Source organism: Mizuhopecten yessoensis, unplaced genomic scaffold (genome assembly GCF_002113885.1).
Source record: "Mizuhopecten yessoensis strain PY_sf001 unplaced genomic scaffold, ASM211388v2 scaffold11147, whole genome shotgun sequence".
NCBI classification, from domain to species: Eukaryota; Metazoa; Mollusca; class Bivalvia; order Pectinida; family Pectinidae; genus Mizuhopecten; species Mizuhopecten yessoensis.
The window spans coordinates 545,487-689,665 of record NW_018408903.1 but is presented as its reverse complement, the minus strand read 5'-3'; the positions used below and the strand labels follow the sequence as shown (position 1 = coordinate 689,665).

Sequence of the window (144,179 nt, the reverse complement as noted above, 5' to 3'; positions counted from 1 at the left end):
CTACAGTTACATTCAAACGGAAGTTAAGGGGAGGTTACTATATACATAGGAAAAACAGCAGTGCAGTGGGACAGGGATCCTTAAAAGTTGTCTCCTTTAAGCTTACTGCTACGATATTTATATCAACAATATGTATTAGAGTTGTCTCCCTTGCAGTTATATGCTACCATATCTTAAGGATACATGCTATCTTACACATTATACTTGTGATTTATAATATTATCATCTGCCTTAAGGATATATGCTATATTATACACTTGAGTTATGGTTGTGATTTGTGTTAGAGTTATATCCCTTGAGGATATGTTAGATTTGTCTCTGTTTCAGATATGATTCAGTCATCTCCCTTGAGAATATATACTATTTAACACATGATACCTGGTTTTTGTGTTAGAGTTATCTCCCTTCAAACTTTAGTATTATCTGATAAATTAAACCTGTCTGAACTTATTGACTGCATACAATCATTTGTGTTTTCAGGTATATTCTAATTTGTATTTTTCAATGTGTTTGATATATTTACCATCTTGTCAAAGATAGTGTATGGATTTACAAATGAAACTTGTTAGGGAAAACGTGCAATTGTACGGATAGAAAACTAATATTCCCTTAAAAATAAGTATTTCGAAAATTATATTTTTAAATTATTAAGTGTCCAGAAAGTGGTCATCGAGGCCAAGTTATGCAAAGCTTAATTGGCGGAGAGTTGTTAAAACAGATTTAATTCACATGTATCTTTGTGTTTGTTTTAAATCTAAATAAGATCTATATAGACATAGCTTTGTTTTTCATTTTCAATATTTTTTCAACATATACTAGATGGACGTTTTGTTTTAAATTGCTCATGCTTGCAGGTTCTGAGGTTGGTTTGATAAATGTCTGTCGTAACCTGAGTAAGAATGAATTTCTCCTGAAATGTCACACCGTACACTCAACAATGCTAATAAGTCTTGATTCACTTTTACAAGTAATTAACAAAAATAGAAAAAAAAACTTTCTTAAAATCAATGGAAGGTTTAACACCAGGTAAGTTGTGTACTCAGTGTAGGGTACCGATGTTTCCACCGAGCCGAGCGCTAACGCTATCTCCTCACTGTCACCTTTTTTCTCACTAATCAATATCCTACAAGAGCTTGTAATGCAGGCACAGTTCCATTATTGATAAGTCAATATTTGTTGAACAAGGAACGGGAGCCAGAACGTGCAGTGAAAGTGTTGACCTTTGACCCCCTTCAATGCTTCAAGTCTATTTGATGTAGTAGATGTCATTAAGTTGTCCTGTCATTATTTGAGATTTGAGATACCGACACACTAAGTGTTATATGACAAGACTCCTGCACGTCACAGCTAAATTTCCATTTTAATCAGGAATAACTGTTTAGGCCAAACAGCCAATGCAATTTTCAAGGAGTGACTTCTCTATATTTGCCCTTCACTGGTCAAATCTATGTCCCCCCTTTATACCCGAACATTTTTGCCGAAGTTTAATTTTTTTCGTGACCTTTTTGCCCTCCATAACTAGGGCAAATTTATCAGTACAGGGAATATAAGTCGATGCCATAACATACATACCATGTAGTAATTTTATGTGAAGGGCAAAGTTTACACTGGGTGAAAAATTATTTCATGGACGAAGGGCAAAGTTTGACGGTATACAGTAATTTCACCCATGTCTGCCGATTCTCCCTATTTTGGACCCTAAAATTAAAAAGTTTCAACCATTGAATTTGCTGAACTATTCCTATTTTCTAAGATGTGATGATTTCATCTGAAGGCTCAAGAGATGCCTTTTAAGAGTTGTTTTTTCCCTAAGATGTATTTACACACATTTAGATTAATATTATGCTTGTAATTCTGAGCATGCGTAATCTCCCCCATGGAAATTTTAAAAAGTTTCACCCTTCAGGTATTATATTTGCTATATATTGTATGGTGTGTACCAATATTTACTTCCTTGATAATTCGCCCTTATTCCTGAAGGTGAAAACAAAGTGAAAGTGACTGTTGCAAAAGTGATGATGTAGTTAATTGGTTGAGGAGAAAATCACCCCCTTGTGATGCCTGTACCTGCTGAGGTAATATGTAACCGATCTGTCAGGATATGGTGAGGTGGTTTAACTCATTCATACCGAAAGTCACATTTGAACTCTTCCAATTCAAAGTTTTGAATAGCCAATCATCCAATGTCAGGGGTAAACGAGTTAAGCCTTTGCTTTAACCATAGATCTACTTCTGTAGTTGACTATTTTTGGAATTCAATCCTTACCCAATACGAAATGAACATTATTGATGAGAACTTATTGTCAAAAGATTCCAATTTCTCACAATTGCCTTTTCTAAGGCTATACAATAAAACATTTATCCGTCTTAAAATGTCAACTTGTCTTGATTGAAAATCCAAATTTAATGACAGCGCCAGTTGTCCTTAAATATCAGGAGGCCTTGAAAGAAGAAAATGAGATTGGAAGGAAGATCACATACGTATAGGATTGAAGTTTTTTTATTCCTATTTACTGTAAACTAGGACACAGATATGGCTAGAAACATATTTTACAAATTATATCTTAATTGAGTTTCTGTGATTTTTAGCTTAACTGATTCACCCCTGAAATTTCATTATGAACTATTCCAGCCTTTGAATTGGAAGAGTTCAAATGTGTCTTCAGGGGTGAATGAGTTAATGATGTTGCTAATATTAATATCCTTAGTAACTATAAAAGCATTAATCCACTTTGAAGTTCTCAGCTATCTAGCGTCACATACAAAATGTACCCAGTATTAAGGCTTTGGGGTTTGGTCCTGCACTGCTCTGATATTGTAAATATTTAAATAAATTAAAGATTTATTGAGTATAATAATTAACTCAAAGCTGAATCAGCTGAACATGTCTGTTATGTAAAGTTTGAAAAAAAAGCTGAATATGTCATTTATGCAAATTTAAAAAAAAACTACCCCTCCTGAAAAGCTGATCAGATTTCAACCAACTTTGCATGGATCCTTATTGGTTCTGGAGAATAATTTTTGTTTTCAATGCAGTTAACACTGAGTAAACATTTGTTAACTCACTGTCCTCCATGTTTGTTTTCCGCTTTGTTTGAAATGTCGTTATCATTGACATCCAGCTCATATACTGAACAACTAGAGAAAGATCAGAAAAAAAATGTTGATTTCAGTCAGTGCATCATTGAAATTGAAGAATATTTACCGCAGATATTTGCAGCAGATGTATTTATAGCTGTAACTTAATTTTGACCCAAGGAGAGCGTGGCGGGGCGTGGGTTTCGACAGTTGGTGCTCGGCTTATAGAGACCTATGATTACTGCTTATTGAATTATTGCTCGTAGACAGAGACAAGAACTGAAAAAATAATTACAAGCATCGACAAAATCATTGAAAATGGTGTAATTATGTTGAGCTTAAGGTACCAGTGTTAACATAATGGTTTACCACAACTACCCTTATTTTCTGGCAATGGGCTGGCCTTAATAACTGTTGGGACAGTCTTTATTGATTATTTTAGGGGTGTTTGGTTGATTTGTACAGAAAGTGAAAGGAGTTTGAAGGGGTCATTATTTGTAGAGTATTAAATTATGATTTTTGCTGAGGTCATCAAAGTGAAGACAAATCCACTGAAATCAAGATTTAAGAGAGGTCACCAGCTAGCAGATTTTAATAGGATTTGCCATTTTATTTTATTAGTTTAAAATGATATTCTGTATATCTTATTTTTTTTGTGATGAACTATTTTCAGTAAATTCTCAAATGCAGAACAATTTCTGCATATATGTACCTTTCAAATGTTTTACATTTTGGGGAAGAAATATACACAGAATAATATTCATCTGTTGTGTTTTCAGCAGTTTAAATTCGAGACACCAGTCATTTACATTCTTTGCTTGACAAAGGAAACAGACTTTTCGAAAACTCGCACAAAAGAAATTTTTCAATTCCTGTTTTTTTTTCTCCAAAACAAACTTAGCATTTAAACTAACAGATTTCATTGTTCCATAATGAAGTACTTAATCACATGGTGTTTTGTAGACAGGCATGGCATTGTGTACCCAATATAATTTTTGACCAATTAGAATGAAGTATTTGATCACATGGTGTTTTATAGACAGGCGTTGCATTGTGTACCCAATATAGTTTTTGACCAATTAGAATTAAGTATTTGGTCACATGATATTTTATTGACATGTATACCATTGCCCATATAGCAGAATTTGTCACCCAATCAAAATACAGTATTTGGTCACATGATGTTTTATTGACAGGTATACCATTGCACACATAGTATAATTTTGTCATCCAATCAGAATGTAGTATTTAATCATGTGACATTTGTTTTAGAGGTATGACATAGCGTATGTACCCAATATACTTTGTCACCAAATCAGAATAAAGTATTTGATTACATGACATTTTGTTGACAACTTGTCACCCAATCAGAATGAAGTATTTGATCACATGACATTTTGTTGACAGGTATGGCCCTACTTGCCCTGTATGTTTTCCTGTTTATACTGTGTATACCACCAATGTTCATACAACACAAACTGGGAGGCTACGAACAGAAAGGCATTGTGGGACTGTTTTCCAGATATCTGCCGATTGCAAAGGGTAAGTTAACATTTGACCAATCAGATAATCATAAAACTCTATGTTGATAAACTATGTACCTTCCATAGCGAGGCTAAATTTATCTAGCAACTAAAAGTACACAGCGTTTTATGTCAAGTAATGCCATTGGAAAAGATAAAATAACACCAGGCAAATTGTTTTCTGAAACAATTTAAAAAAAAATAGTGCTTAAGTATAAATATATATTGATACAAAGTCTCTAGCATCAGCCTTTTAGAAGTTAGTTGGACCAAGCCTATAGTTGTATTACTTTTTCAGATGCATCTGACACTTTGATTGACTTAAAGAAGTTGATGTTGACTGACCTCTGACTCTTGACCTTTAGTTGTTACTTGATTGGATGTTGACTGACCTCTGACATTTGACCTTTAGTTGGTGCTAGAATAGATGTTGACTGACCCGTGACATTTGACCTATAGTTGTTATCAATTATCGATTAATCTCCTACCTGTGTTACAGGGCCTATTTAATTACCTTTGACCTTTGTACTTGGGATGACCTTGATAACTAACCTTTAGCCTTTGTTACAGGAGTGGGTGTGGCCCTGCTGATTGACCTGTTCCTGACCTGTGTGTACTTTGCGCCCTTGGTTTGTCACTTTGGGATGTACGCAGTGATCTCTATGATCCAGGAGCCATACCTGTGGGAGGGCTGTAGTAACGTATGGAACACGGACAAATGTGTGGAGAACCTGCCTGTAACGTACGTACTTCTATACAATATACACGGCTAAGTGTCGGATTTCTCTATTGTGTCAAATTCTCACAAAAAGGTTATTTGAAGCATATTTCGCAAATTCAAGTTTTCGTAAAAGTTCTGTTATTTATAGTTTAGTATTAAGTTTGGATGTTTTAGCAAGGTTTACTTGTTCCCAGATTCACATGCATTCCTTAGCTTAACCTTTTCACCACTGTAGACCATAATTGACTCATCCAGATCAATGTATGGTAAAGTCTACTAAAGTTACCTAGGGGTGAAAGGGTTAGGGAAAGTCCTTAGCCTAAGACTTTCTGTTGGAAATCATTTTAGGAAAAATCTAAATACAGTAAATAGGCTTCGATCGTGGCTGGGACGTGTTGACATACCCAGGTCTATAGTACAATTTACCACTAAATACAGTGCATAGACCTCGATCGTGGCTGGGACGTGTTGACATACCCAGGTCTATAGTACAATTTCCCACTAAATACAGTACATAGGCCTCGTGGCTGGGACGTGTTGACATACCCCGGTCTATAATACAATTTACCACTGAATACAGTACATAGGCCTCGTGACTGGGACGTGTTGACATACCCAGGTCTATAGTACAATTTACCTCTAAATACAGTACATAGGCCTCGTGGCTGGGACGTGTTGACATACCCCGGTCTATAGTAAAATTTACCGCTAAATATAGTACATAGGCCTCGTGGCTGGGACATGTTGACATACCCAGGTCTATAGTACAATTTACCACTAAAAACAGTACATAGGCCTCGATCGTGGCTGGGACGTGTAGACATATCCAGGTCTATAATACAATTTAACACATAATACAGCAAATATATACCTCACGACTGTGACGTGTAGACATACTCAGGACTATTATATAATTTAACACTAACAGTGTGGGCCTCATAGTAGTATTGTTTTTACTTACAGCATGCACTCTCAAAACGAGGGAGTGTATTACAACCGGTTGTCGTAAGTAACACACTAACTGTCTGTGGGGATAGTTTGGTCAGTTTTGTTTTCAGTGTTGCTTTAAGCTTTTGTCTTCGTCACCTTTAAATGTGTTGTGTGTTGGATTAAGCGTAAGATCATGTTCTGCACACCATAAGGCTGATATTTCTGAAGAGAACATATCCAGAATTAAGGATACTTAACTCATTCACCCCTGAAGTCACATTTGAACTCCTCCAACCAAAAGGTTGGAATAGTTCATTATGAATTTTCAGGGATAAACGAGTTCAATAATGCATTGTATCAAAGCCCAAGTACAACTTCAATTGAGTTTTCTTTCAGTTAGAAGCAATTCTGAAAATGCTTTCTTCTGTTGTTATGTAATGTCTTCAGCGTTACTGTCAATGTTAAGACTTGTTACAGAATATTTAAGGGAGGTAACTGTAATTGGAAATCAAGGGAGGTAACTAATTATTAACACTTGTAATTGTGTAGTAGCATATACTAGAGTAACAGTTATCATTGCTAACACTTTTAACAACATATATTAGGGAGGTCACTCATCATTTACTCTAAGGGCGATAACTGTGCAGGATTTGATAAATAATTCTTTTATCACAAAACTGACCCATTTTACTATGTCATAAGGCCATGTCATAAATATGGTATTACACACGTGTAATAAAACGTGAAGGTGCTGCGATTGGTCAAAACCATGGGAACATCTTCCTACGCCACTACAGGTGCTGCCTTTATCTACTGTATTATATGATACACTTTTTGTTATTTTAAATGATTTTGAAACATTGTTTTGTCATTATTATTTTTATTGCATGTAAAATTATTCATTAATAAACAAAGAAGTATTCTGGAACTACTTTGCGCTGTACAATAGGTTTTTACCTATTTATAGTCAGCTGATAACACATTATTGTGTTTAAATATTTTTTTTCAAATTATGAATTTTAGGTGATAAATAGAATCATACATTCATGCCCATGTCATATTGAATTTATCAAACTCCTTCAATAATTTGATATGACGCTTGCCTAAAGGCTCATGTAATATCAAATTATTGAACTTGTTAAATAAATACAATATGACATGGACACTCATGGAAGTTCTCTATTTATGATCTGAGGGATTGTATTTAATTATTTCATTGCATGACTTATCACCTCTTGTAATCAATTCAGATATCAGTTTTCTTTAAGAGTTTTACTCTCCTTCTACTTATATTAAGCAAGTTTTGTTTTAAGGCTTCTTTTGTTGAGTTATAATGATTTATATATATAGGATCTTACTTGAGTTTCCATTTCATATGAGATTTATGAACCAAGTCTCAAAAACAATTAGTCGAGCTAAAATGAAAAACTTGTGACAAGTTTCATAAATTTCATATGAAATGAGATCGAGTGTAAGATCCTTTATATCACATAATCATGATTTGTGGCATTTATTCATGTTAAGCAACAATTTTCATGCAACCTTGAAATGTAAAAAGCCGCCATTTTGACTCAAGTGCGTAAGTCTGTGACGTCATGTACTTGTCCTAGGCCTGACGTCACAATTGAAACTTAAACCATGCGCTCACAGGGCTGATAGGTCATATTACATGGGTTAATACACAAAAAGATATGACATGGGTATATTTACTGGATAACACAGTACATTATGTGATAAAAACATGCATATTCTACTTTCTTCTTTTGTTGTGAATTTCTTTTTATTGCCTCATCAATGATTGTGTATGGTTGTTTGGGAGTTTTGTCCACTAACATCAGTGTCCACGTTAACAAACATACACTAACTTTAAGGTAAAGTCAAAGAGAGGGCAACATCGAGCATAAAGAAATTTTAATTTTGGTTTCGGTAGTGTCATGGATATGTGGTTTGAAGTATGCCTGAATGTTTTTCAGAATGAGTAAATGTGTTTGCATTGACATATTGCAGTAATTCAAGATTACGTTGTAGTGGACTGACATCGTTGCTGCCTTTTTTTTTTACATGTTTGCCATAAGGATTCCTGTACCACTGTTTTTCCAGCATTGTGGGATTTTATGAGAAATCATAAAGATTAAATAAACAAAATTTTATTCAACACTACTGTTCTGAGTGTAAAAATTTAACGGGTCCAGAATGGGATTTGAACCCCGGACTTCAGATTATTTTACTATCGCTCTAACTGATTGAGATACCTGGTCAACGGAAGTGTACCTGAGCTGGGCTACGTTTCTAAACGGAAGTAAAGGGGAGATAACTGTCTATAAGAAAAAACCTCATAGCAGTTGGACAGGGATCCTTAATATCAATAATAAATATATAAGCAGAGTAACTATTTTCTCAGTATTTTGATTGAATGTTGGGTGTATGATAAGTTTATAAAGAATTGTGACAGGTGATAAATTGCCACCAAAATCCTCTGTCCTTTTTAATTTTCAAAAATTAGTTTTACCTTTTATTTGTCTTTTTATAAAAGTTTGCTTATGACAATATAGGCACAAGTATTTTATTGCTGGTTTACAATTCCAAAACAAAACTGTCTGTAAGGCTCTTTGTTGCCCATGGGTAGGGAAATTCTATTAAAGGGGTTTTCAATTTTGGGAAACCCGAGGCTTCCAAAGGTTTTGCACTGATTTGAAAATCCTGAGGGTGTAAGTTCCCTATTGTACACCCCTGGGCATGAAGAGTTTTTTTTCTCTCATTCCAATCACTAGAATTAGCTCAGAGACCACAGTAAGGTGTCAGCAGTTTACTTGTCACACGGAATATTCTGATTTTGTGACGTCCCATCGTTATTGTCCTATTGTGACGCTCCTCTTGTGTCCTCGATGGCCTGTGCAGTTCTGTCAAAAATGCACAGGAATGGGACAAAAATGTGAAAACATCTATTCCGTCTTTGCGTATTGCAGAGTTATCTTCTCTTTGGAGCAGGTATTGATTGTTACGTCACTTGTTTGTGAGAGTAACGTCATCAATTTTTGGGAAAATGACGTAATTTTCTCACACAGACCAATGACGTAACAATCAATACCTGCTCCCAAGAGAAGATAACTCTGCAATACGAAAAGACGGAACATTGATATACACAGGTCATCGTTAATCTTGTGAACTGCAAGCACAAATGAAAAAGACAATACTTAATTTATAATGGTATTGACTGCAACATGATTTTTCTTCATCTGATCTAATAAACTCAATCGTAGAATAGTTACGACTTCCACTTGTAGGTACTGTATAAGGCATGTTTGTTATATACTAACGATGTTTTAGTTTGTAACTTTCTCCTAGTTATAGAAGGCAGACTTGACTCGATAAAAGATATATGATGATATAATTTTGTTTAATATAAGATGTTATCGTTTATTTTTTATATACGGAGGTAGGTTATTATCATGTATTTTTTTATATAGGTTATTATTGTTTATTTTTTTATATAGGTTATTATCGTTTATTTTTTTATATAGGTTATTATTGTTTATTTTCTCCTCACAGAGGACAGGCATCAGATGTTGCTAGACAGACGCCAGAAAAGGAATTCTTCAAGTAAGTATTAAAACAATAGTTCACACGAATTTCTTGTTACTAAGAGTGGTAGCAGCGTAAAGGAGTTTGTGGTAAAGTGTTTTATTAATCTATGCTACAACTGTATTGATTCAGGGAAATAAACAGACTTCATTGATAAAATGCAGTTGAAAGTTAACAGCTCTTGTTTATATTAGTTTATAACGAAATATTTAAAATCAAAGCTTGTCTACAGACATTTAAGAACAACCTTTTCGTTATATTTCCAAATGGAAAAGGTAAACCTTTAACTAGAATATTAATGAAGAATTATGCTATTTCAAACATTTCTCAGATACAAAAATATTTCTTTGTATCATTCTCAAATTTGTTAAAAAGTTGCCAAACTTTACCTATTAAATCATTCACCCCTGAAATTTTATAATGAACTAGTCCAACCTTTGAACTGAACGAGTTTAAATATGTCTTCAGGGGTGATGTGTTAATCATCTTTTCAATTATAGGAGCGATTGATTAGTTTTCAACATTGATAATTCTTCTATTATTTTTTATCCTTGGCACTTAACTTATTACTTGTGTATCTACCGTTTGACTGTTTAGCATGCAGTACCTTCAGATCACTGATAAGATCTCGGACATCCGAGGATTTCCCGTGTGGAACAACACCGCTCCATTCCATGATATTGGATTCTCCATGCTTCCAGTCGGCCTCACTGTTGTCTGGATTGTCGTGTTCCTCATCGTGGGATTTGGCGGCCGAGTCTGTGGCTGGGTATGTATCGGAATCTCTGATTGGATGAAGGATAAGCTGTGTATGTATCAGGTTTTCTGATTGGTTAAATGGCATACTATAAATTGTTAAAATTTTGCTTTGCTAAGTTTTACAGTAGTTCTCAGGTATTTTGATATAATTTTGTCATTTTTGGATCAAAAATCTTGTTAAAGGTAAAATGGTTGAAATAAAATACTGGCAAGTATTTACCATTTTTCTGTAGTCTCCAACATTTTTATCCATCATTGATTGGATGAGTGATGTATGTTCTTTTGCTTGATAATCATGTATCTAGCTGTTTGATTGGCTAAATATATATAAAAGAAAATGTCTAATGTTTGAGTATGTGTTATTGTGAATTCACTATACTGTATTCTGTGGTGAGCAGTACTCTCACTAAGTTTCGAAACGTGTGGTAGATTTGAAAATCATTGCTTGCTTAATGTTCAGATGCAGTAATATTGACCTATAGATATTAATAATTCTGACAAAAATAGCCGGACCAAATTTGACGAATAGCAGCCAGTGTTAAATGAAAACACTGGTTAGATATATTATAAAAATCACTCGGTCGGCATATTTTGGAAAGAGTTTTTATTTTCAACTCCATTTTTGACTATGAAGGTAGACAAATTGAATTAATTAATAGCATACAATTACAGCTCAAACTATCGTTTTATACAATTGTTATTGAATTGAGTCATTTAAGTACTTTTAAAACAGTTTAAAATGTTGCCAGAAAATAGCTCTGACATGAAAAACTTTAAAAAAAATTGGTATGTAATATCAAAGTTTTACTTTATGCACGTTTATTTGTGTTTAAATTAAAACTTTGATATAACATATTTCAAAAATTATGAATCTTATTGAAGAAATAGGGAAGTACCCAGTATGATTAATTCCGAGGCTTAAGTGTTTACTCTCTGTATAATGTTAAATAATTGCAGTATTACAAAGTCTACCGTTGATACATACTCTCCTGATCTGTGTATACATGCCGACTGGATTCCTTGTACTATTTGCGGTTCCATTTAACCACGCGAACCACAAAAACCAATCACACAACAACTGTCGGTGTCATGATGTAAATCTTAGTCACACGGATTAGTGAATGAATGTTTTATCTGCGTGACTCGAGAATTACTGATTCAGGTCGTCTGATTTCGTGAAATTTGGAAGATGTGTCACACTGCTGGTCCACTTAAAATTCTCATCCTCGTCAACTTTAAGCAGGACATACATGTATATTGTCCAGAGGAAAGCTGTGCTCTTTAATCTCTGTGCCTCAGAAAACTGTTTAACTGGAGAAATTTCTTAAAATAAAGAAGTAATACTGTGTTTATGGTGATAAGCCAAGGGGGCCTGTGGATATAAAAATAGTCAAGGTAGAGGTTACGCTTAGTTTTTGATGCTGTGTCAACACAGGACTGGAGGGACTTAAAGTCCCAATCCTTTAATCACCAGAAACTGTGTCCGATACATTCTGATGGTTAGCTTAACATATATTCAGACTTTTTGTTATCTAAGTTTTACAACAGCCTGTTCCTTATGAATTGGGAAAAAAATAGCATTATTTGTATTGAAATTGGGCATAATTATATTCCTCAGTTATTACCAGACATGATCTTATCATCGGTATAATACAACAATACACCAGACATGATCTTATCACCGGTATAATATGGTTACTAAAAATTGTATTGATCATTCAAGTTTCTGGTTTTAGACACATGTTGCATTGTTAAAATATTACTGTGTTATATACAGTGGTATATGTCCATCTGTATTATAACATTTCCCCAGGTGAGGAAGGCAATGGGTTCTCTCCCCAGGCCAGGACATATACCTAAGTCCTTAAAGCGAGAGTTTCCTGCAGAACGTTCAGCATTTAGGCAAATGGCAACAACTGGTTTACCTATTGTCAGTATAATGTGACTGAGTTGAACACTGTCATGGTTGCCTTTGACATGTTATTTCAGTGAGATAGCACTATAAATTTGGCAAAAGATCCACGGTTTAATCACATGGAGGCAAGTACACCAATGTAATGCCTCTATAGTAGACATCCACACACGGTGGCACATCCTTAACCCTGTCACCACTGTAGATCATAATGAACTCATCCATATCAATGCATGGGAAAGTCTACTAAAGTTACATAGGGGTGAAAGAGTTAAATTACCTAAGTTGTTGATAGGATGCTAAACAAAATAAAACCAAACCAAACAATGTTATGATCTCTGTCCAGTGTAATCCACAGTACAAATGTTTAGTGATTACAGAATTTTTGTGTAATACAATGTTGACGGTTTTGTTATATCCAGATCCTGTTTGTGATGTGCCCTGGGTTCCTGGGTACGCTATTTGCTGTCTTAGTATACGGCTACATGAACCTAGACAAGGCCGCCTCAAACCAATTCCTCAGCAGATTCTACAACCTGAACTTTGATGGTTTTGTTGACATCCGTACCAACAGAAAACTCATCACGGTAAAGGATTTATTCTGAAAATAATATTTGTTGTTCTGGACAAAGAAATACTGATTTGAGGAATCTAAATATTCAGTTGTCTCGGTTGTCACTTTATTTCCCCAGCTGTTCCTGTTGGGTTTATTCTAAAATTCTTCACTGATGATCTATTGAGAAGATGTTATTTTGTTATTGATAATAATTATCAGTTGATTTAATATTTCGGAAAAAAAATCAAATTTTAAATTGGGCCACTTCAACCTGGAGAAAAAAAGGTGATTGGCAGTGTTTATCACATCCTTGATATCCAGGGGTTACGCTCACTTTCGATCTCTACACTCCTGGAATATGTCATAGCGAAATTGAAGGCACACTGCCAGCTATTTGATTGGTGTCAGGTAAACTAACCTGACCAGTCACTAGGCTGATACTTGTGAAGATCACAGAGGAGCGACGCCCGACTTCAAAGCCAGTAAGTTTTAGGAGTGACGCCCGACTCCAAAGCCAGTAAGTTTTACGAGTGACGCCCGACTCCAAAGCCAGTAAGTTTTACCGTTACACGATCAGGAGATTCTTTCATCAAAGGATCAAACTAGTTTTCTCATCTCATCCACAAAGTGGTGCAAAACTGAACCTTTGATTTTGCTATGACATATTCCAGGAGTCCAGACAGTGAAAGTGAGCAGCACCCTGGGAGAATCGAGGATGAAATAGAGTAGATATGGTACAAACCTGGAAAATTGTACTTGACCCCTGTGACCTTGAAAGTAGGTCGAGGTCAAATATATGCAGAAACTGTATTGTCACTTATTTCTATGAAACAGAACTGGGAGAAAGGGTTTAGCCTCCTGATGAACTAATTTCTAACTTATTTCTATGTAACAGGACGGGGAGAAAGGGTTTAGTCTCCTGATGAACTCATTTCTAACTCATTTCTATGTAACAGGACTGGGAGAAAGGGTTTAGCCTCCTGATGAACTCATTTCCTGTGTGGACAGCCATTCCTGCCACCCTGGGCAAGATGACTGGGCGAGGCAAAGTCAGCCGTAACTTGTAAGTCACAGTCTGAAACAGGCCAGTAAAAAAACAGATGAGCCAAAGTCAGCAGCATTTTCCCAGTGGAAAATGGAAATAAGGTTGAAATGATGAAAGTAATTTATTTATAAATTCGCCAAAAATATTTCAATTTTGTTTGATGCTGTGATGTTAATGAAGGCTACACAACTGATTTATTTTCTGACTAGAATTTACCAATTCAGTGTAACTTTTATTATAATATTGTTTCCGTCTGTTTTGTGTTTACTTATATTATAATGTTTATTTTCGGCTATTTTCTGTTTGAACAGGGGTTGGCTACTTATCATACTTGTATATGCCTGCATAGTCCAGGTACCTCAGCTAGCCATGGCTCCCTATCTAGGCAACCTGCTCGACAAAACCTCGTCATCCCTACCCGAGAGCACCTTCCTAGGTAAGGGCCCTATTGATACACATGTGCTCTAAGGGAGAGCACTCTAGTGACATTGGTTGTTTTTTCCATTAAACATTGACTATATATATACATGCTACTCCTATTATATGTGTCTTTGTTAAAACTTTTAGGCAACACCTACATGGAGTGTAAATAAAAATATTTGTTTAAGAATTTTTAATCACAAACAAAATCTGCATTCGATTTAAATGCATTTTAACTCATTCACCTCTGAAGACACATATGAACTCTTCCAATTCAAAGGTTGGAATAGTTCATTATTAAATTTTCAGGGGGGAATGGGTTGAATGATTTTTTAACTATCAAAACAATACTAGGCAGTTAAACGGCTTGTAGCTGATATTGATTTGAACAGCTTTAGTTAAAAAAATAAAATACAAATTATTCTAACTGCTATTGAAAAAAAAAATGAAAAAAAATCTATAACTCTGCTACTGCCGTGTGTGTATAAATCTATATAGATCTAGATGTGTATATAAACCTAAACTAAACTTGACATCTTTCCAACTAACATCTGTTTCTGATTCTAAAGTCCTCAGATTAATTTAGATGCTTTAACAGTAGTTTGTGTTACTAGTATCCTAAGAAGTGTATTTCAGTGAGTTCTATCGACTCCTGTTGTGTTGGTGCTGTTATCTGTATACGAGTAGGGCATTTTAGTAGGGTTTTCTTCTGTTATGATTTGCTCACATTATCAGAATTTACCCATGTGATGAATTTTTGTGACAGTAACTACTAGAATATTTTTCTTCAGAAATATTGTTTTGTATGAATATATCCTATCGGTGAATATTTTTAGTTGGCAGAGCCATTTTGTATATTATTTACATTTATTTTGTATAATATAGTTAAAAGATTTGTTCTTTAAATAGATGACAACTATTTTGTAAATCAGTGAAAATTATTCTATTAATAGGTGATAGATTTATTACACTCTGGGTTTATTAATCGTTATCATCATCAAACTAAAATACTGTTTTCCATAATCACTGTCTTTACGATTATATTTGAGTTATCAAGAGTATTGTTTCATGTTAGATTATTTTTTATTATAATTTATTATAATTTAGTGTTTGCTTACTCCTGAATGTTTGTTGTTTGAGTAGAAATATAGACATTTATATAAGCTGCATGACATTCTGAAACAGTCTCTGGCAGATGATTCACAAGTTTGTTTATTGGTGACTTCAAAACTGAATATAAAACAAATCTTTACATAGCTTACTTTATCTTACCATACTGTACACTGGGAAAGTATTACCCGGTCAAACTTTTGCCCTACGACGGTAAAATCTATATTCGCCCAGTCAACTTTCACCCTACAACAGTAAAATCTTTTTTACTCGGTCAATTTTTGCCCTACAACAGTAAAATCTGTATTCGCTAAGTCCAACTTTCACCCTACAAAGGTAAAAACTATATTCACCATGTCAGAATTTCACCCTACAACAGTAAAATCCTTATTTGCCCAGTCAAACCTTCACCCTACAACATTAAGATCTACATTCACCAAGTCAACTTTTGCCCTACACTGGTAAAAACTATATTCACCCAGTCAAACTTTCACCCAACAATGGTAAAATTCTTATTTGCCCAGTCAAAGTTTCAACCTACAACATTAAAATCTGTATTCGCCAAGTCAAAGTTTCGCCCTGCAACATTAAGTTCTTATTTGCCCAGTCAAAGTTTCGACCTACAACATTAAGTTCTTATTTGCCCAGTCAAAGTTTCGACCTACAACATTAAGTTCTTATTTGCCCAGTCAAAGTTTTGCCCTGCAACATTAAGTTCTTATTTGCCCAGTCAAAGTTTCGACCTACAACATTAAGTTCTTATTTGCCCAGTCAAAGTTTCGACCTACCACATTAAAATCTGTATTCGCCAAGTCCAACTTTTGCTTACAATGGTTTACTCAACCTGTGTTAACTTGGCCCTCCACATCAGATAACTTTGTTAACTTGGCCCTCCACATCAGATAACTGTGTTAACTTGGCCCTCCACATCAGATAACTGTGTTAACTTGGCCTTCCACATCAGATAACTGTGTTATTTTGGCCCTCCACATCAGATAACTGTGTTAACTTGGCCCTCTACATCAGATAACTGTGTTAACTTGGCCCTCCACATCAGATAACTGTGTTAACTTGGCCTCCACATCAGATAACTGTGTTAATTTGGCCCTCCACATCAGATAACTTTGTTTGATATGTTGATTACCTAAATGTTTGGTGTATTAATAAATTGTCCCTCGTTATGGACCTCAGATTGTTATACTAAAGGCCACACTAGGACTCCAACTCTGGACCTCATATTGTTATACTAAAGGCCACACTAAGGCTCCAGCTCTGGACCTCAGATTATTATACTTAAGGCCACACTAGGACTCCAACTCTGGACCTCAGATTGTTATACTAAAGGCCACACTAGGACTCCAACTCTGGACCTCAGATTGTTATACTAAAGGCCACACTAGGACTCCAACTCTGGACCTCAGATTGTTATACTAAAGGCCACACTAGGACTCCAACTCTGGACCTCAGATTGTTATACTAAAGGCCACACTAGGACTCCAACTCTGGACCTCAGATTGTTATACTAAAGGCCACACTAGGACTCCAACTCTGGACCTCAGATTGTTATACTAAAGGCCACACTAGGACTCCAACTCTGGACCTCAGATTGTTATACTAAAGGCCACACTAGGACTCCAACTCTGGACCTCAGATTGTTATACTAAAGGCCACACTAGGACTCCAACTCTGGACCTCAGATTGTTATACTAAAGGCCACACTAGGACTCCAACTCTGGACCTCAGATTGTTATACTAAAGGCCACACTAGGACTCCAACTCTGGACCTCAGATTGTTATACTAAAGGCCACACTAGGACTCCAACTCTGGACCTCAGATTGTTATACTAAAGGCCACACTAGGACTCCAACTCTGGACCTCAGATTGTTATACTAAAGGCCACACTAGGACTCCAACTCTGGACCTCAGATTGTTATACTAAAGGCCACACTAGGACTCCAACTCTGGACCTCAGATTGTTATACTAAAGGCCACACTAGGACTCCAACTCTGGACCTCAGATTGTTATACTAAAGGCCACACTAGGACTCCAACTCTGGACCTCAGATTGTTATACTAAAGGCCACACTAGGACTCCAACTCTGGACCTCAGATTGTTATACTAAAGGCCACACTAGGACTCCAACTCTGGACCTCAGATTGTTATACTAAAGGCCACACTAGGGCTCCAACTCTGGACCTCAGATTGTTATACTAAAGGCCACACTAGGGCTCCAACTCTGGACCTCATATTGTTATACTAAAGGTCACACTAGGGCTCCAACTCTGGACCTCAGATTGTTATACTATTACTCAAACCAGCGACCTGGTCAGGGGAAGTGTCCTGTCCCAATAATGCTACAAATAGAATTAAGGATTGTTATACTAAAGGCCACACTAGGCCTCCAACTCTGGACCTCAGATTGATATACTAAAGTCCACACTAGGGCTCCAACTCTGGACCTCATATTGTTATACTAAAGGTCACACTAGGGCTCCAACTCTGGACCTCAGATTGTTATACTAAAGGCCACACTAGGACTCCAACTCTGGACCTCAGATTGTTATACTATTACTCAAACCAGCTACCTGGTCAGGGGAAGTGTCCTGTCCCAATAATGCTACAAATAGAATTAAGGGGAGGTAACTGTTTATACAAAAACAAATTACAGTGGAATCTCTGATGTTTTGCCTACAGTGGGACAGGTATCCTTAATTGATGAATTTAATTTTTAATCTCTTTGTAATCTTTTAAATTCAGTAAAATATGTTTTAATAAAAAACTTGGAATCATATTGAAATTAACCTTAATTGATAACTAAGTTGATTTGTAGCTTTCAAAGGGAACTCATATTGGGAAATCAACACAAGCCCTATTTTCAAAAAAAAAATTGGCAAAATTAAATTATAACAAACAGTAGAAGATACCATTTATATAAAGAAGAGTGATCTTCCTTTTTAATAGCCGATGAAATATCGTCACATAGATTTGAAGAAAACCTTTGTAATTCTGTGAAATATTGATTTTGTCTACACCAAAAACAGAATTGTGAATCGTCAAAACACCGAGTTGATGAAAATATTAGTATTGTAATAGCTTATATCATTATTTTTTATAAAATGACCAGCATTGTTTTGGTTGAGTGTTTGATGAGGTTTCTTGCTTTATAGATATTCCGTATTCAGTTTTACATGTAGACATGCATATCCTTACGATGAAAACTAGATTTTTTCAGTCAACATTTTCATGCTAATGGTATTGCCAATGTTTCAGCGAACATGTCTTTTCCTGTGTTTTCTTCTATTGAAATGAGTTGGAAATTTTAATTAACAAACACATTTTTTTTCCTGATTTGATGTTAAGCTGCTTTTAGAGACAAAAGTAGTAGTTTTGGTTTGAAATAGAGTTTCCCATTAAGATATCATTAAGGTAATGTTGAAATGTGTAAATTACGTACAAACTTTTAATAGTTATCAGCTAAAATAAAACATTGAAAGGTAGACCTTTTTTGTCAAATTTAATGTAATTAATTTGGGGGAAAAAGACTTAAATTTCCTGTTAAACCTTTTTGTAGAAGCATAATATGCCAGTAACAGTTTTATTTGTGGTCAGATATGTTTTGCATTTATTTCAATGCAAAATGATATGAATGTTTGTCTTTAGTTGGACTACGTAAGCATCCTGGACACTTAACTCATTCACCCCTGAAGACACATTTAAACTTTTCCAATTCAAAGGTTGGAATGGAATAGGTCATTATGAAATTTCAGGGGTGAATGAGTTTCAAAATTCTCAAAAAAAAAAGCTGTTCTGGTAAAAAAAGTTTAGAGGGCACTTATAAGGGGTGGGCTATCTAAGGTACACCACCTTTAATTACTTTCTGACACTAATACGTATATCTTGTCTCACAAATACAGAAAATTGTTATCTTTGAATATTGTCTGTTGAACTAGAGAATCGTTAAACTCGTGCTTAATTAATTCTCTATTTAGAGAACAGGAAACAAATTTGTATGTAAAATATCAATACTTTAATGAAAGTTTCTGTCATTGTAGCTTGTAGAGATGTCTGGATTTTAAGTTATATGTGATTCAGGAGTTTCAAAATTTTTAAAATCCTAATTCACAGCTTTTATTCACAGCGAGCTGTTATTGAGCCAGATACATTTAGCGATTACTTCGTCAATAATCTGAAGTGTAAAAAGACTGCAGTGTTTACTGGGTGGTGGATGGCCGTCAGTGTTTACTGGGTGGTGGATGGCCGTCAGTGTTTACTGGGTGGTGGATGGCTGTCAATTCAGAAATGTGATAGATTTTGTATTGTCATATTTATCAGATAAAAGGGGCAAATTAATGCTGGAATACTTAATACATTAAATTTGTTTTGTAGAACAGGTGTCTTTTCAAATTGCAGATTTCAAATATTTTGTTCAGAGGATTTTTTTTAATTCATGTTGATGGCGAAGCAGGTCAAAATTTGTTGACACCATGACAAATTTGAATATTTTCTAAATTGCAGATTCCATTCCGATTGGTTAAAGTTGATAAGTTGGCAGCATTTTTACAAAGTTTGAATATTTTAAATTGCAGATTTCAATAACGTGGGCAGTTCTTCAGGTAATCCATGGTTTTGGACAGTTCCTGCACAGAACTGTAAATTATAGTCCCGTACACAAACCTCATGATTATCTCCTATTTAATTATTTTACAGATTTATGTGCACTCAAATTCATGCATGAAAAGAAGAAATTAATTTTAATTAATAAAAAAATAATCATGCATGAGTTTGGCTGGTTTTAGTAACTCAACTGTCCAAAGGGCAAGTGAGCTTATGTCATGGTGCTGCGTCTGTCGTCCTTCCATCATCGTCAACTTTTCCTTTAAACAAGTTCTTCTGAAGAATGGACAGGCCTAGAGTTATTGGCTGAAAGCTTTTTTGGTAAGAGCCCGACAAAGTTAGCGAACAAAAATGACCTTGACCTACTTAAAAGGTCACAGGATTCAAAAATGTGTCAAACGCTTCAACCAAGTTCTTCTTAAGAACTGAAAGGTATAGAATTTGAATCTTCATATTTGGCTGGTAGCTTCCAAACTTTGCCAATGAAAATAACCTGGATCTACTTTCAAGATCACAGGGGTCAAATATGTCAAGCACATCTGACAAATTCTTCTGAATAATGGACAGGCCTTGACTCATGATATTTGGCTGAAAGCTTCATTTGTAAGAGCCTTATAAATTTTGAGAAGGAAAATGACCTTGACCTTCTTATAATGTCACAGGGGTCAAACATGTTAAAAACATCAAACAACTTCTTCTAAATAATCGAAAGGCATAGCATCAAAATATTTGGCTGTTGGCTTCTTAGGATAGAGCTCACCAAAGTTTTAGAATGAAAATGACCTCAACCTACTTTAAAGGTCACAGAGGTCAACAAAACTTCAAATGACTTGTTCTGAAGAACCAAAAGGCATGGATTCATAAGATTTGGCTAGTAGCTGCTTGGAATAGAGCCAGCAAAGTTTGATAAGGAAAATGACCTCCACCTACTTACAAGGTCACAGGGACAAACATGTCAAACACTTGTTACATAACACGCTGATAACACTTCAAACAACTTCTGAAGAAACGAAAAGAATAGAATCATAATAATATTTGGCTGGTAGCTTCCAATGAATAAAGCCAACAAAGTTGGCGATTGAAATATTTGTAGTACAGTATAATATTTAATGAGAATATTTTGAAATGACTGCTCAAATATCAAGGTGAGCGATACAGGCCCTCTGGGCCTCTTGTTTACAGAAAGGAAGATATATTGTAAAATTGTTTTTTCTACAATAGAATTATTTGGTCAATCAAATCTAACTGGCATAAAAGGTGTTTTTTTATCTTGGATAAATTTCTCGTATTTTATCAATACATGTGTCTGTACCTATATGTTTATCAGTAAGTTTTGAAACTCCTAATAATGTGAATCTGTTGAACTCATTCACCCCTGTAGATACATTTGAACTCTTCCAATTCGAATGTTGGAATAATTCATTATGAAATTTCAGGGGTGAACAAGTTTAAAAGGAAAGCTTATTTACACCTTTGCACCATTACACAGAAATTGTTTTTATCTCAGTATATGGAGAAAAGTTGATGCTTCATGGGGAAACCCTAATGTCTGTACTGTCTATCCCAGCCATTATATAGAATCACCTGTTGGCAATTTAATCTTATTTGAATATTGAACACCATTTTTAAGCTATGTTTCATTTTGTTCAATGCTTTGAGCCGTTTCTGGAACACACCAACACCACTGCATTGTTAAAGCATTTTGTATGGAGATGTAACACTAAAACGATATGTCCTCGATGTTAATAGTATTAACATTTTAAAATCTTTGGCTTGTGTTAAGGTGTCTGAGGTCTTGCATCACAAATAAAACTTAAGTCTTCACCATAATTTTTTTTTTTTTTTCAGTGGTAAATTCAGTGTGTAAAATTCTTAATATATATTTTTTTTTGGTTGGAAAATATACATTTTTTTTTAGCTGTTTACAAATTGTTACTCTCAGGAGAAGTCAGAAATAAGTTTGTGCAGCAAGACTAATATTTTACCTTAACTGAAAATTTTCAATATTGATGTCATGAAACTATCACAAAATTAATCCAAAATTTGTTTAAAGGTAATGGATGTAGAAATATGTTGTCTTCAAAAGTTTCCATGCAATAATTCTTAAAGAAATGTGTTGGTGAAATATCCTGCAAATATTTTATATCAGTATAATTCAATATGGCTGCTGGTGGCCATCATGGATTTTGTACAGGTGTGTTTCATGTGATTTCTTTTGAAGAAATGATCAGTTTTGGATGAATTTGCCTGGTATACTATTATTCAATTCCCTTGTTCCAGATACGTGCTTGTCCCACACTCATCCCTATTTGATGAGACTGTTTTTATTAGGACATCACAGTTACTCCCATAGATAACGCTACAAAAACTTTCCAACATCCTACGTTATTGGATGAACATTTTAATTGACACCTAAAAAATTACGTCAAAATAGATTAGATTGCAAAATTCATAATTTTCCGTATAATTGTGAGAAGATATCATTGAGGATAAATTTGCAAGTAAAACTTTTTCTGAAGTCCTTATGTTCATCTGTGGTGGTTAAGCTAAACTTGTGTTCTTTTGCCTTATTTGTTTTTATTGTCACACCGGATTGTAATTAAAATGATGATTTATCTTTCATTTTGATTCGGCACTCACACACACAGGGAGCACTGTAGATACCTGTAAGTTATCTCCCCTTGGCTTGTATTTGGTCTGTTTGGTGCCACACAAACCATCCTTAGTCTTTATTACCTCTGTCATACATGTGATGTCTTCATAACTTATACTGGGGAGATTTCTCCCCCACTCGAAGAGAGATCAAGTATTTTCTAGGGAGATTTGTCTTAACAATTATTTTCCCAGAATCTGATTAGTGAATTTTCTTTAGTTTTGAACAGTATTCATCAATTTGGACTCTATTTGTGTTTATATGCATATTCTAAAAAATTAGTAATTTCTGATATTGCAGCTATTGTTTAGGACATTTTAATTCTTTTATAGAAGTTTTAGGTTTTCAGGGTAAAACACAGGGAGACGTCACATGCATGATCTCCTATAGCCATCATACCCTCTAAGTCACTTCCATTTTGCAATCAATGAATTAAAATAGATTAAAAGATTTCTAAATGTATAATTATTGTGAAATTTGATTAAAAACGGACAACTGGACAAGGTTTTGGGAACTCCCTTCCCTGTTGTCTAGTATACTGGACAAAGTTTTTGGTACTCCCTTCCCTATTGTCTAGTATTCTGGACAAGGTTTTGGGTAATCTTTTCCCTGTTGTCTAATATACTGAACAAGATCTTGGGTTCTCACACCTGCATGGTAATTCAGTATTGCGTCTACAAGTATAAAAGTGATATCATAAACTATAAATCATAATTCTTTTTTTTTGGTGACACAAAAGTAATGGGATGTATTTAACTTCAAAACAAAACATTATAAAAAGTACTCTGAAATCTAATTTGTATGTTGGTAACAATTAAACAGACATGAATTGGAGAATTTGGAGTTCTTTTTTTAAAAGCCCATGTACTTGATTTGGTTTTTAGCTGTCATCCCTTCATGTCTGTCCTTTCTGGTGGTTTGTGCAAATTTTGCTTAGAATTACATACATTTGTTTTTTTAATATGATACAAAACATAATGTGTAGAGGGGGGGGGGGGGGGACACTTCAATGATAATTCTCAAGTATGTGTAGAGAGACAATTGAATGATCTTTCTCAAGTTTGTGTAAGGGAGACAACTCATTGATAATTCTCAAGTATGTATAAGGGAGATAACTCACTGCTAATGCTCAAGTATGTGAAAGGGAGATAACTTATTGATAATTCTCAAGTATGTGTTAGGGAGACAATTCATTGATAATTCTCAAGTATGTGTTAGGGAGACAATTCATTGATAATTCTCAGGTATGTGTAAGGGAGACAATTCATTGATAATTCTCAGGTATGTGTTAGGGAGACAACTCATTGATAATTCTCAGGTATGTGTTAGGGAGACAACTCATTAATAATTCTCAGGTATGTGTTAGGGAGACAATTCATTGATAATTCTCATGTATGTGTTAGGGAGACAATTCATTGATAATCCTCAGGGATGTGTTAGGGAGACAACTCATTAATAATTCTCAGGTATGTTTTAGGGAGACAATTCATTGATAATTCTCAGGTATGTGTTAGGGAGACAACTCATTGATAATTCTCAAGTATGTGTTAGGGAGACAACTCACTGATAATTCTCAAGTATGTGTAAGGGAGATAACTCAATGACAATCAAAGGTGTGTAACATACAATAACTCAGAAGCAATGGGAGCCTTAATGTGTAAGAGATATATCTTTGTGACGACTCATAGGCATATGTAAGGGAGATAACTCTAAACAGCCCACAGGTATAATGTATTGGGGAGGATATATCGAAGAAATTTCAAGTCAACTTCCAGCTATAATGTTTAAGGCAGCAAAAAACCTTAATTGATGTTGAAAGCAGCCCAGATATTTGTTTAAGTTTAGATTCAATTCCACCCTCCACTAAACCCACTCCCAAAGTTTGTGTAAATAGCATACTTTCTTGTTAAGAGAAGGTGTTATTTATATTGTTTAATTCCACTTTATAAGGTGTTGTTTATATTGTTTAATTCCACTTTACATGGTGTTGTTTAGAGGCTGTTATGCATGCATAGCCTCAGTTGTATGAACAGGATTCCCGTTGTTTGAAATGTGAATGGCGGCTTTTTGCTGATATTTGTTTTTATTTTTTTGTATGCGCTGTGTGATCCTTTTTGTGGTTTCTATAATTTCTCCTTAGTATCAGACGTGATGATATAGTATCTATAATACCTACCTTGTCTACCTTCAGGGTTTATAAGTGTCCTATACAATGTATCGGACGTGATGATATAGTATCTATAATACCTACCTTTTCTACCTTCAGGGTTTATAAGTGTCCTATACAATGTATAAATTATGTAGCAAGAACTCGGTTTTCAATGTTTGTCTATATCTTAATGCAATTCTTAGAATTTTAACCCTTTCACCACTATATAATTTTAGTAGACTCTGCCATGCATTGATCTGGATGAGTTTATTATGATCTACAGTGGTAAAAGGATTAAAAGTGAAAGTTTAATTTGCTTGAAAAATGTATATGGAAAAGTATTGATTATGTGCCTTTTTAAAATGATAACTATCATTTGACCTATTATATGATGTTTGTATGGGCAACTAACACAGCTATCACTAATATATATATATATATATCATGCAAAGCTAAGCATTTACAAATAACAGCATGGAGGAATTCACACCATTCATGAGAATAAAGAAGTTGATGGAAAAAGAAGGACAATCTGCCTTTAACAAAGAAGCGTTTGTTACAAATCCTGTTTTCATTGCTTTGCTGGAAACACATGTACAGAGCATATATAATGACAGACAAAATAACAGGGTTAAAAATAATTTCAGGGATGTACAATTCCACTAGTCCCATACTGAGGGCTACATGTAGTAGACTTATGTCATACCAAAGGACGTTTTCAATGTTTAAAATGAAAATATATGTGGTTCCACTAGCCCCTGTCCTAGGGATGATGAACATTCTGTATATGGTACAATATTTATGTTGATCTTGTTTTGTTGAATTTACAAATATATGATCTTTCATGAGTTTCTATTTTATATGAGATTTATGAAATAAGGAGCCTTTAACATTTTTTTCGTTTATAGTAATTTGGACTGTAAAAATTGTATTATTGATATGAAGATCATAACTCTCTTGACAGATGAGTGTTTGTGATTTAGATACGAAGGTCGTGACCTCACTGACTGATGTGTGTTGTGATATAGATACGAAGGTCGTGACCTCACTGACTGTTGTGTTTGTGATATAGATGTGAAGGTCGTGACCTCTATGACTGATGTGTTTGTGATATAGATACAAAGGTCTTGACCTCACTGACTGATGTGTGTTGCGATATAGATGTGAAGGTCGTGACCTCTATGACTGATGTGTTTGTGATATAGATGTGAAGGTCGTGACCTATGTTACTGATTTGTGTTTGTGATATAGATGTGAAGGTCTTGACCCTTATGACTGATGTGTGTTTGTGATATAGATGTGAAGGTCTTGACCCTTACGGCTGATGTGTGTTTGTGATATAGATGTGAAGGTCTTGACCCTTATGACTGATGTGTGTTAGTGATATAGATGTGAAGGTCTTGACCCTTACGGCTGATGTGTGTTTGTGATATAGATGTGAAGGTTGTGACCTCTATGAGTGATGTGTTTGTGATATTGATGTGAAGGTCTTGACCCTTATGGCTGATGTTTGTTTGTGATATAGATGTGAAGGTCTTGACCCTTACGGCTGATGTGTGTTTGTGATATAGATGTGAAGGGCTTGACCCTTATGGCTGATGTTAGTTTGTGATATAGATGTGAAGGTCTTGAACTCTATGGCTGATGTTAGTTTGTGATATAGATGTGAAGGTCTTGACCCTTAGTGCTGATGTTAGTTTGTGATATAGATGTGAAGGTCATGACCTCTATGAGTGATGTGTTTGTGATGTAGATGTGAAAGTCGTGACCTCTATAACTGATGTGTGTTTGTGATGTAGATGTGAAGGTTGGGACCTCTATGACTGACGTGTGTTTGTGATATAGATGTGAAGGTTTTGACCTTTATGATTGATGTGTGGTTTTAATATAGATGTGAAGGTCATGACCTCACTGACTGATGTGTGTTGTGATATAGATGTGAAGGTCATGACCTCACTGACTGATTCTTGTTTGTGATATAGATGTGAAGGTCGTGACCTCTATGACTGATGTGTTTTGGATATAGATGTGAAGGTCGTGACCACTATGACAGTTGTGTTTGTGATATAGATGTGAATGTCATGACCTCTATGAGTGATGTGTTTGTGGTATTGATGTGAAGGGCTTGACCCTTATGGCTGATGTGTGTTTGTGATATAGACGTGAAGGTTGTGACCTCTATGAGTGATGTGTTTGTGATGTGACCTCACTGACTGATGTGTGTTGCGATATAGATGTGAAGGTCGTGACCACTATGACAGTTGTGTTTGTGATATAGATGTGAATGTCATGACCTCTATGAGTGATGTGTTTGTGATGGAGATGTAAAGGTCGTGACCTCTATAACTGATGTGTGTTTGTGATGTAGATGTGAAAGTCGTGACCTCTATAACTGATGTGTGTTTGTGATGTAGATGTGAAAGTCGTGACCTCTATAACTGATGTGTGTTTGTGATGTAGATGTGAAGGTTGGGACCTCTATGACTGACGAGTGTTTGTGATATAGATGTGAAGGGCGTGACCTCTATGACTGATGTGTGTTTGTGATATAGACGTGAAGGTTGTGACCTCTATGAGTGATGTGTTTGTGGTATTGATGTGAAGGGCTTGACCCTTATGGCTGATGTTAGTTTGTGATATAGGTGTGAAGGTCATGACCTCTATGAGCGATGTGTTTGTGATGTAGATGTAAAGGTCGTGACCTCTATAACTGATGTGTGTTTGTGATGTAGATGTGAAAGTCGTGACCTCTATAACTGATGTGTGTTTGTGATGTAGATGTGAAAGTCGTGACCTCTATAACTGATGTGTGTTTGTGATGTAGATGTGAAGTTTGGGACCTCTATGACTGACGTGTGTTTGTGATATAGATGTGAAGGTCATGACCTCTATGAGTGATGTGTTTGTGATGTAGATGTAAAGGTCGTGACCTCTATAACTGATGTGTGTTTGTGATGTAGATGTGAAGGTTGGGACCTCTATGACTGACGTGTGTTTGTGATATAGATGTGAAGGTTTTGACCTTTATGATTGATGTGTGGTTTTAATATAGATGTGAAGGTCATGACCTCACTGACTGATTTGTGTTGTGATATAGATGTGAAGGTAATGACCTCACTGACTGATGTTTGTTTGTGATATAGATGTGAAGGTCGTGACCTCTATGACTGATTTGTGTTTGTGATATAGATGTGAAGGTCGTGACCTCTATGACAGTTGTGTTTGTGATATAGATGTGAAGGTCGTGACCTCTATGACTGATGTGTTTTGGATATAGATGTGAAGGTCGTGACCTCTGTTACTGATGCGGATGTTTGTGTTACAGGTATCAAGGTCGTATTTCAGGCCATGCCTGCAGCGTTCTCCATACTGAACATCCCCAAGCAGTACGCCATGCTTTTCTTCCTGTCTCTCTTCCTTAGTGGAGTTATGTTCCTGGTAAGTTGCTTACTATAGTTAGGTGATTGAGGAGGCCAGTAAGTCACTTACTATAGTTAGGTGGTTGAGGAGGTCAGGAAGTCACTTACTATAGTTAGGTGGTTGAGGAGGCCAGTAAGTCACTTACTATAGTTAGGTGGTTGAGGAGGCCAGTAAGTCACTTACTATAGTTAGGTGGTTGAGGAGGCCAGTAAGTCACTTACTATAGTTAGGTGGTTGAGGAGGCCAGTAAGTCACTTACTATAGTTAGGTGGTTGAGGAGGCCAGTAAGTCACTTACTATAGTTAGGTGGTTGAGGAGGCCAGTAAGTCACTTACTATAGTTAGGTGGTTGAGGAGGCCAGTAAGTCACTTACTATAGTTAGGTGGTTGAGGAGGCCAGTAAGTCACTTACTATAGTTAGGTGGTTGAGGAGGCCAGTAAGTCACTTACTATAGTTAGGTGGTTGAGGAGGCCAGTAAGTCACTTACTATAGTTAGGTGGTTGAGGAGGCCAGTAAGTCACTTACTATAGTTAGGTGGTTGAGGAGGCCAGTAAGTCACTTACTATAGTTAGGTGGTTGAGGAGGCCAATGATGATTGATTTTGGTCACAAGTATACAATATCCTGAAACAGTGAGTGAATGAACAAATGAATGAAGATGTGTTAGAATGTTTTAATAAACTATTAGTAAAGAATTCATAATTGGCAAAGAATTGAATCAATAATAAAATGATAGAATTAAAAAAACAAGTGAAGAAATTATGACAATGTAATTTTCATTCATATATTAAAATAAACACAAGAGATGGGTGAATTTAGATAAATGATCTAGTGACATAAAACGGGATGATACATGACCTCAGCAGAATCTAATGGCTGAATTTGCAGAATCGAGATAAGAAATATGTGGATAATGAAATGAAAGGTTTCAGTTAAGTTGATGCATTTAATGAATATTTGAATTGATGAAAGAATTGAATTGCTGGAAAATATCGCTGTTTAATTTTACAGTCTGTGGGTATGCTGACTATCGTTGACAACATCTGTGACAGTTTGTTTTCCCGATCTTCACGTTTATCGTCTCACAAAATCCTCGTCAACTTCGTCATCTCATTCATCATGATTGTACTAGCCCTGGGGGCGGGCTTCATTCACATGACCCAGGTAATTAGCATATCATCACAGGAAATAAAACAAAAAAGTGTTATTTATAAATGTAGAAAAATAGCAACTGTTTTCACTGTAAAACCTTATATTACACTGGTAAACATATGATAAATTGTTTCACATTAGCATTACACTGTTACAGGAGTGTTATGTTTGTAATATAAAATGTATTTGTTATTACCCATTCACCCCTAAAGTCCCATTTCAACCTTACCAAGTCAGAGAGTGGGCAAGTCCAGTTTCGATACATAGGGGTGAATGAGTTGTTGTATGTAATGCCTGTTGTCTGTTGTAGGCGGGCATGTATTACACTGTACTGATGGACCAGTCCGTCCTCAGACTCCGCTTCATCACCGTCGCTCTGCTGGCATTCTCCATTATCATTGTGTATGGTAAGTGAGTCACTGGGTCATCACTTTGTTGAGAAAACATGATATAAAATTTCGGTACAAAAAAGGATATAAAGTTTAGTTGTTTTCATAAGAAAATAATATTAAGTCTGTTGATCATATGTTAGGACCATGTTAGGTGTTTTGTATTGATGAGATCAAATCACTCCTAATGTTAAATGTTTTCTACATTCCAGTAAGAAATCGTTTTGCTGTAGCAGAAAAAGTGCTGCTGAGTATATGGTGTATACTGGCTGCCATAGGAGCTACTGTAAGTATGAGGGGAAATAACTCTGTAGTAACTGTAAGTATGAGAGGACATAACTCTGTAGTAACTAAGTATGAGGGGACATAACTCTGTAGTTTCTGTTAGTATGAGGGGACAAAACTCTGTAGTAACTAAGTATGAGGGGACATAACTCTGTAGTCACTGTAAGCATGAGGGGACATTACTCTGTAGTTACTGTAAGTATGAGGGGACATAACTATGTAGTTACTGTAAGTATGGGGGGACATAACTCTAGTTACTATAAGTATGAGGGGACATAACTCTGTAGTTACTTTAATTATGAAGGGACATAACTCTAGTTACTATAAGTATGAGGGGACATAACTATGTAGTTACTGTAAGTATGAGGGGACATAACTCTAGTTACTATAAGTATAAGGGGACATTACTTTGTTGTTACTTTAATTATGAGGGGACATAACTCTAGTTACTATAAGTATGAGGGGACATAACTCTGTAGTTACTGTAAGTATAAGGGGATATAACTATGTAGTTACTGTAAGTATGAGGGAACATAACTCTGTAGTTACTGTAAGTATGAGGGGACATAACACTGATTACTGTAAGTATGAGGGGACATAACACTGATTACTGTAAGTATGAGGGGACATAACTCTGTAGTTACTGTAAGTATGAAGGGACATAACACTGTGATTACTGTAAGTATGAAGGGACATAACACTGTGATTACTGTAAGTATGAGGGGACATAACACTGTGATTACTGTAAGTATGAAGGGACATAACACTGTGATTACTGTAAGTATGAGGGGACATAACACTGTGATTACTGTAAGTATGAAGGGACATAACACTGTGATTACTGTAAGTATGAGGGGACATAACACTGTGATTACTGTAAGTATGAAGGGACATAACACTGTGATTACTGTAAGTATGAGGGGACATAACACTGTGATTACTGTAAGTATGAAGGGACATAACACTGTGATTACTGTAAGTATGAGGGGACATAACACTGTGATTACTGTAAGTATGAAGGGACATAACACTGTGATTACTGTAAGTATGAGGGGACATAACACTGTGATTACTGTAAGTATGAAGGGACATAACACTGTGATTACTGTAAGTATGAGGGGACATAACACTGTGATTACTGTAAGTATGAAGGGACATAACACTGTGATTACTGTAAGTATGAGGGGACATAACACTGTGATTACTGTAAGTATGAAGGGACATAACACTGTGATTACTGTAAGTATGAGGGGACATAACACTGTGATTACTGTAAGTATGAAGGGACATAACACTGTGATTACTGTAAGTATGAGGGGACATAACACTGTGATTACTGTAAGTATGAAGGGACATAACACTGATTACTGTTAGTATGAAGTGACATAACACTGATTACTGTAAGTATGAAGGGACATAACACTGATTACTGTTAGTATGAGGGGACATAACTCTGTAATTACTGTAAGTATGAAGGGACATAACACTGTGATTACTGTAAGTATGAGGGGACATAACACTGTGATTACTGTAAGTATGAAGGGACATAACACTGTGATTACTGTAAGTATGAGGGGACATAACACTGATTACTGTAAGTATGAGGGGACATAACACTGTAGTTACTGTAAGTATGAAGGGACATAACACTGTGATTACTGTAAGTATGAAGGGACATAACACTGTGATTACTGTAAGTATGAGGGGACATAACACTGTGATTACTGTAAGTATGAAGGGACATAACACTGTGATTACTGTAAGTATGAGGGGACATAACACTGATTACTGTAAGTATGAAGGGACATAACACTGATTACTGTAAGTATGAGGGGACATAACTCTGTAGTTACTGTAAGTATGAAGGGACATATCACTGTGATTACTGTAAGTATAAAGGGACATAACACTGATTACTGTTAGTATGAAGGGACATAACACTGATTACTGTAAGGATGAGGGGACATAACTCTGTAGTTACTGTAAGTATGAAGGGCCATAACACTGATTACTGTAAGTATGAGGGGACATAACTCTGTAGTTACTGTAAGTATGAAGGGACATAACACTGTGATTACTGTAAGTATGAGGGGACATAACACTGATTACTGTAAGTATGAGGGGACATAACACTGATTACTGTAAGTATGAGGGGACATAACTCTGTAGTTACTGTAAGTATGAAGGGACATAACACTGTGATTACTGTAAGTATGAGGGGACATAACACTGATTACTGTAAGTATGAGGGGACATAACACTGATTACTGTAAGTATGAGGGGACATAACTCTGTAGTTACTGTAAGTATGAAGGGACATAACACTGTGATTACTGTAAGTATGAGGGGACATAACACTGATTACTGTAAGTATGAGGGGACATAACACTGATTACTGTAAGTATGAGGGGACATAACTCTGTAGTTACTGTAAGTATGAAGGGACATAACACTGATTACTGTAAGTATGAAGGGACATAACACTGATTACTCTAAGTATGAGGGGACATAACTCTGTAGTTACTGTAAGTATGAGGGGACATAACACTGTGATTACTGTAAGTATGAGGGGACATAACTCTGTAGTTACTGTAAGTATGAAGGGACATAACACTGTGATTACTGTAAGTATGAGGGGACATAACACTGATTACTGTAAGTATGAGGCGACATAACACTGATTACTGTAAGTATGAGGGGACATAACTCTGTAGTTACTGTAAGTATGAGGGGACATAACACTGATTACTGTAAGTATGAGGGGACATTACTCAAGTTACGGTACGTATGGGAGGGACATCATTCAGTCCCTTGGCAACCATGCTGTAGTGACCATAATAATAAAAAACGGCAATAGTAGGAAAAAGGGTGTCGGGTAAATGTAAAGTATAACAAAAATTATACCAATCAGAGAGATTTCCTTCTGCAGTGATAACAGTGTTTCTCAAAACACCCAATTAAGGTTTTGTACTTTGAGGTTGTCAGGTTGTATTGCTGATAAAATGTGATTTTTTTTTTGGCTATTTCAGGGTTTCTGGTTGTACTCCTTCATCATCACTAAAAACATCCCCATTAGTTACGCGGGCCACCAGGTGTCTGACCTGTGGGAACTCATCAGCTGGCTACTGGCCGGCGTACCCTACATCGCCATCCCAGCCGCGGCTATACACAGCTGTATGCTGTACGAGGGCGACTGCAGTGAGGTAGTTATGGCCCCTTGTACTAATTTATGCTGTAAAATAAAATTAACAAGATTCGGTGAAAAAATACTAACTTGTCATTTCTAGAAAACCCTATAGTGGGTAAAGACTAACTGAACAAAAGTCATTCATCATTTCAAAAGGACCGTTTAGGAGATTTACATTCATTGAACATAATCCATTCATCTTTCCTAGATAACCCTGTAGGAGTTTAAGATTTATGGAACAAAATTCATTATATCATTTCTAGAGGACCTTTTAGAAGATTAACTTTTGGCTAGATTATGTCAGCCATATGTTAAAAGGAAGGTCATATAGCCAAAATAGTGTTTTGATTCCAATTCATTTAACTTTGCTTCGCATGGCACATAGGCACGTCTAACTGTATATAATGCATTTTATTGTATTGAATTTTGTTCAGAGACAAAGCACTAATAAGTTAAACAGTGGCTAAAAGTTCCCTTAACGGTAGTAAATAGCAAAATGTGTGATCTATGTAAATCTTTTACCCAGTCATTTCTTTTCCAGCGGTCACGTTACCTCCTGTGTGGAGGTGATGAAGATGATGACGATGAGGAGGAACCAAGGAACTATGATGGTTATTTCCCCACTGAACCCACAGCCCCACCCTACAGCTACATGGACCCCGGGGGTCAGCATTATAGCCATTCTCTCTACCCTGTTGATGACCTTCACAAAGCAACCTACGACCCTGAGATGGAGCCTCTTAACTCTGACGTACGGACAAGTCGGATATAAATATGGAAATTTAGTGGCTGAAAGTTATAAGTTATGAAATCTACATGTTAAAAGGACTGACGAGGATCCAAGGGGAAGATAATTCACTAAATAAAGGAAAAGAGGAAGAAAGAGTTCTGTGTCTTTGAAAACAGTGATAAAGGGCAGACAACTCAGTAACAATGAAGTGTTAAAACTGTTTGGAGCTATCTGCCCTTGTGACCTGAGATTAATTGGGATTAAGTTAAGCCAGTGTTCTACAAATCAACAACAGCTTGATTATTGATTTCTTCTGTTGTGAACTAGGACTGATAGGACCTGATCGGCTTCCTACAAAACAACAATAATGCGGAGTGATCTCCCCTTGTATGATGAATTGATATTATAATGGATGGGACAGTTGTATTATGTTTGGATATATGCTGTAGTTGTTACTTCTTCAAAGACAAATGGATATCAGATGTATCATTCAGCAGAAATGTTGATAAAGCTACAACTGATGTGGTCCAGTGAAGTTGTACACACACAATATGTTGTGAGGTAATCACCATTTTCCTAATGACTAAATGGGCAGATAACTCTAGAGAAAGCAAGCATCATTGTACAAATGACTTGTTGTTGTGTTAATTGTCTTTCTGAACATTTGGCACAGACATGATGTTAAATGTAACATAAAGAAATCTAGAATTGTTTCTATTTCACAGTTTTTTAGTGATGAGATTTTATAAGAGAATATTTCAGTTTTTATGTTAAAAACAGAAAATACATGTGTATGCACATATAAGCAGGTAGTTTCACAACATCAATGTAAATAGTGAATACGTTTAAAGTGTAATGATGGAACAATCTTGGGACAAAGAAAGCAATGAATACTAGTCAATGTACAGTCTGTTTGGATATATGTTCAAGGGGGGACAACTATATATCTTTCAGGGGAGATAATTGCAGGCAATTGTACACTCTGAAAAAAGATGAGGACAAGTTCTTTGGATGTGAAATGAATGCAGATCATATTTCATGAATGGAACACAACTGTTTAACTGGCTAATGGGAGTTCACAGTTGCAAGATCAAATGGAAATACATGTTGTAAATGTGTAACAAGATATTTGTAATCATGAATGAGACCATTCAGAATGTGTGAACATCAAGGAGATGATCCCAAAATCGAGTGTGAAGCCATTAGCATTGAGGATGTGATCTCCAAAGGCTCAAAGGGGAGGTAACTCTCTTAATCAAACACTCAGGCCATTATACAATGCCATGCACCACTCATGCTATCCTACAGTGCCCTGTTCCACCCTGCCTTTTTTGGAATGGCTACATCTTGTCTCAGGCTGAAGCCACTGGAGCACTGTGTGCCAGTTCTTCAAGTGTAATCAGAAGAGGACAGCATCTATGTCCCACCAATCATAATTATTCAAAAGTTGTCATCAATAGTCTATAAAAAAATCACATTCATCGATGTTACCGATACATCCGGTATTTTCTTATTGGTACCTGTGTTCAATCTGGAAAAGCCAAGAAAATTAACTTGAATTGAACACATGTACATTGCCTTACTTTTAAAAATTCTGACCTATGTGGTAATGTGTCTGTAATGCAATGTGTTTTAATTGTTATTATGACTGGAACATCGATGGGGAGAGTTGATATTATAATGTGGGCTTTCACAGAACAGGCCAAAAAAAATTGGGGAAAAATAGAAATTGATAGTGTCTATATCAAAGGGAGATAACTGGAGGGCATGACCTCATTCACAAATTTATCTACCATGGACTAAAAGCTGTTTTTACATTATCTGATTTTTGTTTTGTTTTGTTGTTGAAATTTTCACAATGACAACTATCTGATAAAAGATTACTGCCCAATGTAAGACATATAAGCTGCCTGACAAGGTCAGAGATTAACTGCCTAGCAAGGTCAGAGGTGAACTGTCTTACAAGGCCAAAGGTTAACTGACCAACAAGGCCCAAGATAAACTGCCTGATAAGGTCAGAGGTTACCTGCCTGACAGGGTCAAAGGTTAACTGCCTAACAAGGTCAGAGGTTAACTGCCTAACAGGGTCAAAGGTTAACTGCCTAATGAGGTCAGAGGTTAACTGTCTAACAAGGTCAGATGTTAACTGACTAACAAGGTCAGAGGTTAACTGCCTAACAAGGTCAGAGGTTGACTGCCTAACGAGGTGAAGTTTGCATTTATCATTCATTATTAAAATTCACACAATGTGTAAAATATTAATAAGGTCTTAGATTATTTTATCAATATTATCACTGGTCGGTGTGTGTTTCATGTTGAGATTTTTATAGCTATTGGATAATTACTAACATAGAGTGACTTACTTAAATCAGATAGCTGTCAAAATTGATTACTATACCATATAGACAAAGAATGAATTATATATGTTTACATACGGGAGAGTTTGTTAATTGAAATAACATATACGGGAGAAATAATTGTTTATAGAAAATTGTAAGAGATTTTATTTATGTAATGTGTCATGTTTTTATGATGAAGTTTACAGAAAAAATGTTTCATCGAAACTTTATGTTGAAAGACAAAAAAAAATCCATAACATCTTTTAACTAAACAAATTAACATTTTGATCTCCGATCATAGAAAAACTCTAGTGAAACATTAGTCTTCTTTTTTTTTTATTTCATCATGAAATTTTTAATATTCCTTTAGGCTTATTAAACCTTCATTAGAGTATTGAATACTTAAAAACATTACAGATTTATTCAGAGATGAATATTGAAAGCATAACCACATTCCTAGACTCCCGTTATCCCTGTCACCACTGTAGACCATACTAGACTCATCCAGGTCAATGAACGGTAGTGTCTACTAAAATTACTTATCGGTGAAACGGTTATTCTCTAAATTTCTTTATCAACCAAACACATTGTTGTCATATGATAGGGTTTTTAGACTTCCAAGATAAGTGGCCTAATCAATATTAATCAAGTTATAACAGTTACAATTTGTACCACTAACTTGACAAAGTCTGTGTGTAATCGAGGCCCACATGTTGCATTCTGGCTACAGATGGGTGTTTTTCTCCGAGCACTTTCGTTTTTCCTCCACCACTGTAAACCTGACTCATATTATAAATAACCATATTTTATTGCTATTCATAGGCAGAAAGTAAACCAAACCAATCATAACCCTCCTAGCACACCTGGCTTTACTTCCTGTTCTTTATTTGGGTAAATTACCCATTTTTTTGGTATCAATGTTTCTTTGGTTGTAGTTGTCATTCCATAAAGACTTAGTTGTAAATCTAGACCTGTGCTTTACACTGTATCTAAATTTAACACATTTTGACCATTTCTTTTCATGATATAACAACAATACATATTTTTCAGAATTTGTATTTGTATTTTTTTTATTTTTTTTTTTAAATATTTGTTAGTTAAAAAAGGGAAATTTATTCTAGCTATTTTGAAGATTTATTAGCATCAAGTGATTTACTCTTATTTAATAGTCACCAAAATTTTTAATCAAATATTTTCAATTAAAATGTTCACAGTGTAACTTTAACTGCTAATACTAGATATATACCTAAACATCTTGTTACAGAGGATATCTGTTCTGTATATAAAACAAATTTCTTTCTCTTATCTTCAGAATGAGAGATTATAATAAAACTTTCCTTATTCAACTCATTCACACCTGAAGACACATTTGAACTCTCCCAATACAAAAATTGGAATAGTTTATTATGAAATGTCAGGGGTGAATGAGTCAATGGATTTCAACGATTTACACATAGTTGTAGATTTTTTTTATATCTTGAATGTTTTTCTTTTGATTTAAAAAAAAAGTGTAGGAGTAGAACTAACTCATTCACCCCAGAAATTTCATAAAGAGCTATTCCAACCTTTGAATTGGAGGAGTTCAAATTTGTCCTTAGGGGTGAATAAGTTAACAAGTATAAAAATGAATTGATCAGCATAATTATTTTTATTAGATCCACCACATGGTTGTGAATGCAGTATGATTGATTGATACTTTCTTGTTAAGTATACTGGTAAAGTATAAGAAGTAATGATGTCTGTTACTTGTTAACCCTTTCACCACTGTAGACCATGATGGACTCATCCAGGTCAATGTATGGTTTAGTCTATTAAAGTCACAAAAGGGTGAAAGCGTTAAGTATTGTTAATTACTAATTACTCTGTATATTGTATTAATATTTATGGCATAATACTCGCTGATATGTGGTGACATGACAGCTTTTACTCATTCACCCCTACATTTTTAAACTGGACTTGCCCAATGCTTGATATGGTAGAGTTTACATGTGACTTTAGGGATGAATGGGTAAATAATAAATAGGCCTTGCCGCTATGTAATCAACACATTGCTACTGATATCATTAACACTCTAGTGAAACGTAGTAATACCTCAGATATCATCTGATTTGTCTTTATTGCAGATATTTGTTAACTTTAATTAAAACATGTGTTCAGATCCGTGTCGACAGAAATACTGATGGCATATCAAACCTGTGAATTCCGTCTTTGCGTATTGCAGAGTTATCTTCTCTTGTGAGCAGGTATTGATTGTTACGTCATTGGTTTGTGTGAGAAAATTACGTCCTTTTCTCTAAAATTGATGACGTTACTGTCACAAACAAATGACGTAACAATCAATACCTGCTCACAAGAGCAGATAACTCTGCAATACACAAAGATGGATTATGTATCATTTAAATTTAGGGCTGCTTCAGAATTAACCGTAGGTTAGGGGTGGGAAACACTTTTTAAGTGACCAAAACACCTACAAAATGTATGAAATTTTCAAAGTAATTTAATATAAAGAAATGGTAGTTGGTTTAAACAGTATTTTATTCATGTCAATTAATATGAACAAGTACAAAAGGCTTCTGATTGTGATGATTGGGAAACAAGTACTAACATACATGTACTTATGAATAGTTTTCTTATGAAAATGAGTAGCTAGATATGGTTTTAATACCACGACCCATAACATTATTACAGGAGCTTCCCACCTCCCCTATCACACAGATTATGGAACAGCCCTCAGATTTTATATATGTAGGAAAAAGTGGACTGATCAACAGCCTACTTGTCATTGTGAAGATTAAGGTTTTTCTACCAAATAATATTGATGTATGAAATTTCATTTGCTAAAAGAGAGTTTAAAATTCTAATGCATGTCTTGTGGTTTAAAATTATCACCTGCACATAATGAGAGAAAAAATCTCCATATCATTTTCAAAACATTGAATTTGGAAATTGGACCTAATGAAGCATGATTTTAATGACGATTGATAAAACCGAATTTAGACATCTGACTTGTATGGTTGATAATTCAGTTTATATTTTATAATCTTTATCAATTGTATATTCTAAACCTCAAAGGCAGAAATATCCCCGTGACTAATGCCAGAGGTTGTTTTGGCCACAAATATTACTGTCAGGAAGGTCGGAGGTTGTTTTGGCCAAAAATATCCGAGTCATTAATGTCGGACGTTGTTTTGGGCAGAAATATCCCCATCATTAAAGTTAGAGATTGTTTTGGCCAGAAATATCCCAGTCATTAACGTCAGAGGTTGTTTCGGCTACTTTGTAGAGATAACATTGACGAGTCGCAATACTCATTTCATATTCCTATAAATATATTTTAATATTTTTTTTAAGTATACTGGTAAAGTATAAGAAGTAATGATGTCTGTTACTTGTTAACCCTTTCACCACTGTAAACCATAATGGACTCATCCATATCAATGCATGGTAGAGTCTACTAAAGTTACATAGGGGTGAAAGGGTTAATATAGATTGTTGAGTTGTATTGAAATAGTCGTTAACTTTTTGTTTAGCTTATGGTTTTATATTCATTAAGATAACGTCCAAAAATGAATCATGTTTGTAATTTGATTCAAATATTAACACAAACTAGGTTTTTAAATAAATCAAATCATATGTTTGAAATATGAAATTTAACACATCTTATTTTTATGCGTAACAAATAAATAATTGTTTTTAAATCTCAAGCTTTAATCACTTAAAGGTTTTAACGAAATTGTTTTAATGTTTTAGACACTTTAATTAAAAATTCACACAACATTGCTTAAATGACAGCATTTTGTACCTGCCCAACATTTTATATTGTTACACTATCCACTTTGTTTTGTAAGTATTGAACACCAAATGATGTGTTGGTATTTCTGTTTTGTTTATATTCTAGGATTATACTTTTTTATTATGTTGTTATCATATTACAATTTTAGCCTTCAATTCCCCAGTTTAATGTCCATGTTAAGCATTCTAAGTAACATTTGAATTAAAATGTTTATAACTCTTTCACCACTGTGGACCACAATGGACTCATCCAGTTAATGTATGGTCGAGTCTAAAAAAGTTACTTAGGGGTGAAAGGGTTAAGGTCAAATACATTATTTACCTCAGACATATGAGGAATTCTAATGATTAAAACAATGACTAGATTTAACTTAGGTATAAATGTTCATGTATATTTTACTGTATTGACTAGATATTTATTTTTTAGGCATGTTATCATAATAGAAACTGCAAAAACAATACATTTTAACTTTACCTATGATGTAATGATTGATGAAAATTTTGTGATTTTTATATTATTCTGTATAGAATTTTCCTCAATGTGCAGTAACCATTCCATGTTGATCCTAACTCCCATGGTAGTAGAAGTTTGTTAGTATAATGACAGCTTAACTCATTCACCCCTGAAAACACCTTTGAACTCTTCCATTTCAAAGGTTGGAAGAGTTCATTATGAAGATGCAGGGGTGAACGAGTTAAACCAAAATTTTATACCTATTTTCATTAAAAAAATATAGAAATTCAGAACTGAAACATAAAGGAATTCAAAATGATCATACCAAGAGGAAAAAAGAAGAAAAATATTTGCAGATATTGCTCAAGAAATCACCTTCCAAAAATCTGGGTTGTGGTGTTCAGGACTTATTAACATAATCATTTATCAAACCTTACTTTCATAGAACAAATATCTTCCATGCAATTTTATAGCAACTCACTTTCTCCTTTTGTGAGTAAAAACTGATTTTCATCGTGTGATATTTTTAAGTGATTTGATAAAAAGTTTTTTCATCTTTGGTCAACAAAAAAATGAACTAGGAATTTTATTTGGGTGTATTAATGTTTGCGATCAGGTGTTGATAAAATGGTCAAGGCAACATATATTGAATATATTTCATCAACATAAATATTAGATTATTCCTGGAATGAGTTTTGATATTTTTGATATAGAATGGAAAGGTCTTTTTCATCAAAATAGATATAACTGGTAACATTTTTTTTTTCAAATTGGAAAAGGTGCATGTTTACTTATTTTGATTTATTTGGTATGTCAATATTTGATAATTACTTTAACCATGGTTTTCATATTACAAAAAGTAAATCTTGTATGTGGATTTGAGCTGCTTTTTTGCTGACTGCAATGCTGCTAGAATCCTACTTATCTGGGCCAAGCTGTTTGAAGCATTGTCTTCTTAATGGACTGTTAATTCAAGTTTCTAGATTTCATAATTGTTTGATCAATTTGTAATGAAATATGTATGTTTCATGATCAAATACGATCATGTTTAGGTTAATGGTACCAATCATTAAAATGTATGGATTCTATTTATCTCATTCACCCCTGAAGATCATAATGAACTATTCCAACCTTTGAATTGGAAGAGTTCAAATGTGTCTTCAGGGGTGAATGAGATGAATAGAATCCATAAAAAAACAAAAAAACGGAAACAAAAACCCAGTAGGGTTCAAACATTAAGACCTATCAGTACCAGTCCTACTCTTTACCAATGATGCTATCCACACACAGCACCTAAATAAGTGCCCAACCTTTTTGCAGAAAGGCTTCGGGAATATAACAGTATTTAACATTAAGAGTAACTAATTAAAGCCAGAAAACAAAATTTTGGTTGCGTTTTTTTAAATATAAAAGGGAGTTTGTTCTTGGTCATAATACCTGTTGTGTGTGGAAGTGTTCTTATAAGTGACGCAGTAGTACCCTTTACCGTAAAACTGGTACATTTGTAACGTGAAAATATTTGTATAATTTGAGTTCATTACTTAAAACATTATGATATTGTCAGACAAAATCTGTTCAGTCGACAGTGCTTTGATAGTTTCAATATATCAGGGATCATTTAGGGTCAGAAAATAGTGGGCAATTCAAGTCGAAGTGTAACGTTATAGGATATTTTACAAATAATTTGATATGAAAATGAAAAAAAAATGAAAATTGAAAATTCATGGATCAAATGGAATTTTGATTGCCAATGGCCCCATTGCCCCTCTAAAACATCCCTGATAGTGCATTATGTTAACGATACTGTGGTTGATTACATGCTGAAGTTGCCTCTATTTTACGAAAACAAGTATGGTTTATTTTAGCATGCTAAATAGTTGGTGTCAAGCATCACTGAAACAATGCTGAAACATTGCTGGAGATGCATTTTCACATTTTTTGTGGGGTATTAATAAATGTACAGTTGATTTATATGTCATAAATGTAAATCTCAACCCTTTAGACATTTTAGATGGTTCAGAGCAAATGAAAGACGAGTCTACTTTCAGTGCAGAGGGTAGGAAGGGTATACATATGATCAAGCTTTGAATTCAAAGACATTTGTATATCATCGTCTTTTACTACTTTGTAAATGTATATAAATATATATCTATACAAGAGTTTTCAAATAAACTGTTTGTAAATTTCAGCGATTGATTTGATTGTTGTGTTTTAAAAGTATACAAGTGTACAACATTTGATATAGAACCCTATCTAGCTAGAATAGGCCACTCTAAAGCGCTTTACAGTACATAAATATTAATAAAAAATATTTGAGGAACTTGCTGGAGGTGCCTTATAATGCGCTTACTACTAGTCCTATGCCACCTGCCTAATATCGCCCTAATTGTGTATGTCTGCGAGATTGCTGGAGATGTATTTTGATAGCTCACCGGACCGAAGGAGCAAGTTGAGCTCATGCCATATCGTGCCGTCCGTCCTCTGCCTGTCTGTCGTTCCTCCGTTGTCTGTCGTCCATCGTCTGTCGTCCGTCCGTCAACAATTTCTTCAAACAAATTCTCCTTCTTAACCACGGATTGGAATTTAACTAAATTTTACTGGAAGCATGCCCGTGGCATGCTAAGACGAGGGGCTACCAAGTTTGTTCAAATGAATGACCTTCAGCCACTTTCAAGGTCACAGGGGTCAAATGTCGTAAAATCTTCAAACAACTTCTTTTCAATAACCAAAAGGCCCAGGGTACTGAAATTGGGCCTGTAGCATGCTGGGATGAAGAGCTACCAAGTTTGTTCAACTGAATGACCTTGACTTATATTCAAGGTCACATGGGTTAAATATGTTAAAAACCTGCAGTACAACTTCTTCTGAATAACCAAAATGCATAGGATGATGATGATATTGGGCCTGTAGCATGCTGGGATGAAGGGCTACCAAGTTTGTTCAAATTAATGACTTTGACCGACTTTCAAGGTCACAGGGGGAAATATGTAAAAAAAACTGTAATGCAACTTCTTCTGAATAACCAAAATGCCTAGGATGATGATGATATTTGGCCAGTAGCATGCTGGAATAAAGGAGTACTGAGTTTGTCCCAATTAAAACTTCTTCTGAATAACCAAGAGGTATAAGGTGATGATATTTTGCCAGTAACAAGCTCGGATGAAAACTACCAAGTTTATTCAAATGAATGACCTTGACTCATATTCAAGGTCACAAGGATTGAATATGTTGTAAACATTTGAACAACTTCTTCTGAAAAACAAAACAGGTCCAGGATGATGATACTTGGCTAGTTACACGCTGGGATGAAGTGTTACCAAGTTTGTTCAAATAGGTGATCTTCACCCATTTTTAGGTCACAGGGGTCAAATCTGTTGAAATCTTTTAATAGATTTTTTGAATCAAACACCTATATTTTAGCTGTATTTTAGTCCATTTTTAAGATTACAAGTGTGAGCTTAATACCATGTGAGCGACTCGGGCCCATTGGGCCTCTTGTTTTAGTTTTTGTCACAGGCACAAAAAGTAAAACTGCGGATATTTTCGGAAGATCTTAGGTCAACGTGTACATTTTATTTTCATCATTTAAAATTTCATTCCATTCGTTGAGAATATGTACTAAATAATTAACATTTTTTAAAGTCTGGTTATAGTCTTTACATTATTTATTTATGCATCATCACTCCATGAAATAAACAATGATTTTCCAGACAACCAACCCAAGTGCAACGCCCTTTTTCATCAACGTAATATTTTTCACAACGCGTGCCGACTTATAACTATTTACAGATAGAAACTGATTAATTTAATCTGTCATCATTACCTGCCAAACCTCGGTGACGGTTACACAATTTGAAATTCAATCAGGTGTTTCAGGATGGAACAGTAATTGAGACTACATATCGATATAGAAACAATTTCAGTTACATCAAATTATTACAATGTTTTCTTTTTTTAATTTTCTTTTTTAACTTACATCTCTATAAATTCACTTAGACTGATCGTCAAATATGTAATATGCATTTGTTTTCTAAAGCAATTACCAAACAGTTTTTCTCCAGCTTATCTCAATCGTTCTTTTTGTGCCCTGACGAAAGCACGCAGATGATTTAATTTTTAGTATGGGAGGAAGCGGGACTATTTGGAGAAGACCCGCGTGGTCGGGCAGGTGACCTGGATTGAATCCGGCCATCTTGGTGAAGACGAGCGCACTATCCACTACGCCAGCCGCTCCATCATATAAGCTATGTACAAGAACAAATGTTTACTTTAACTTTGACTGGAAGAAAATGTCGTCATTGATGCAAAATTTATATTGTAAATACATTTTTACCAATCATCAATGATACAAAAAATCTACATACGGGAGACCGGGGCAAGTTCGGCCACCCCTAATATTTCAGTTTTTGAGATAATATTTACAACTTTATAGATCTTAGTAGTTTAGTTTGCTGGTCATTCAACGAAAAAATGGTGAGGAAAACTCTTTAGTAAAAAGGAGGGGGGGGGCGAACTTGTTCATGGACTCCCCTATTTATGTCGGTCTTAATCTCACAAAAGCTTGTGTTTTATTGTTATTCCTCGACTAGCCGACTTTAAATAAATATCTTCTCTCATTCTGAAAGCTGTATTCTGAATCAGTAAATATCAGAGATCAACAAAAGCTACGCTCTTTTAAAGCTTTGCCTTTTCATATTTGATTTTAAGTTAATGTTGTGGGATTTGTTTACCACTGAAACAGTCCTACTTAACATGTTGTTACTATAATTGGTGTGTTATATGGTGTTGAAAATTAAATTTGTATTTAAAAGCATGACGCGAACGCGAAACTGTTTGGTAATAATTTGACATAGCTTTGGATTTTGCATAAACTGGTGGTTTTCTATGTTCATAACATCGCCGTTGCTATAGAAATAACCAGTCATTTTGCAGACATGGTGAGCTGTTGCCGACATTATGTGAGAGGAAAGATTAAATGACGGCAAGGTAAAAATAACATTTAGATTTTATTTATCCACAGAAACAATTATTACATAAAAGTGGTATGTACAAAAACCAATAATCACACTAAAATGTATTCACTTTAACAATTAAGACATACAATTGTATCTACAAAACCAATATGTACACAAAATATTTCTACAGAAACTATAATTACATAAAAGTGTCTATATAAAAGTAACAATTACATCGAAGTTGTTCATATACGAAAGATATTGTTCTCCTGCCAAAAACGTCATATATGTGACATGGGTTGTTTCCGGTGTTTGTATATTGATACATGGCGGTCTACAAACAGGCGAAATGTTTCCGTTTTAATAATACGTGATGCATAATGAGATAGCTTTTGGTATTTTTTGTTGAAACGTAAAACAAGATGTTGGCCCTCGGTCTCTGTTTTTCAGAGTTACTCTTCTGGACTTCTACAATATAAATTATAATACTTAACATTTAATAACTACACAATGATAAAAAATGCAAAATTGCGAGTAATATAAACTAAAAACCCAATACATGTAAGAGCTAATGGGCGTATACCTATTCCTATCAAGATCCAGCTAACCCGTCAACTTTACTACCATAACAAGTCCACTACCTGACTTTCTATGCCAGTACCAATAGCTTCAGGTGGCTGTATACATAATTGCCCTGCATGTGTAATTACGCAGAAAAGTCACAAAAACATATTGAACGAAGTTACTCTACTTGAACCATTCCTTATATATACATTTAAAACGTCAGCGAAATTTTGGCATTAATGTACCAATTTCACAATACAATAATACACAGATATTAAATTACTCGAAAATTTGTCTTGTATTCATTCCCCCCGCTCAACACAAATATTTATACACATATTTACAACAGTTCAAATGGGAATCACGAAACACAACCCAACTGCCATAGATTTATAAGAATCAAGAATACATAACTTTCATGTCATAGGTTTATAAGAATCAGGAAACACAACTTTCATGTCATAGGTTTATAAGAATAAAAAACACAACTCTCGTGTGAAAGGTAAGAATATTTCCAATGATATATCCATAGAAATGTGAAATAGCAAACAGTAGGGTAACATATGGTCACCATTTTGTCTGACTGAAGACCAAATGATAAAGAAATTTCAAACATCTTAGTTGGAGAAAAAACTATTATAATAAGAAAACTATTAAACATTAATATTGTCCGATTGAATTTAAGTTAATCCCTAAGTTACCTTCCAGCAGATGTAAAATAATCAATCTATAAATAATCAATTTACTGAAACAGTTATATACACATAGTCATATAAATCTACATGACATAATTAACTGCAAGAGAGAGAGAGAGAGAGAGAGAGAGAGAGAGAGAGAGAGAGAGAGAGAGAGAGAGAGAGAGAGAGAGAGAGAGAGAGAGAGAGAGAGAGAGAGAGAGAGAGAGAGAGAGAGAGAGAGAGAGAGAGAGAGAGAGAGAGAGAGAGAGAGAGAGAGAGAGAGAGAGAGAGAGAGAGAGAGAGAGAGAGAGAGAGAGAGAGAGAGAGAGAGAGAGAGAGAGAGAGCATTTCTGACAGACTATCATCCGTTTCGACAACGGCAAAACAACTTTCTGAATTGATCCCTGAAGACTTTCCCCGACAGACCATACAGAAAGAAGTTAGCAACATTTTGATTAAGCATAGCAAGTGTGTTGATCACACCGAAAAAAATCGGTTGTGTCCGCACAAAATCTCCTCCAACCACTATAACATAGACTTGTAAACATATTAGAGGTAGCGAAAGTACGATAAAGGTCAACACAACTGCCATCAGCAATATTATTGTTTTTCTAGTGGCTGCCTTTATATTCATGACGCCTGATACCTTACTGTTTGACAGGCTGCGTCTGCGCTTAGCAGCGACAGAGATACTTCGTACAATCAACAGGCTAAATATAGTTATAAGGATAATCGGCACCATCGTGTAAGTTGGCAGATCAGTGTGGATAAGATAATTCAAACAAAAGTCAATCGATTTCGGAGGAAAAGTGCAAGAGGTGTAATCAGCATTCCATTCAAAACAAAGCATAGGAAAATCAAGAGCCACAAGTGCTCCTAATATACATGTCAGAGTGATGATGGCCCTTTTCCTGGTGCAGTATGAAGCTACTTTAAACGGATGACAGACAGCAATGTAGCGATCAACACACACAGCTACTGTGATCCAGGAGGAAAATTGAGATAATATGAGGTTGCATGTAAAGACAGTAGAGCACCAAGACTGTTCAGTGCTCCCGAAAAGATGCAACAGGCCGATCGTGTCCAACCAAACTAGGAAACCACCGAATATTGACACTCCGCAGTCCGCCAGGGCCAGCACAGCTAGATAGAGATAGAATGACGATTCCTGCGAGAGCTGTATCATCACAATGAATGACAAACTGTTCCCTATCATGCCTAATGACGAAAAGATCGGAGTAATGTAGAGGTCGACCAAGGATGATTCGTAAACATCAGGTATTTCAGACTGGTTAGCTGCCGTCGTAGAGTTCAACAGGGAAGCACTGCGTACGGCCACTGTAAGGTTATCAAGTTGTATTGTAAGATTCTCCATGACTGAGGTTGATTCTGAAATAAAAGGAATCTTTTAAAACACTGATGCGACATTTTCGTCTCGTTTGGTAGTATTAGAGCATGTTTATTTAAGCGTTTTGAACTGCTTTCAGTTGGCATTTAAAGCCAATATAGTGCACTTCATGTTGGATTTGCCTTTGTCCAGTCGTCATTCAAATTTCCTATGAATGCCAAGTGAACGCAGTTCAATTATTATATTTCCCGTTTTCGGAATCTGTTCATCTCATAGAAAATTTAATTACACTAATTAGTATTCAGTTTTTAGTTCAAAAAGTGTAGGCATCGTGTATGCTTGGTCAATTTTAGAACAGCCATTGCCCAGGGAAGGTCAGTAGTATCCAACTTAATAATTACAGCGTCATTATAATGACGACGTCAACAATCGGTACATGGCATTCATAGACTACATGAATGCCAACTGAATTTGGTAGGATCATATAGTGGCAATACCATACAATAGTTGATATACTGAACAGCAGAATTAAGAATAAGGATGCTACATCAACACGTCATGTAGCACGTGCAAGAATTGGACAAGATTTACAATTGAGTGCCTTTTAGAGTGTTATCGACGACATGTCAGCTAACCCCGAGCGGGACGTCGACGTGAAACGGCGCCACGTTAGGATCCTTAATCGATGAATAACGTAGAATCAAAACGATGTTTAGTGTGTCCATGAGAAAACGCTGTTCGGCAGAGGCGGACACTCAAATATTGAGGTCACAAGTGTATTCTAACTGAGTACTATTGTGACGTCGAATCACGTGAAAAATTGAAACGACCCCTACGCCGTTCTTTGAGACCGTATGCCTTTTTGGAAGTTGACGGCGTTCCTGATTCTGTGTAAAATCTATCTCCAAAAATTATTTTTTACGTTTACGATTTTAAATTGACTTAATCAAAAGAAATAAAATTATTTGATGCCTTCTATAAAATGTATGCTTAATTTTGCCGGTCGGTTTATATGTATATAAGCTAGAACCCAGTGTAACAACACGATCTATACCGTTTCTTTATTGTGATGTGACAAGTAACCATGCAATGGCGGCATTTGACATTTTGAAATATTTATATGTGTCAATCATTTAGTAACGCTCACTTTCATTTGTATGCAAATTGTTTCAGCATATCTAATAAAGCATATTCAATAAATATCTAAGGATGTAGTGTTTATTTCATTGTTTGTACTGTAGCTTACCTTCTATGTTTTTATATGTAAAAAACGCATTATAAAGCAACATTTTTCTGTGATAAGATAGCGACTTATCTTTCAAAATATATTAGTAAAATGAAAATATCGCCCTTTCTTAACTGACTAGCCCGATATTGTCGCATTACAGACAAATCAGCCCCGGGCGATGCACATTCGACAGTCGGCCAATATAAGAAAAGGTTGGCAAAAACAGAAAAGCACGGTCAATTCAAAATTTGGCACGAAACAAACGCATCCCGACATTCAGAAATTATCTACGTCATCCTCAAGAAGCGTTTAAAAAAACCTAGTCTAACGTACGGGTACCGAAGACAAAAATGGGCATCAAACGGGAGGCAGACGAACACATGACAGAAAAATGAACACGAAAGATGAGGAATTGTCTCAACAACAATGACTGGAATGAAATTGGAGTCAATGGTTTATATTTCTTTCCGGAGAGAGAAGAATCAGTGGACTGTTATAGATTCTATTTCATATTGGACACGACTTTTGCAGTTGGACAGTCAGTGAGTGTGCCAGGTTGATAGGCAATAAGTTTTATTGAAGTGATCAGCGTTGCTTGTTTATCCTCAGTATACTTACACGTAATGATTCAATAAGCTAATCATTCTACGGCCACTATTTTATTTTCTGAGAGTGACATTCCAGTTATCGATACGAACGTCACAGAGCGACAGCCTGACGAGGTCTATTTTGTTTACATGACTGATGCTTAAAAATAAACAAATTGTTTTCTTTGTTAATTCTGCGTGAGTCATGTCTTTCTGCTTAATTGCCACAAGGTTAATTAATAAAGACATTATTGATTGGTTATTTCTGTATTGGCCAAGTTATTGGTCCTCGCCCTGCTACATTGGCCTTCGGCTTCGCCTCGTACCAATAACTGGGTCAATAAAGAAATAACCAATCAAAAATACTATAATATAGAGAGAGAAGATTATCTCTGTTTTTTTGTAATAATAATTTGGTAAAACGATTACAAAAAATGAAAATACAGAATACAGAAAAAGCATAAGATAAACATATTGATCACATAATGTACTGTGTTACCCAGTGATTATTCCCATGTCATATTTTTTGCGTATTAATCCATGTAATATGACATATCAGCACTGTGATTGGCTGTAAGCTTCAATTGTTTCAATTATGACGTCACGCCTAAGACCATAACATGACGTCACATACTTACGCACTGGAGTCAAAATCGCGTCTTTTTATATTTCAAGTTTGCATGAAAATTGCCGTTTTACACGAACAAATGCCACAAATCTTTATTATGTAATAAAAGGATATTTCACCCGTTTTTATTTCATATGAAATTTATGAAACTCGTCACAAATTTTTCATTTTTGCTCGCCGAAAATTTTTTAGACTCGTTTCATAAATCTCATATGAAATGGAAACTCATGTACGATCCTATATATAAGACAGACATAATGAGGGAGGAGCTAAACCGACGTAAGATTAAGCGTTCCTGACGACAATGGCGCCAAGCATTACTGGCGAAAATAAAAAGATATTTAAACGAAGATTCTACATTCATTGACAAAGCATTTCTGTAATAAGATGATAACAGATATTAACAAAATAACATTATCACCGACTATAGTAAGAGCAGATTATCTCTGTTTGTTGTAGTGTTTACAACGTTCTAGTTTGGTAAAACGATTACAAAACGGTACCAAAAATACCGCTAAAATAGAAAACAAGTACACATACTACATGATGGGGAGGGAGCTAAGTCGACGTAAGGTTTAGATTTTCTGGAGACGGCGGCGTCAAATATTAACTTAACATTTAAGCCAAACATAGTTTCCTGCAAAACGGACAGAATGAGACAGATCACTCGCCGGAGTTCTTGCTTGATTGAAACTAATTCATAGTTAGTGCTTGTTCAATAAATATATAAACACTTTTAAAATAACCAAAAAACCCCTCAACTTTGTTCTCCGTCGGATTGTTTTGGTAAAGAAATTAACAAGATGCACACATAGAAGTGACCTATATGTGACAATATAATTGAAATCTTACCGTAAATTTACAAAATATAAAACAACTTACCTTTTCGAATGTTAATGATATGAAAATCACTTGAGATGTTAGCGTTGCTGCTGATATACTACGAATCTACAAGTCGGTACGCTGATCAATGTCCGCCTGAATGGCTCGCTTGTGTTTATACAGTCTTACTTGACAACTGACGTCATTATATCATTGTCACGTGATTTATTCAATGGATGTCATTGAACAGTCTCTCCCATAAACAGAATACCGATGGAATCGAAAACAAAACTGTACAAAGAATTTCTTTTAAATTATTATCGACACCATATACCGTCTTCAAACTTCTGTAATCATGTTTATAGAAACAGTGGCACTTGATCTAAGATTCTTTCAGATTTCTGTCTGTTCTTTATGTTCCAATCAATAGTTATAACCATGAATGGGACACTATGATAAAAGTCTTTAGATATAACACGGAATTAAATCTTTCTAGGTTAACATCATCTCTTTGTTAATCTTGTAAATCATTTCAAGTCGATTTATGGATACTTGTTTATGTTCATTGATAAAATACTGCATGAATTTTAAAATTTGATTGCTGTCAAAAGAATTATTTAAATTAGTTACTTATTTTGGCGTCAGCTAATTTTAGAATAATATTATTATGGTCTTATTGATATATTCAATTACCGTTATTTTTATGTATCAAATGTATTTCTGTAGTAGGAGACATACTTGTATGTTTAATACACATTTTTCAGCGTTTTGTCATACAGCGTACGAATAAATCAATGGTTTACATGAAACAATGATGCGATGTTGACAGATTCTGCTCTATATTTAGAGAAGAGTGCTTAGAAATTAACTTATAACAGCCTCGAAGGCAAGAACTTTGCGATAATTTTGATCAGTAAAATTACATGCGAAAGCCAATGTCACGAGAGAATCTGAAAGAAAACAAAATTATCGCCGATCATTTGAATTTAAAACATAAAACCATTTAAGGATCTCTGAGATTGAACAATGTATGTAAACAAGATGATGTTGAAAACGTGTTTAATTTTATTAAAAGTGTCCATGTTATTCTGATGTGTGAGCAATATTAAAACATACTATGCATTTCTTAGAGTAAAATATGTTTATCATAATCTCTGTATGTGTAATAGTGTGATTTTGTGTACTGCTGGTTTGCGTGATCCACTGTAAACATTACACGTTCGTAACCTTAATTGTAACCAATGAATCAAATACATTTCTTTAATTTGTTAAATCAGATTCGTATTACTTTCGCATTCATCCATATATTCCAATAAAAGGAAATAATAACTTGACTAATTATACATTGACCGCCGTCTCACTTTTAATAGATGGTCGATAGTCAGTGTAATATTGTATATTTCGTGTCCTTTCTGTGAACTAAGCAGACACGGTAAGACAACTCTAATAGACAGCTATAACATGTATGATATGTGTTATTCATCAAAATTGGCTTTATATATATAATTATTGATAGGATGTTCAAACACACGACTAGATCATTAAGGTTATATGCCGTTGTTATACGTAATGCGGGCTATTTACGCGGGCTTAAAATATCGCGATCTTGACTCAAAATTCGAAAATTCAATTCAAATGGATTATAATTTCGTGATCTACACATTTAATTGAACCAAATCTGTCAAATATATACAACAATATAAATGTTTTTTAAAAGTGTAACGATTAATTATTTTTATTCCGTCTTTTCGTATTGTTATCTGCTCTTGTGAGCAGGTATTGATAGTTACGTCATTAGTTTGTGTGAGAAAATTACGTCGTTTTCTCAAAGAATTATGACGTTACTCTCACAAACAAATGACGTAACAATCAATACCTGCAGATAACTCTGCAATACGAAAAGAAGGAATAGTCCTTTCTCCAGCCCGATCATGGTGTTTAATATCGTTTTATTATTTGGTGTTCGGTCAGACGGAATAATGACCACATGTTACCTTTCTGATTGCCATTTGATTTTCATTGACTATAATATGGAAACATTCTTATCTTTCACAGGAGAGTTTTGTTCCCTGATATGTATTAACCTATTACATAAGATTTATGTTTCTTGATTCTTACAGGGGTCAAATGTGTTAAAATCTTCAAACGACTTCTCAATAACCAAACGGCTCCGGGTACTGATATTGGGCCTGTAGCATGCTGGGATGAAGGGCTACCAACTTTGTTCATATGAATGACCTTGACCCACTTTCAAGCTCAAAGGGGTCAAATGTCTTAAAATCTTTCAATGATATATGTTTAAATCTTTTGATAGGTTCTTATGAATCAATCATTGATATTCTGCCTGTAGCTGTATTTTAGTCCACTTTTAAGATTACAAGTTTGAGATTAATACCAGGTGAGCGACTCGGGCCCATTTGGGCCTCTTGTTCTCTTTTGGATTACTAGAAATCATGATGAAAGTAAAATATGTTAAAGGATCTCCTACTCTCCCAGTACACCTGGGGGCCACAGTGGCCGGGTGATTCCCAGTCCACCTGGGGGCACAGTGGCCGGGTGGTTCCCAGTACACCTGGGGGTCACAGTGGCCGGGTGGTTCCCAGTACACCTGGGAGCCACAGTGGCCGGGTGGTTCCCAGTACACCTGGGGCCCACAGTGGCCGGGTGATTCCCAGTACACCTGGGGGGCACAGTGGCTGGGTGATTCCCAGTACACCTGGGGGCCACAGTGTCCGGGTGATTCCCAGTACACCTGGGGGCCACAGTGGCCGGGGGGTTCCCAGTACACCTGGGGGGCACAGTGGCCGGGTGGTTCCCAGTACACCTGGGGGCCACAGTGGCCGGGTGGTTCCCAGTACACCTGGGAGCCACAGTGGCCGAGTGATTATGGCGTTTTCATTTTCTACAATCACGAGCTCTTCAACACTAGGTCCCGAGTTCGAGGCCCACATGTTGCATTATCCAAGTACTGGCTACAGATGAGTGCTTTTTCTCTGAGGACTTAGTTTTTCCTCCACCACTGTAAACCTGACTCATATATAAATAACCCTAATTTATTGCTATTAATAGGCAGAAAGTAAACCAAACCAAACGTAACCCTCCTAGCACACCTGGCTTTACCTCCATTTCTTTATTTGGGTAAATTACCCCTTTTTTGGTATCAATGTTTCTTCGGTTGTAGTTGTCATTCCATAAAGACTTAGTTGTAAATCTAGACCTGTGCTTTACACTGTATCTAAATTTAACACATTTTGACCATTTCTTTTCATGATATAACAACAATATATATTTTTCAGAATTTGTATTTGATTGTTTTTTGTTTGATTTAAATATTTTTTACTTTAAGGGAAATTTATTTTAGTTACTTTGAAGATTTATACGCATTAAGTGATTTACACTTGTTTAATAGCCGGCAAAAGTTTTGATAAAATATTGTATTCACATTTTAGTGCAGAGGGTAGGAAGGGTATACATATGATCAAGCTTTGAATTCAAAGACATTTGTATATCATCGTCTTTGACTACTTTGTAAATGTATATAAATATATATCTATACAAGAGTTTTCTAATAAACTGTTTGTAAATTTCAGCGATTGATTTGATTGTTGTGTTTTAAAAGTATACAAGTGTACAACATTTGATATAGCACCCTATCTAGCTAGAATAGGCCACTCTAAAGCGCTTTACAGTACATAAATATTAATAAAAAATATTTGAGGAACTTGCTGGAGGTGCCTTATAAGGCGCTTATTACTAGTCCTATGCCACCTGCCTAATATTGCCCTAATTGTGTATGTCTGCGTGATTGCTGGAGATGTATTTTGTTAGCTCCCCGGACCGAAGAGCAAGTTGAGCTCATGCCATACCGTGCCGTCCGTCCTCTGCCTGTCCGTCGTCCCTCCGTTGTCTGTCGTCCATCGTCTGTCGTCTGTCCGTCAACAATTTCTTCAAACAAATTCTCCTTCTTAACCACGGATTGGAATTTAACTAAATTTTACTGGAAGCATGCCTGTGGTATGCTAAGACGATTGGCTACCAAGTTTATTAAAAAGAATGACCTTGACCCACTTCCAAGGTAACAGGGGTCAAATGTCTTAAAATCTTCAAACAACTTCTTCTCAATAACCAAAAGGCACAGGGTACTGATAATAGGCCGTAGCATGCTGTGATGAAGGGCTACCAAGTTTGTTCAAATGAATGACCTTGACACACTTTCAAGGGCACAGGGGTCAAATCTGTTAAAATCTTCAAACAACTTCTTCTCAATAACCAAAAGGCACAGGGTACTGATAATAGGCCGTAGCATGCTGTGATGAAGGGCTACCATTTTTGTTCAAATGAATGACCTTGACACACTTTCAAGGGCACAGGGGTCAAATCTGTTAAAATCTTCAAACAACTTCTTCTCAATAACCAAAAGGCACAGGGTACTGATAATAGGCCGTAGCATGCTGTGATGAAGGGCTACCATTTTATTCAGTGAATGACATTGAGCCACTTTCAAGGTCACAGGGGTCAAATGTCGTAAAATCTTCAAACAACTTCTTCTGAATAACCAAAATGCATAGGATGATGATGATATTGGGCCTGTAGCATGCTGGGATGAAGGGCTACCAAGTTTGTTCAAATTAATGACTTTGATCGACTTTCAAGGTCACAGGGGTCAAATATGTAAAAAAAAAACTGTAATGCAACTTCTTCTAAATAACAAAAATGCCTATGATGATGATGACATTTGGCCAGTAGCATGCTGGAATAAAGGAGTACTGAGTTTGTCCCAATTAAAACTTCTTCTGAATAACCAAGAGGTATAAGGTGATGATATTTTGCCAGTAACAAGCTCGGATGAAAACTATCAAGTTTATTCAAATGAATGAACTTGACTTATATTCAAGGTCACAAGGATTGAATATGTTGAAAACATTTAAACAACTTCTTTTGAATAACAAAAAAAGGTCCAGGATGATGATACTTGGCTAGTTACACGCTGGGATGAAGTGTTACCAAGTTTGTTCAAATAGGTGATCTTCACCCATTTTCATGGGCACAGGGGTCAAATCTGTTGAAATCTTTTAAAAGGTTTTTTGAATCAAACACCTATATTCTAGCTGTATTGTAGTCCAGTTTTAAGATTACAAGTGTGAGATTAATACAAGGTGAGCGATTCAGGCCCATTGGGCCTCTTGTTTTAGTTTTTGTCACAGGCACAAAAAGTAAAAATGCGGATATTTTCGGAAGATCTTGGGTGAACGTGTACATTTTTTTTCATCATTTGAAATTTCATCAGCTTTTGAATTCCATTCGTTGAGAATATGTACTAAATAATTAACATTTCTGAAAGTCTGGTTATAGTCTTTACATTATTTATTTATGCATCATCATTATACGAAATCATCAATAATTTTTCAGACAACCAACCCAAGTGCAACGCCCTTTTTCATCAACGTAATATTTTTTCACAACGCGTGCCGATTTATAACTAGTTACAGATAGGAACTGATTAATTTAATCTGTCATCATTACCTGCCAAACCTCGGTGACGGTTACACAATTTGAAATTCAATCAGGTGTTTCAGGATGGAACAGTAATTGAGACTACATATCGATATAGAAACAATTTCAGTTACATCAAAGTATTACAATGTTTTCTTTTTTTAATTTTCTTTTTTAACTTACATCTCTATAAATTTACTTAGACAGATCGTCAAATATGTAAAATGCACTTTGTTTCTAAAGCAATTACCAAACAGTTTTTCTCCAGCTTATCTCAATCGTTCTTTTTGTGCCCTGACGAAAGCACGCAGATGATTTATTTTTTAGTATGGGAGGAAACGGGACTATTCGGAGAAGACCCGCGTGGTAGGGCAGGTGACCTGGATTGAATCCGGCCATCTTGGTGAAGACGAGCGCACTATCCACTGCGCCAGCCGCTCCATCATGTAAGCTATGTACAAGAACAAATATTTACTTTAGCTTTGACTGGAAGAAAATGTCGTCATTGATGCAAAAATTACATTGTAAATACATTTTTACCAAATATCAATGATACAAAAAATCTACATACGGGACACCGGGGCAAGTTCGGCCACCCCTAATATTTCAGTTATTGAGTTAATATTTACAACTTTAAATATCTTAGTAGTTTAGTTTGCTGGTCATTCAACGAAAAAATGGTGAGGAAAACTCTTTAGTAAAATTACTTAACAGGAGAAAATTACTTTTGAGAGGGTAAAATGAAAATCATGATCTCGCTTCTAGCTATGCGAACATTTTGAAACGGAATTGCTACTTCTTTTACAGTCAAACGTGTAACATACCGACAGCTTCAATTAAACTTGTTCTAGGACTCCCCTATTTATGTCGGTCTTAATCTCACAAAAGCTTGTGTTTTATTGTTATTCCTCGACTAGCCGACTTTAAATAAATATCTTCTCTCATTATGAAAGCTGTATTCTGAATCAGTAAATATCAGAGATCAACAAAAGCTACGCTCTTTTAAAGCTTTGCCTTTTCATATTTGATTTTAAGTTAAAGTTGTGGGATTTGTTTACCACTGAAACAGTCCTACTTAACATGTTGTTACTATAATTGGTGTGTTATTTGGTGTTGAAAATTAAATTTGTATTTAAAAGCATGACGCGAACGCGAAACTGTTTGGTAATAATTTGATATAGCTATGGAATTTGCATAAACTGGTGGTTTTCTAAGTTCATAACATCGCCGTTGCTATAGAAATAACCAGCCATTTTGCAGACATGGTGAACTGTTGCCGACATTATGTGAGAGGAAAGATTTAATGACGGCAAGGTAAAAATAACATTTAGATTTTATTTATCCACAGAAACAATTATTACATAAAAATGGTATGTACAAAAACCAATAATCACACTAAATTGTATTCACTTTAACAATTAATACATACAATTGTATCTACAAAACCAATATGTACACAAAATATTTCTACAGAAACTATAATTACATTAAAGTGTCTATATAAAAGCAACGATAACATTGAAGTTGTTACTATACGAAAGATATTGTTCTCCTGCCAAAAACGTCATATATGTGACATGGGTTGTTTCCGGTGTTTGTATATTGATACATGGCGGTCTACAAACAGGCGAAATGTTTCCGTTTTAATAATACGTGATGCATAATGAGATAGCTTTTGGTATTTTTTTGTTGAAACGTAAAACAAAATGTTAGCCATCGGTCTCTCTTTTTCAGATTTACTCTTCTGGACTACTACAATATAAATTATAATACTTAACATTTAATAACTACATAATGATAAAAATGCAAATTTGCGAGTAATATAAACTAAAAACCCAACACATGTAAGAGCTAATGGGCGTATACCTATTCCTATCAAGATCCAGCTAACCCGTCAACTTTACTACCATAACAAGTCCACTACCTTACTTTCTATACCAGTACCAATAGCCTCAGGTGGCTGTATACATAATTGCCCTGCATGTGTAATTACGCAGAAAAGTCACAAAAACATATTTAACGAAGTTACTCTACTTGAACCATTCCTTATATATACATTTAAAACGTCAGCGAAATTTTGGCATTAAAGTACCAATGTCACAATATAATAATTCACAGATATTAAATTACTTGAAAACTTGTCTTGTATTCATTGCCCCCTCTCAACACAAATATTTATACACATATTTACAACAGTTCAAATACATCAAATCTATAATAACGTGTGACGGGTATAAAGTCAGGTCAAAATAAATTTCTAGTTAAATATCGGGGCTTGACAAAGTCGTGATAGTGCAGCCTGAAGATCTCTCTAAACCTAGCATAGCTACCCTCTTTTCAAAATTGTTTTCTTGACGCCTTCGGCTACATTTTGATATGAAAATTGTTTTGATGTTCAGCAATAAAATATTTTTTACGGTATTAAATTTTTACACCTTTTCACGTGAACGTAATGTGCACAAATATTAACTGTAGATTAATGATGATATAAGGTTCATAAGAATTACGAAACACAACTCTGATGTCATAGGTGTACAAGAATCAAGAAACAAAACTCTCATGTCATAGTTTTATAAGAATCAAGAAACACAACCCTGATATCTTAGGTTTATAGGAATCAAGATAGGAATCAAGAAACACAATTCTCATGTCATAGATTTATGATAATAACGAAACACAACCCAAATGTCATAGGTTTATAGCAATCACGAAACACAACCCAAACGTCATAGGTTTATAGGAATCACGAAACACAATTATCATGCTATAGGTTTATAGGAATCACGAAACACAACCCAAATGTCATAGATTTATAAGAATCAAGAATACATAACTTTCATGTCATAGGTTTATAAGAATCAGGAAACACAACTTTCATGTCATAGGTTTATAAGAATAAAAAACACAACTCTCGTGTGAAAGGTAAGAATATTTCCAATGATATATCCATAGAAATGTGAAATAGCATTCAGTAGGGTCACCATTTTGTCTGACTGAAGACCAAATGAAATTTCAAACATCTTAGTTGGAGAAAGAACTATAATAATAAGAAAACTATCAAACATTAATGTTGTCCGATTGAATTTAAGTTAATCCCTAAGTTACCTTCCAGCAGATGTAAAATAATCAATCTAGATTTACTGAAACAGTTATATACACATAGTCATATAAATCTACATGACATAATTAACTGCAAGAGAGAGAGATAGAGAGAGAGAGAGAGAGCATTTCTGACAGACTATCATCCGTTTCGACAACGGCGAAACAACTTTGTGAATTGATCCCTGAATACTTTCCCCGACAGACCATACAGAAAGAAGTTAGCAACATGATTAAGCACAGCAAGTGTGTTGATCACACCGAAAAGAATCGGCTGTGTCCGCACAAAATCATCTCCAACCACTATAACATAGACTTGTAAACATATTAGAGGTAGCGAAAGTACGATAAAGGTCAACACAACTGCCATCAGCAATATTATTGTTTTTCTAGTGGCTGCCTTTATATTCATGACGCCTGATAACTTACTGTTTGACAGGCTGCGTCTGCGCTTAGCAGCAACAGAGATACTTCGTACAATCAACAGGCTAAATATAGGATAATCGGCACAATCGTGTAAGTTGGCAGATCAGTGTGGATAAGATAATTCAAACAAAAGTCAATCGATTTCGGAGGAAAAGTGCAAGAGGTGTAATCAGCATTCCATTCAAAACAAAGCATAGGAAAATCAAGAGCCACAAGTGCTCCTAATATACATGTCAGAGTGATGATGACCCTTTTCCTGGTGCAGTATGAAGCTACTTTAAACGGATGACAGACAGCAATGTAGCGATCAACACACACAGCTACTGTGATCCAGGAGGAAAATTGAGATAATATGAGGTTGCATGTAAAGACAGTAGAGCACCAAGACTGTTCAGTGCTCCCGAAAAGATGCAACAGGCCGATCGTGTCCAACCAAACTAGGAAACCACCGAATATTGACACTCCGCAGTCCGCCAGGGCCAGCACAGCTAGATAGAGATAGAATGACGATTCCTGCGAGAGCTGTATCATCACAATGAATGTCAAACTGTTCCCTATCATGCCTACTGACGAAAAGATCGGCGTAATGTAGAGGTCGACCAAGGATGATTCGTAAACATCAGGTATTTCAGACTGGTTAGCTGCCGTCGTAGAGTTCAACAGGGAAGCATTGCGTACGGCCACTGTAAGGTTATCAAGTTGTATTGTAAGATTCTCCATGACTGAGGTTGATTCTGAAATAAAAGGAATCTTTTAAAACACTGATGCGACATTTTCGTCTCGTTTGGTAGTATTAGAGCATGTTTATTTAAGCGTTTTGAACTGCTTTCAGTTGGCATTTAAAGCCAATATAGTGCACTTCATGTTGGATTTGCCTTTGTCCAGTCGTCATTCAAATTTCCTATGAATGCCAAGTGAACGCAGTTCAATTATTATATTTACCGTTTTCGGAATCTGTTCATCTCATAGAAAATTTAATTACACTAATTAGTATTCAGTTTTTAGTTCAAAAAGTGTAGGCATCGTGTATGCTTGGTCAATTTTAGAACAGCCATTGCCCAGGGAAGGTCAGTAGTATCCAACTTAATAATTACAGCGTCATTATAATGACGACGTCAACAATCGGTACATGGCATTCATAGACTACATGAATGCCAACTGAATTTGGTAGGATCATATAGTGGCAATACCATACAATAGTTGATATACTGAACAGCAGAATTAAGAATAAGGATGCTACATCAACACGTCATGTAGCACGTGCAAGAATTGGACAAGATTTACAATTGAGTGCCTTTTAGAGTGTTATCGACGACATGTCAGCTAACCCCGAGCGGGACGTCGACGTGAAACGGCGCCACGTTAGGATCCTTAATCGATGAATAACGTAGAATCAAAACGATGTTTAGTGTGTCCATGAGAAAACGCTGTTCGGCAGAGGCGGACACTCAAATATTGAGGTCACAAGTGTATTCTAACTGAGTACTATTGTGACGTCGAATCACGTGAAAAATTGAAACGACCCCTACGCCGTTCTTTGAGACCGTATGCCTTTTTGGAAGTTGACGGCGTTCCTGATTCTGTGTAAAATCTATCTCCAAAAATTATTTTTTACGTTTACGATTTTAAATTGACTTAATCAAAAGAAATAAAATTATTTGATGCCTTCTATAAAATGTATGCTTAATTTTGCCGGTCGGTATATATGTATATTCGCTAGAACCCAGTGTAACAACACGATCTATACCGTTTCTTTATTGTGATGTGACAAGTAACCATGCAATGGCGGCATTTGACATTTTGAAATATTTATATGTGTCAATCATTTAGTAACGCTCACTTTCATTTGTATGCAAATTGTTTCAGCATATCTAATAAAGCATATTCAATAAATATCTAAGGATGTAGTGTTTATTTCATTGTTTGTACTGTAGTTTACCTTCTATGTTTTTATATGTAAAAAACGCATTATAAAGCAACATTTTTCTGTGATAAGATAGCGACTTATCTTTCAAAATATATTAGTAAAATGAAAATATCGCCCTTTCTTAACTGACTAGCCCGATATTGTCGCATTACAGACAAATCAGCCCCGGGCGATGCACATTCGACAGTCGGCCAATATAAGAAAAGGTTGGCAAAAACAGAAAAGCACGGTCAATTCAAAATTTGGCACGAAACAAACGCATCCCGACATTCAGAAATTATCTACGTCATCCTCAAGAAGCGTTTAAAAAAACCTAGTCTAACGTACGGGTACCGAAGACAAAAATGGGCATCAAACGGGAGGCAGACGAACACATGACAGAAAAATGAACACGAAAGATGAGGAATTGTCTCAACAACAATGACTGGAATGAAATTGGAGTCAATGGTTTATATTTCTTTCCGGAGAGAGAAGAATCAGTGGACTGTTATAGATTCTATTTCATATTGGACACGACTTTTGCAGTTGGACAGTCAGTGAGTGTGCCAGGTTGATAGGCAATAAGTTTTATTGAAGTGATCAGCGTTGCTTGTTTATCCTCAGTATACTTACACGTAATGATTCAATAAGCTAATCATTCTACGGCCACTATTTTATTTTCTGAGAGTGACATTCCAGTTATCGATACGAACGTCACAGAGCGACAGCCTGACGAGGTCTATTTTGTTTACATGACTGATGCTTAAAAATAAACAAATTGTTTTCTTTGTTAATTCTGCGTGAGTCATGTCTTTCTGCTTAATTGCCACAAGGTTAATTAATAAAGACATTATTGATTGGTTATTTCTGTATTGGCCAAGTTATTGGTCCTCGCCCTGCTACATTGGCCTTCGGCTTCGCCTCGTACCAATAACTGGGTCAATAAAGAAATAACCAATCAAAAATACTATAATATAGAGAGAGAAGATTATCTCTGTTTTTTTGTAATAATAATTTGGTAAAACGATTACAAAAAATGAAAATACAGAATACAGAAAAAGCATAAGATAAACAAATTTATCACATAATGTACTGTGTTACCCAGTGATTATTCCCATGTCATATTTTTTGCGTATTAATCCATGTAATATGACATATCAGCACTGTGATTGGTTGTAAGTTTCAATTGTTTCAATTATGACGTCACGCCTAAGACCATAACATGACGTCACATACTTACACACTGGAGTCAAAATCGCGTCTTTTTATATTTCAAGTTTGCATGACAATTGCCGTTTTATACGAACAAATGCCACAAATCTTGATTATGTAATAAAAGGATATTTCACTCGTTTTTATTTCATATGAAATTTATGAAACTCGTCACAAATTTTTCATTTTTGCTCGCCGAATTTTTTTTAGACTCGTTTCATAAATCTCATATGAAATGGAAACTCATGTACGATCCTATATATAAGACATAATGAGGGAGGAGCTAAACCGACGTAAGATTAAGCGTTCCTGACGACAATGGCGTCAAGCATTACTGGCGAAAATAAAAAGATATTTAAACGAAGATTCTACATTCATTGACAAAGCATTTCTGTAATAAGATGATAACAGATATTAATAAAATAACATTATCACCGGCTATAGTAAGAGCAGATTATCTCTGTTTGTTGTAGTGTTTACAACGTTCTAGTTTGGTAAAACGATTACAAAACGGTACCAAAAATACCGCTAAAATAGAAAACAAGTACACATACTACATGATGGGGAGGGAGCTAAGTCGACGTAAGGTTTAGATTTTCTGGAGACGGCGGCGTCAAATATTAACTTAACATTTAAGCCAAACATAGTTTCCTGCAAAACGGACAGAATGAGACAGATCACTCGCCGGAGTTCTTGCTTGATTGAAACTAATTCATAGTTAGTGCTTGTTCAATAAATATATAAACATTTTTAAAATAACCAAAAAACCCCTTAACTTTGTTCTCCGTCGGATTGTTTTGGTAAAGAAATTAACAAGATGCACACATAGAAGTGACCTATATGTGACAATATAATTGAAATCTTACCGTAAATTTACAAAATATAAAACAACTTACCTTTTCGAATGTTAATGATATGAAAATCACTTGAGATGTTAGCGTTGCTGCTGATATACTACGAATCTACAAGTCGGTACGCTGATCAATGTCCGCCTGAATGGCTCGCTTGTGTTTATACAGTCTTACTTGACAACTGACGTCATTATATCATTGTCACGTGATTTATTCAATGGATGTCATTGAACAGTCTCTCCCATAAACAGAATACCGATGGAATCGAAAACAAAACTGTACAAAGAATTTCTTTTAAATTATTATCGACACCATATACCGTCTTCAAACTTCTGTAATCATGTTTATAGAAACAGTGGCACTTGATCTAAGATTCTTTCAGATTTCTGTCTGTTCTTTATGTTCCAATCAATAGTTATAACCATGAATGGGACACTATGATAAAAGTCTTTAAATGTAACACGGAATTAAATCTTTCTAGGTTAACATCATCTCTTTGTTAATCTTGTAAATCATTTCAAGTCGATTTATGGATACTTGTTTATGTTTATTGATAAAATACTGCATGAATTTAAAAATTTGATTGCTGTCAAAAGAATTATTTAAATTAGTTACTTATTTTGGCGTCAGCTATTTTTAGAATAATATTATTATGGTCTTATTGATATATTCAATTACCGTTATTTTTATGTATCAAATGTATTTCACTTTTAATCATAAATACTGATATTTTGCCTTAGCTTTATTTAAGATCACTTTTAAGGTTACAAATGTGAGATGTATGCCAGATGAGCGATGCAGGCCCATTTGGCCTCTTGTTACATGTAAAAAACGCATTATATAGTAACATTTTTCTGTGATAAGATAGCAACTTATCAATAAAAAATACTTATAAAATGAAAATATCGCCCTTTCTTAATTGACTAGCCTGATAGTGTCGTAATACAGACAAATCAGCCCCGGGCGATGCACATCCCAAAGTCGGCCAATACAGAGAAAAAATCGGCAAATACAGAAAAAGCACGGCCAATACACGATTTGGCGCGAAACGAACGTATCCCGACATTCAGAAATTATCTACGTCATCCTCAAGACGCGTTTAAAAAATCTAGTCTAACGTTCGGGTACCGAAGAAAAAATGGCATCAAACGGGAGGCAGACGAACACATGACAGAAAAATGAACACGAAAGATGAGGAATTGTCTCAACAACAATGACCGAAATGAAATTGGAGTCAATGGCTTTTATTTCTTTCCGGAGAGAGAAGAATCAGTGGACTGTTATAGATTCTACTTCATATTGGACACGACTTTTGCAGTTGGACAGTCAGTGAGTGTGCCAGGTTGATAGGCAATAAGTTTTATTGAAGTGATCAGCGTTGCTTGTTTATCCTCAGTATACTTACACGTAATGATTAAATAAGCAAATAATTCTGCGGCCACTATTTTATTTTCTGAGAGTGACATTCCAGTTATCGATACGAACGTCACAGAGCGACAGACTGACGAGGTCTATTTTGTTTACATGATTGATGCTTAAAAATAAACAAATTGTTTTCTTTGTTAATTCTGCGTTAGTCATGTCTTTCTGCTTAATTGCCACAAGGTTAATTAATAAAGACATTATTGATTAGTTATTTCTGTATTGGCCAAGTTATTGGTCCTCGCCCTGCTACATTGGCCTTCGGCTTCGCCTCGTACCAATAGATGGGCCAATTCAGATTTTTATCTGTTCTTTATGTTCCAATCAATAGTTATAACCATGAATGGGACACTATGATACAAAGTCTTTAAATGTAACACGGAATTAAATCTTTCTAGGTTAACATCATCTCTTTGTTAATCTTGTAAATCATTTCAAGTCGATTTATGGATACTTGTTTATGTTTATTGATAAAATACTGCATGAATGTAAAAATCTGATTGCTGTCAAAAGAATTATTTAAATTAGGTACTTTTTTTGGCGTCAGCTATTTTTAGAATAATATTATTATGGTCTTATTAATATATTCAATTACCGTTATTTTTATATTTCAAATGTATTTCTGTAGTAGGAGACATACTTTTCAGTATTTTGTCATACAGCATACATGTAAACAATGATATTAATGATAACAGGCTCTTCTCTATAATTGGAGAAAGTTACTTTAGGTATATTTAGAGAAGAGTGCCTAGAAAAAAACCTTGTGACAGCCTCGAAAGCATGAACTTCCCGATAAGTTTGATCAGTAAAACTACCTGCGATAGCCATTGTCGGCTTTTCAAAAGATCAAAGGCAACAATGACTGTCATATGACGTTAACGGTAAATGTTACAGAAAAAATAACGGGTGAATATTCCCTATAGACTGCAATAAGAGGTTTTTTTTTAAAAGGTGAAAAATGAAAGAGTTTTTAAAACAGGTGACCTTAGACCCCATGTCGAAAATTTAAACTTGACCTTTTTCATGATAACATGGCATGGGTCATATTAGCCCCGACCACACTCTATCAACATAGTATAGTATAAATACAGTACCATTTATAGTTAAGGAGATATGTCTGTTTAAAAAAGGTAAAATAAATCAGGTTATAGGTCATGGCGGCCATATTTAATTGTTGTTTTTCTTTTTATACTCAGCAATTGTATACAATGGTTATATGGTGTGGATCTGTACCATTTCCAAGTAATTCACTTTTTTTGGCCCCACCCCTTAGCCCGGTGGGTCAGGTCAATTTGTACAATTTTAAAATCCCTGCCTCCCATGAATGCTTCCGACCAAATATGATCAATATCCATGGCATAGTTCTACAGAAGAAATCGTTTATAGCAATATAGCCAAATTGACCCCTTTTGGCCCCGCCCTCAGCCCCCTGGGGGTCAGCCCCACCATTTGTACAATTTTGAATCCCCGCCACCTAGGGATGGTTCCAGTCAAATATGGTTGATATCCATCTCTTACATGTAGTTTCAGAGAAAAAGTCGCTTAAAGCAATATAGCCAAATACCCTTTTTGGCTTCCGCCCCTCAGCCCCCTGGGGGTCAGCCCCACCATTTGTACATTTTTGAATCTCAACCGCCTAGGGATGCTCCCTTTTTGCCCCGCCCTTCAACCCTCTGGGGGTCAGCCCCATCATTTATACAATTTTGAATCACGTCCACCTAGGGATGCTTCCAGTCAAATATGGTTGATATCCATCTCTTAGTTCCAGAGAAGTCGCTTTAAGCAATATATCCAAATTGCCCCCTTTTGGCCCCACCTCTCAGCCCCCTGGGAGGTCAGCCCCACCATTTGTACCATTTCCAATCAGTGGTTAAGAAGAAGAAGTCGTTTAAAGAAGTTGTTGACGTACGGACGACGGACGCCACGGTATGGCATAAGCTCACATTGGTCCTTCGGACCAGGTGAGCTAAAAGCAAGAAGAATAAGAAGAAGAAGAAGAAGAAGATGATGATGAAGAAGAAGGAGATGAACAAAAAGAAAAAATCCAGGTTCTTATATACCGCTTTATCACAATCTAGATCGTACCAAAGCGATTCACAAAGTTTACCTTTGCATTCATCCATATATTCCAACATACATATACCATCGTCTCATTAGTCCGTCGTCTTATTGTGACCGATAAAACGTGTGATTGTGTATAAGCCTTGTCCTTCCTGTGAACTTAGCAGACACAGCAAGACTACTCTTATAGACAGCGACCACAAGTAGTACATGCGTTATTAATCAAAATTGGCCATATATGAATAATAGAGATAGGCAATACGTCTAGATAATTAAGACTTGCTGTTGAAAGAAGATGTTTAACTACTGGTTTTAAAGATACTGACTACATGAGTCTTCATATTCCTTAAAAACACCAATAACAAGAACACTCGACATCGTATAAAGGATAATTAGACATATATACCAGCGTCAATATATTTTCATTTATAAATATTCAATTCCCTTTGCCCAAAGATTCTCTAGGACAAGTTTGGTTAGATTAAAATCCCTTCAACGGTACAGAAGGAGAAGGATCTTTAATGTTTTCCTCTATTTCCTCTAATTGGCCCCACTCATCTGCCCCAAAGAAGGGGTCCACACACCTCAGTTTATACAAAATTGATTCTTTTGTTCCTAATCATGCTTCAGACTGCATTTGCTTTAAATCCCTTCACTTGTATAGCAGGAGGAAAAAAATCCTTTATTTCCCCTATTGGGACCCACCCCTCCGCCCCCAGAGGGGCCACACCCTCCGTTTATACAAACTTGAGTCTCCTTTGTCCAAAGTTGCTCTAGGACAAATTGGGTCAAAATCCTTCGATTGGTTGAGAAGAAGAAGATTTTTAAAGATTTACTTATTTCCCCCCAATTTGGCCCCGCCCCTCTGCCCCCAGGGGGACCATATCCTCCGTTTATACAAAAAACTGAGAACCCTTTGGCCAATGATGCACCAAACCAAATTTTGTCAAAATCCTCTGAGCCGTTCAGGACTAGTAGCGTTTTAAAGGAAAAAGTTGACGGACGACGGACGCCGGACGCTGCGGCATATGATAAGCTCCAAAAACGACTGTGGCGAGCTCGCTTTCGCCTGCACTGTTGTTTTGGGTGTAGTTCCAAAGTAATATCTCGTTCCATTTTTTACTGAGGTGCCTCCTGTTTCTCCTATATATCCGACTTCTCCTCTGTACTGACATTGTAGTATATATTACCCATTCTACCCTGTAGTAAATAAGGTATGTGTTATGTCTTTAACATTCTTCAGATCATAAACGGAAAACAAGAGAATATGAAATTGTTAACTAATCTGTTATTCTAACTCAAAAGAGATAAACGTAAACGGATCTAGCCAAAATCGACATCGAATTTGTGGACAACTCGTACACATTTTACACCTTTGTGTGCATGCGCTTTACCGGTCATTTGTCTGATGAAGGTGACAGTGTATCTATCGTACTAGTCATCGAAACGTCACATGGAAAATTGTATTGGTTGTGTAAAAAAAATCTTCTCATTATTCATACTTATCAATCTGAAGAAAATGTTTATAAATAGAGAGATAAACGTAAGGCTAGACAAGAACAACAGGAGAAATCTCCATGGCGACCCTGTCATAATATCTATCTCCAGCTCCTTTATTGATGATACATTTCAGAACAACAGGAGATATCTCCATGGCGACCCTGTCATAATATTTATCTCCAGCTCCTTTATTGATACATTTCAGAACAACAGGAGATATTTCCATGGCGACCCTGTCATAATATTTATCTCCAGCTCCTTTATTGATACATTTCAGAACAACAGAAGATATCTCCATGGCGACCCTGTCATAACATCTATCTCCAGCTCCTTTATTGATACATTTTAGAAGTTTCATTCCCCTTCTGTTTCACGGGACTTTCAAGTTGGTCATTCGCAGGTGGGTTATGAAGCTGTAATAGTTACCTGTAGTCCTTGCACTCTTTGGGCTGGCGAACTGTTGTTCACTTCACTTGGTGAATTGTGATGTACAACGACAAGGATGTCCTTGTTTTCTATATAAAAGTAAATCACAACCAACTCCCACGGCCTAGTTAGGACCAAATGACTTATCATAGTTTATGTAGTTGTAGACATATTACTTTCCCGCGTTTCGGAGAATAGCGGAAAATGTTTGACCTGTATACACAGAGTATACGAGGGCAGTTGCCTGTCTCGTGCAGATGTTTTGACCAATCAGATTGAGGTACATGCTAAGGGTAGTTTATGGGTACGTGTATGTTCATTCTAGCTTCGCACCTCGCACGGCGTAGTACAGCTTGAAATAAAATTATAGCAGAATTTTATGTTTATATAACAGATGTATGTGTGGGCATTGTCATATTTAGGAAATCCCAGCATCAATTTTGTAAAAACCCTTAAGCATTGTCGGGCTGGTATACCTCCTGTCGCGCCTAATAAGGTTTTCAGGTTGGGTGGCACGCTTGGTTTTACGTTAAGAGATGTAGGGCGATGAACCATGTGAGGGTATATGTGGGAGGAGTAGTTATTTTGTTAATGCGTATTCATTATATTCATATTATATTTATGAATAAATGCCGACTCCGTCCGTGCTATCGGTCGAGCAGCTATTTGCTATTTAGGTGTTGTGTTGTGTTTGCCTTGGTACGTATAAGGAGTATATAGAGGACTTTATGGTAAACATTGCAACTTTTCAGGGAGCATTTTGATAGCAGTTTAAAGTTTTGTTGGTTTTACACTTCTATTGCGCTTGAATAAAGAAAAGTATAACATATATGTCCTTTTCCTCGAATTTAAACAGATGTGTTTTCAAAAAACTTATTGTTCTAATAGCTTAACATATGTTCAGATTAGGAGAATAAACTACGCAGTCTGGCAAACTATTCCAGATGTCTACAACCCTGTAACAGAAGTTGGTGTTGTAGACAAGTTTACGTGTCCTCCATTTAAAAACTTGTCTCATGTTACACTCGTTTGTACCTTTATGAACATATTTGCATGGTTTACTTTGTATATTCCTCCCAAAATGTTGAGGCGCAAGATAACGACTGCTCTCTCACGTTTGTAGTCCATGGTAGGCAATCCTAGTTTGCGGAGTTTTTCTAGATAAATAAGATCTTTAAGACTCTGAATCATTTTAGTTCCTCAACGCTGCAGTTTCCAGCAATATTTTATCCTGTTGAAGGCCAAACAACGGACCATTATTCTAAGTGTGGCCTGACTAACAAGTGTGGCCTGACTAACAACTTGGGCAATGGCGTAAACATTGTTTCATCTACATATGTGAAGGTCCTGAATGGAACGCCTAGGATCCTGTTCACTGTTGAAATAGAAGCTGATATATGGTAATTAAATTGTATATTTTGGTGAATTTTATTTCTTCCAAGTTCCAAACTCTGAGGTGCTTGCATCAACCATTTTAACGTTGAAGTACACACGGAGTCAAGATCCTTTTATAAAAGCTGTTGTTTTAGTTGAGTCGCTACTTGTCTATTCCGTCTTTGCGTATTGCAAAGTTATCTTCTCTTGTGAGCAGGTATTGATTGTTACGTCATTGGTTTGTGTGAGAAAATTACGTCGTTTTCTCAAAAATTGATGACGTTACTCTCACAAACAAATGACGTAACAATCAATACCTGCTCACAGTCATTAGAGGTTTTTTCCTGATCTGTAAACACTTTGTCCACTTCCGGTGCTTGCCCATGCGTGAAAGCCTTCTGTATACATGTACTCTCCTAAAACATAAGAGGTGTTTTTTCTGACTTGTAGACACTTTGTCCACTTCCGGTGCTTCCCCATGCGTGAAAGTCTTCTATATACATGTATTCTCCTAAGTCATAAGAGTGTTTTTTTTCTGATCTGTAGACACTTTGTCCACTTCCGGTGATTCCCCATCCGTGAAAGCCTTCTGTATACATGTACTCTCCTAAGTCAAAAGAGTTTTTTTTCTGATTTGTAGACACTTTGTTTCGTTTATACAATGTATTTTATTTCAACAGGCTTTAAACATAACAAAAAATAGGACAGCAAAAAATTCCCATGCACCACTTCAATTATAAAAACAGATATCATTTATACATTACAAATATCATTACCATTAGTACATATATCAACTGAACAATTAAATAATATCATACATATTGTTAAAAATAATTTTTCTTTTTTTCATTATTTGGTATTTTGAAACATGGTTCTTTCTATTGAAAGGTCAAATCCTACTCTCTTCCATAGAAATGAACAAACAGACTCATTTATATAGAAAATACAAAAATACAAAGACTGAAGTCGTCAGTTCCCTGAACCATTAAATGTTATAAGATTCAATATTGCAAATTGTAAGGCACATACCATGTAAAACACATATGTATTCAAATAATAATCGTACTGAAAAAACGTGAATATGGTTTTATAATTTTTTCAGTTATTGTTGTAAATATATGCAAAAATGATATTTGAAAAAAATAAATATGTTCCAATGCATCTAAATTAAAATATAAATAATGTAAAAGATGATGTGGGGATGCTATTCTAGTTTCGTTTCCTTCCTCCGACACGGACAGGTGACAGCGACTATAGCAAGAATAAGGGAGACAACTCCGAGAATTACACCAAGTCCTAGCAGGAACTTCCCTCTGTTTGATCCCTGAATCAGGTCCTGAAATCAGCATCAAGTTTAGAACATTATTTATTTTCCAGTTCAAATAACAGCAATAAGTTGTATAGTTCCGATATATGTTTTATAGATCACAACGAAACAGACATACTTGCCAACTTTTTAAAATTTCCATGGGGGAGATTATGCGCACTCAAAATTAAAAACTGAATTAGAATGTGTGTTTGTACACCCCCAGGTAAAAATAACACTTTTAAATGGCATCTTTTGAGCTGTTCTTTCAAATGAAATCATCAGATCTTAGAAATTAGGAATAGTTTAGCAAATTCACCAGTAGAAAAGGCTCATCTTAAGGGTCCAAATTGGGAGTCTCCTACCTAAATAAGGAGAGTTGGCAAGTAAGAAGACAGAATGAATCTAGGTTCCTAGACTTTTTTCACATCCCTCTGAAATTGTTTATGATGCAATGGCGGATCCAGGTGTTTTTTTGGGGCTTCAGGAAACCCTACCCACCCTGAGAATTTTCTTTAAAAATCATGCATTTTCACCATTTCCCTCAATTTTTTCGCACTTGAACCCCCCCCCCCCCCTTGGGAATTTGGAAACCCCCAGTAGGTCTCTGGATTTGCCACTGTCAGATGTAATAAACATGTTGGACAACTGAATTTAAAAATAAATTGAACTAGAGTAGACAGAAATGACTTACCTTATGTTTTGTATCTTTACACATGAAGATTAACTTTTACATTGGAACACTTGTTCCAATTTACACTTATCTGATGAGCACAGTTATCTGGTAACTTATCTGGTGACCACAGTTATCTGGTGACCGTTATCTGGTGACCACAGTTATCTGGTAACTTATCTGGTGAGCTCAGTTATCTGGTGAGCAGTTATCTGGTAACTTATCTGATGAGCACAGTTATCTGGTAACTTATCTGATGACCACAGTTATCTGGTGACCGTTATCTGGTGACCACAGTTATCTGGTAACTTATCCTTTTTTTAGGTTCAAATTGTTTTATTCCCCCGGCATCTTTGGGAGGGATGCCAGGGCAGATTATTTAACTGTATATTTAAATTCATAAATTAAGGGTTGAATGCACTTGCCCCTTTGTTTCAACAGAAGCTTGGACCTATTTGGACATTTTGGGACCCCAGCGTCACCGATGATGAAAAAATGAGTCCTAGAAGGAGAAACCATGATGCAGTGCCCCCCCCCCCCTTTTTTTAGGTTCAAATTGTTTTATTCCCCCGGCATCTTTGGGAGGGATGCCAGGGTTGGGGTGCCCCGGGATCATCCCTCTTACATAATACAGCCTCATGCAAAAGGCCTCTTTCTCTTCATTCTCTCTTTCATTTTAGCATACTGTGTCTTTAACCACATTACAAAGGATCAGTCACCTCTGTGTGTGTGTGTTACGCTCATCTTTCTTATATCCAAATTGCCCCCTTTTGGCCCCACCTCTCAGCCCCCTGGGAGGTCAGCCCCACCATTTGTACCATTTCCAATCAGTGGTTAAGAAGAAGAGGTCGTTTAAAGAAGTTGTTGACGTACGGACGACGGACGCCACGGTATGGCATAAGCTGACATTGGTCCTTCGGACCAGGTGAGCTAAAAGGAAGAAGAAGAAGATGATGATGAAGAAGAAGGAGAGGAACAAAAAGAAAAATTCCAGGTTCTTATATACCGCTTTATCACAATCTAGATCGTACCAAAGCGATTCACAAAGTTTACTTTTGCATTCATCCATATATTCCAACATACATATACCATCGTCTCATTAGTCCGTCGTCTTATTGTGACCGATAAAACGTGTGATTGTGTATAAGCCTTGTCCTTCCTGTGAACTTAGCAGACACAGCAAGACTACTCTTATAGACAGCGACCACAAGTAGTACATGCGTTATTAATCAAAATTGGCCATATATGAATAATAGAGATAGGCAATACGTCTAGATAATTAAGACTTGCTGTTGAAAGAAGATGTTTAACTACTGGTTTTAAAGATACTGACTACATGAGTCTTCATATTCCTTAAAAACACCAATAACAAGAACACTCGACATCGTATAAAGGATAATTAGACATATACCAGCGTCAATATATTTTCATTTATAAATATTCAATTCCCTTTGCCCAAAGATTCTCTAGAACAAGTTTGGTTAGATTAAAATCCCTTCAACGGTACAGAAGGAGAAGGATATTTAATGTTTTCGTCTATTTCCTCTAATTGGCCCCACTCATCTGCCCCAAAGAAGGGGTCCACACACCTCAGTTTATACAAAATTGATTCTTTTGTTCCTAATCATGCTTCAGACTGCATTTGCTTTAAATCCATTCACTTGTATAGCAGGAGGAAAAAAATCCTTTATTTCCCCTATTGGGACCCACCCCTCCGCCCCCCCGAGGGGCCACACCCTCCGTTTATACAAACTTGGGTCTCCTTTGTCCAAAGTTGCTCTAGGACAAATTGGGTCAAAATCCTTCGATTGATTGAGAAGAAGAAGATTTTTAAAGATTTACTTATTTCCCCCCAATTTGGCCCCGCCCCTCTGCCCCCAGGGGGACCATATCCTCCATTTATACAAAAAAAACTGAGAACCCTTTGGCCAATGATGCACCAAACCAAACTTGGTCAAAATCCTCTGAGCCGTTCAGGACTAGTAGCGTTTTAAAGGAAAAAGTTGACGGACGACGGACGCTGCCGCATAGGATAAGCTCTAAAAACGACTGTGGCGAGCTCGCTTTCGCCTTCACTGTTGTTTTGGGTGTAGTTCCAAAGAAATATCTCGTTCCATTTCTTACTGAGGTGCCTCCTGTTTCTCCTATATATCCGACTTCTCCTCTGTACTGACATTGTAGTATATATTACCCATTCTACCCTGTAGTAAATAAGGTATGTGTTATGTCTTTAACATTCTTCAGATCATAAACGGAAAACAAGAGATTATGAAAGTGTTAACTAATCTGTTATTCTAACTCAAAAAAGATAAACGTAAACGGATCTAGCCAAAATCGACATCGAATTTGTGGACAACTCGTACACATTTTATACCTTTGTGTGCATGCGCTTCACCGGTCATTTGTCTGATGAAGGTGACAGTGTACCTATCGTACTAGTCATCGAAACGTCACATGGAAAATTGTATTGGTTGTGTAAAAAAAAACCTTCTCATTATTCATACTTATCAATCTGAAGAAAATGTTTATAAATAAAGAGATAAACGTAAGGCTAGACAAGAACAACAGGAGAAATCTCCATGGCGACCCTGTTATAATATCTATCTCCAGCTCCTTTATTGATACATTTTAGAACAACAGAAGATATCTCCATGGCGACCCTGTCATAACATCTATCTCCAGCTCCTTTATTGATACATTTGAGAAGTTTCATTCCCCTTCTGTTTCACGGGACTTTCAAGTTGGTCATTCGCAGGTGGGTTATGGAGCTGTAATAGTTACCTGTAGTCCTTACACTCTTTGGGCTGGCGAACTGTTGTTCACTTCACTTGGTGAATTTTGATGTACAACGACAAGGATGTCCTTGATTTCTATATAAAAGTAGATCACAACCAACTCCCACGGCCTAGCTAGGACCAAATGACTTATTATAGTTTATGTAGTTGTAGATATATTACTTTCCCGCGTTTCGGAGAATAGCGGGAAATGTTTGTTCTGTATACACGGAGTATACGAGGGCAGTTGCCTGTCTCGTGCAGATGTTTTGACCAATCAGATTGAGGCACATGCTAAGGGTAGTTTAGGGTACGTGTATGTTCATTCTAGCTTCGCACCTCGCACGGCGTAGTACAGCTTGAAATAAAATTATAGCAGAATTTTATGTTTATGTAACAGATGTATGTGTGGGCATCGTCACATTTAGGAAATCCCGGCATCAATTTTGTAAAAACCCTTAAGCATTGTCGGGCTGGTACACCTCCTGTCGCGCCTAATAAGGTTTTCAGGTTGGGTGGCGCGCTTGGGTTTTATTCATATTATATTTATGAATAAATGCCGACTCCGTCCGTGCTATCGGTCGAGCAGCTATTTGCTATGTAGGTGTTGTGTTGTGTTTGCCTTGGTACGTATAAGGAGTATATAGAGGACTTTATGGTAAACATTGCAACTTTTCAGGGAGCATTTTGATAGCAGTTTAAAGTTTTGTTGGTTTTACACTTCCAGTGCGCTTGAATAAAGAAAAGTATAACATATATGTCCTTTTCCTCGAATTTAAACTGATGTGTTTTCAAAAAACTTATTGTTCTAATAGCTTAACATATGTTCAGATTAGGAGAATAAACTACGCAGTCTGGCAAACTATTCCAGATGTCTACAACCCTGTAACAGAAGTTGGTGCTGTAGACAGGTTTACGTGTCCTCCATTTAAAAACTTGTCTCATGTTACACTCGTTTGTACCTTTATGAACATATTTGCGTGGTTTACTTTGTATATTCCTCCCAAAATGTTGAGGCGCAAGATAACGACTGCTCTCTCACGTCTGTAGTCCATGGTAGGCAATCCTAGTTTGCGGAGTTTTTGTAGATAAATAAGATCTTAAAGGCTCTGAATCATTTTAGTTCCTCAACGCTGCAGTTTCCAGCAATATTTTATCCTGTTGAAGGCTAAACAACGGACCAGTATTCTAAGTGTGGCCTGACTAACAAGTGTGGCCTGACTAACAACTTGGACAATGGCGTAAACATTGTTTCATCTACATATGTGAAGGTCCTGAATGGAAAGCCTAGGATCCTGTTCACTGTTGAAATAGAAGCTGATATATGGTAATTAAATTGTATATTTTGGTGAATTTTATTTCTTCCAAGTTCCAACCTCTGAGGTGCTTGCATCAACCATTTTAACGTTGAAGTACACACGGAGTCAAGATACTTTTATAAAAGCTGTTGTTTTAGTTGATTCGCTACTTGTCTATTCCGTCTTTGCGTATTGCAGAGTTATCTTCTCTTGTGAGCAGGTATTGATTGTTACGTCATTGGTTTGTGTGAGAAAATTACGTCGTTTTCTCAAAAATTGATGACGTTACTCTCACAAACAAATGACGTAACAATCAATACCTGCTCACAGTCATAAGAGGTTTTTTCCTGATCTGTAAACACTTTGTCCACTTCCGGTGCTTGCCCATGCGTGAAAGCCTTCTGTATACATGTACTCTCCTAAGTCATAAGAGGTTTTTTTCTGATTTTTAGACACTTTGTCCACTTCCGGTGCTTCCCCTTGCGTGAAAGTCTTCAGTATACATGTACTCTCTTAAGTCATTAGAGTATTTTTTCTGATTTTTAGACACTTTGTCCACTTCCGGTGATTCCCCATACATGAAAGTCTTCTATATACATGTACTCTCCTAAGTCATAAGAGGTTTTCTTCTGATTTGCAGACACCTAGTCCACTTCCGATGCTTCTCCATACGTGAAAGCCTTCTGTATACATGTACTCTCCTAAGTCATAGGAGGGTTTTTACTGACCTTTAAACACCTAGTCCACTTCCGGTGCTTCTCCATACGTGAAAGCCTTCTGTATACATGTACTCTCCTAAGTCATAAGAGGGTTTTTACTGACCTTTAAACACCTAGTCCACTTCCGGTGCTTCCCCATACGTGAAAGCCTTTTGTATACATGTACTCTCCTAAGTCATAAGAGGGTTTTTACTGATCTGTAGACACTTTGTCCACTTTCGGTGCTTCTCCATACGTGAAAGCCTTCTGTATACATGTACTCTCCTAAGTCATAAGAGGGTTTTTACTGACCTTTAAACACCTAGTCCACTTCCGGTGCTTCCCCATCCGTGAAAGTGAAAGTCTTCTGTATACATGTCATTAGGGGTTATGGAGTCTAGTGCTCCCAAAGGTTAAAGGTTATTTTTGCACTTGTTAGGTAGAGTTTATATCATATAGTTAGATAATAAAATACAAGCCGGCATATATACGGAAGTGATAGATATTCTTATAGAACTCCTACAACGATAGGCTAGTTCTACCTTGTAAGTCGTTTAACACCAGGGATGTCGTAAACATATGCTTTCCTTGGTTAACTTCAAATGGCTAGGTCAACATTGACCCGAAAAATAATTCCAATCATGTTACAAATTAAACAATCGCTTGACATCAGTAAGTACTCTTTCGTTTATACAATGTATTTTATTTCAACAGGCTTTAAACATAACAAAAAATAGGACAGCAAAATATTCCCATGCACCACTTCAATTATAAATACAGATATCATTTATACATTACAAATATCATTACCATTAGTACATATATCAACTGAACAAATAAATTTATATCATACATATTGTTAATTTTTTTTTTCATAATTTGGTATTTTGAAACATGGTTCTTTCTATTGAAAGGTCAAATCCTACTCTCTTCCATAGAAATGAACAAACAGACTCATTTATATAGAAAATACAAAAATACAAAGACTGAAGTCGTCAGTTCCCTGAACCATTAAATGTTATAAGATTCAATATTGCAAATTGTAAGGCACATACCATGTAAAACACATATGTATTCAAATAATAATCGTACTGAAAAAACGTGAATCAGGTTTTATAATTTTTTCAGTTATGGTTGTAAATATATGCAAAAATGATATTTGAAAAAAAAAAAATGTTCCAATGCATGTAAATTAAAATATAAATAATGTAAAAGATGATGTGGGGATGCTATTCTAGTTTCGTTTCCTTCCTCCGACACGGACAGGTGACAGCGACTATAGCAAGAATAAGGGAGACAACTCCGAGAATTACACCAAGTCCTAGCAGGAACTTCCCTCTGTTTGGTCCCTGAATCAGGTCCTGAAATCAGCATCAAGTTTAGAACATTATTTATTTTCCAGTTCAAATAACAACAATAAGTTGTATAGTTCCGATATATGTTTTATAGATCACAAAGAAACAGACATACTTGCCAACTTTTTAAAATTTCCATGGGGGAGATTATGCGCACTCAAAATTAAAAACTGAAATAGAATGTGTTCGTACACCCCCAGGTAAAAATAACACTTTTAAATGGCATCTTTTGAGCTGTTCTTTCAAATGAAATCATCAGATCTTAGAAATTAGGAATAGTTTAGCAAATTCACCAGTAGAAAAGGCTCATCTTAAGGGTCCAAAATTGGGAGTCTCCTACCTAAATAAGGAGAGTTGGCAAGTACGAAGACAGAATGAATCTAGGTTCCTAGACTTTTTTCACATCCCTCTGAAATTGTTTATGATGCAATGGCGGATCCAGGTGTTTTTTTGGGGCTTCAGGAAACCCTCCCAACCCTGAGAATTTTCTTTAAAAATCATGCATTTTCACCATTTCCCTCAATTTTTTCGCACTTGGAACCCCCCGCCCCTTGGAAATTTGGAAACCCCCCCAGGTAGGTCTCTGGATCTGCCACTGTCAGATGTAATAAACATGTTGGACCACTGAATTTAAAAATAAATTGAACTAGAGTAGACAGAGAGGACTTACCTTATGTTTTGTATCTTTCCACATAAAGATTCACTTTAACATTGGAACACTTGTTCCAATTTACACTTATCTGGTGACCACAGTTATCTGGTAACTTATCTGATGAGCACAGTTATCTGGTAACTTATCTGGTGACCACAGCTACCTCTTTTAAGTAGTGGCATGGTTCATTATATACACACTGAACAGATTATTTAACTGTATTTCTAAATTCATAAATTAAGGGTTGAATGCATTTGCCCCTTTGTTTCAACAGAAGCTTGGACCTATTTGGACTTTTCGGGACCCCAGCGTCACCGATGATGAAAAAATGAGTCCTAGAACCATGATGCAGTGCCCCCCCCCTTTTTTTTTTTTAGGTTCAAATTGTTTTATTCCCCCAGCATCTTTGGGAGGGATGCAAGAGTTGGGGTGCCCCGGGATCATCCCTCTTACATAATACAGCCTCATGCAAAAGGCCTCTTTCTCTTCATTCTCTCTTTCATTTTAGCATACTGTGTCTTTAACCACATTACAAAGGATCAGTCACCTCTGTGTGTGTGTGTTACGCTCATCTTTCTTACTATAAAAAGTATAATTGATATCTAGAATAGTCTCCCACAAGTCGTTATTTCATTTCGTAATGTATTTGACTTTGAGAAAAAAATGGACGAGTTCTGGAAAGATCATGAGTTGAAGTACGATCATACAGCATCTAATGTATAGGCTTGTTTTACGTTTACCACAATGTATTTCAAACTATATTAATGTGGGTATAGAGGCAGCAATGCGTGCACTAATATCCTATTAAATCCTATAACAGTAAAAGTTCCTTTACAGAAGAGTTCCATATTAAAGTAATAATCACATACAATATTGCTTCAAACTTTAGTAATTTCTACTAGATAACACAGTTAAAGGTACACAAGCAAATCCTAGGTCATTCTGATTTATACACAAAACAACGGTAACAGAAGGGTGTAGTGTTGGCATTCCGGATCTAATGACCCGGCATTTGGTTTCTATTTTATCACATACCTGTGGAATCTTGTTATAGTAATACAAGCAATTGACTATGAAATACAACGTTCTGTATTGCAATACGGAATGTTGTATTTACCTACTAGCCGGAACTACTTTTTATGGAAATCCCCTTGTCATGGCGAACTGAAAAGTTCCTGGTATTTGCAAAAAGTTTCAAAGTTTATAAAATCATTGTATCGATCTCTACCAAATACGGAAGGTATGTGATAAAAGCAAGACCACACACTTGTGTTTTTCTAACGAATAAGAGAGCACTCATTTATTGCGCGGACATAAATATTCGTCCGCGCAATAAACTAATGCTTTCTGATTCGTTAGAAAAACACAATTGTGTGGTCTTGCATATGTATTGTATTATGGAGCGTACTTCCGGTTCGGGGCATTCTGGAATACACATGTTGACAGGAGCAGCGGGTTTGATTTGTCCGAGAGACAGTACATTGGCAGCGAGGATTACAATGGGTTATTTAAGGGAGATAACTCAGGCATAGCAGGTATTTTAAAGATAACATTTTCGGGTATAAATCATGTCGGACCTACAAAAGTTTATGCAGACCTTGCAAGGATTTGTCAAGGCTAGCCTGAAGGCAACATAAGATTACTGGGTCCGACCTTATTTCATAAACGAACAACAGTGGTCCAACCAGTACAACCGTTTTGACCGCGATAAACAAGAACGGCCTTATTGTTCTAAGATACTTTTTTGACAAAACAAGAATTCAAAATTTTACATATGGAATCCAATTTACTAAAACCTTATATAGACAAGGAATATAGTCAAACAAGATTCACTGTACTCACCTTTAAATAATCAGCTATACCCTCCGTAAGTGCATCACTACAACATGAAGAAAAGTAAAGAAATACAACAGGTCGTGAATATAGGATACACAAGTTACTATTAAACACTGTCTGTTACCTTAAAATACTGTGTTAACTCTAAATACAGTATTGTTCCTTACAATATGGTTTGTTAACTTTCAATACATTATCCTACCTTAAAATACTGTATGTTAACTTTCAATACAGTATCCTACCTTAAAATACTGTATGTAAGTTTTAAATACTGTATCGTTCCTTAAAATATGGTTTGTTAACTTTCAATACAGTATCCTACCTTAAAATACTGTATGTAAATTTTAAATACTGTATCGTTCCTTAAAATATGATTTGTTAACTTTCAATACAGTATCCTACCTTAAAATACTGTATGTTAACATAAAATACATTATCCTACCGTAAAATACTGTATGTTAACATAAAATACATTATCCGACCTTAAAATACTGTATGTTAACATAAAATACAGTATCCTACCTGAAAATACTGTATGTTAACATAAAATACATTATCCGACCTTAAAATACTGTATGTTAACATAAAATACATTATCCGACCTTAAAATACTGTATGTTAACATAAAATACATTATCCGACCTTAAAATACTGTATGTTAACATAAAATACATGATCCTACCTTAAAATACTGTATGTAAACATAAAATACATTATCCTACCTTAAAATACTGTATGAAAACATAAAATACATTATCCTACCTTAAAATACTTTATGTTAACATAAAATACATTATCCTACCTTAAAATAATGTATGTTAACATAAAATACATGATCCTACCTTAAAATACTGTATGTAAACATAAAATACATTATCCTACCTTAAAATACTTTATGTTAACATAAAATACATTATCCTACCTTAAAATAATGTATGTTAACATAAAATACATGATCCTACCTTAAAATACTGTATGTAAACATAAAATACATTATCCTACCTTAAAATACTGTATGTAAATATAAAATACATTATCCTACCTTAAAATACTGTATGAAAACATAAAATACATTATCCTACCTTAAAATACTTTATGTTAACATAAAATACATTATCCTACCTTAAAATACTTTATGTTAACATAAAATACATTATCCTACCTTAAAATACTTTATGTTAACATCAAATACATTATCCTACCTTAAAATAATGTATGTTAACATAAAATACATGATCCTACCTTAAAATACTGTATGTAAACATAAAATACATTATCCTACCTTAAAATACTTTATGTTAACATAAAATACATTATCCTACCTTAAAATAATGTATGTTAACATAAAATACATGATCCTACCTTAAAATACTGTATGTAAACATAAAATACATTATCCTACCTTAAAATACTTTATGTTAACATCAAATACATTATCCTACCTTAAAATACTGTATGTAAACATAAAATACATTATCCTACCTTAAAATACTGTATGAAAACATAAAATACATTATCCTACCTTAAAATACTTTATGTTAACATCAAATACATTATCCTACCTTAAAATAATGTATGTTAACATAAAATACATGATCCTACCTTAAAATACTGTATGTAAACATAAAATACATTATCCTACCTTAAAATACTTTATGTTAACATAAAATACATTATCCTACCTTAAAATACTGTATGTTAACATAAAATACATTATCCTACCTTAAAATACGCTTTGTTATCTTAAAATCCAATATGTTACCATTACAATACTCTGTTTCCAAGAAATAGCATATGCTACCATGAAATACTTCATGTTACTCTCAAATATGTAACTGTACTAAAATAATCCCCATTGAATAGATTATAAGACTCTTTCATGCCCAAGGGTGAAGGATAGGGAAATGCCACCCGAGGGGTTTTCAAATTTTGTAAAACCCAGACATTGCCTATTTCCTCCCTTTAAATCGGATGTCCAGAATGCTCAGAAAATCGACCCTTGACACAAACATTTATACAAATATCTTTTTTCTCACATCATTTATTAATTAAATGTGTTATTTATTTTTAATTTAATGACTTTAGATCTTTATGCAGATGCATATCAATGTTTGTTGTCTTTGAAGCATTCAGTAACATCAGGCTGAACACGTGCACATATCGGCACACCCCAATCCAACTTACAACGCTGTTGGTTCCATCGGTACACTTTCTGCCTTGACATTTTTATACCAGGATGACACAAAATTGATGAGCGGGCGGATATGATACTGGTCTTGTTCCTCTGAGAAGTAGTGGTACATACGTCCCAGACGGAAACTGTAACAAACATTATAAGTTGTTGTATCATAAAGTTGTCGTGAAAAATATTTTAAATTGAAAATTAATGACATTTTTTCGTCACCTGTATATTCATAATTTTACTTGATACAGGTATATAGACTTTAATTATCTCCAGAATATGAACATTGTCTACATTTTGACCAATACAATATAGAAATATTTGTGGATCAGCCTAGCTAAAATATTTTAAATTGAAAATTATAATGACATTTTTTCGTCACCTGAAAAACCTGCAAGTAAGGGAGATAATCTTTACTCATCAGTTCGAAAAACCTGCAGGTAAGGGAGATATTCTTTACTTACAAGTAAGTTGTAGGACAATCTATAATCTTGAATCGTTTCTTGAGACGAGGACTCTCATCTATATTGATCTTGGCTATATTCATCTTGTGTCTCAGCCTGAAAGAAAAACATATCACAGTAGGAACCAGAGGGAGGGGTGTAATCAAGAGTTATTTAAATTTCAAATTACTAGTTATATATTTTTTCGGGGGTTGCAGTGGGGTGGGTGGAATTGAAATTTGCAAAATCAATTTATAATTTACTTACTTAACACCAGCCCCTTCTATAGCAGAAAGATGGCCATCACATGATGGTCGGTAGCTAAAATAAACAATAACAAAGTTATAAACATTGCATAAATAAAATTCAACTTTACGTTTATAGTGTATTGGTTGAGGAAATAGAATGGACATTTATGTTCAACTTTAGCTCTCACATAACTTACCATAGTGGCAAGTTTTATTCATTTTACTATCAATTTAATGTTCTCAAATATATATATATATAGTCAGATCAGTGAATGCATTATAAATGTATTATATTGTCTGGAATATTTATTTTCTATTTGCTATTAAGGAACTCCATGCATTACTGATCGGTATCCAACTTCCAGCGAGCGCATAATAGATGGATCATACATTGGACAAGCACTGGCTCTTTCCCCCTTTGTTTGTTACAATGTAAATTGCCGATTCCCCAGTGTGGCCCCTATTACATACAATATGATGAGCCAGTCCCCTGTGGTGGCCCTTATTACATACAATATGATGAGCCAGTCCCCTGATGTGCCCCTATTACATACAATATGATGATCCAGTCCCCTGTGGTGGCCCCTATTACATACAATATGATGGGCAAATCCCCTGTGGTGGCCCCTATTACATACAATGATGAGCCAGTCCCCTGTGGTGGCCCTATTACATACAATATGATGAGCCAGTCCCCTGTGGTGCCCCCATTACATACAATATGATTAGCCAGTCCCCTGTGGTGGCCCCTGTTGCGGCCTGTGTCAGGTGCTCAAAGCTGTCATCGTTAAGTGTCTTCATTGCCACCTGCTGTGCCTCGTCCACGAAAATCTCCACATCCTCTGTTCGGATCTCTCTAACATCATGGGGCACTGTTAAAAAGAGGCCATTGTTACTGTCTGTTAACTCAAAAAAGACTAAAAAATACAACCAGCATGTCAGTGTACCTGCCTAAAGGTACATCATGTTTATAACATAAACTTTATTTGTATGACATGTACAGCAGCAACAAAGGAACTTATTACAACTTAGATATTGATCACTCTTTGTTTTGCCTGGAGGTACACACATAGAGGCTTTTAATGTGGGAGGAAACCGGTGTACCCTGAAAACCCCCACATGACCAGGCAATTCACCCATTATACCTGTCTACGTCAGATTGATCAGGAGCAAAGTCCCGCAAGGCATATGGTTCTTTATTTGCGAAATGATTTATCAAACCTATAGTCATGCAAGAAACAGCAGTTTCTAATGCAAAGCTACAGTTTTCATCACAAGTAAGGGAATACTTGTGTCCACTTAACTGGTCTATGTCCTACCTTCAAATAAAGCGGGCACCCCGTCTCTGAAGTAGACGACCTGGGGAACAGTTGTTACCCCATACTTTACTGCCATCCCCGGATCTTCACACTTAATGAGCTGAATAGCTGGAAAACAGAAAAACAGTCACCACTGCATAATAAATACTTTAGTTTGTTTTGAACCCAAACAATAATAGAAAACTCATTTTGCAAGCTTTCGAAAATGGCTGTTTCCTTTGTCAAGCATAGAGTGCAAACGACCAACAGCCATCAGTGTAGTCCGGTCAATTTGTACTACATTTGTAACTAATGTGCCTCTGCTGAGACTACAACCAAAGACTACAGATAAACAGTCTAGTGCTTTACTGATTCGGCTAAAGAGAAAACCCCTCTAGCTGAGTCAGTAACAAATAACTAGATCTTTCACCACTGGCACATAATGTATATAAGATATTAAACTTAACATTTCCAAAATCGATGTTTAAGAATGATTTTTTTAAACATTAAACCACTGTGCAATTGATGCTTTTAAATTAACTTTGACATTACAATTGTGTCAGAGCAGAACATTATGTACAACACAAGTTGTGGCGGTACTCTAGAAGGTCTCATTATTGCAATGTAGTCTGGATAGTATAACATCAGACATAAGTCCTGGTCACTAAAGATGTATGTGCTATCACAAGGAGACAATTACACCAACATACCCTGCATTCAGCACACGTACACACATGCACTGACACACAAAACACATGGAGGCACGTCCTTAAATGACCTTAGCTGTTAATAGAATGTTAAACCCTGATAACTAACCAACCTGGGAGTCATGCATATTTCATACATATAACCCTATAACCAAATTTGTAAAAACTTGATAGAAGTACATTGTAAGACCACATCTATTTTGGAGAGATCTGGAAAAAGAATATACTATTTTATATTTTTTACTCCCATTGTGTAGAAAATTCTCATCCTAAAGTCTCCAGGAGAATTACTATATATATCTATATTTTTTTTAGTCTAGAATCTCCTAGCAGAGATGAAAGTACTATAAGACTTTTGAGAGAATTTTTCTTTTCATAATATTTTATCGTCCGTAAGGATCATTTTTCTGCTTTTATCATATATGTACATATATACTTGTCATATAGCATCATTAATGGATTACCATGCATTACAAAGGTTCCCATGTAGCTGACAATAAAACTAAGGTAACATTTTCTAAGATTCTCAGCACTGAGTCTAACCTGGTTATCTACCAGCCATGTTAACTCATTCACCCCTGAAGACACATTCGAACCCTTCCAATTCAAAGAATGGATAACTAATTATGAAATTCTCGGGGTGACTGAGATAAAGAGAAATTCCTTTTAACCACATGGTTATATTATAAGATAACTAAACGATGCTGGTACAAATTGAAACAATCACAGGGTAATGATCTTTCCATGTTATTTCAATATTTCAAATATCTTTTGCTCGAATCATTTACTTATCAATCCATAACATTTAAATCAATTCAAACATAAAGCGAATTTTTTATATTCTGCAATATACAACTCATCATTCAAAAGTACTAATTCAGAATTTAGTTCAAGGGGAGGTAAGTCATACATACCATGGTCATACAAGTCTGGCATGGTGTTTACCTGAAGAAGTTCTTTCTCAGCTGCTACACACCGAGGACATGTCTCAGTGTCATAAACTGGAACAGATATCAAACAATCTCAGGAAATAATCAAAGAAAAACGGGCAAAAAAAGTTTTTTAAATGTAGACTGAGAACACTGGACACAATTCATTTTTGGACAATTTTTCGGGGCAGAGGAGGCAAGGTATTAATATCAGTACTAAGCTGTTAACTTATTTCAGACGTTTTGGTAATTCTCAAAGGTCGTATCGACGTTTTATAACGTTTTAACTTCACACTCTTTTTGTGTTTTGTGTTCTCTGTGTTGCAGATTTTTTTTTAAAATTTTATGATTCTTCAGTAGAAGCATCCTCATCATGTGCACAAAACGCGCCTTTTTTATTGACCACAAGACTTGGCTAAAACAACATTGAATTATAATACATGTATCTATGTTATCTGACTGATAGGCCTATCCATGTTTTAAAATTTGCTATTAGGGTGGCAACAGTCTGTCAAATTATGGAAACGCATCAGTCATATTGCAACGTGTCATGCAAAACATCTATCCAGTTTTTGTGAATTCCTTTCACTTACAAAATAAAACAAGAACATATTTCGTATCCTTAATAATTTCCTCTAACGAATCCTTCGTCACCATTTCTAGCTGTTGGGATCTGCACGCGGAGAAGCCAATTAGCAACATAAACAAACATGTTGTCCACATCTGTCTAACGCACGTGTCTCCCATATTTAGTTTTGGAAGGCTCTAAGCGGCACCATGGATATTGATAATGATTCAAGCGGCGAAAATAAAAACTAAAAAATGTAGATTTATGTTTGATTTATTTAATAATCTGCTAAAGTAAACTTTGTTTTATTTATAAATGTATACATTTGTGATATTTCCCTTCACAGAGGGGCTTGTCAGTTTGTTTTAACTTTAAAAAAAAAAGTATATGTCACTGTAAAACTTTTCTGTTCACTTCCGGGTAAGGTCAACTAGGAGGAAACTGTGAAGGACCTTTTTCCGGGACAAGTTATGCTAGACTTTCCTGACGATGTCTGACCATGTGTATAATTCTGTGCCAGAGCTAGGGAGGTTCCAGATTAAGAGTTTCCTGTGGTGAATTTTATACATCCGGACACATCTTAAAGCCGAGACACCGGTAGAACTTTCGTGCCGATAAACAGGCGAGTCGCCATTTTGTTGAGAAGTGATGGTGGATTACTCATAGAAGGGTTATCAACCGACACGGGCGACGAAAGGAACATATTTGGGCGTTGGTCCTGTCCTCCTCTATAAGTGAATTAAAGAACATCAACACAGCTATAAGGATTATACGCCAGGTAAAGTGGTATATCAATATTTCTTATTCACTTTTTATGCTCTTCTTGACTTGATGAACTTTTGCCTGTGAATTCTGACGTCTGTTATCATCATTTCATGTTCATTTTTTTATTTCACGAAATTATTATTGGGGTCATTGTTGTTTTATTGAATATTCATGTGATCAGTGACCCTATCTTGTTCGAAAAATAAGATGTCCCATTCTTTTTATAAAGTTGTATAATAGTTTGTTATAATGACCGTTTCTGTCACTTTCCTGGTTTTGTTTTATATTTATATACATCTACTTCCTTCTCTTACTGACAGTATTGGTGTATAAGATAGGTGACAGTCATGTCCTTTCCTGTGGTTTTGGCCCTGAGTATGGCATTTGAGGTGCTCGGTACCAAAGTATTATATTGGTACCGTACATGACATATATTCATTAAATTTTATTATTATATATAGGTGTTAACATTAATTAAGCTTTTTCAAGTGTGATAGTCATACCACATATATAATCACAATAAAAAAAATAGTGACTTATTTACTTTTCTTGATTGAATTTCTCATAAATAAGTTGCATTTGCATGGTGATTTGGGCCGAGGTATTTGGCAAATTTATGAAATATATATAAGGTACGAAGCAACTTAAATCCATGGTAGGAATGAACCAAATCTTGGTATGGATTGCTGGACTCAAGTCCTGGCTCCCTGGTTGTTTGGTACGCTTTTGAAAACACTAATCATAAAAATGCTGAGGATTCTTAAAATATAGAATCATCAACACATAGAACAAGAAAGGAAATAAAGTAAAAAATGTTTTTTGTTTTTGTTTACTTGGGATACATGACCCAGTGCCAAAACATCTTTACCTCAGCCATTCAACCCTGATTTTTATTAAATTTCGTGTACATGTTCAAGAATATGTATATCCTGGATATTACTGTGTAGTCTGAATTAATTGTTGTTTGTTTTGATGCTTTGGAGGAAAGATCAGCATTAATTTTGAAATATTGATCAGATGGGAATGGAACATTGTTGCAGAATTAAAGTCATCTTATTTATTTAAACTATATGTACTTCCAGAAGCCCACTTTATAGCTAATTATATAACATCCAAAATAAAGTATAAAGCTGATAATTAGCTTAAAGTTAAAAAAATATTTTTATGGTAGACATTGAACCTAATGTTCCATAATAAATGTGTACAGTCAAGTACAAGCAAAAAATAAGTATTTTCGATATATAGTATATATATACAGTATATCTCCCTTCATTCCCCAAATCCAGGCCTTTGAACAGAGTCTTGTTATTTTATTAGTCATTCTACATGTAGGGTTTAACCCACAATGTTGAACCCCAGGTGGGCCCTGCATGTACAGATCCCCCAGCTATAACACAACCAGATAAATGGTTATGTTTGTGATATATATATATATATATGTATTTACCAACCCGAAGGAAAACGTTTCAAAATACACTGATTTTACAATGTTTATCTCAGATCTGACCATAAATAAGGTTTGATTTAATGGGGAAGTTCATTGTTAAGAGTAAGATGGGAATAGATCTAATAATAAAAAAACATGTGTACGTATAAGTGGTGAACATAATATCTGAGGTTTTGGAGCAATTCAAACATTTTGGATGTACAGTACTACGGGTCATGGTCTTTGGTAAATATGTCAAATATACACATGCTAGGTATGTGATGATCAGCTATACAGGTGTTCTAAAAATAACTTCCAATGGACAGGAATGATCTGTTGGTGTATTAAATGATTTGAATATATATTTGTAGTTTTTGTAATTTATCCATAAATTTCAAAATTAACTTATGATGTTAAAGCTTCTTTTTGGGTAAACAACTGTTGCCTTATGATTATAAGCTGCAATGAATACATTCTCACTGCAGAATTATTTATAAGTATACAAAAGTATAGGGGTATGCGTGTACATGTACAATCATGGAAGTACACACCCTTTTTTATGACCAATTCCCCTCTCCAATGTTGGCATTATTTTCCCCTATTACAGTTAAAAATTCACCCACATGTAACTTAAATACTTTGCATGAATATCTGTCATGGTTAAATTGTAAAACAAAATCCATCAGTTCGGCAAACAAGTGATTTATTTCATATTCCTTGTGTCCATGTTGTCACTGTCGATGTTTTACGACACTATATATTGCTGTCTTTGATTACAGTATTTGATTCAAAGCATCTATAATGAACAGGCCTAAGGAAAAATTAAAGATGCCATCCATGCCCCCTCCATATTTTCCCCTATTTAAAAAAACAACTAAATTTCTATTCCTGCATTAATCCCCGACAATGCAAGTAACTTGGTTGAACACTACTACTTTCCTAAGACTGTAATATTTTATGGATTAAGTTTAATATCTTAATATTTACTGTGAAAATAAAGGTTGGGTTGGTAATGTTTTGGTAAAAATCTGCCTGTAGTCTAGTACTCAAATATCAATATAAAGTTGTACATCCCAGATATTATAAATCTTGATTTTGCATTAACTTGTTCACCCCTGAATATTCATAATGAACTATTCCAACCATTGAATTGGAATAGTTCAAATGTGTTTTCAGGGGTGAGTGAGTTACTCAATGTATACAACATTAACAGGAGTGTACAAATAATACATGTATATAGTATAACCTCCCAGTCGGCAAGAATATAAAAACTTAAGTGTACAACATTTTACACGTTTGTACCGACATGGTACAGCTCTCCTCTGGTTTGTACTCTTCAATACGTTTACACAGTGGTTGTTTCAATCTTTAGTCGGAGAAAAAACGGGGCTCAATGGTTAAGGCTTATCAGATTTTTTTAATGTGAACGTGGGGAAGGTGTGAGGATTGGGTCAGTTACAGCTACGATGTTGCTTCTGTACAGGGCCCTGTTGTAAAAAAGGCTAGTTAGCTTAAACAATAATACAGATTGGGTCTATAACATGTTTTATGATATTGACATAAACATGGCTAATAAATGCCTTTGAAATACATATTGTTCATGTACATACATGTATGTAGATACAGAAACTCAAAATAGTTTTCTTTTTCCTTAGGTTTCATAAAAAAGTTTTGAATTGTTTTGTAAGCTAACAATGCTTTCCACTTGACTCTGGTGGGGAGATATATCAACATCAAAGAGAAGCTATCATGGTAGTTTAGGAAAGCACATCAAAATGTTGGGATACTGAAAGGTTTGTGTCTGTATTTCAAGTACATGTATATACTGGTCAGGTGTGGATAATTCGGAGTTGCAGTATAATTTTAAGATCCTTGTGTTTGTAGGGTAGATAGATTTTTGTCCTGTCTCTGGATGTTTATCATATACTGGGACTATATATTATGATACTGTAAATTGTCGTAATACAGGACACATGTACACTATACATGATAACACAGCCAATCTCACACACAGGTAGCTATAGTGTTTACATAACAAATCTGTATCCTGTTTGTGAATGTATACAAATGTTGTGAAAGTTATATATTAACAGGTGATTTACACCTGTCTGTGTCATATATATGTATACATGACATGTATATATAAACGCTGTGTACAGGTATACATGATGTATACCTGTACACAGGGTTTATACTTTCTGTCTACTTCCTAACAGACTTTTTGTTTCCTAGTTACTTCGCAATACTTTACTTTTGGTCTTAGGTGTTGAACATCTACCCGATTAAGTAGATTAGGTTCTGTCCCCAGGCAGGGACATATTATGTACAAAAGTCCTTAAAAATATATTGTACTGTTTTTATTCCTTACGAAACGAAGCATTTTGATAATTGCAACAACTGGTTCATGATCATCACCTGTTGTCAGTATGACTTGGCCAGGTGGAATGTGCTGCGTGCCTGCTTCAGAATGGTATTTCAGTGTGATTGTACTATAAAGACAGCAACAGATCCGCACTATTGTGGCAAATTCGCCAACATAACCTGCCTGCAGCACAGATACATCTGAACACACATGGAAGCACATCCTTAAAGGAACTTAACTGTTAATAGGATGCTGAACCTTTTAAAACTAAACAAAAACCTGTACATAACCTATAGCTATAATACTGCCTTACTGCCTTACAGGTAAAATCACAAAAACCTGTACATAACCTATAGCTATATAGCTATAATACTGCCTTACTGCCTTACAGGTAAAATCACAAAAACCTGTACATAACCTATAGCTATAATACTGCCTTACTGCCTTACAGGTAAAATCACAAAAACCTGTACATAACCTATAGCTATAATACTGCCTTACTGCCTTACAGGTAAAATCACAAAAACCTGTACATAACCTATAGCTATAATACTGCCTTACTGCCTTACAGGTAAAATCACAAAAACCTGTACATAACCTATAGCTATAATACTTCCTTACTGCCTTACAGGTAAAATCACAAAAACCTGTACATAACCTATAGCTATAATACTTCCTTACTGCCTTACAGGTAAAATCACAAAAACCTGTACATAACCTATAGCTATAATACTTCCTTACTGCCTTACAGGTAAAATCACAAAAACCTGTACATAACCTATAGCTATAATACTTCCTTACTGCCTTACAGGTAAAATCACAAAAACCTGTACATAACCTATAGCTATAATACTTCCTTACTGCCTTACAGGTAAAATCACAAAAACCTGTACATAACCTATAGCTATAATACTTCCTTACTGCCTTACAGGTAAAATCACAAAAACCTGTACATAACCTATAGCTATAATACTTCCTTACTGCCTTACAGGTAAAATCACAAAAACCTGTACATAACCTATAGCTATAATACTTCCTTACTGCCTTACAGGTAAAATCACAAAAACCTGTACATAACCTATAGCTATAATACTTCCTTACTGCCTTACAGGTAAAATCACAAAAACCTGTACATAACCTATAGCTATAATACTTCCTTACTGCCTTACAGGTAAAATCACAAAAACCTGTACATAACCTATAGCTATAATACTTCCTTACTGCCTTACAGGTAAAATCACAAAAACCTGTACATAACCTATAGCTATAATACTTCCTTACTGCCTTACAGGTAAAATCACAAAAACCTGTACATAACCTATAGCTATAATACTTCCTTACTGCCTTACAGGTAAAATCACAAAAACCTGTACATAACCTATAGCTATAATACTTCCTTACTGCCTTACAGGTAAAATCACAAAAACCTGTACATAACCTATAGCTATAATACTTCCTTACTGCCTTACAGGTAAAATCACAAAAACCTGTACATAACCTATAGCTATAATACTTCCTTACTGCCTTACAGGTAAAATCACAAAAACCTGTACATAACCTATAGCTATAATACTTCCTTACTGCCTTACAGGTAAAATCACAAAAACCTGTACATAACCTATAGCTATAATACTTCCTTACTGCCTTACAGGTAAAATCACAAAAACCTGTACATAACCTATAGCTATAATACTTCCTTACTGCCTTACAGGTAAAATCACAAAAACCTGTACATAACCTATAGCTATAATACTTCCTTACTGCCTTACAGGTAAAATCACAAAAACCTGTACATAACCTATAGCTATAATACTTCCTTACTGCCTTACAGGTAAAATCACAAAAACCTGTACATAACCTATAGCTATAATACTTCCTTACTGCCTTACAGGTAAAATCACAAAAACCTGTACATAACCTATAGCTATAATACTTCCTTACTGCCTTACAGGTAAAATCACAAAAACCTGTACATAACCTATAGCTATAATACTTCCTTACTGCCTTACAGGTAAAATCACAAAAACCTGTACATAACCTATAGCTATAATACTTCCTTACTGCCTTACAGGTAAAATCACAAAAACCTGTACATAACCTATAGCTATAATACTTCCTTACTGCCTTACAGGTAAAATCACAAAAACCTGTACATAACCTATAGCTATAATACTTCCTTACTGCCTTACAGGTAAAATCACAAAAACCTGTACATAACCTATAGCTATAATACTTCCTTACTGCCTTACAGGTAAAATCACAAAAACCTGTACATAACCTATAGCTATAATACTTCCTTACTGCCTTACAGGTAAAATCACAAAAACCTGTACATAACCTATAGCTATAATACTTCCTTACTGCCTTACAGGTAAAATCACAAAAACCTGTACATAACCTATAGCTATAATACTTCCTTACTGCCTTACAGGTAAAATCACAAAAACCTGTACATAACCTATAGCTATAATACTTCCTTACTGCCTTACAGGTAAAATCACAAAAACCTGTACATAACCTATAGCTATAATACTTCCTTACTGCCTTACAGGTAAAATCACAAAAACCTGTACATAACCTATAGCTATAATACTTCCTTACTGCCTTACAGGTAAAATCACAAAAACCTGTACATAACCTATAGCTATAATACTTCCTTACTGCCTTACAGGTAAAATCACAAAAACCTGTACATAACCTATAGCTATAATACTTCCTTACTGCCTTACAGGTAAAATCACAAAAACCTGTACATAACCTATAGCTATAATACTTCCTTACTGCCTTACAGGTAAAATCACAAAAACCTGTACATAACCTATAGCTATAATACTTCCTTACTGCCTTACAGGTAAAATCACAAAAACCTGTACATAATCTATAGCTATAATACTTCCTTACTGCCTTACAGGTAAAATCACAAAAACCTGTACATAACCTATAGCTGTAATACTGCCTTACAGGTAAAATCACAAAAACCTGTACATAACCTATAGCTATAATACTGCCTTACTGCCTTACAGGTAAAATCACAAAAACCTGTACATAATATAGCTATATAGCTATAATACTTCCTTACTGCCTTACAGGTAAAATCACAGGTGTATCTAAAGGTTCCTGTACCACTGCGGCCAAATCAGGGATCAATCTAGGTTTTAGGGGAAATAACCCTTTTTCAGATTTGGGGAAATTAAAATTTTGATACAAGGCTCTAGCGTCATGAAGGTAAAAGATAAACGTGTGCAGTATATTTCAATTTTAAACAATTTTAAGCTTAAGTTTTGTTTAAATTAAGTGGAGAAAATGTATATATGCAGTATTATCCATTTTAACTGTTGAACTTTAAAGAAAACATATATATAGGGAAAATATTTTGAAGAAAAAAACTGCTATTTTCTTGTTGAAATAGAATTTTGAAGCACACAGGGGGAATTTCAAAGAGCAGGGGAATTTTCTTCTGTAGGGGAAACTACCCTTATAAACTGTAGTGAATCAAGTCTAGATTAATGATCCCTGAAAATGCTGTAGCTTTGCACTGGAAACTGATTTTGCCATCATGGCTAAAGCTTTTAATTAATTTCTGAAAAGTACAGGACAATTTATGAAAACTTTATAAAGATAAAATAACCAAAATATAATCATCAACAGTGGTCTGAGCGTAAACATTCAGCAGGGCTAAAACGGGATTCCAACCCTGGACTTCAGTTTGTGATGTTATCACTCTTACCTACTGAGCTATACGTACGTACCCGCGTACAGTACCTGTCGACAGAAACGCATGGCAAAACTTTGCTTTAGTTATATCCAAAATTAAATCAAGGGGGAAGTAATTACTGCATACATATATGCAGTGCAGCAGAACATGACGTACAGGGATCATTAATCTATAGCTACGTATATATACATTGTAGATCTAACTAGAACCTCAGATCGTATCAATATCTTTTACCTGTATGTAGATCTAACTAGAACCTCAGATCGATATCAATATCTTTTACCTGTATGTACATGAAGATCTATCACCAGAGACGTTTCATCAATACAAACATCTCTAGTGTAATATATATGTATCCAGTATCGGCAATATTTTCTCTGTTTCAGAATTTCATCATTATTTTCCTGAAGTCAGTATAAACTATTGTCTAATTCCTTAAAAGTGATATTTAATTTGTGTGACATTTCCACAGATTCATAAGACATAGCTAGGCAACTGTATATATATGATACAGAGGAATGAAAATCACTTCATACATTTAAATCTGATATAACCCTTTCACCACTGTAGACCATAATAGACTTATCCATATCAATGCATGGTAGAGTCTACTAAAGTTACATAGGGGTGAAAGGGATAAATACATCTATGTAGACAAATTATTAAATGTACAGCATAGATGAGTATGATGGACTTGAAATTTTTAAATAACGCCTGTATTATGTACGATATGTATAAAATGAATGACTCATATAATGTTACAAGTACATATACACGTACGGACATATACCTCAGCCCAGTCAATAGTAAAACATAACTAGTTAATTAAGATGAAGACTGTACCACTGCATCTGTTATGATTGCCGAGACATTCCACTCACAGATTTTTTTACTTGGAGTATATTATTCTCCCTTCTACAAAGAAAATAAGGCAACCAAAAGGAGTTTTTCTGGCTCAGAGTAACTTCCCCTGTGAAGGAGTTTTTCTGGCTCAGAGTAACTTCCCCTGTGAAGGAGTTTTTCTGGCTCAGAGTAACTTCCCCTGTGAAGGAGTTTTTCTGGCTCAGAGTAACTTCCCCTGTGAAGGAGTTTTTCTGGCTCAGAGTAACTTCCCCTGTGAAGGAGTTTTTCTGGCTCAGAGTAACTTCCCCTGTGAAGGAGTTTTTCTGGCTCAGAGTAACTTCCCCTGTGAAGGAGTTTTTATGCTTTGTGGTCCACAAATTGGACACTTGCAATGAATTTTGATGTTTTGCATTTATAATTCCTGAATAGCAACAATGATAAAGTGTAGCCTTTGTAATGTGCATGTAATGGTCCAGAGTTGGAACCCTGCCATTTTCTTTTTTTCCCCTTTTTTTGAATTTCTTTTTTTTTCAAACAAATAATATTGAAAACAAAAAAAATCTGTAAAATGCATGGCAACATGTTATTTGTATGGAAATTTCTTTTGAAAAGGACTTAGATATTTTAACAATAGGGACAATATATCAATGGTACTGATGTAGGAGAACAGGACTGGGTCGATTGTTGGAGACCAGCTGGTAGCTCAATTGGTAGAGCATCCATCTAGAGGTCGGAGGGTCCCGGGTTCGAATCACGGTCTAGTCGTTGCAATTCACTTTCTCCTGTTATACTGATTAGTTTTATGTGTTGGTACCCTTTACCTTAACTGAATTATGGTTATAATTAGAATTAATTATTTTTATTTCTCAAGTGATCTCCTTGAAAGAATTCTCAGAATTATTTATCAGTCTGGTATATGGTAATGTTAAACTGCAGTTACCATGTACAGAGTAAGTGTCGGTCAGCCTCTGAAACCTCAACATTTCAAATGAGGGATACATTGCGTGAAACCGGACTGAAACGTTAACTGCTTTGCTCAATTCATCTTTTCCTTTTTTTACATCAAATTAACTAGAAGACATTAGACTACAGGATGTAGATTGAGTATGTGTGAGTTTCGACTTGAATGAGGGAGTTTGAGGGAGATTGGTAAATTTTGGTTTAAATCAGTGAGTCTCCCTGCTAATGACAGAGACCTGACAGGTATATGGCATAATACAGTTATTACCATGTAAGGTTGGTATAGTAGCTGTAAATAATACAGTTATTACCATGTAAGGTTGGTATAGTAGCTGTAGATAATACAGTTATTACCATGTAAGGTTGGTACAGTAGCTGTAGATAATACAGTTATTACCATGTAAGGTTGGTATAGTAGCTGTAGATAATACAGTTATTACCATGTAAGGTTGGTATAGTAGCTGTAGATAATACAGTTATTACCATGTAAGGTTGGTATAGTAGCTGTAGATAATACAGTTATTACCATGTAAGGTTGGTATAGTAGCTGTAGATAATACAGTTATTACCATGTAAGGTTGGTATAGTAGCTGTAGATAATACAGTTATTACCATGTAAGGTTGGTATAGTAGCTGTAGATAATACAGTTATTACCATGTAAGGTTGGTATAGTAGCTGTAGATAATACAGTTATTACCATGTAAGGTTGGTATAGTAGCTGTAGATAATACAGTTATTACCATGTAAGGTTGGTATAGTAGCTGTAGATAATACAGTTATTACCATGTAAGGTTGGTATAGTAGCTGTAGATAATACAGTTATTACCATGTAAGGTTGGTATAGTAGCTGTAGATAATACAGTTATTACCATGTAAGGTTGGTATAGTAGCTGTAGATAATACAGTTATTACCATGTAAGGTTGGTATAGTAGCTGTAGATAATACAGTTATTACCATGTAAGGTTGGTATAGTAGCTGTAGATAATACAGTTATTACCATGTAAGGTTGGTATAGTAGCTGTAGATAATACAGTTATTACCATGTAAGGTTGGTATAGTAGCTGTAGATAATACAGTTATTACCATGTAAGGTTGGTATAGTAGCTGTAGATAATACAGTTATTACCATGTAAGGTTGGTATAGTAGCTGTAGATAATACAGTTATTACCATGTAAGGTTGGTATAGTAGCTGTAGATAATACAGTTATTACCATGTAAGGTTGGTATAGTAGCTGTAGATAATACAGTTATTACCATGTAAGGTTGGTATAGTAGCTGTAGATAATACAGTTATTACCATGTAAGGTTGGTATAGTAGCTGTAGATAATACAGTTATTGCCATGTAAGGTTGGTAAAGTAGCTGTAGGATCCCTGATATAAACATAGGATGATTATGCATGTTGATAAGGTTACATCGCTCAGCTCTATCAGACAATCGTGGTGCTCACCAGCTGTTTTATCCTCCTTAAACACATACAGTACAGTCATGCTGTAGCCCAGGCCTGATAAATCTCAGGGTTTAAAAATTAAAACCTGGAACAAAATACGTCAAAGCTGACACTGGTGCAATCAGACAATAACACTTCAAAGATTAAGATGTAATTGAGATATGTAGATTTAAATTACCGCATTGATTTAAGCTTTGTAGATATCTGCTATAAAAAGTACCAATTTTACAAAAAAATAAATAAAAAAAAGTTCTTGTGCTTCAAGCCAGAACACTTTTCTATGTATCATGTTTCCTACCACTGACAGATTATTGCTGAAGCTCCTCGTCAGTGTAGCTTGTCGTCAGTGTAGCTCGTCATCAGTGTATACGTAGCTCCTCGTCAGTGTAGCTCCGCTCCTCGTCAGTGTAGCTCCGCTCCTCGTCAGTGTAGCTCGTCGTCAGTGTAGCTCCGCTCCTCGTCAGTGTAGCTTGTCGTCAGTGTAGCTCGTCGTCAGTGTATACGTAGCTCCTCGTCAGTGTAGCTCCGCTCCTCGTTAGTGTAGCTCCGCTCCTCGTCAGTGTAGCTCGTCGTCAGTGTAGCTCGTCGTCAGCGTAGCGATTCAACCCCAGAAATTAGCTACTGTACGTACAATGAAACTGTAACAAAAACCAGCAGCTAGAACAATATGATAACCTCTGGTTTAACAGTTCCATCTAGGGAATTGTTAGCTTGAAATCGTTATTATTACTACATATCATTATCAGAGAGAGTATAATACATCACACATATTCTATCAATAAAGCTGACCAAGCACTATCATATATGTCAAACATATATATATATATACTATATAAAGAAGTTAATGGTTTCCCACTGAATACTATATATATATATATTTATTCACAGGTATGGCAGGACAGCTTTATTTTTCACAAGTGCACATGCACAAGTGAAAATATCTGTCAGCTGTTACTTGTGTACATTTATATGATAATGATCAAGATATCCTGTACATGAACAATGTACAGTCTGGTAGCTGTAGTATGCAATATTTTTCACAAGTGCAAATATGAAGTATGAGAAAATATATCAAGGTATTTACTGCTGTATACAATGTATATATATATGAGATTTAGAAATCAAGATGTCCTTAAAAATGTATAACTGTGCTGTCACTTTGATGAAGATGGCCCAGTGTATAAATCTGTACTCTACTAGTACTGTCATTTTGATGAAGATTGCCTAATGTATAAACCTGTACTTTACTGTAACTTTGATGAAGATGGCCTGTCCTATGTAACGATATTGGTCACCTGATGTTGAGGTAACTTTGATGAAGATGGCCGTGTATAAACCTGTACACATATATATATACTGTAACGTTGATGAAGATGAAAATGGTCTGTCCTGTGTAATAATATTGGTCAACTGATCTTCATGGACCAACAATATTCATTGTAAAGATTATTGACCAATTGATGGCAGGTACATACATACCATTAAATAAATATAAGACTTGATTTCCTGTATACATGATTGAGTCTGGGCTGTTAAGATTACTGGTTGTAAAATTAAAGAGATTGAGAAAATCACTAAATATTTAAATGAGTATATACATAATAGGTAGGTGTATATTTGAAGAGGGAGAATTACGTTTAGAGGAGGTAAACACGTACAGTATATATGGCTGGTACGTATACAAATACTGTAAATCATTGTGGGGAGTTGCTGGAGGAGAGAAAGTCTAAGGAATTTTGTGAGAAATAGCGCTGATCGATGGATTAATTAAGTAAGATACATCTATAAAGGTAGGAAGGTTGACTTTATTGAGATTGAGAGATAAGATAAAGATTTATTGATTTGGTAGTTAGATGTGGGGTTGTTTTTTGAGACAGAAGGTAGTGAGCTTGCTCTATTGAGACAGAAGGTAGTGAGCTTGCTCTATTGAGACAGAAAGTAGCGAGCTTGCTCTATTGAGACAGAAGGTAGTGAGTTTGCTTTATTTAGACAGAAAATAGCGAGCTTGCTCTATTGAGACAGAAAGTAGTGAGCTTGCTCTATTGAGACAGAAGGTAGTGAGCTTGCTCTATTGAGACAGAAGGTAGTGAGCTTGCTCTATTGAGACAGAAGGTAGTGAGCTTGCTCTATTGAGACAGAAGGTAGTGAGCTTGCTCTATTGAGACAGAAGGTAGTGAGCTTGCTCTATTGAGACAGAAGGTAGTGAGCTTGCTCTATTGAGACAGAAGGTAGTGAGCTTGCTCTATTGAGACAGAAGGTAGTGAGCTTGCTCTATTGAGACAGAAGGTAGTGAGCTTGCTCTATTGAGACAGAAGGTAGTGAGCTTGCTCTATTGAGACAGAAGGTAGTGAGCTTGCTCTATTGAGACAGAAGGTAGTGAGTTTGCTCTATTGAGACAGAAAGTAGTGAGTTTGCTCTATTGAGACAGAAGGTAGCGAGCTTGCATTGCTGTATTGAGACAGAAGGTAGTGAGCTTGCTCTATTGAGACAGAAGGTAGTGAGCTTGCTCTATTGAGACAGAAGGTAGTGAGCTTGCTCTATTGAGACAGAAGGTAGTGAGTTTGCTCTATTGAGACAGAAAGTAGTGAGTTTGCTCTATTGAGACAGAAGGTAGCGAGCTTGCATTGCTGTATTGAGACAGAAGTTAGTGAGCTTGCTCTATTGAGACAGAAGGTAGCGAGCTTGCTGTATTGAGACAGAAGGTAGTGAGCTTGCTCTATTGAGACAGAAAGTAGCGAGCTTGCTCTATTGAGACAGAAGGTAGTGAGTTTGCTTTATTTAGACAGAAAGTAGCGAGCTTGCTGTATTGAGACAGAAGGTAGTGAGCTTGCTGTATTGAGACAGAACGTAGTGAGCTTGCTGTATTGAGACAGAACGTAGTGAGCTTGCTGTATTGAGACAGAAAGTAGCGAGCTTGTTCTATTGAGACAGAAAGTAGCGAGCTTGCTCTATTGAGACAGAAGGTAGTGTGCTTGCTCTATTGTGACAGAAGGTAGTGAGTTTGCTCTATGTGATGGAGGGTAGTGAGCTTGCTCTATTGAGACAGAAGGTAGTGAGTTTGCTCTATTGAGACAGAAGGTAGCGTCAAAGCTTGCATTGCTGTATTGAGACAGAAGTTAGTGAGCTTGCTCTATTGAGACAGAAGGTAGTGTGCTTGCTCTATTGTGACAGAAGGTAGGGAGTTTGCTCTATTGAGACAGAAGGTAGTGTGCTTGCTCTATTGTGACAGAAGGTAGTGAGTTTGCTCTATGTGATGGAGGGTAGTGAGCTTGCTCTATTGAGACAGAAGGTAGTGAGCTTGCTCTATTGAGACAGAAGGTAGCGAGCTTGCTCTATTGAGACAGAATGTAGTGAGGTTGCTCTATTGAGACAGAAGGTAGCAAGCTTGCTCTATTGAGACAGAAGGTAGTGAGCTTGCTCTATTGAGACAGAAGGTAGTGAGCTTGCTATATTGAGACAGAGAGATGTTACCTAACTTTCCTAATTTAGATACAAATGTAGAGGTGTTAGAAATTTGGAGAAGGCTTACCTGGTATCCATGTATTTGAAGAAAAGTCATGACATGTGTGAGAAAATGTGGCTTTTATTATTATGTGATGGATGAGAAGCTCAGGTGGAGGGGAAGGGGAGGACTATTTAGATTATAGGAGAGGATTATTGATATTGAATGGGAGTGCCGTATTGTAACAAGATGCAAAGACGTACTTAGTGTGTTTGGAGGGAGGGGGAGGAATAATTCAGATTGAAAAGGAGTGCCTTATTTTATTGAGATGTAACAGTGCACGTGTAGGACACATACATGTAGACAGTGTGTTGGAGGAACGGAAAAGGGGGCGAGTTATTGGGTTTGAAGGTGAGTGGGAGGGCAGTATTATATTAAGATGGAAGACATAGATGGTGTGAGCGAGGGAGGGGTCTCTGCATAAAACTTTACTTGTGTAGATAATCCGTCCAGTGTGCATGAAGACAGGAGGGGGCTGGTGGGGGAGGGAGAGAACACAAGAGGGACCCATCGATTGGACTGTACTTGTATAAAGAACCTGTATGGCGTGTGAGAGGGAGGAGGGAAGGAGTGGTCAGGGAGGGGATGAACACAGGAGGGACCTTCCATTGAGCTAGCTGTACTTGTATACTGTAGATAACCTGTGTGGTGTGGGTGAAGGAGGGTTAGGACACAGGAGGGACCCTTTCATTGGACTGTACTTGTATAAAGAACCTGTATATATGGTGTGTGGGAGGGAGGAGGGAAAGAGTGGTCAGGGAGGGGAGGACACAGGAGGGACCCTTCTATTGGGCTGTACTTGTATACTGTAGATAACCTGTGTGGTGTGAGGGAGGACACAGGAGGGTTGTACTTGTGTAGATAACCTGTGTGGTGTGGGGGAGGAGGGGGAGGACACAGGAGGGTTGTACTTGTATAGATAACCTGTGTGGTGTGGGGTGGGACACAGGAGGGTTGTACTTGTATAGATAACCTGTGTGGTGTGGGGGAGGAGGGAGAGGACACAGGAGGGTTGTACTTGTATAGATAACCTGTGTGGTGTGGGGGAGGAGTGGGAGGACACAGGAGGGTTGTACTTGTATAGATAACCTGTGTGGTGTGGGGGAGGACACAGGAGGGTTGTACTTGTATTGATAACCTGTATGGTGTGGGGTGGGACACAGGAGGGTTGTACTTGTATAGATAACCTGTGTGGTGAGGGGGAGGACACAGGAGGGTTGTACTTGTATTGATAACCTGTGTGGTGTGGGGTGGGACACAGGAGGGTTGTACTTGTATAGATAACCTGTGTGGTGTGGGGGAGGAGGGAGAGGACACAGGAGGGTTGTACTTGTATAGATAACCTGTGTGGTGTGGGGGGAGGAGGGGGGGGACACAGGAGGGTTGTACTTGTATAGATAACCTGTGTGGGGTGGGGGAGGACACAGGAGGGTTGTACTTGTATAGATAACCTGTGTGGTGTGGGGGAGGAGGGGGAGGACACAGGAGGGTTGTACTTGTATAGATAACCTGTGTGGTGTGGGGGAGGACACAGGAGGGTTGTACTTGTATAGATAACCTGTGTGGTGTGGGGGAGGACACAGGAGGGTTGTACTTGTATAGATAACCTGTGTGGTGTGGGGGAGGACACAGGAGGGTTGTACTTGTATAGATAACCTGTGTGGTGTGGGGGAGGACACAGGAGGGTTGTACTTGTATAGATAACCTGTGTGGTGTGGGGGAGGACACAGGAGGGTTGTACTTGTATAGATAACCTGTGTGGTGTGGGGGAGGACACAGGAGGGTTGTACTTGTATAGATAACCTGTGTGGTGTGGGGGAGGACACAGGAGGGTTGTACTTGTATAGATAACCTGTGTGGTGTGGGGGAGGACACAGGAGGGTTGTACTTGTATAGATAACCTGTGTGGTGTGGGGGAGGACACAGGAGGGTTGTACTTGTATAGATAACCTGTGTGGTGTGGGGGAGGAGGGGGAGGACACAGGAGGGTTGTACTTGTATAGATAACCTGTGTGGTGTGGGGGAGGACACAGGAGGGTTGTACTTGTATAGATAACCTGTGTGGTGTGGGGGAGGACACAGGAGGGTTGTACTTGTATAGATAACCTGTGTGGTGTGGGGGAGGACACAGGAGGGTTGTACTTGTATAGATAACCTGTGTGGTGTGGGGGAGGACACAGGAGGGTTGTACTTGTATAGATAACCTGTGTGGTGTGGGGGAGGACACAGGAGGGTTGTACTTGTATAGATAACCTGTGTGGTGTGGGGGAGGACACAGGAGGGTTGTACTTGTATAGATAACCTGTGTGGTGTGGGGGAGGACACAGGAGGGTTGTACTTGTATAGATAACCTGTGTGGTGTGGGGTGGGACACAGGAGGGTTGTACTTGTATAGATAACCTGTGTGGTGTGGGGGAGGACACAGGAGGGTTGTACTTGTATAGATAACCTGTGTGGTGTGGGGGAGGAGGGGGAGGACACAGGAGGGTTGTACTTGTATAGATAACCTGTGTGGTGTGGGGGGAGGAGGGGGAGGACACAGGAGGGTTGTACTTGTATAGATAACCTGTGTGGTGTGGGGGGAGGAGGGGGAGGACACAGGAGGGTTGTACTTGTATAGATAACCTGTGTGGTGTGGGGGGAGGAGGGGGAGGACACAGGAGGGTTGTACTTGTATAGATAACCTGTGTGGTGTGGGGGGAGGAGGGGGAGGACACAGGAGGGTTGTACTTGTATAGATAACCTGTGTGGTGTGGGGGGAGGAGGGGGAGGACACAGGAGGGTTGTACTTGTATAGATAACCTGTGTGGTGTGGGTGGAGGAGGGGGAGGACACAGGAGGGTTGTACTTGTATAGATAACCTGTGTGGTGTGGGGGAGGAGGGGGAGGACACAGGAGGGTTGTACTTGTATAGATAACCTGTGTGGTGTGGGTGGAGGAGGGGGAGGACACAGGAGGGTTGTACTTGTATAGATAACCTGTGTGGTGTGGGGGAGGAGGGGGAGGACACAGGAGGGTTGTACTTGTATAGATAACCTGTGTGGTGTGGGTGGAGGAGGGGGAGGACACAGGAGGGTTGTACTTGTATAGATAACCTGTATGTAATTGCCTGATGATTGGAGTGTATCCTGTATGTATCTGATTACAATGGTCTGGTGGTATGAAGAGATAATTGGCACGGAATGGCAATATAATTGTCTGTCAATTATCGGCTGGACTGGTCAGTTTATTTAGCCAAACTGACCACCACCTACATAGACATACAGTCTGTAGGTGTAGACATTATAAACAAGTACCGTATCTGTTCTATCAAACAATCACACAATGCATGTGCTCATTTCCATTCTGTTCTATAAAGATATCATTAATTATATACAGTTCATGTGCTCATTTCCATTTAGTTTTAGTAAAAAAACAACATATGATATTAATATACATGCACAAATGATTGTTTATACTTTATTAATGAGAACATAAACAGTGACCCGTATAACTATACTCTCTGTTCACACACACCTCCCAAGCACCTAGCTAGTTAGTACCTTAACCAGTGTTACTGGCATCATTCACACACACCTCCCAAGCACCTAGCTAGTTAGTACCTTAACCAGTGTTACTGGCATCATTCACACACACCTCCCAAGCACCTAGCTAGTTAGTACCTTAACCAGTGTTACTGGCATCATTCACACACACCTCCCAAGCACCTAGCTAGTTAGTACCTTAACCAGTGTTACTGGCATCATTCACACACACCTCCCAAGCACCTAGCTAGTTAGTACCTTAACCAGTGTTACTGGCATCATTCACACACACCTCCCAAGCACCTAGCTAGTTAGTACCTTAACCAGTGTTACTGGCATCATTCACACACACCTCCCAAGCACCTAGCTAGTTAGTACCTTAACCAGTGTTACTGGCATCATTCACACACACCTCCCAAGCACCTAGCTAGTTAGTACCTTAACCAGTGTTACTGGCATCATTCACACACACCTCCCAAGCACCTAGCTAGTTAGTACCTTAACCAGTGTTACTGGCATCATTCACACACACCTCCCAAGCACCTAGCTAGTTAGTACCTTAACCAGTGTTACTGGCATCATTCACACACACCTCCCAAGCACCTAGCTAGTTAGTACCTTAACCAGTGTTACTGGCATCATTCACACACACCTCCCAAGCACCTAGCTAGTTAGTACCTTAACCAGTGTTACTGGCATCATTCACACACACCTCCCAAGCACCTAGCTAGTTAGTACCTTAACCAGTGTTACTGGCATCATTCACACACACCTCCCAAGCACCTAGCTAGTTAGTACCTTAACCAGTGTTACTGGCATCATTCACACACACCTCCCAAGCACCTAGCTAGTTAGTACCTTAACCAGTGTTACTGGCATCATTCACACACACCTCCCAAGCACCTAGCTAGTTAGTACCTTAACCAGTGTTACTGGCATCATTCACACACACCTCCCAAGCACCTAGCTAGTTAGTACCTTAACCAGTGTTACTGGCATCATTCACACACACCTCCCAAGCACCTAGCTAGTTAGTACCTTAACCAGTGTTACTGGCATCATTCACACACACCTCCCAAGCACCTAGCTAGTTAGTACCTTAACCAGTGTTACTGGCATCAAAAGTACATACAAAGAATGGTATATATATATAAAGGCAACAGAAAGCACTTCTGTGCAAAGTGTATGTCAGAAAATACTTTGCTAGGCTATGATTAAAAAACTGTAATTTATCATTGATATAAAACCATATGTTATAAATGCCCATATTCCTGCATTTTGCATTTACAAGATTTTCAAGATGCAAGATTTTCATCCCCCCCTCCCCCACACACACTTACACACACTTACATTCAGATTTTCACCCCATCACCTAGCGTAACATTCAGATTTTGTCCCCCCCCCTCTTCGCCATCTTCCCCGACCCCTTTAGCTTAACTCAACCCCCCTGGTTTTCACCCCCTACTACTCCCCACAGCAACTTTTAAATGTTTGTCCCCCTCCCCCACTTTCCCTCCCCCACTTTCCCTCCTCTACACTCAGTATCAATGCACATTCAGACCCCCAGGCTTGATTTGTTGATATAACTATGATCCCTATATACGACCTACCATCTTAAGGATAAATAAGCATGGGAAGACACTGACTCATCAAACTGTCAGGTGGTATTGTTAAACCTGTTAACAGGTTCTCCATTTAAAACCTATAATTTGGTTGAGTTATTCACACCCGGCCATTTCCTGAATACGACACTTAAAATCAGTTGAGACCAATGAAACGTGTCACAGGTTATAAACTTTAAAGTTCTATCAAATTTACACCTGAGGGGCAGATAGCCTTAAAACTTTAGTGATATTAGTTTTGCACTCGGCAAATGCACTGCTTTAAATATGGCAAAATTTCTTGCTCAAAAAGCTTGTAAAACAATTCTTATGTTCTTGAGGTGGTGTCACTTGCCGATGGCAAGATTGCCGGTCAGTCAAACGACATTGACACATTTTCAATTGTGACATCAGAATAACGCTGTCATCTGCTTTGAATTGTGATGTCATAATATATGTATAGTACAGTTCACTGAGTGGTGTGCCCATGTGGGATAACGTATCCCACGAGGACATGTTGATAAAGCTATCCCTCAACAGAGGTGGGAGAAAAGGTGATAATTTTAGAGCATTAAAATAGATAAGTTGTACAGATTAGATCAGTTTTCTACATTAAGGAAAGACATGATATTTAACAAATAAAATCAATTCAATTTGGATGATTAGCATTTAAAGTTGTAAAACCATTTAACCAGGACACCCTTGAAAAGGTACATATGTAAACAAGACAGCACATGTATTACGTTTCTGTTAACAACGTAAACACGTAGGTAATATGTAATTAACAGGTAAAAAACAGCTGTTTAACCAGGAAATACAGGCAGAATGTATACTAATGAAATAAATACACAAATGGCCTGTTAAATTGATCTATTGTGGTGTAGCCCCTAGATATACTGTGGTGTAGCCCCTAGATATACTGTGGTGTATCCCCTAGATATACTGTGGTGTAGCCCTTAGATATACTGTGGTGTGTAGCCCCTAGATATACTGTGGTGTGTAGCCCCTAGATATACTGTGGTGTAACCCCTAGATATACTGTGGTGTGTAGCCCCTAGATATACTGTGGTGTAACCCCTACATATACTGTGGTGTGTAGCCCCTAGATATACTGTGGTGTAACCCCTACATATACTGTGGTGTGTAGCCCCTAGATATACTGTGGTGTAACCCCTACATATACTGTGGTGTGTAGCCCCTAGATATACTGTGGTGTAACCCCTACATATACTGTGGTGTGTAGCCCCTAGATATACTGTGGTGTAACCCCTACATATACTGTGGTGTGTAGCCCCTAGATATACTGTGGTGTAACCCCTACATATACTGTGGTGTGTAGCCCCTAGATATACTGTGGTGTAACCCCTACATATACTGTGGTGTGTAGCCCCTAGATATACTGTGGTGTAACCCCTACATATACTGTGGTGTGTAGCCCCTAGATATACTGTGGTGTAACCCCTACATATACTGTGGTATAGCCCCTAGATATACTGTGGTGTAGCCCCTAGATATACTGTGGTGTAGCCCCTAGATATACTGTGGTGTAGCCCTAGATATACTGTGGTGTAGCTCCTAGATATACTGTGGTGTAACCCCTAGATATACTGTGGTGTAGCCCTAGATATACTGTGGTGTAGCTCCTAGATATGCTGTGGTGTAACCCCTAGATAAACTGTGGTGTAGCCCTAGATATACTGGGGTGTAGCCCTTAGATATACTGTGGAGTATAGCCCCTAGATTTACTGTGGTGTAGCCCCTAGATATACTGTGGTGTGTAGCCCCTAGATATACTGTGGTGTATCCCCTAGATATACTGTGGTGTAGCCCTTAGATATACTGTGGTGTATAGCCCCTAGATTTACTGTGGTGTAGCCCCTAGATATACTGTGGTATAGTCCCTAGATATACTGTGGTGTAACCCCTAGATATACTGTGGTGTGTAGCCCCTAGATATACTGTGGTGTAGCCCCTAGATATACTGTGGTGTAGCCCTAGATATACTGTGGTGTGTAGCCCCTAGATATACTGTGGTGTGGAGCCCCTATATATACTGTGGTGTGGAGCCCCTAGATATACTGTGGTGCGGAGCCCCTAGATATACTGTGGTGTGTAGCCCCGAGATATACTGTGGTGTGGAGCCCCTAGATATACTGTGGTGCGGAGCCCCTAGATATACTGTGGTGTGTAGCCCCTAGATATACTGTGATGTAGCCCCTAGATATACTGTGGTTTAGCCCCTAGATATACTGTGATGTAGCCCCTAGATATACTGTGGTTTAGCCCCTAGATATACTGTGATGTAGCCCCTAGATATACTGTGGTGAAACCGCTAGATATACTGTGGTGTAGCCCCTAGATATTCTATGGTGTAGGCCCTAGATATACTGTGGTGTAGCCCCTAGATATACTATGGTGTAGCCCCTAGATATACTGTGGTGTAGCCCTAGATATACTGTGGTGTAGCCCCTAGATATACTGTGATGTAGCCCCTAGATATACTGTGGTGTAACCGCTAGATATACTGTGGTGTAGCCCCTAGATATATTATTAATTGCACACAATTTATAAATGAGATAATTGTTTAATGTACACCACACATGTGTACATGTACATGCCTTTACTTGATTCATTCTCATTGTATTTTGTCTAAGTTACATAATCATGAGAAACGTGACTTTTAGATGGGTGTTGTTATATCATTTTTAGGATGCATGTGCCTAAATGCTAGGTGGGACAATATTGTGATATGATCTGAAAAGATTATCCTGCCGCCAATATTTCACATAGTAATTTAAAACTGAATATACATGTAGTTTATAAGTTATGTATAGATCTAGGACATTAGCAAGTATATGGTGTGAATTGGAAAAGTGTACTTGGGGCTAGCCTATGTAGGGGATGTCAGAGGTACATGTAGTATAAGAATTGTAGTTGGGAGGGAGGGGCCCCGGCCTGCAGGAGCTACTAGTCTAAAATACTACGGGTTGGGGGTGTTATCTGTGCTCCAAGCTTGGTGGGGGGGGGTTATGAAGTTGCATTGGTAGTAGATGGGACCGGATAATCTAGAATGATGTATTAATTGGGGATTTAGAGTCAATGACACATTGAGGTTGTGGACACACTTGATGACTACAGTAGTGTATATATATGTATACTTATATTATCAAACCAATCAATGCAGATAGGAAATTTATAGGAAAGTTAGTCATTTAAGTGGCATTATGTACATGTATTCAAAGTTAAATGGTCCATGATTTGTAAACATTTTCTAGAGTTTTAAACTGTCCACAAATATGTGGTTCCCACGTGGGTGCACTCATGTGACTTATACTATTATGACATCACAATTGAGACTGTCCCAGTAAAGTATGCATAGTTTCAGAAAAGGAAATGGACTTTTACTACTTCACAACTAACTTATTATTGTTAAAATATGTTTACGAGATCTCAGTACAGTTCACGCTACGTAAGTATTTCTAGGAATCGGGTTCAGATATATCTATTTACAATTCTAATTATATTTCATGTTAAAAGAACACTTCCATTTCTTCTCATTATATAGTACATGTATATATCATTGCGAGTTAATTGTGTTGCCATTCACAGCTTTTGCTACGTTTTCACAAGAACAGTTGTCGATCGACCCTCCTTGTAAAAAAGTAAGCTCTGTTTTTTAAGCATCATTGCTTTAAACACAACTTAATGTGTTGGTTATAGTAAGTTACGTTTGTGGTTTGGTACGTGGTAAGTTTTGTGGGTCAGATTCTGATCTGATCAACACATGTATGACGGGAGATTGACGGGGTGATTGGGGAGAACAGCTGGTCGGGTAAACCTACCAGTACTTGTTGGTGTATTACATATTTATGTATTGGTTGACTGGTCAAGTCATAAAAAATACAGTATTATTAACAATATTATCTGTGTCACCATCAATTTATACTTTGGCATATGTACTTATAACAAAAAATATATATACACAGGTTTACTTATAACAAAAAATATATATACACAGGTTTTCAGTGACAGATTACTTAAGATGTCTATAGAAGTATACATGAAATTTATATGTAGAAAAAAGGTATACACATATACATAAAATGTTTATCAAGATAAAAAATAAATAAAATCTTAATGTTGACAGAAATGACTGGCCATCTTCTCTACCTTTCTAATACAATTTAATGTCAATCCTTGTTGATATTTTGCCATAAAGATAATGATCAAATTTGTAAAGTGCCCTTTATACATATAAAGATAACTATAGTGGAAAAATGTAAACATCTAAATGTGATGGACATAAATATATATTTACGATTCCACTATAAGCATTACCGAAAGAAATTGCATTTAAAGCTCTATGAATGCAATTTGTTCAGGGTCATTTTGCAGCTTTCTCCTCCTGCCTCAAATAATATGAGACAACCCTTAGAAGCAAACATTTTGGTGATGCTGTGCTGTTCTGGTAATCTAGTTTGCACTGATCATGACGACACAGACATTTAATGAAAATAAAAAGGAATATATATATTAAGGTAATTAATAACTAAAATTTAGAATTTAAATATAAGGATTGAACGGCATTATTGTCAAATTTCATGCCAGCATGAACGCAAATCGGTTACATACATATTTACCATGAAGCCCTATTAAAATAAAATCTTGTTTAATAATGACCCAAAATGTAGAAATGCACTTGAGAACCAGAGGCATTATCTGTGGTCTGAGGTGATGTCGTGGCTACGCTGAACACTGGTGTTGGTGAGGTTATCGCCAGTTTATTACTGGTTTTCCCTAGGTATGGTATGATCCTTGTCAGATATATAGTTTTAAGTGGTTGGTGCTGAAATATAGAAGTACCATAGTCAGATGTCAGATGTTGGAGCCATGTACTGCTGTACTTTGTCTGTTGGTGGTAATATAAACTATATTTAACTTCTCAGACAACCGGTCAGGTATCAATTTTAAATCAGAGAATGTGTATATATAAATATGTTGGCATCATACTGAGTCAATATATATAGGACATTCACTCTTAACTCATGTGATCATTGATCACCCTCGAAGAAACATTTGAACTATTCCAATTTGAAGGTTGGAATAGTTCATTATGAAATTTCAGGGGTGAATGAGTCAAAAAAGCGGCAAACTACAGAGCAAGGTCATATATTGCTTCTTTCTAGAGAAAATATTACAAATCATACTTTGAGATTTTAATTATATCTTTTACATCCTACTCTTGATAGATATGTTTGATCATCATTACATAGAAAAAACTTGCTTTGAACAAATTTTTTCTGTAAGTTTGTGTTATCATATGGAAAATGCACATTAGTATTGCTATATAGGAAATGATTAACGACGTTGATTTTATAGATTAGCTAATTGATTTGAAAAAAATGTTGAAAGCAAAAATTTGACTTTGAATTAAGCTTTGAATATGTTCAAAGATATGAAAAACATTTAAAGGTTTCCCATTGAAAACCATATACAATCTGCATGATCGAAAAACATTAGTTTATTCTGTCATAAGGGTGATCCCTACATATACAAGTGGTATTAAAATTAACCCAAAAACATTTAATTTTCTATTTATTACACAGCTAAAATTATAGCATTCAGACAGAAAGGTCACTGCAGTAAGAAAGTGGTAAAGTGGGAAAATAGTAGTGATATCTTTGGTGTGATATTCTTATACATTGTAATATAGCAATGCTCAAGTAAAAGACTGCACTATATAGAATGGTCTTCTCAACAATAGTCTATTATAGTCTGCCACCACCTTACTATCTGGTTACAGAAATGTTTTCATTCGTTTGGTTATTTACATACCACATACATGTGTATCAAAGATGTAGCAAAACAGTCACTTATTCTACTGTTGCTTCCTCTGCATCTGAAAAGAACATCAGATAGAATACAGTGAAGAGAAAACACAGTTCTGATTGGTGAAATATAGAACTGGTATATCTTTCAGTATAAATAAAAGACAGATTTTCACTACTTTAACATCTTAGAGTTGATCTGGAGTGAAAGCTTGGACATGTATCTGATCACTAGCCAAACATATATCAGTGCCAACATCACTAATTGATGCTAATTAGATAGATGACTATAATTAAATGGCCATCCAAAGTATGCCAGGTCAAGGACAAAGCATAGGACATTATATCAATAATATAAATACTGAATGATTAAGAAAGGTCATGAAAATGTCAATGATATCTGCATGAGGTCATGATCATTGAAACATCACCTAATTGAAAAAAGGTCAAAGACTTAAGTATTTGGTCTTTGCGTATTGCAGAGTTATCTTCTCTTGTGAGCAGGTATTGATTGTTACGTCATTGGTTTGTATGAGAAAATTACGTCGTTTTCTCAAAAATTGATGACGTTACTCTCACAAACAAATGACTTAACAATCAATACCTGCTCACAAGAGCAGATAACTCTGCAATATGCAAAGACGGAATACAAACAATAAAACACATTATTAAAGGTCAAGTACAACATCTGAGGTGATTGAGCTGTCGCCAAAATAAAAAGGTCAAGAAAGAAGTATATGACAATTTAAAGGTCATCAAAGGTCAAGAAAGGTCAAGGACAACATATTAGGTGATCATTGAAAGGTTACCAAAGGTCAAGGACAACATATAAGGTGATCATTGAAAGGTTACCAAATGTCAAGGACAACATATTAGGTGATCATTGAAAGGTTTCCAAATGTCAAGGACACCATATTAGGTGATCATTGAAAGGTTACCAAATGTCAAGGACAACATATTAGGTGATCATTGAAAGGTTACCAAATGAAATTGGTTACAGACAGAGTATAGGACTATCAAAATGGTATCAAAAGTCAAAAAGAACTTCTGAGGTCATCAAAAGGTCACCAATTAAATAGGTCAAGAAAAAGGGATAGGACAATTTAAAGGTCATCAAAGGTCAAGAACATCATGAAAGGAAAGGAAACCATATTAAATAGGTCAATGACCAATGATTGGACAACAGAGAGTCATCATGATTGATGGCAATAGACGTACACACTGTATTAGTTCTTGGATTAAATAATGACCGAAATTTTATATACTTGGACACCATGAACATGTATGTTTGATTTTGGTAAGATTGATGCCAGCTCTGGTAGTTTGATGTAACTTTTGTACTAGATGTGGCGGTATGACAGGGAATGTTAATTGTGTGGGGTCCAGACAGATACATTCTATGTAATTGTGTATAATTTGATATACACCAGACTAGCCAGTGACCTCTGGAGTTTTGAACTTCTATATATATATATACAATGTATGTAATGTATTTCACCTTGTAAATGGTTACCACTTTCGTTGTAATTATGTTGTAAAAATAAAACACATTACGCCCCCAAACCTTCAGCACTACCAGATCTGGAGGGGATTATAGGATTGAATCTTGTTTGTTTATCTCTCTGTCTGGGATTCTATCATTCCGCTCATCTGTCCAACACCAATAGTCCAGTGCATATCTCCTGTTCCTTTGAACATAATTATAGCACTATTAGATTTGGAATGTAAGACATGAACTGATGGCTGCGAACTTTACATACTAAAAGTTAATACAGATAAACTGTAATATTTGGATCTTTGCCCTCTTGGCTCAAGGCATAAGGGGACAAATGTTGGATCTCTCACGGCTTAGGATCCTAAATATGTAGATAGTTAGTTTGTTTATGAGTTAAATACAGTACAATAGTTTGTTTATGAGTTAACTACGGTACATGAGTTTGTTTATGAGTTAACTACGGTACATGAGACTGTTTATGAGTTAACTACGGTACATAAGACTGTATATGAGTTAACTACGGTACATGAGTTTGTTTATGAGTTAATACGGTACATTAGTTTGGTTATGAGTTTAATATGGTACATTAGTTTGGTTATGAGTTATCTACGGTACATGAGACTGTTTATGAGTTTGCTACGGTACATTAGTTTGGTTATGAGTTTAATACGGTACAATGGTTTGTTTATGAGTTAACTACGGTACATGAGTTTGTTTATGAGTTAACTACGGTACATGAGACTGTTTATGAGTTAACTACGGTACATGAGTTTGTTTATTAGTTAATACGGTACATTAGTTTGGTTATGAGTTTAATATGGTACATTAGTTTGGTTATGAGTTATCTACGGTACATGAGACTGTTTATGAGTTTGCTACGGTACATTAGTTTGGTTATGAGTTTAATACGGTACATTAGTTTGTTTATGAGTTAACTACGGAACATGAGACTGTTTATGAGTTTAAAATATGGTACATTACTTTTGTTATGAGTTTAATACGATACAAGAGTTTGTTCATGAGTTTAATACGGTAAAAGAGTTTGTTCATGAGTTTAATACCGTACAAGAGTTTGTTTATGAGTTAACTATGGTACAAGAGTTTGTTTATGAGTTAACTACGGTACATGAGTTTGGTTATGAGTTTAATATGGTACATTAGTTTGTTTATTAGTTAACTACGTACGGTACATGAGACTGTTTATGAGTTTGCTACAGTACATTACTTTGGTTATGAGTTTAATACGATACAAGAGTTTGTTCATGAGTTTAATACGGTACAAGAGTTTGTTCATGAGTTTAATACGGTACAAGAGTTTGTTTATGAGTTAACTACGGTACATGAGTTTGGTTATGAGTTTAATATGGTACATTAGTTTGTTTATTAGTTAACTACGGACGGTACATGAGACTGTTTATGAGTTTGCTACAGTACATTACTTTGGTTATGAGTTTAATACGATACAAGAGTTTGTTCATGAGTTTAATACGGTACAAGAGTTTGTTCATGAGTTTAATACGGTACAAGAGTTTGTTTATGAGTTAACTACGGTACATGAGTTTGGTTATGAGTTTAATATGGTACATTAGTTTGTTTATTAGTTAACTACGGTACATGAGACTGTTTATGAGTTTGCTACGGTACATGAGACTGTTTATGAGTTTAATACGGTACATTAGTTTGGTTATGAGTTTAATATGGTACATGAGACTGTTTATGAGTTTAATACGGTACATGAGACTGTTTATGAGTTTAATACGGTACATTACTTTGGTTATGAGTTTAATACGATACAAGAGTTTGTTTATGAGTTAACTACGGTACATGAGTCTGTTTATGAGTTTAATACGGTACAAGCGTTTGTTCATGAGTTTAATACCGTACAAGAGTTTGTTTATGAGTTAACTACGGTACATAAGACTGTATATGAGTTAACTACGGTACATGAGTTTGGTTATGAGTTTAATACGGTACAAGATTTTGTTCATGAGTTTAATACGGTACTAGAGTTTGTTCATGAGTTTAATACGGTACATGAGACTGTTTATGAGTTTAATACGGTACATTAGTTTGGTTATGAGTTAACTACGGTACATGAGACTGTTTATGAGTTTAATACGGTACATGAGACTGTTTATGAGTTTAATACGGTACATTACTTTGGTTATGAGTTTAATACGGTACAAGAGTTTGTTTATGAGTTAACTACGGTACCTGAGTTTGGTTATGAGTTTGCTACGGTACATTAGTTTGGTTATGAGTTTAATACGGTACATGAGACTGTTTATGAGTTAACTACGGTACATGAGACTGTTTATGAGTTTGCTACGGTACATTGCTTTGGTTATGAGTTTAATACGATACAAGAGTTTGTTTATGAGTTAACTACGGTACATGAGACTGTTTATGAGTTTGCTACGGTACATTACTTTGGTTATGAGTTTAATATGGTACATGAGACTGTTAATTAGTTAAATTAGGTACATGAGTTTGTTTGAGTTTTAAATACGGTACAGACCAGTGTTGTATAAGTAGGGAATGTGTTTGAACTCTATATACAATGGTCTTTTTTTATATATATGAGAAACATCACTCACCACACAGGGAGGGATTCAACAGTTATATAAACACTGACTGTGTGTGATAGAATTATGTAATTCCAGACAGATACATAGCTGGTTTCAGCCATTTGTGTAAAGCTGTGTTTTAGTAGTTGTGATGGTCGACATCTATGATCTGCTGACTAAAGTAGTATGATATTCTGTTTTATTCGGACAGTTTTTGTCAATAATGAAAACAACAAATTAAATCCTTGCATTGATAAAACTTTGACAATTCCAAATGTATACATTGTATATGATGTGTATGTACACACATATGTATTAAAGAGATAAGGAAAGTTTCATAGGTGTTAATCAGCTTTAGTATCTCATCATCATAGGTACTAGCCTCGGCTGTCGATACACCTGGCTGTCGATACACCCAGCTGTCGATACACTCGGCTGTCGATACACCCAGCTGATACACCCGGGTGTACTAATTGACAGACAAGGCTATAGTACTAGTACCTGTGATAATCATTGGCTCCCATTTTGCAGAAAAAAATCTCCAGTCTTTTTTGACCAATCCTACCTTGTTTGAAGAATCATTTTTATGATTGTATACATTTATGACACCTATTTGTAAACATTTAGATCTTGTAGTTGTAAAATTTAACAAGTGTGATTAATTTTAGGATGAATCCCAAGATTGCCATTATGGTCTAAAATTTTCAAACATTTTACTAACTAGCCTAGTTCAAGAAACAATGAAAACAAATCTGGTAAACTGCAGGCCCATTGCGCCTCTTGTAAGAACTTAGATACAGTAAGTTAACTGATAGACATGTAGGGGGTAGTATAGTGGGGCGTGGTGGTGGAACATGTCAGTTCTGTATGATGTCATGTTACATATATATAGCAAGTTGCTTAAAGCAGACAAATGTGAATTCCTCTCCAGCTGATAAACATCTACATCCTGAACCTACTGAACCCCAGTTGGTGGTTACCAGGGGGAGAGGTAGAGCTGTAGAGAGTAGGGGGAGAAGTAAGGGAGGAGAACGAGGAGGCCCCCAGTTGGTGGTTACCAGGGGAGAGGTAGAGCTGTAGAGAGTAGGGGGAGATGTATGGGAGGAGAACGAGGAGGCCCCCAGTTGGTGGTAACCAGGGGGAGAGGTAGAGCTGTAGAGAGTAGAGGGAGAAGTAAGGGAGGAGAACGAGGAGGCCCCCAGTTGGTGGTTACCAGGGGAGAGGTAGAGCTGTAGAGAGTAGGGGGAGAAGTAAGGGAGGAGAACGAGGGGGCCCCCAGTTGGTGGTAACCAAGGGGAGAGGTAGAGCTGTAGAGAGTAGGGGGAGATGTATGGGAGGAGAACAAGGAGGTGGATTGAGTCGAAGATGACAGAAAAAGGGATAGAAAGATTGAGTCTGAGATTATATTTTTAAGGGAAGAAGGAATAAAAGGATGGAAAGGATTATAATTATAACAGTAGGTATATGAGGATATAGGGATAGAATGATAGATGAGAAGAAGAGAAGGATAGAGGGATTGAATGAGAAGCGATTGGAGGAGGGGAAAGAAGGATTATATGAGACAATAGAAAGGAAGGGGATAGGTGGATTGAATGAGCAATGATGAGAGGAGGAGATGGAGGAATTGAACAAGAGACAAAAGGAGGAGGGGATAGACGATTTCAGCGAGAAATGAAAGGAGAAGGGGATACAAGGATTGAAAAAGAGATGATTTTAAAAAGGGGATAGAGAGATTAAATAAAAGACGATAAGAGGTGGGGGATAAAAGGATTGAATGAGAGACGATATGATGAAGGGATGGAAAGATTGAAAGAGAGACGATAGGAGAAAGGGATAGAAGGATTAAATGAGAGACAATAGGAGAAAGGGATAGAAGGATTAAATGAGAGACGATAGGAGAAAGGGATAGAAGGATTGAATGAGAGACGATAGGAGAAAGGGATAGAAGGATTGAATGAAAGACGATAGGAGAAAGGGATAAAAGGATTGAATGAGAGAGACAAAAGGAGGCTTAACTTGGATATAGAAGGATTGAAGGAAATGGGATAGAATGAAAGGTGAAACGTAGAAATGGGACAGAGGAGAAAGGGATAAGGAGCATGGGGTCAAAAAGTAAAAGAATTATAAGTGTCTCAATAGTATGATGACTGTTACCCAGTGTAAGGAAGTGGAATACTCTGAGCTGTATGTTATTATGACTGTTGACTGGAGAACCAGTACATGTGTAACCTTGTATACAAGTAGGTAAGTATAATATCTGTACACCCATGGCCAGGTCCCGTAAACACGTGTAACCTTGTATACAAGTAGGTAAGTATAATGTATGTACACCCATGGCCAGGTCCCGTAAACATGTGTAACCTTGTATACAAGGAGGTAAGTATAATATCTCTACACCCATGGCCAGGTCCCGTAAACATGTGTAACCTTGTATTCAAGTAGGTAAGTATAATATCTGTACACCCATGGGCAGGTCCCGTAAACACGTGTAACCTTGTATACAAGTAGGTAAGTATAATATATGTACACCCATGGCCAGGTCCCGTAAACACGTGTAACCTTGTATACAAGAAGGTAAGTATAATATCTGTACACCCATGGCCAGGGCCCGTAAACATGTGTAACCTTGTATACAAGTAGGTAAGTATAATATCTGTACACCCATGGCCAGGTCCCGTAAACATCTCTACTTAAGTGAACCACAGCTGGCGATACTGATCATATTAAATCTACATGTGTTAGCGCTTGCATTGACAAGGACCAACCAACATGGTTTTGTTTCAAGACTAGATTTAGCAGGGCATAAATGCTTCAGCAGGGTGTTAATTCTTGAGCAGGGTGTAAATTCAGAGTAGCACTAGTGTTGTTCCCGATGAATCAATTTAATCAGAAATCAATCGTTTTACCTCTGTCGATGATTTATCAATCATGATTTTCTAAGATCGATCATGGTTCGACTATAACATGAAAACGCTCAACATTAAAATGAGTCATTGACATTAGGAGCAAATCTGAAAACCTACCAAACAAACAGTTTTACTTGTTACTGTTTTACTTTAAACTGCATTCATACAGCATTTCTACCCATAGCTATGGATATATAGGTAAAAAGTAACCACAACATTTTACCCAGTTTGGTGAATGTATAAATGATCAATTATCGATCATTTAGGAAATTATATGTGATGATCGACCACAAATTTTGGAGTGATTCCAAACACTATGTAGCACTATTAATGGTCAGTCCAATGCAAAGCTAGCAACACCATTAAAATACATATACATCGTTAATGGTCAATAGTGCATCACAAAGCAACACTTGATTAACAAATATGTACATTGTTAATGGCCAATAGCTAATGCATCACAAAATAACACCATTAAAATACATTTACATGTGCATCGTTAATGGTCAATAATTTTATTACAAAGCAACACCATTAAAAGACATTTACATTGTTAATGGTCAATAGTGCATTAACACAAAGCAACACCATTAAAATACATGTACATCGTTAATGGTCAATAGTGCATTAACACAAAGCAACACCATTAAAATACATGTGCATCGTTAATAGTCAATACTGCATCACAAAGCAACACCATTAAAATACATGTACATCGTTAATGTTCAATACTGCATCACAAATCAACACCATTAAAAGACATGTACATCGTTAATGGTCAATACTGCATCACAAAGCAACACCATTAAAATACATGCACAACATCATTAATTTTCAAACAAACTCTATCATAGTGAAGAGAATCAAGGTTGCGGTGTTTATATTTTGTACAATTGTGTGAAGTAAGTCAGGGGTCGTGTTAAAACAATAATTATTGAAATATGATCCCTTTCATGTTGATTTCACTCTTAAAAACAACCTAAACAAATTGAAACTTAAAAAAGATGGCAGACTAAGTCTATTAAATTTCATGAAAATAGCTTAAGTTCAATTGGAAAATTTGTGGACTGTACTGGAAATCATTATTGAAATATTAACTGAAACGATAACGTGCAGATGTCACGATTTTCACTTAGACAACCAAATCTCAAGTAAACATATCAGTGTTACTTGTACATACTTATAATTAAGTGATGGGATGTACTGTGACTGGTCATCGACGACTACCCTGTACTTACATGTACCACATACTGTCAAAGTGGTCACTTCAATTTAATTAACGACAATTCGTAATTTATTGTATATATTTTTAGATATTATGACATAAAAGCATATGATGCTTGTTTACGATCCATGAGTATCATACAGGGGTTAGTGGTGAGGAAACAGTGATGACGCACGCCGTGATACTTACAGTGTGTCTATGTCATGTGTACTATATAAGTGGGTCTGGTTGTACACAGGTGTTCCGTGTACAGTGATACTTACAGTGTGTGTCTATGTCATGTGTACTATATAAGTGGGTCTGGTTGTACACAGGTGTTCCGTGTACAGTGATACTTACAGTGTGTCTCTATGTCATGTATACTATATAAGTGGGTCTGGTTGTACATAGGTGTTCTGTGTACAGTGATACTTACAGTGTGTGTCTATGTCATGTATACTATATAAGTGGGTCTGGTTGTACACAGGTGTTCCGTGTACAGTGATACTTACAGTGTGTCTATGTCATGTGTACTATATAAGTGGGTCTGGTTGTACATAGGTGTTCCGTGTACACACAATGCATAGCTGTCAACTCTCCCTCATTAGGAGGAAGACTCCCTCATTTTGAATGAAATCTACCAATCTCCCTCAATATTTCCTCATTCAAGTCCAACTCAAAATCTACATCCTGTGGTCAAATGATCTCCTTATAAGTTACTGCAGGGTGTGTGTAATGATGTGTGTCTGAATCAAATGAATGCTTTTTGGAGTTATTGTGATACCTAATAAGGGAAAGATAGCTATATAGATTGAGCAAAGCAGTTTCAGTTGTGTCTCATACACTTTCTCCCTCATTGGAAAAGTGGAATGCGAGATCCCCCATCATTGGAGGTTTCACTGAGGTTGACACCTATGATAATGTATATTTTGTTAATGGTGTGATCTTATAAATTTGACATTTACAACAACTTACCAATATTTATTAATTTTAGTTGCCATTTTTGTCCTTACAGTTCCTGGATACAGTCAAAAACAGTGTTAAGGTTTCAGTTTGCCCTTTTATGGGGGTACATGTCATGATCACTCGCAACTGTAGGGTATTCTTGATAAAAAAAAATATCATATGTTTTGCACTCATTACTGTACATAATTGAGTGGGGTTTTTTCCTGGCTACTTTTTGGGACCTATAATGGGCCCCCATTCCCAAATGAAACTATTTCATATTTATGCCTAATTCCCAAAATTTGCAGTTTACTCCTGAAAATTTCCTTCCCAATTGGTATGATTTCTTTCCAAAAGACAAAAAGGCCCCATCCCAAATTACGCAAAAAAACACTAGTAACCCTTTCACTACTGTAGACAATAATGGACTCATCCATATCAATGCATGGTAGAGTGTTCTAAAGTTACACAGGGGTGAAAGGGTTAATTGTATGTTAATGTATCAGTGGTCTATTAGGATTCCTCCATGTATGATAAAATTATTTTGTTGACTGCTTAATTTTGTTACAATTCTTTTTTTGCAGTTTTTAGACTTGGTTGTATTTGATAAAGAATTTCTATACCACAGTACCTAAGCTGAAGTTCCAGTTGTGTCATATTTTTATATTATGTCTTTATATTTTTAATGTTGAGTTTGTCTCAATGGTGTGTTTTTTCGAATGAAGTATTTTTGAACCAAGTGTTTGAATGTTTGTGCTGTTTCAGGTTGTATAGGGGGGTGAAGTGTTAATGTTCAGTTTTTCTCAATGACTTTTTTTCAATGTAATTTTTTTTTACTAAGTGTTTGATTGTTTGTTCTTGCAGGTTGTCGGGCGAGCTGAGATGGGCGACACTTTGTTTTGTTTTACATGCTGTATTGCAGAACAACCTCAACCTGTAAGTACCCGAGGGTCACTGATTACCCGAGGGTCACTGATTACCCGAGGGTCAATGATTACCGGAGGGTCAATGATTACCTGAGGGTCACTGATTACCTGAGGGTAACTGATTACCCGAGGGTCTCTGATTACCCGAGGGTCACTGATTACCCGAGGGTCACTGATTACCTGAGGGTAACTGATTGGCATTCTTTTGAAAGAAGATTCATTTATATCTCAGTAAAGTAGCATCTACATCCTTAACACTGTTTAATATTCAAAGAGGTTTATGTTGTACATGGGTTGTCTGGTGGCGCAGCGGATAGCGCACTTTCCTTTCACCAAGGCTGCCGTGGTTCGATTCCCCGATCGGACGTTAAAAAAGGTTTGGGGCCGGGTCACCTGCACCACGACCACCTGGGTTTTCTCTGAGTACTTCGTTTTCCTCCCATAGAAAGACCCCCCCAAGCGCTAACATTTGGGGCAACAAGAGTGATTAGTATAAGGTGTACAAATTTGTTTCATAATTGGTGTAAAATAAATAAATTTCATATTTGACATGTGCAACACAGAACAGTAAATGTTTATTATAACTTTGTTTAGTTTACAACAATTATGAAACAGTGAGGAGTGGGAGATCCAATGTCCGTAGAGGTCAGTGAAGTTCTATGTTACCCAGTAGACAAATTCCACAAGAGATACACAAGTCCGGCCGTAGTAGTAGAGGTACCAAAAACGATGACCGTGACAATGTCAGGCAGCTGGGTCTACCATCTTTAATCAAAATAGGCTGTTAAACCAAGCACCACGTTGACATGGGCGTTTTTACCTAATGATAATTATGAAAAACGTTATTTAAACGTATATTTATTACTCTTGTTGGCCTGGATGTTAGCACGCAGGGGGTCTTCATGTAGGAGGAAACAGAGTAGCCGGAGAAAACCCAGCTGAAGAGTGACCTATCTTTACTGTTTATGATACCTCTGTCTTCATGACTTCTCATGATCATCTAGATCTGTTGAAACAAAATTATATCTTTTCTATGTTTCCATTGTTTTCCTAATTTAATACTATGGAACATGTTGCAGTCTGCAAGCAGCAAATAAGTAGCCTGCAAAAATGAAATAGCTTATTATTTCAGTGAATCCATTACATTAAGTTTTGATTTTTGACAGTACAAATCATCTTTTTCTAATGTACCTAAGATAAAAAAAAACTACAAATACTGTCTGATTAAACATTTTGTTTGGCATAATCTGATAAAAGTTTCTAAAAAGTCGGATTAATTTTCGTAAATGTTAACAGTGTAGCAGTATCCTGTTTAAACTAAAACCCAGTAACTTGACAGATTACGTACATCAAACGGTGTAATGTATTACAGTAGACCTCTGCTGTACATGCTCAGACTGTTTTACCAGGTATGTGGTATTATCAGTGATCCGTGTAACAGTTTACATGTAATTACATATCAATATGATGTATATATGAGGGAGGGGAGATAACTGTGTAACGTAGTCCTAGCCTGGTCGCCGTACTCCTGTACTTCAGGTATCCTGTTTCTCCTATAACACATATTTTATCAGTAATACCGGCTGTATAACTAGCTTTGGTATGTAGAATTCAGGATATGGAAACTATTCTCACAAAAAAAATGGGGAAACTATGAAAACAATCCTCACAAAAAACCCAGAGAGGAATGGTTTGTGCATGTGTCAAAAGTACAGAAATATCATAACAGCAGAACTTGTCTGTGATGAAAGTGAGATTTAAAAGTGATTAACTGACATTGGCTGATCTAATAGAAATAAATCATTGTAATCGTTATATAGGCTTAGCATAGGCATTGGAACCAGTGTATAGGTTTTAGGGGGGGGTTCATGTATATAAACTGTTATATGTAATGAGTTATGTCGCACGAATTACATGTATGTATATATCTTACCAGTAAATATTTTATAACTATATTGGCTGTTTCTTTCCACAATCCCAAAGTGCTTCACATCAACAACAGCTAAACACATAGGTGTCCATGTTTAAGTCATTCATCCCTGAAATTTCATAATGAACTATTCCAACCTTTGAATTGGAGGAGCTCAAATGTACCTTCAGGGGTGAATGAGTTAAGTAACATCTTTATGCCTTCTCTATATATTGTACTTTCCAACCTTTTGAAATTCCCAAGGGAGATAATTGCTGCATGCTATAAACTAAAATCATGTAAAACCTTATAAAATGTGTGTATAAACACCCTAGGGAAAAGGCATACTTAACAAAGGCGTCTTTTGAGCTTCATCACGAGATTTTAGAATCTATATATTCATAAAAAATAATATATATTCTCTTTGTATTCCGACATTCTATGTAAGCTGACAAATTATGTCCCACATGGTGTTGGATAAGGCAGGTGTCACTTTATACTATTGGGTACAAGTATAACTTAATCAGATTCGTACTCATGATCAATATATAATAAAGATATACAAGGGAATTGAACAGCATACAGTATACATACATGTACAAATGTATGTATTTTCTTTGCTGCACTCTGATATGTATTCCATGAAACTTGCTTGACACTGATCTTGTTACATTTATAGCCATATCAATGTAATTTCGTTTTGGTTTTATGTAGAAACTTGAAGCAGAAATAGATATTACTTATAAAAATTACAACATATAGGTCACAGTGTAAAACTTCATAATTTTTCTAATGAAATTAAACAGTTGTTGTTTGTTTGTAGAAGCGACGGCGTCGGATAGACCCGAGTATGATTGGACAGCCGACAGACTTCCGCCACACGGGACACATTGGGTCTCGAGACATCGGCAACGGTGTGTCGTCATCCATGAACACAGTAAGGTTTACATGTCTTATTTTATTACCTGACAATAAATAGTGATGAAGCAACACTTCATTTTACATGGTAGATGTTATATTCGTCGTTAGTCTTGTCACAACACAGAACCCTCGTGAACATTTTAGATTGTTTTTATTTTCTCCCTCATCCACCCAGAACAAGGCTGGTACATGTGTAATACAGTAATGGTATGTGTGCAGGTTAAAGTAGTCGATAAGCATTGTAAACTGTAAAACTAAACGATAAAGTGATATCATTACAGTAGGCTCCTGGGATATTGATATTGATTTCCTTGTATCAATTATACTTTTTCGTGACGATATGTTAATTCAAAAACAGATACATTTCATCCTGCATTATTGTCTTTCATTTATTCCAAATTCTGTTCAATGGGCTAGGTTTGGAAACTTACACAAAGCTTCTGTGGCTTCCAGCTGTTATGAGGCAGGGCACTGCTAATAGAAATGTTTAGCTAAATGACATCTCGGTTTCTTCCATAGAAGTAACTGGATTCAAACTTGATAATGGTTATTAAATAAAAAGAGGATGTAATTCTGTCTTGACTGTGATAGAATTGTTATAACAAAGGAGCTCACATCCTCATACCAGTCTAATACAAACTGAATATTCTGATAAGTAGCACAATGTAAATTTTCACAGGAGGACATTTAGCTGGTTCTTCATTTACCACATGAGGACATCAGGAAATAGTTGTTATTAACAAAGTGTGAATAACATTGTCAGTGGCGGGTCCAGAGGTTTTTTTTGGGCTTCAGGAACCACCTCCCACCCCTCCCCTTTTTCTTTAAAAATCATGTATTTTCACCATTTTTCTCAATTTTTCCCCACTTGGAAACCCCCCCTGGAAATTTGGAAACCCCCCAAGATAGGTCTCTGGATCCGCCACTGATTGTGGCAGCCTTGCCATATATATCTACACCAAAACCAGTGTGAGGAATCAGAAATTTCCTCACAGAAAAATTCCCTGTCTATCATATATTATATAAAGCATCAGATGAGGTACATCATTCTCAATACTTTATTGTGACCTCTGACCTTTATCATGTTCCTCTAGCCTCTGTACCTTATCATGACCCCTGACCTCTGTACTTCATCATGTTACCTCTGACCCCTGTCTTTTATCATGACCTCTGACCTTTATCATGTTACCTCTGACCTCTATTCTGTATTTCAACCTCTAAACTCTACTTTTTCAGATGAGTGAAGTACAGTCACAGATGTCCTCCAAAGGCGGTTACGACCACGTGTCGCCGGTTAATGTAGATCTAAATGTGATAGACCTTCCACACAAACACAATGGTAAGATACATCAAACCTTGGTAAGATACCTCAAACCTTGGTAAGGTCAAATGGAAATGGTGTATGTATTTTATCGAGGAAAATTGATAAAAAATGGCTACTGTGAATTAAGTCTTCATATAGTCTCAGGAATGTCTGGTCCTGTTAGAGGTAATATCTATGTATTGTGATATAAATAATATGAATAACCTGTTTTCCTGGAGTTTTTTCTTTATAAGTATCTTTTTAACTTGGACATTAAGTTTTGGGGTAATTCTATACAGAATAGGGAGTTAATACATTGCCATTTTTCCATTTACATTACAAGGTTAAATCGTCATAAATATTTTTATTTGTTGGGGAAAATAAGACCATGAAATAAGATGTTTGAAGTGTGTATTACCTAGGAATGTTAATTATGTTACACAGGTGACTTATTAGGGGGGGGGAGTCATTTACAGGATGCCAGGTAACTATATAGCCAATCCTCATTATCCTGAAGGTTACTGCTTATCTGGAAATTCTTTCGTTGTTTCTCCGTATATGATGTTTTTGGATAATTACTTAGGAACTCTTGATAATATGTGTCTTGTTTCGTTGCAGGTACAGAGCTAATGAGTTAGTTGGTTGAGAGAGAGAGACATTTTAATTAGTGTTCATCATTATTAGTGTATATAATACATACGGGACGTTCTGTCTTCGCCTGTGTACTGTAAATAGTCGTTAATACGTATAGATGGAATGAGAGAGGCGACGGTCAGGACAGTGAGAGGAACAATGAATCAAATGATGCGAGTCGACATGCATATGCATGAGAAGAAGATTTAAGGACAGTTTTTGTCCTACGTGTATGGGAACTCAACAGATAAGGAAAGTCTTCAGTGTGTATGGGTTTAAAATTGGTGGATTCATGAAATCTACAGAAGGAATTTAAATATGGGAAATAAAGGAAGTCTACAGATTACCAGGATTATAAGACGGAAGATACAGGAAGTCTACAGTTTACGAGGATTTAAAGATGGAAGATACTGGAAGTCTACAGTTTACCAGGATTTAAAGATGGAAGATACAGGAAGTCTACAGTTTACGAGATTTAAAGATGGAAGATACTGGAAGTCTACAGTTTACGAGGATTTAAAGACGGAAGATACTGGAAGTCTACAGTTTACGAGGATTTAAAGACGGAAGATACTGGAAGTCTACAGTTTACCAGGATTTAAAGATGGAAGACACAAAAAGTCTACAGTGTACGAAGGCTCAAAATGGCAAATACGTGACAAGAGGTTATCTCAGAGAAGTGGAATACACAAGGAAATTATTATATTGATTATGCCAACTTGGAAAAGAAATAGAAAATGATTGGGAAGTCTGGTTGTCTAACACAGATGTACAGGACATGCTGACACCATGTGTCTAAAGAAATTCTAGTGTTATTAAAGGTTTGGGTATAAGTTAATGGAAACCAACAAATTTTATTTGATAATGAGAAAAAAGGACCCTGAAATATATATGTTGTCAGTAAGCCAGGTGGCAAATAGATTGAAGGGCATTAACTTGAGGTTTTACTGTATACACAGATGTCTATAAGATCTCTAGGTTGATAGGTAGGATGTATTGTTTAGTGTCTTCCCAAAAGTTTTATAACATTGTTGATTTTTATATCTAATAGTACTGGTCAAAAAATGTATTGTGAAGCTTGTCTTTATTGACATCTAGGCAGAGTGGACCTGTTGGTCAGATAAGACAATGTGTCAGTTAGAAGAAGATCAAATACAGAGAAAGATGTATTTTTGGGCCAGAAAACAAATGTCTGATTTCACAGGATGTCCTAAATGTCAGGTGTCAGTAAGGACATATGTCACTCCAGGATATAATCTCATGTAATATGTGTCCTAAGGATCATGTCCTAAAAGTCGGGTGCCATATATATTATAGACAGTTCTTTACTCCACAAAGTATTCTCATATAGCATGTTATGATGTGGTGTCCTAGTATTTCCAGGTGTTCTTAAGTCAGGTGTTAGAAGTACAGGTATGACATAAGTAATTAATTTGATATATGCAGTATGTTAAAACTTAATACGTCCATTAATAAAACAGATTCAGTACGAGGCATTGTAAAACATTTCTGAAATGTTCAATAATACACACTGAATACTGTAACCTGTCTACAGAAAATCCTTACTGTTCTCTCTACTGTAAACAATGATATTTTCTAAACGCCTTGATATTTACGATGTTTCTTGTAAGCTAAGGTGAGTTCACAAGTAACCATAACAATCACATTGAACCATCCTAACAGTTACACAGAGGACAGTGTGGAAAACAGGCTTGATATAGAGGTAATAATGGGTGTAGTCACTACATGTACAGCTTGTCTCTGTCCCTACAGAGTCTGTTATTAAAACTATTTATAATAAATCACAAATACCCCTCTGTGGACCCCATTCCGTTATGAAAACTCAAAAAAATCGTTAACACCCCTTTGTGAACCTCGGTCCATTATAAAAACTGTAATAAATCACAAATACTCCTTTGTGGACCCCAGTACATTATAAAAACTCTTTAATAGATAATACATTACCCCTCTGTGGACCCCAATCCATTACAAGAACTTTGTAATAAATCAAAAATACCCCTCTGTGGACCCCAGTACATTATAAAAACTCTGTATTAGATAGTACATTACCCCTCTGTGGACCCCAGTACATTATAAAAACTCTGTATTAGATAGTACATTACCCCTCTGTGGACCCCACTTTGTTGACGGTCCTATGTGTTAGCACCTATTACTAACATGTTGTATACTGTAGGGATCTGAATTGACAATGTTCATTCTGCAGCAAATCACCTCAGATTAAGTTCTGGTCCATGTATCAACCTCATCTGAACTCATCTTTGATAATTCTCGTCCGCCATTCCTGAAAACAATTAATCTACCTACACTTGTACGTTGAGTAATTTTCTATTTTTGTGGGTGCTTGTCAAGTATTTATTTCAGGTTTTAGCCGAGAGAGAATTACGTTTATATGGAACCATACTTATGTTGGATAAAGTACATAGAACTGAGAGAGACTTAAACCTTTATTGAACCATTAATATATATGAGATAAAGTATGTTAACGTATACATTGTTGATGATAAAATGTAGATTGTTAAACTATTAATTAGATAGTGTGTTATAGATTATATTAGGGATCCCCATACCACTGCCAAGTATAATGTGACTGCACATTGGAAACTTTTTCCCCCAACATAACTGTAGCTTTAATAAATAAATTATAGAAGAAAAACATTACTTGCGTCGGGACTTTTAGAAAAAATCATCAAGACGAAACAAAATGTTTAATCTACCATAGTGTTCCAAGTGTAAAAATGTACAGTGGGGCTAAAATGGGAATTGAACCCTGGACTTCAGACGGATAGTCAATAATCGACGGGGCTACCTGGTCAACAGAAGTGTCAGGACTGGACAAACTGCCACAGTTATATCCAAACAAAGTTAAGGGGAGGTTACTCAGTACAGGAAAAACCACAGTGCAGTGGGACAGGGATCCTTAATCTTCTATAGTGAACTGTTATAGAGTGTAGTGATGTCAGTATACCGGGACTATTGTTGGATAGAGTGATCAAATCACTTATTTATGTTCTGAAGTCCAACAACTGGAATCCAAAAAATGTCAGAAAACTACAATTTCAAGTCTTAGTTTATGTTATTCCTATTTTCTGTGTCCTCCTCAAAAGTTACATTATCTTCAATTTTTTCCCCCTCAAAAGTAACAATAAGCAACATTTTCTCTATTTTCTTCCAGTCTGTAGTTTTGTTAACTCATTCACCCCTGAAATTTCATAATGCGCTATTCCAACCTTTGAATTGGAAGAGTTTAAATGTGTGTTCAGGGGTGAATGAGTTAATATTGTATAAGCCTACTGTCCCACAATAGTCCAGTCTACTGTTACATCAACTCTATGTAATGTTGACATCATAAGTCTGTGACAATGAGGATCATGCCTGTTAGGATTGAGATTTCACTCCTAGCTTCTGAAATGAGAAAAAAAAATGTATTATAATTAAACGTGATTCTTAAATTATTTAAGAACAGAGTAATAATGACACTAATGTTTCATTTTACAGCTATTATATAAAAAAAAGTTAGCAGGGTTTGAATTCATAGTATTCTACCTTTCAGTCTGTACAAACAAAAGCCTCTTGTATTTATCCAGTTCAACCATTTCAACTGGTTAAACCTGGAAAGAAAAACCTGGAATATTGTCTGTGCTACCTGGACGGTTTCATTTGGATACAGGAAAGTGGCCCATGCTTTTGCATACTTGCCAACTCTCCCTTTCTGGAGGGAGACTCGATTTTCGACTCTTAATTAACCATTTCACCTCTGTAGAACATAATGGACTGATCCAGATCAATGCATGGTAGAGTCTACTAAAGTTACGTTGAAAGGGTTAAATTTGATACTTTCAAACCACTGACTTTGCATAACATTTACAAATTGTATTTTATTTATAAGATCTAATCGTTGCATCTGACAGAACAAGTCGAAATATGTTATTTTAAGTGTTATGTTTTCTCAAGGCGGTATATTTATATACACAAATTTAATATGTTTTATATTTTGGGCACGTGGAATCTCCCCCGTGAAATTTTCAAAGTAACAGTAACTCCTTGCCCCTAGCAACTTTACTGCATAAAAGCTGCAAAATGAAACACCATTATGTAGTAACTGTAGATATTGTACAATGCTGTGTATAGATTATTAACAAGTGCTTTCATATATATTGAGAATGATGTACCTCATCTGCATGCTAAATATTTTTACGAAGTCAGTGACATGCTGTATCACCCCTGCATCAAGAATGGACTGTTTCTTTGTTTTGTTTTGGAACAGTTCATTATGATATGCTAGGGGACACCTCTTTAGTCAGTTTGCATGTGTCTACTAGTATATAATTACCTTGTGATGTCTCTCTACAATGAATTTATCATGCTTTTCAAGCGTTTGTTGATATTTGAAATAAACAGTGAGTAGTTTCTTATAAATTTTTATTTCATATACTTGTGCATTATTATTGCTGACATCTCAGTAACATACTGATTTGTGTTTCTGTTGTAGTTCTCATATAGCTAGTGGCCATTCATCGGTTTTAACCCATACAGCGTTAACTTAAGCTGGCCAGCATTATACAGGGCTTACCTATTTGAAGTGTTCTTATTGAATAATACAGTGTTAGCATAAAAATAATTAACCAATCAGCTGCACATTTATTTAGACATGAATATGGCATATATTGACAAATTTGAAACATTCTGGATGAATTTTGCAGCTGGTTTTTTTTTTTTTTTTTTTTCAGTCTAAAAAGAAATGACCAGATAACCCTTGTAGTATCTGAAACAAGTTTTCTTCTCTATTTAATAAGGAATAACCAAACAACTGTGCACTTGGCACAACTCAAATGAGATTTATGGTTAGTGCTTATAATCCAATTTAAAAGACAGAAACACATTTTAGTCCATGATTAAGGCAACATCATCCATTTATGATAAAAACAAAAGAATTTTTCACAAAACACAACATTGCTCTCTATTTTTATCACTTAGTAGCTTCAACCAATCAGAGGCTAGAGTTTCAAATACTGTGCCAAAAAATGTGGTATACACTTCATCACTTTACTGTTATGTTTTGATTTACATCACACAATACAATCAGAATAGGTCTTATCATTGGGGATCCGGAGTAGCCAGAATTATATTATAGTGCATTAATTATCAATAGGAGGTCGTACGTGTAAGTCAGAACGAAGGATGGCGGTCTAGGAGTGGTGGCATTGAGGTGGTGGTGCAGGGTTGGTGGCCTATTAGGGTTGGTACAAAGTCCTCCAAGTCATTTACATTTATTAATAGTAGTTCTTTACAGGTGGATTGTCTCCCTTAGATACATTGTCCAGGTTAAGGTCAGGCTAACTTTGTTCTTAGCTACATTTTGTAAATTAAGGCCAAGCAAACTTTGTTCTTAGCTACATTTTGTAAATTAAGGCCAAGCAAACTTTGTTTTTAGCTACATTTTGTAAATTAAGGCCAAGCAAACTTTGTTCTTAGCTACATTTTGTAAATTAAGGCCAAGCAAACTTTGTTCTTAGCTACATTTTGTAAATTAAGGCCAAGCAAACTTTGTTCTCAGTTATATTTTGTAGATGAAGGGTTCTTAGTTACATTTTCCAGATTGAGGCCAGGATTACTTTGTCCTTAGTTACATTCTCCAGATAAAATATTATAACTTTAGAAAGAATTGTTACAGATATTTAAGTATCCCATAGTTGGAGTAATTGGGCATGGCTATACTTACTGAATCACACACGAGTCTTGTGATGATATGAAAGAAATAATCGTTTTATTATTGTTATACTTATGATACAAGTTGGATTAGGGAGGGGTTTTGTTTCTATAACTCTATATCCTAACTTCTAGATTTTTGGGGGTTTATTTATTGATATGATTCTAATTTCTTATGCAGTATTCTTCATACATGGTAAATTATGATCATCAGCTATTTATTTAAATTAAGTTCATTTATTTTACAACAATTATGAAACAAGTTATTACAACTTATATTAATCACTGTTGTTGGCCCGGATGTTAGCGCGGGGGGTCTTAATGTGGGAGGAAACCGATGTATTTAGAGAAATCCCACGTGGTCAGGCAGGTGACCCCCATAGCTTTCACATCCTAGCTGTTTATTTCTACTACTGAATGTGATTTTGGTCAAATGACACATTGTGGACCCTTGACCAGATTGGTTTCTGTCGACATTAAAACCCCATTACACTACTATCTATGGGAGTGAATAATATTAGCTGATAAGATTTGTTCTATAATTAGGGCCCCGTTACGGAGATACGGGTGCCCTATAGTAATCACTCTGTCTGTCTGTCTGTCCGTCCACAAATTTTGTTCCTGGCTGATAACTTAAATATTTATTGACCGTTGTACATGAAACTTGGTCAAGATGTTCAGTTCACAAAAATACACATTGAGGAAAAAAGTCAAGGTCATTAGGTTCAATGGTCAAGGTCAAATTTTACATTTTTTCACTGATGAACATTTTGTTATGACATTATGAAGCAAAGTTGATCAAAATTAAACAAGGAGTCAACTGACCAAAGGTCAAGGTCATCGGGTCAGGGGTCAAGGTCAAATTTTGTAGCTTTTCACTGGTGAACATTTCGCTATGACATTATGGAGCAAAGTTGTTCAGAATTAAACAAAGAGACACACTGAGGTAAAAAGTTGAGGTCAAAGGTCAAGGTCATTATAAGCAAAGGTCAAGGTCAAATTTTGCATCTTTTCACTGATGAACATATTGTTATGACATGATGAAGCAAAGTTGATCAGAATTAAACAAGTAGTCAACTGATCAAAGGTCAAGGTAATTGGTTCAAAGGTCAAGGTTAAATTTTGTATCTTTTCACTGGTGAACATTTCGCTATGACACTTTGAAGCAATGTTGCTCAGAATTAAAAAAGGAGTCAATTGACCAAAGGTCAAGGTCACTGGGTCAAAGGCAAAGGTTAAATTTTGTACCTTTTCCCTGATGAACATTTTGTTATGACATTATGAAGCAATGTTGTTCAGAACTTAACACAGAGTCAACTGACCTGAGGTTCAGGTTACGGGGTTCAAAGGGTCAAGGTCAAGTTTTGTATTTTTCACTGATGAACATTTTGTTATGATATTAAGGATCAAAGTTGGTCGGAATTAAAGAACAAGTCAACTGACCAAAGATCAGGGTCACTGGGTTAATGGTCAAGGTCATTTGGGTCCAAAGGTCAAAGACAAAGTGGATCTCTGACTTTGACCCTGGCTCTTGATGGAGGAGGTATATAAGGTGAAATCAAAGAAATCAAAGCTAACAAATGAGTATTGCACCGGTATTTACATTTCTGTTAGCCCAGCAAATATGGAGGTGGAAGGCAACAAGACTCACATGATAGTACATGTAAAATGTATATTCTGCTTCCTTGCGATTCTTTTTGAAGTTCAAATGTCAAACGTCAAGCTCAGCTATATGGGCAGATTGCTTCTTGATGATTATGGGGGATATATTGCCACAAGACGGGACCCTTACTGACCTGTCAGTGTTCTAGTTTTTATGAAATACATACACTTTATTTCTAGTCTGTTTTTTATGCAGTTTCTTGTTTTCAAATGCTTGATATTGTTTGAATTTCAAAATTATCAGTTTGTCCTGTTTCTACCAAATGTTTTGCCTACCTGTTCAAATTAAATTTATAAAATACACCCATGCAAATAATGAAGTAAGCCGGGGACAATTAAAATATTAAAGAAGAATTTAGGGCAATGATTCACATCCATAATGAACATAATACATGTATAATATATATATATATAGGTTGGCTATAGATATATATATATATATTATATATATATATATAGGTTGGCTATAGATATATATATAAATATTATATATATATATATAGGTTGGCTATAGATATAGATATTTTATATATTTAGGTTGGCTATAGATATATATATTATATAAATATAGGTTGGCTATAGATATGTATATTATATATATATAGGTTGGCTATAGATATATATATATTATATATATAGGTTGGCTATAGATATATATATATTATATATATATATAGGTTGGCTATAGATATATATATATATATTATATATATATATATAGGTTGGCTATAGATATATATATATATATTATATATAGGTTTGCTATAGATATATATATTATATATATATATAGGTCAGCTATAGATATATATATATTATATATATATATAGGTTGACTAGAGATATATATGTTTGTTGGCAACAGTATGAATTATATGTGTTAGCTATATTATATATATCATGTTGGCTAAAAATATTATATATGCATATTGGCAGACCCTGTTAGATTCCCTCTTGTTAATCAGTAGTGTTATGCAAACTGTTATTGCTATGATTTGTTATATATATATATTACACTTTAAACAGAGTTCAGACCACAGCAATACCCTCTCCCCAAATATGTTACTGTTATTGGGGACTAAAACATTTCTTGAATTTCACAACAGTACGAATATAACTTGGATGAAGGTTGAAAAATATTAGAAGTTGTCAATAATATAATATACACCAAGGTACCAAGGTGTCACAAAGGTGTGTCACTAAGGTGCCACCAAGGCACCAAGGGGTCACTAAGTTGTGTTACTTAGCTGTCCCAAAGGTGTGTCACTCAGGTGTGTCACTAAGTTGTCACTTAGGTGTCTCTTGTTAATCAGTAGTGTTATGCAAACTGTTATTGCTGTGATTTGTTATATATATATATTACACTTTAAACACAGTTCAGACCACAGCAATACCCTCTCCCCAAATATGTTGCTGTTATTGGGGACTAAAACATTTCTTGAATTTCACAACAGTACGAATATAACTTGGATGAAGGTTTAAAAATATTAGAAGTTGTCAATAAGATAATATACACCAAGGTACCAAGTTATATATATCATGTTGGCTAAAAATATTATATATGCATATTGGCAGACCCTGTTAGATTCCCTCTTGTTAATCAGTAGTGTTATGCAAACTGTTATTGCTGTGATTTGTTATATATATATATTATATATAGGTTTGCTATAGATATATATATATTATATATAGGTTTGCTATAGATATATATATATATATCTATATCTCCTATATATATATATAATATCTTTGTGACTCCTTGGTACCTTGGCGACACCTTAGTGACATATTGGTACCTTGGTGACTCCTTAGTGACGCGCCTTAGTGACCCTTTGGTTCCTTGGTGACACCTAAGAGACACACCTTAGTGAAACATCTTATTGAAACATTGGTACCTTGCTGACACCTTAGTGACAAGGTATACTGTACATGTTCATAGCTATATATGGTCACATTTTTATTGAAGTTCAAAGTGAAACTTGAATAGAAGATCACATCTAATGTGTGCTTTTAGTAACATTATTGAGTGACACCTAAGTGACCCACCTTAGTGACACAACTTTGTGACACCTTGCTACCTTGGTGACACCTCAGTGACACACCTTAGAGACACACCTTAGTGAAACATCTTATTGAAACATTGGTACCTTGGTACCTCGGTGACACCTAAGTGACAACTTAGTGACACACCTGAGTGACACACCTTTGTGCCTCCTTGGTACCTTGGCGACACCTTAGTGACATATTGGTACCTTGGTGACGCCTTAGTGACACCCCTTTGTGACCCCTTGATACCTTGGTGACACCGTAGTGACACACCTTTTTGACACCTTGGTACCGTGGTGACACCTTAGTAATGTGTGCTTTTAGTAACATTAGTTAGTGACACCTAAGCGACTCACCTTTGTGACTCCTTTGTACCTTGGTGACCACTTGGTACCTTGCTGACCACTTGGTACAATGGAGACACCTTAGTGCCCCCTTGGTACCTTGGCGACACCTTAGTGACATATTGGTACCTTGGTGACTCCTAAGTGACACACCTCAGTGACACCTTGGTACATTGGTGACACCTTAGTGGCAAAAAAATCCAGGTATACTGTACATGTTCATAGCTATATATGGTCACATTTTTATTGAAGTTCAAAGTGAAACTTGAATAGAAGATCACAGCTAATGTGTGCTTTTAGTAACATTATTGAGTGACACCTAAGTGACAACTTAGTGACTCACCTTAGTGACACATTTGTACCTTGGTGAAACCTTAGTGACACACCGTTGTGACACCGTGGTACCTTTGTGACGCCTTAGTGACTCACTTTTGTGACACCGTGGTACCTTTGTGACGCCTTGGTACCTTGGTGATACCTTAGTGACACATTTGTACCTTGGTGACACCGTAGTGACACACCTTAGAGACACCTTGGTACCTTGGGGACACCTTAGTGACAAGGTATACTGTACATGTTCATAGCTATATATGGTCACATTTTTATTGAAGTTCAAAGTGAAACTTGAATAGAAGATCACATCTAATGTGTGCTTTTAGTAACATTATTGAGTGACACCTAAGTGACGCCTTAGTGACTCACTTTTGTGACACCGTGGTACCTTGGTGACGCCTTAGTGACACATTGTTACCTTGGTGACACCTCAGTGACACCTTGGTATCTTGGTGACACAAGAGAAGATAACTCTGCAATACGCAAAGACGGAATACCAGCGAAGGGTGAAAGTTTGACAGGATGACCAAGGTGTCACAACGGTGTGTCACTAAGGCGTGTCACTAAGGTGTCCCCAAGGTACCAAGGTACCAAGGCGTCACTAAGGTGTGTTACTAAGGTGTCACCAATGTACCAAGGTGTCACAACGGTGTGTCACTAAGGAGTCAACAAGGTACCAAGGTGACACCTTAGTGTCACCAAGGTAGCAAGGTGTCACAAAGCTGTGTCACTAAGCTGTCACCAAGGTACCACGGTGTCACAACGGTGTGTCACTAAGGAGTCACCAGGGTACCAAGGTGTCACAAAGGTGTGTCACTTAGGTGTCACAAAGGTGTGTCACTAAGGTGTCACTTAGGTGTCACTAAATAATGTTACTAAAAGCACACATTAGCTGTGATCTTCTATTCAAGTTTCACTTTGAACTTCAATAAAAATGTGACCATATATAGCTATGAACATGTACAGTATACCTGGATTTTTTTGCCAAGTAAAATGTTTCGCCCTTCACAGGTAGAATCTGTTTTGGTGCATTGTTATTTTCTACCTTCGCCTATAAATACTATGTGTGGTATGCAGTGTGTTTATTATCACAGACGTGATAAATTCGCTCTCATGACGAAAGGTTTAAAAAGGCGAAAATTAAAATGTGGCCAAACATTCCTGTTATACGGTATTTAAGTGTCACTATGAACTGTTATTTAGTTGACACAAAAGTTTTGAATTTCTGTTTATGTGTCACGATGATTATTTTTATTAAAACGTGGCAATACCTATGTCACTATTACTGTCAACATCGAGACCACTTTCCGTGTGTGACCAAGTTTACAGACTGATGTTGTGATACGGTGTAGCAGCAAGCAAATTAGTATTATGGAAAGCTTCCTTGTTAATTACGGCATTACTTAGAGCTCTTTGTTAACCCTTTCACCCCTATGTAACTTTAGTAGACTCTACCATGCATTGATCTAGATGAGTCCATTATGGTCTACAGTGGTGAAAGGGTTAAGATATTGATAATTTTACGGAATTTTCCTAATATGTTTCTAGGACATTTTTTAATAGGTAATATAATCTCTTGTTAAGTGTGTGAGAATATTAAACCAGCTACTGAATATTGGGAAAATTTCCCTGCAGTTTAAGTTTTGTCTTTTTCACCGTCGATAATGAGTGTGAATTTATCGTAACAGTGAACATCACAGTAAGTGACATAATATGCCTAGTAATAAATGTGAAAGGCCAAGTTAACACTAGCTGACTATTGATTATTCCGTCTTTGCGTATTGCAGAGTTATCTTCTCTTGGGAGCAGGTATTGAATGTTACGTCACTTGTTTTGAGAGTAACGTCATCAATTTTTGAGAAAACGACGTAATTTTCTCACACAAACCAATGACGTAACAATCAATACCTGCTCCGAAGAGAAGATAACTCTGCAATACGCAAAGACGGAATACCAGCGAAGGGTGAAAGTTTGACAGGATGAACATTTCCCGATATACAGTACTATTATTGGCAAACTAATCTTCCAGAGCTTTGGAACAATCTGATTAAAATCATCTGTTACATGGCTCCGTTAACTTCGTACTACGCAGGCGTGAGCCATGTAACAGATGCTTTTAATCAGATTGGTCAAATACTGTAAAAAAAACTGTTTACTAGGAAGTTTTAGTCGTAGTTAACTTTCATCTTTGTCGCCTCCATAGTGACAGCGAATTTACCCTGACAACCAATATTGATACACAGTCATAAAATGTGCAGGGTGAAATGAACACTGGGTTAACCCTAAAGTCACCCCTAGGTGACTTTAGTAGACTCTACCACACTTTTTTCTGGGCGAGTCCATTATGGTCTACAGTGGTGAAAGGATGAAAGTTTGAAAATTTTCTGGTATACAGTATATATGGATATCAATACAAATATGCACACAAGACATTTGCATATTATTTTTCTGATGTGTTTATTGACATTTTTGTAATGTCAGCAAAATGTGTTTGTGACTGGATTTCACAACAACTTAATTATAAACGAGATATATAATCTATAATGTGTGAAGGGAGAGGAGAGGTGTGGTGAAATGTCTTACATTACTGTATCATTATAATTATCCATACACTTCCAGGCAAAAACGTGTAATAAAGAATTTGATGTATTAACAGAACTAATAAAAAAAAACTTCCAAATAATGTAATAATTTTTGATGTAAAAAAGTACTTGTTTTCTATTGAAATCAAGGACAAATACTTATAAAGAATAATCTACTTTCCTATGGAGAGTGTGATTGCTGATATATTTAAACATTGAATTATACTGCTACTGTTTTATTGTCAGGTACCCCTAGAAAGAAATGGCTGAAAATCTTTCAATAAAATTGATTTGATTTTGCTTTTATACATAACAATTAACTCATTCACACCTGAAGACAATTTTGAACTCTTCCAATTCAAAGGTTGGAATAATTCATTATGAAATTGCAGGGGTGAATGAGTTAAATTGACAATTCTTTTCATTTTTTTGTATAATTACCACTGTAGTATGACATGTATGTGTCCCTGACTTTGTCTCCCAATCACAAACATGCTATGATGATGAGACCAAATATGTCTATGTTAAATGTTTCTGCTGTAGGTAGTAAGCTACCAGACCTCATTATTGTGCTGCATTTTGTCATACTCGGTTTTGATAAATAATAGATTTTTGATAAATGATAGAATTTTTGATAAACAATAGATGTTTTATTTTGCTTGTTACACTATTGTGTCACTGGATGTTTTACTGAGGTCCTTTATGTTATAATCCATTTATATCCCACAGATCATGTACACACATGGAGCTGGTGCTTTTTGATGGCATTTCATTTTGATATCATTAGAGTTAGGTCCAAAAATATCAGTTCTAATATCAAATATTCACATTTTATAAAATGTGAATATTTAGTAAGAAACGTTTATTTTTAGAGGCAGAGATTTTCGGCCTACATCAGAGCATCATTATATCATAGTAGCAGAGCTTAATTTCTTCTTGCTAGTTCAAATTGCTGCAAAAAATTGTCATCTTTTTCCCTTTAAGCACATATTTTGTATAAAAAGAAATATTACGTATTTCACACTAATTTAACATTTCCACATGACAGGACCCATTATTTTCACTCTGGCTCATTCAAAAATTCCATACAAATTATATATCTGTGTAATATCATCCAATTTCAAATTTCGTTAAGGAATTACCCCGACCTTTCTCCCACATTGCTTCTTAAATCCAGTTGATTAAAGTTTCGTTTACCTGTTTAAATCTCATGTTCCGTATCTTCTGTTGTAAATATTTCAGTGAATACGTCAACACTGGTGCTTGGTATGATAAACTTAAAAATATAGGCTACCTTTATATCAAATGTTGGTTTTGCAGTAGAGTTAACTCCCTTACATAACTTGTAAGTTTTCTTGATCTCTCCTGGCTCCACACCCTCCGAATCCCCACCCTCCGAATCCCCAGCTCTGCCATGGTCATTACTACAATGTTGCTAATGCTTAAACGATCCTATTACGTAGTGCTATTAAGCCAGGATATTTTGGGGTATTATTTATCCTTAGAGTTGGTATTCTTGTTTTGTGCACATTTTCATATGAGAGATGATGAGACTTTTTAAAAACCGGTTATTTAATAAATTATGAGAAATAAAAACAGCTAATATATTATTTACTTACTGTGTGCCTTACATTTTAGAATCCTGTCATGTGATGTGTCATGTGATTGTTACTGGTTTGTCATGTGATAGCCCTGTAATGTTGCTATATGTATTCATGTTTGTGCAATAGAGCTATGATGCTCGTGTTAGCGTTTATCAAGCCTAGTTGTTCAAATCTTATTAGATAGATCGTTATCTCCTCGCGACAAAATCGCGAAGAGAATATACAGCGCTTCATTTGTACATTGGAGGTGTAGGTGTGCTGTGCTGTTTAACTTTTGGTCATCATTCTTGTTTTCTATATCGACTGCTATATCGATTCTGATTCAATATCATTCCATAGTCAAGTGTAGCAGTTTGTGTTTTAATGTAAAGGTCTTTTGGAGAGAAAAAACTTAATGTTCACATAGTAATTTAGAAATATGGATCTAAAATGAACTTCGGCTGAATAGAGTTGCTATGGTGAGAGTAACTGTTGGTGTATGGTACAAATTGATAGGATACATTACTAGACTGTATAACGGGGGGATCTGTCTTAGTTTAACTTGAATTTTATATGTTAAAGTCACTTAAAAAGCTTGTCAAAGTGATGAAGAATAGGAACACGATAATAAGGATTTTGAAAATAAGGAACACAGATATACCAGTATATTTCCATATAATGAGCCTGGTATACGTACAGAATATCTTGTGGAACGATTCAAAGACGGTTCCTGTTGATAAGGAACAGCAAAATCCACTTATCCAATTA

At 36.1% G+C, this 144,179-nt stretch overlaps 5 protein-coding genes across 12 annotated transcripts in view; 3 read left to right on the top strand and 2 right to left on the bottom strand.

Moving 5' to 3' along the window:
- The window catches only part of LOC110466921 (sodium- and chloride-dependent GABA transporter 2-like), a 123,237-nt gene extending 85,148 nt beyond the window's left edge, over positions 1-38,089 (top strand). For 5 of the 8 annotated variants that reach the window (XM_021523718.1, XM_021523720.1, XM_021523721.1 and 2 more), the window contains 16 exons: positions 4,486-4,620; positions 5,172-5,343; positions 6,286-6,327; positions 9,802-9,852; positions 10,432-10,603; positions 12,928-13,092; positions 14,018-14,124; positions 14,418-14,542; positions 20,225-20,251; positions 22,901-22,918; positions 28,380-28,492; positions 29,485-29,637; positions 29,936-30,032; positions 30,227-30,300; positions 33,329-33,502; positions 34,028-38,089. In XM_021523718.1, coding sequence (XP_021379393.1) covers positions 4,486-4,620; positions 5,172-5,343; positions 6,286-6,327; positions 9,802-9,852; positions 10,432-10,603; positions 12,928-13,092; positions 14,018-14,124; positions 14,418-14,542; positions 20,225-20,251; positions 22,901-22,918; positions 28,380-28,492; positions 29,485-29,637; positions 29,936-30,032; positions 30,227-30,300; positions 33,329-33,502; positions 34,028-34,258 — 1,856 coding nt within the window. In that variant the 3' untranslated portion in view covers positions 34,259-38,089. The remainder of the gene's footprint in view (positions 1-4,485; positions 4,621-5,171; positions 5,344-6,285; positions 6,328-9,801; positions 9,853-10,431; positions 10,604-12,927; positions 13,093-14,017; positions 14,125-14,417; positions 14,543-20,224; positions 20,252-22,900; positions 22,919-28,379; positions 28,493-29,484; positions 29,638-29,935; positions 30,033-30,226; positions 30,301-33,328; positions 33,503-34,027) is intronic. The other 3 variants (XM_021523724.1, XM_021523723.1, XM_021523725.1) reach the window with 3 other exon arrangements.
- A 15,990-nt stretch (positions 38,090-54,079) lies between these two features.
- Positions 54,080-54,592, top strand: LOC110466905 (sialidase-like). The gene has a single exon (XM_021523697.1). The coding sequence runs from the start codon at positions 54,080-54,082 to the stop codon at positions 54,590-54,592; it is 513 nt and encodes a 170-aa protein (XP_021379372.1).
- Positions 54,593-78,812: 24,220 nt separating this feature from the next.
- On the bottom strand, positions 78,813-88,531 carry LOC110466923. Its single transcript, XM_021523728.1, has 9 exons — positions 88,373-88,531; positions 87,765-87,851; positions 86,165-86,272; positions 85,564-85,717; positions 84,865-84,918; positions 84,619-84,714; positions 84,157-84,291; positions 81,979-82,015; positions 78,813-79,490 (listed from the first exon to the last, which is right to left on the bottom strand). The coding sequence occupies exons 1-9, from the start codon at positions 88,524-88,526 to the stop codon at positions 79,359-79,361; spliced, it is 957 nt and encodes a 318-aa protein (XP_021379403.1). The 5' UTR covers positions 88,527-88,531; the 3' UTR covers positions 78,813-79,358.
- A 13,142-nt stretch (positions 88,532-101,673) lies between these two features.
- LOC110466904 (early nodulin-75-like) lies at positions 101,674-107,055 on the bottom strand. Its single transcript, XM_021523696.1, has 4 exons — positions 107,035-107,055; positions 106,116-106,570; positions 105,323-105,723; positions 101,674-105,273 (listed from the first exon to the last, which is right to left on the bottom strand). The coding sequence occupies exons 1-4, from the start codon at positions 107,053-107,055 to the stop codon at positions 104,060-104,062; spliced, it is 2,091 nt and encodes a 696-aa protein (XP_021379371.1). The 3' UTR covers positions 101,674-104,059.
- A 4,813-nt stretch (positions 107,056-111,868) lies between these two features.
- LOC110466920 (CDC42 small effector protein 2-like) lies at positions 111,869-135,492 on the top strand. Its single transcript, XM_021523717.1, has 5 exons — positions 111,869-111,966; positions 124,307-124,378; positions 127,101-127,214; positions 128,435-128,537; positions 129,120-135,492. The coding sequence occupies exons 1-5, from the start codon at positions 111,934-111,936 to the stop codon at positions 129,137-129,139; spliced, it is 342 nt and encodes a 113-aa protein (XP_021379392.1). The 5' UTR covers positions 111,869-111,933; the 3' UTR covers positions 129,140-135,492.
- Positions 135,493-144,179: the final 8,687 nt, after the last annotated feature.

Excerpts from the sequence above, each read along its gene's own strand:
- LOC110466905 (XM_021523697.1), top strand. The coding sequence starts at position 54,080 with ATGTTAAAGGATCTCCTACTCTCCCAGTACACCTGGGGGCCACAGTGG.
- LOC110466923 (XM_021523728.1), bottom strand. The coding sequence starts at position 88,526 with ATGGGAGACACGTGCGTTAGACAGATGTGGACAACATGTTTGTTTATG. Across the intron at positions 86,273-87,764 it reads GCCAGACTTGTATGACCATG|CTATTCAGCTCATTAAGTGT; the intron begins GTATGTATGACT and ends TCTGTTTTCCAG. Across the intron at positions 84,292-84,618 it reads GATTGTCCTACAACTTACTT|TTTCCGTCTGGGACGTATGT; the intron begins GTAAGTAAAGAA and ends TGTTTGTTACAG.
- LOC110466904 (XM_021523696.1), bottom strand. The coding sequence starts at position 107,055 with ATGCCAGTAACACTGGTTAAG. Across the intron at positions 106,571-107,034 it reads TGCCAGTAACACTGGTTAAG|ACAATTATATTGCCATTCCG; the intron begins GTACTAACTAGC and ends GATAATTGACAG. Across the intron at positions 105,274-105,322 it reads TCCTCCCCCACACCACACAG|GTTATCTATACAAGTACAAC; the intron begins GTTATCTATACA and ends CACACCACACAG.
- LOC110466920 (XM_021523717.1), top strand. The coding sequence starts at position 111,934 with ATGTTTACGAGATCTCAGTACAGTTCACGCTAC. Across the intron at positions 111,967-124,306 it reads CTCAGTACAGTTCACGCTAC|GTTGTCGGGCGAGCTGAGAT; the intron begins GTAAGTATTTCT and ends TTGTTCTTGCAG. Across the intron at positions 128,538-129,119 it reads CCTTCCACACAAACACAATG|GTACAGAGCTAATGAGTTAG; the intron begins GTAAGATACATC and ends GTTTCGTTGCAG.